The sequence below is a fragment of the Triplophysa dalaica genome, chromosome 12 (assembly GCF_015846415.1).
Source record: "Triplophysa dalaica isolate WHDGS20190420 chromosome 12, ASM1584641v1, whole genome shotgun sequence".
Lineage (NCBI taxonomy): Eukaryota > Metazoa > Chordata > Actinopteri > Cypriniformes > Nemacheilidae > Triplophysa > Triplophysa dalaica.
In genome coordinates, this window is record NC_079553.1 from 20492407 (window position 1) to 20614302 (window position 121896).

The following is a 121896-nucleotide window of genomic DNA, read 5'->3' on the forward strand; positions in this document are numbered from 1 at the left end:
TATCTCAAGCACCTAAAAACACAAATTGTGTAGAAACTGTAAATGTTTTTAAAACATTAGCATATAATAGAAAATAGAAAAAGCCATAATATGAGGATAGATTGTGGATGTGTGAGATTATTTTAAATGTTTTGTAATTAGAAATTTTAATCTAAGTGATTACAGAGTTTAATCTAATCCAATTATTTTAAGCATATAACAGCAATAACAATATTATTTTTCATATTAAGGTTACGACTTCCTTCTTAGTCTAAGAGTGAAACTAAACGGTTCATTTGACCCAGCTTTTCCATTATCTGATCTCTGCCTAACCTGAAAAACAGCAATATTTCACAAACAAGGAACTTTCATCTCCTCTGTTTTTTGTAGGCTTAAATGTTGAAGACACCAAAAACATGTTATGAAAACAATGCATCTTACTTTATTACAAATATCAGTATAGCGTAAATCGTCTTTTTGGTTTTTCGTCTTTTTCTGATATTTGTAATAAAGTAAGATACATTGTTTTCATAACTTGTTTTTTGGTGTCTTCAACATTTAAACTACTTATCACACTACTTATAACTGATGTTTGTCCATTTTTCTTTTTTTTATTATCATTTCAAGGTATTGGGGTGGATGATCTCACAGATGAAAAGTTACCCACAAAAATCAATTAAAAATCAATATATTTTTAGAGGTTAAAAATAAATAATGAAAGGTTGAATAGCAACTAAAACTTAAGAATAGAAAATAAATAATGTGTGAAAGTTTTAATCACTTAATTTAAAGTGGATTTCTTCACTGTTAAAAGGTTGGTTATTCTTCATGTTGACAGACAATTTCAAATTTAATTTGTTTTGTAAATGTTGATTTCTTCTTCACAAATAATATTTTGATTCCTTATAACTTTAAGTGCATATATTTGAACACCTTCCACTTGATCTTTGGATTGGCGATGGATCACACCATTCTGTGGGTGACTTTCTCGAGCATTCATGGAGCTCTGTGTAGGGTTACTGACACTGACAGTGATTTTAGATGTTTGAATGTTGTCCTCGATATTTTTGCTATAGTGAGTCATTACACACTTCTCATGAAGCACCATGGTCCACTGGAAAGGATTAACTTCTGCATTCACCTAAAGAGTAATACAATTAAAATAATGAGTAAAAATAAAGTGAAATATGTACAATACTTTAAATAGTTAGCTTCTATTACATAAATAATAACTATAATATTCTGAAGTGTCATAAATCAAATATTAAACTTTTTCAGATATGTATTATTTTTTACTTTCAAATGTTTGGAAATGTGAGGAACAATCTTTCCTATTTGATTTTAGAAAGAAACTGGAAGTTTAAACAGTAGTAAAAAGTGCTCCGTACCTCTGTCTCAGACTGATCTTTCAGCACTGCTTCAATGCTGTGAAAATAAACAAGAGTTCAGAGATTTCCATCTACAGGTATTTAAGTCTGAGTTACAGGAAGATCTATCCAGTCAGTGTGAATTTTGACCGGAACGGAAAACAGAAACTGAAAGAATCAACATGGTCAGAGATGAATTCAATCACTCAAGATGTAAAAATACTGATAATTTATATCAACATTTGAGAACATAAAACAATGTAAATCAAGATTTTATTAAAAAATAAAAACAGAGGGTTCTCAGTTAAAAATATGATATTGTCTCTGTCTAAATCTGTGTTATTTGTAATGTATGCTGTATGCTTATTTACACTGACACTAGTATTTATAAGAGTTCATTTGCAAAAGCAGATTTTCAAAAGTCATGCTTTTATTATGTTATCATGTTTTATTGTATTAGTTAGTTATTTTTTATAATTTACATAAAAATGCTTAGATTAATGTTGTTTTATGTGTCTGATATGCATTTATGATCAATCTGGATACTGTAGGGCAGTCAAACACTTGTCATGAACGCTTGTCTGTGTCTTCTTCCTCTGTGTCTTGTCTTCTATATATGAACACCAAGTTCATTAAAGTTCTTAGAAACACATTATTCACGTAGCTTAAATAGTCATCTTATTAAGGTTTTAATGTTCATTTTAAACAGCTTCAGTTATAAAAATGTTGAGTTTGTATTTGCAATCGAAGCTAAATAAAGTGATTTTACAAATGCTGGTCTGCACCCATTGTACCTATAGTAAACAGTTGTCATCTACTGATGCAGTTGAGTGACAGTAAATGAGTTTGGTTCGATTTCATTGATTTGATTTTATATTTGAATTAATTGTGAGTGAATGGGACATAAGCTACATTAAAGCTGCACTTTTTTTACATTTAGTGTTTGTACATTTATTATTTGTTTTCAGACAAATGTAAAGAAATTAGTCTAAGGTCTATTTATTTGCTTAACCTGACGTTGAACATAAATACAGTAATGCAACAAGATTGTAATGACATTTTGACTTTACAGCAAATTTTGACACATACAATTTATAATTAACAGACTATTATTATACATTCCTGGAAATGCTCATACTTTTCAGATTTGATCAGATTTTATTGAAAAAAATGTCTTCCTATTTAATGTTTATGTAATACCAATTATATTTATTCATGAGTAAGTATTTATATTAAAATAAACAGTATCTAACTGTAATGACAAGAACAGAGGCTGTGTGTAGTAGCGTAAAGCTTTAAGAAGACACACTGTTACCAACAGGGTTACCATTTTAGTTCTAATAATAAAAAGGAAAATTTACACTAATATATTAAAACAATATTACAACAAAAAGACAGTCACCAATTCGAATCAATTTTAACATTTTAAACGTTTTTGTTTCCAGGATTTTTCTTTTTTTAAGAGCGTTTGAAAGAATATTTCTAAACTCTCCTATTTAGTGATCTTCCCTCCACTTCTGATGATCTCTTTATGTTGCACAGATCCTTCATCCTCAGTGTAGTGTTGGTGAATCAATTTTCCGTGGTCGGGAATGGTAAAAGAGAATGGTGAAAGGGACCGAGACATCTTACTCCTGAAACCTGCTCCTTGAAATGAGACTGCAGCCTTTTCCATATTTCTCAGTTGTGGTGGATTCTTCCGATAATTTACCACAGGAGGTTTTTTGAAGCTGAAGCAGCTCTCTTGATGTCTAAAAAGACTCCATCCATAGAAGCTCTGTCAGATGGTTTGGTCTCCACCATCTTGGACACTGGAATACGGTACGGATGATCTTTAAGGGTTTCTTGAATTTTGTCGGCAGACAAGGATTGGGTGGGTAACCTGATTCGGGCACAGAGTTCAGCAATGACTTTACCCATAGCCCAAACATCTGAACGCTTGTCACGAACTCCCCTCGTCCGCAGGATCTCTGGAGCAGAGTACGCTTCATTGCCCATGTTTGCTGCAGAGCTCAGTCCATTTTTAGAGAACTTTGCCAGTCCCAAATCAATGATCACAGCACGATGGGTTTGATGTTCAACCTAAATGAGAGAAACAAAAATTGTATTTATTACTATCCTTATAAATCAAGGAGACAAAGTTGATCCCTAAAAAAAACATGGAACAGTACAGCAATAAATATGGACATACAGTATTCTTTTTTTTTTAATCATATTCAGTCTGGCTCACAATGATGTTGTCTGGTTTGAGGTCTTGGTGGACTATGTCTTTACTGTGCAGATGAAGCAAACCTTCACACATCCCAGTGATGATTGTGGCTCTCACTGCTGGAGTCAACTGAAAATACACAAACATTATATTAGAATTTTCTTGCATTTCATCACCACAAATATAAAACTGCCAAGACTCTCTATTTTATTTCGGCCTAACTGTCTTGTTTGTGTAGCATACGTGGTTCCAAACATTGTTTGACGTAAACGGGGTCAAATACAGTAAGATTCAAGTTTAAACTTTTATGATCATCACAATCTTCAAACGGTATCCGTGTCTCACACTCACACAAACCACATGGTTCTGAAATGCTTAAACAACTCATAATTTCAGAATGTGCCATAGTTATTGTCATACACAATTACCTGTATTTTGGAGCTTTGTGATTTAAAGATGGTCGTCTCAAGATCTTCCCCAAAGATGAATTCTAAAGGAATGTTCCACTTTGCGTCTTTGATCCAAGGGTCACCAAGAAGGTTCACCACGTTAGGGTGTGGAGCATTACTAGGCATAAAACATCCAGTGGTATAATGAGTTCAGTAAGATAAAAGTCATGACAATAAAGAAATGTTATTATTCATTCATACCCATATACTTTGCATTCTCTTTCCAGCTCATCTTTGTTGATGAGACCTACAGGAACTCTCTTCAGAGCAGCCCATGTATCATTATATTTCTCCTTATATATTTTCCCAAAGCAGCCTTCAGCAAGTGTTTGTGTGGAGTACGCCATCTAGTGGTAATGTGAGGGATAGCTGTCAGCTGTCAACAGAAAATTAGGTACAATTAATTTTCAGTTGAATTTAAAAAAAAATAGCGTTCATTCACAAAGCATATATTTTAAGCAAGACTGATGTTATTTTAAATATTTTTTTATCATAAGTGACACTGTGTTTTATAACAGATGTAATGAAACTACGATTTTAGGTAAGCCAAACATATAAATGTTTTATATTTCCTTACCACTGTCTATGTCTTATCTTCGTGCACCTCTTCAGAAGCTGTGAAAGTGAACTGGAGTTCAGACATCTATTTAATTCTGAAGAATAGAAAGATCCTCCCTCTATGTGCTGACTGATATTCCTTGGAAGTCAGATCTGGAATGTTATTTTTTTTAAAAGTTTTTATTGAACCAAGTAAAAGTTTAATGCAACTTCTCAATAAGAAAGAATACGGAAATAAACCCTTGCAAACTGGTCTTTAAAAGGATTTAATTTTACCTTGTTATATTATTTAATTATATTATTAGACCCAAATATTATTAGACCCAAATATTGGTCTAATAACAAATTTTTTGCATGCACTTTCACTAAAATGCACCACACTTATACACATAGACCCCAACATTGAACCACAAACCTAGACCACATTATAGTGCAAAATGCATGTTCTGTGCATTTAAATGTTTCAATTACAATTTATTTTCTTTATTAATCTGTAAATTATAATCATAATGCATAATTATAATCTTACAAAGTGACTGGAAAACTATATTGTTTAGATAAATAACATTCGTGGGTTAGGCCTATTATTCAGCTATGCATGTAGACTTGACTCATGCTATTGGAAGACTAACATGGAATCTCTGCCCAGAGAATTACCTATAAACTCATAGAGATGTTATTATTTGTCATATAACAAAAAATAATTCACATGGAAAAAGACATGACCGAAGATGTTTCTGTAACCATAAAGCTTTTAGAAGGCACACAATGGCAAGCAGGGTAACCATATTAGTATAATAGCCTATTATATTAGTTATATGTGACAATGGACCACTAAATCAGCCACAGCAGAGTTAGGTCTACATTTAAAGCAATAGCAAACGATATGTTGTTTGGGTCAAAATTATCGATTTTTCATCCATGCAAAAAATCATTAGGATTTTAAGTAAAGATAATGTTCAATGAAGATATTTTGTAAATGTTCGGAGCCCTTACAGTACGGAGCCCTTTTAGGGACATGGTGGTGGGAACATATGAGAGGGAAGCTTTCAAAGCTTTCGCGTTATCTCCCAAAACTTTAACAATTCCTTAGACAATGATCAACAACCTAGTCTTCCTCAAAACGAGAATATAAATTTGTCTCTATCTGAGCAGGCCACATGGACTAGTCCGAAGGGACCGTCTACAAAGTGACTGTAAATTCGAAAAGCGTCATTACAAAAATGGTAATTAATAACTTAAATGTTACACACTGTAGTCTCACCAAATTCAGATTACACATTAATGCTCTGCTGAATTTAAACTTCCTTCTTAGTCTAAGAGCGAAACTAAACGGTTCATTTGACCCAGCTTTTCCATTATCTGATCTCTGCCTAACCTGAGGAACAGCAATATTTCACAAACAAGGAACTTTCATCTCCTCTGTATTTTGTAGGTTTCAATGCTGATGACACCAAAAAACAAGCTATGAAAACAATGTATCTTATTTATTAGAAATATCACATTATTTAAATAACTCTACTTATTACTGATGTTTGTCCTTTTTCTTATTATCATTTCAAGGTATTGGAGTATGTTGTACATGATAGGTACAGGTATAAATATAAAAAATACATATCTTGAATATTGTTGGTGTGGTTAATCTCAGAGAAGAATAGTTCCCCACAAAAATCAATAAAAATCAATATGTTTTTAAAGGTTAAATATGAACAATGAAAGGTTGAAAAAATAGCAACTAAAACTTAAGAATAGAAAATAAATAATGTGTGAAAGTACCATCGTGTCATTAGACATCAAAACATTTTTAGAATTTTCTGAGTTTTAATCATTAAAAATGGATTTCTTCACTGTTAAAAGGTTGCTTATTCTTCATGACAGACAATTTCAAATTCAATTTGTTTTGTAAATGTTGATTTCTTCTTCACGAATGATATTTCATTTCTTTTTAACTTTTAAATGCATATTTTTCAACACCTTACTCTTGATAATTGGAATGGCGACTGATCACACCACTCTCATGGAGCTCTGTGTGGGGTTACTTGCTCAAATCTGAACGCAAACCCCTTTTGAGCTTAGTGGTGCTTGGCCCCTAAATCGCGATGAATTGTTGTTGTGTTGTGTTATTGAACTACGTCTATGATACTCTAGATGAACTCATGGTTAGCTGAAGATTGATCCTCTCTACAAAGTACTCAAAATTGTTTTGTTCATACACACGTTGTTCAAACATTGTTTTAACAACAATAAATAATTGTCCAAGGCAGGTTTACTGCAATGCTCTGCGGACCTTCCAGCCGATGCAATCCAGCTCCTGGAAATGTTTGAGAATCCAGCAGCACATCTGATCTCACATCATGTCTCATGTGATCACACCCCTCCTGATCTCACTTCACTTCACATCCCATTCCCATTTCTCCAGGACAACATGGTTAAGACTCTCTCGTTTGTAAGTCACTTTGGATAAAAGTGTCTGCCAAATGGACATTGCAAATGAAAAACCAGGCAAAAGTCTGTGCTTCAGCTGTGAGTAAAAAAGAAAGCTTCCATAGCGCTGATTGAAAGCTGTTAAAAAATGTTGGCCAACTAGCAGGTTCACCATTAGATCATTTTCATTTCTGTCCAACCAAAAACTGAACCCGTGACAAATGCATAAAAACATGCAGCTGCGGGTAGCATGATAACAGAGATGAATATGAAAAGAAATGACAGATACTGTACTGTACATCACATGAGAAGTGTATTTTATGATAAAACTTTTAGAAGACAAACTGTGGCCAACAGAGTTATCCATTTATTGCTTTAAATTCAAATTAATATTTATTAACTGTTTGCTTGGGACAAATAAAGAAAACGCAAAAAGTCTTATTTGTAAGTACAACTGGTTGTTAAGTTTATAATATGTGTGGATGCACTAAATATTTTTAAAAAGCTTTTTTAATGACAAAAAAGAAAAACACATTACATTGATAAAAAAATTACATCAAGAAGGAAACTCACAATCATTTTAATCATATAGATAATGATCGATGAGGAAAGCAATTTTTTCAGTGTCTGCGATATTTCACATAATAAAAAAAAATAATCTCACGATTTCAGTCTCGATTCGAGTTTCAGAACAGATGACAACAATGTCTCAAACGTAGCTCAGATTTGTCAAGTGTATCAAAAGTCAACATAATTCGAGCATTTCTCATCAAATTGACCCAAATCCAGATTATTTTACCTACAATCTACATTCATTATACATCTCCATACACAATGCATCTCATTTCTTTCAATTTGTATTGCTTCTTTTTGTAATGAAACACAAGTGAGAACTACGAAAGAGCAACCTCTGAGCACTAACATTTTCTTCTGGGCCGTTTCCAGGAAAATACGTTTATTTAAAAAATGTTTTGCTTATTTGCACTTTCTCATATTTAGTGATTTTCCCTTCCTTTGTGACGATCTCTTTATATTCCATTTCTCCTCTATCATTGTAGAGTTCCTGAGTCACTTTGCCAGTCTGTGGAAGGGGGCAAGGAAATGACATCAAAGACATGTCATTGTTCAAACCTGTTCCTCTTATTGGGGCCACTGCCTTTCCCATTTCTCTCTGTTGTGGGGGATTTTGCCGATAATTTAGCAATGATAATTTAGGTATAGGTCGTTGTGGTTGTGGACTCCGTCTCTGACTTTCTCTTATTTCATTTCCCTGTGTTACAGTGAAGTCTCTTGGTTTGTCGATAGAAACTCTGTAATTTACCACAGGAGATTTCCTGACCTCCATCCTTGGTAGCACAGGTGCTGGCGAACCCCCCCTTGGATTTCCTCTTATTTCATTTGCCTGTGTTACGGTGACGTCTCTTGGTTTGATGTCTGATTTTGAACCTGAAGCAGCTCTCCTGATGTCTAAAATGACTCCAGCCATTGAAACTCTGTCAGATGGATTGGTCTCCACCATCTTGGACACTGGAATACGGTACGGATGATCTTTAAGGGTTTCTTGAATTTTGTCGGCAGACACGGATTGGGTGGGTAACCTGATTCGGGCACAGAGTTCAGCAATGACTTTACCCATAGCCCAAACATCTGAACGCTTGTCACGAACTCCCCTCGTCCGCAGGATCTCTGGAGCAGAGTACGCTTCATTGCCCAAGTTTGCTGCAGAGCTCAGTCCATTTTTAGAGAACTTTGCCAGTCCCAAATCAATGATCACAGCACGATAGGTTTGATGCTCAACCTAAATCAGTGTGAGAAAACAAGGCATGTTTTTTGTTCACTGTAAAAATGGATCTTTGCTGAATGAACGTCTTTCTCTATGTCTGTTATTGTGATGTACAGTATAGAATGTTTTCTTCTTCAATGAAAAAAATAATAATTGAAATGCTATTGGATCTAGGAATTTGATTCTCATTTGATCTCTCCTTAGCTCACCATGATGTTGTCTGGTTTGAGGTCTTGGTGGACGATGTCTTTACTGTGCAGATAATGCAAACCATCACACATCCCAGTGATGATAGTGCCTCTCACTGCTGGAGTCAACTGAAAATACACAAACAATTATTAGAATTTTTCTGCATTGCAAATCCACCATAAAATACAACTAAAGGCTAGTTTCTGCATGTTCTGTAGTCTAAAACAGACAGAGACCAAGAATGTTATTTTTTTTCTGTATAAGTGTTTTAAAAGATAGGTTCATGCAAAATTGTCTCATCTGTCTCAGTTCCGCATATTTCAAGTGGAGCTAACATGCTATGTCATGCATTCTGACTTCTTTACATTGTTGAAAATGCAGGCTTCTCACGCTTAACATGGTCAACTTGTTTAAAAACAAGTTGATTGTATGACATATAATTTCTGTGCTCGATACACCCCCCCAGCACCTAAACTTGTTATTGATAAGTCATATGTCTGTTTTTTGTTCACAATTCACAATCTGCGCACACGTGCATAGTTGTGTGCTTGTGCTGTTGTGTGCTCTTGCTGTAGATCTGTCCCACTGCCTGCCTCGTGTTTACTGGAAATAATCGTACAGCTTTATCTCTCTTTTGTAAATTCGATCAAACTCTTCGAAGATACAACTTATGCAATAATTGCTCAAGATTTATATGAGTTTGGCAGAAATTGAGTGTGTTACCCGATCTTTAAACTTTTGCAAGACATATGGGAACCAGTGAATTTGAAGTACATAGCAACTTCAATTTGCAATTGTGTCTCATACAGTGCATTACATAGTAGAACATTTCATAGACTTAGACTTGAAATGTAACACATTTTTTTGGCGAACTGTTCTTACCTGTATTTTGGAGCTTTGTGTTTTAAAGATGGTCGTCTCAAGATCTTCCCCAAAGATGAATTCCAAAGGAATGTTCCACTTAGCGTCTTTGATCCAAGGCTTACCAAGAAGGTTCACCACGTTAGGGTGCCGAGCATTTCTGTTGTTATGTTATGTGGTTATGCATTGAGTTCAGCGAGATAAAAGTCATAACAATAAATAAATGTTATTATTCATACGTACTGATATACTTTGCATTCTCTTTCCAGCTCATATTGGTTGATGAGACCAACAGGAACTCTCTTCAGAGCAGCCCATGTATCATTATACTTCTCTTTATAGACTTTCCCAAAGCAGCCTTCAGCAAGTGTTTGTGTGGAGTACGCCATCTAGAGGTGCTGTGACAGATAACTTTCTCGCTGTCAGAAAATTCAGTAAAATCGTTTGTTTGTTTGTTAGTTCACATAAAAAATTAAAACACAATACGGTTTCAAAAGCGTATATTTTTTCCATTCATTAAATATTTTCCACATTTAAAAAAGTCGAGAGATTGCACGAAAGATTGTTCGAAATTATTTTCCTAAATGAAAACATATAAGACGGTATTGTGTTGTTATAAAACATATCATAAAGCAAAGGTTTTAATTAAGTTATTTTATATTTAGGACTACTTACCACTGTGTATGATAGTCGAGCACCTGAACTTGTGAAAGTAAACCTAGGGCTACGTGGATCTATTCTGAGGTCGGCAAGTAAGATCCACCCACAGTGAGCAACGAAAACTAAAACTGTGACAAATGATCAGAGACGCATTCTTACACATGAGACCTAAACACACACAAAACACGACCATGTTAAATAATATAAGTAAATAAAGAAAATATGAGTAAATATAAGTAGCCTAAATCAATTTTAAAATAGACTGATCCTATTTTAAATTAAAAGCAAAAACCATGGTTAACTTTGGAAAGGGCGTAAAAATGTCCTTGCTGGTTTTCCACAATTATTCATTATTTTTCACATGGATTTTTTTCACTACCATTTTTAAGGATTTATTTGCTAGACTACTACCGGGTGTAAAAAACGTATGGAAACATTTAGGCTCCTTTTCCGTGTGTGTGGAAATATAGGACATTGCATGTGACGTCATTTGCCTTTTTCACATTTCCGATTTTTTGATGGGATGGATGATATTATTTATTTGGGTGATAGTCGCCACCGATACCACTTATTTAAATTAACCCCATAGACTTTTTATTATTTTTTATTGTTGATGTTTTTTCATTATTATTATCACAAAATGTTTATTTTGGCTGTCGGATAACGCGTAAAATCATTTTTTTAATATAAATATTCAGTTAGAATTAAATTTAACTAAAAAGCGAATTATTTCAAATTCTTGTTGTGGAAAATACATTGTGTTTGTAAACACCTGCATTTAATGGCTCGACATATTTTGCCAAGTGGATGATGTCCTCAGGGCAACTAGTCTTGTTGACCTAAGGGCAAATTTTTTATAAATAGAACCTAAACCCACACTAATCCCCAACCCTAACCATCCTAAAATCTGAGAAAAATTATAATTTTAAACAATGGTCTAGAAGCAACTCATTCCTTGTTGTAAGACTAAACTAAATCTGATTGGTTGATTTAAATGTTGTCCCAGGGTCAACCTGATGTTGCCCTAAGGACATAAACCACTTGTTAAAAGCAGGAGAGCGGCATGTAATGTACTTGTATGTGCACTAATACTTTCATGTATTGATTAAGCTTGTCTGACTTTTCACCTACAAGCGTTTACCTTTATAAACGAGTTGATGATACACAGGGTGCTAAAATCAACCAGAAACTGGAAATGTTTTTTTTGCTGACCTAAAACCGCACCCTTTCAAAAGTAGGCCTATTTTTTCAGTATAACGTCTCCACATGCCTTAAGCAAGAAACAAATATGTTGCTGGTTGACAGATATGGAAAGTTTCAAACCTGAAAGATAATGGGCTTTCGTCAGATTTACATGGAATTTCCACCTACAGAAGTTAAAATGAACTTCGACAGAATTGCAATTGGAATGTCATTCACCTGACATTATTCTACTCATAAAAGTCTTTTTGTATGCATGCAAGTATATTAACATGGTGTATATAATTTAAAATGTATGTGTGTTACCACAAAACGTTTAGGCATACTGGCCAACAGCGATGTTTATATTATATAATCATATATTATATTTGAATTGCTTTTATTCCCTTAAAGTAGTATTAGATCCATCCGGTACGTACAAATCTCATTTAATTTTCCTGTGTCCACCATCCTGGACACTGGCATGCAGTTGATCATAAAGAGTCTTTTTAATTTTCTGACACGTATAGAGTTGGTTATAATTCTGGCAGGGGCGGACTGTCAACAAGGGCCCGCCCAGACTGTTTTTTTCTCTTTTTCTTCTATAGCTACGCCTTCGTAAAAGAAAGGGAAGTTAGAATACTCACAAATGTTTCAACCATTCTCACTTGGAGGCTTCAAATGCTTAGCCACCACCGATGGGTAAAAGGTAGGCTATACATTTATTCTCCATTAATGTTTTACTTTAATTAATGCTCTTTAATTGGAATATAGGCCTAAAAAAGAAATCATAGAAACAACCAATAATAAAAAATATTTCCAGTCATTCATGGATTTAGACTTGTAGACATTTTGCCATTTATAGTGACAACTGAATTTAAACCATCAGTTTACTGTTTGGGTTTCTGTAGTCCTGCAGAATCTAAGATTCCATGATTTTGGTAAATATCTATTAAGAACAGGCTGACATTAAAAAAGTTAACACATATCTGATTAAATACTTAAAATTTGAATATTTGGGCATGTTAAGAAGATTTTTGTACTCGAAGGGATGTTGACTGCATATGAGACATGAAGAAGAATTGTATTGTTTCACTGTCTACATCATAATTGTAATATTTTTTTGGGGGGGGCAATACAAACTATCTTTACTAAATACATACAAAAATAGTGCACATCCAAACAATGTTCACAGTAGGAAGGAAATGTAAAAGACCACCCACTGGCCTAACGACAGAATCAGAGGCGTGGGTGAAGAGATCTTGTGTTCTGCTTCTCCTCAGCGCTTCTACATGAAGTTATTTAAAAACAGAATTGTTACAAGTTGGTTTAATTTACATGACTCTGTGGCTAAGACAGATCTGACCCCAATTTTAATATAATGTAAAATAAGTTATATGACATTTTATCTTTGTTCATAGTTAATTGTATCTGTAAATCTCATACTCAGTTATCCTTTCGTTTAGGACGTGGTGACGATCACAAAACTCTCAGTCTGATCTTAGTCAGAAGTTGCCAGGTAAACTAATATCATCAAGTCTGGCCGCCCCATGCTTGCTCAGAAACATTACAATAGTTATTTTAGTCACAATCATGCAACTTGCCAAGGCAGGTGATAGGTGGAAAATCTGATACATGTACCAGAAGGATTCTTAATAAATCAACAATAACAATTTATTATGCCAGGCAGGTACAACATCAATTAAAACCAATGCACATACAAAGCAAATTCAAAGTTGAATTTAAACAAAGAGTATAAACAAGTACAATAATTAAATAAATGCATACCTTGCAAAATCGAGACACACAGTTGCAGTGTGGGACGTTCTGGTTACAGATGCTTCACTAAGTCCAATGCACCTTATAGACCCAGATGTAACAAAGAATTCAATGGTCGGTGAGAAACCTAGCTTGTTTGTTTTCTTGTGAATGGGATCTATCTGAACAATCTACCTGTAAACAAGATTCCCTGAGAAAGTCACACCTCTTAGAGAAGGTCAGGTTATGTCCTAAAGTCAAAAAGTTCTAATACACTCTTTGATAGGTTTGAAGGAACCAGACCATTTTACCCATCGCACCTTGACCTTTAAAACAATACCAAGCATGATGATCAAATCTTACTAACAAGACAATAATCGATATACATAGAATGAAATGCGTTAGCACTTTTCTAGAGATCAGGGCCTGAAGAGATGAAGGGGAGAGTTGTGATAAGAAGAGGGGGTTCAGTTCCTGGGCATCAACGACGCCTGAGGGGAGGGCAGGATATCATTCCTCAGGATCTGACAAAGAATGGGCTTCTACTGTTTTGTGACCCAGCTCCACAAACAAACTCAGTTCTTGGCACTTTTCCAGCTGCCTTACAAAAACAACACAATCCCTTTTTTATATACAAGCCGACACTCATACGGAAATGACATTCAGTTCCTGTGACAGTTAAGAGCTTTTGGATATTTGCACTTTCTCATACTTAATGATTCTTCCTCCCTTTGTGACTATCTCTTTATATTCCATAGCTCCTTTCTCCTCAATGTAACGTTCCTGAGTCACTTTGCCAGTCTCTGGAAGGGGGCATGGAAATGACATTAAAGACATCTGATTGTTCAAACCCGCTCCTTTTAACGGGACTACTGCCTTTCCCATTTCCCTCTGTTGTGGTTGATCCGTTCGATAGTATAACACAGGAGATTTCCTGACCTCCATCCTTGGTGGCGCGGCTGCTTGCAAACCCCACCTTTGATTTCCTCTTATTTCATTTGCCTGTGTTACGGAGACGTCTCTTGGTTTGATATCCGTTTGTGAACCTGAAGCAGCTCTCCTGATGTCTAAAATGACTTCAGACATAGAAGCTCTGTAAAATGGATTGTTCCCCACCATACGGGACACTGGCATACAGTACGGAAGATCTTTTAAAGTTTCTTGAATTTTGCTGGGAGACACGGATTGGGTGGGTAACCTGATTCGGGCACAGAGTTCAGCAATGACTTTACCCATAGCCCAAACATCTGAACGCTTGTCACGAACTCCCCTCATCTGCAGGATCTCTGGAGCAGAGTACGCTTCATTGCCCATGTTTGCTGCAGAGCTCAGTCCATTTTTAGAGAACTTTGCCAGTCCCAAATCAATGATCACAGCACGATAGGTTTGATGCTCAACCTAAAATAAAGGGGAGCAGCAAGTTGTCATGGTGACTCAAAATAATCTACATTTCAAATTGGGTATGTTTAGTTAATAAATTGTTTCATACAGTATGTCATTTCAACATGAACTAAATCATTTCTCATCCAAAAATCCCCAGGATAATATTATCTACCAATCATTTTACTGATTTCATTGTCAAGTTACAGTATTACTGTTATTGTGTGCCAACATTTCTTATTTATTTCTTCTCAGGAAATCCAGGGAAACATCTAATACACAGTCTGGCTCACCATGATGTTGTCTGGTTTGAGGTCTTGGTGGACGATGTCTTTACTGTGTAGATAAAGTAAACCTTCACACATCCCTGTGATGATTGTGGCTCTCACTGCTGGAGTCAACTGAAAATACACAAACAATATGGTTTTGTTGAATTTGTTGAATATCCACAAATGCAAAAATAGACAGAAATAATTCTTATTTAATTATGCTACAGGAATAGTTCTTACTGGTCTAGGTCACAAGACCCAAACGTAAATAACACCTTTGCATCTTAAAACAGCTGGAATGGGATAAGGAACATGGCAACCGACAGAGCAACACAAATGAAGTTAATTCTTTCAAGTGTACCACTTCAATACTGCTTGGGACTGAATGTATGTTTTTTTCAAGCATATTTTAAGAGTAACAGTAGTAAACTTTGAGTACACTAGTGCACATCTATCTTTTTTGTTTGTACTGCAACTACACATATTTCTGATAGTTTACTGTATAACTATTTTTAACACAACTAGAATATGCTAAATGAACAATGTAAATATAAGGCCAAATATACAGTATATAGTCTAAATAAGTCAAGAACAACAAGTGTTTTCTGGGAGGTACATAAAAATAGACTGAAAGTATACTTTTTTTTTTTAAAGGAATACTAAAAGCACACGTGAAAAAAATTATTTTTTGTAAGGGTGTAGTGCACACTAATAATAAACCGGAGATTAATTACAAAACGTTTTTTTGTTGTTGTTGTTGAGACATTCCATGGGACTGTGTCAGACACACAATTACCTGTATTTTGGAGATTTGTGTTTTAAAGATGGTCGTCTCAAGATCTTCCCCGAAGATAAATTCTAAAGGAATGTTCCACTTCGAGTCTTTTATCCAAGGGTCACCAAGAAGCTTCACCACATTAGGATGCCGAGCATTACTAGGGTTAAAACATCTGGTGTTATACTGAATTCAGTAAGATAAAGGTCATAACAATAAATATGTTTTTTAAATCTGTACATACTGATATACTCTGCATTCTCTTTCCAGCTCTATTCTGTTGATGAGACCTACAGGAACTCTCTTCAAAGCAGCCCATGAGTCTCCAAACTTCTCCTTATATATTTTCCCAAAGCAGCCCTTAGCCAGTGTTTGTGTACAGTACGCCATTCTATGCTGAAAAAAAATCCCAACCCAGAACATAACATTTAGCTATGTGGATGACAAAATGTGTTATTATGATCTTTTAATTTTTAGATTACAAAGTTTGTGAGTTTTGTTGAAGTCTAACACATGTTCTTTTAGGATATGAATGGAGCAGTAACACCTTTGGCAAAACCTCTCTGTTAAGTCTCTACATGCTGTTGGAAAAAATGTTGTCAAACTGGATCTGGATTGCCAAAGAAACCATAATTCTTTCTTACACTCAATAAAATCAAGTCGTCTATAATCATATTGTTCAAGACACATTCATTATAGCCTAGATAGAATCCTACCCATCTCCCCACTAAAAATAAGTTTTATTATGTTTCCGCCCATATCCTCTGTAAATCATGACAAGCATTCATAACAAATGCCTGACTGGCGAAAGATGTGGTTCTTCTATAAATTGTAGCAGTTGTCATCTATGTTAAGATTACTGCCATGAAATATGTAAACACTGACCGTTATAACAACATAAAACTACACAAATGTCAGTCTGACAAAAAGTTAAATGCTCTTACCTGTATAAGTAAGTTACTTGAATGATAAGGCTGAATGTCCTTCGAGAAATCAGAAACTTTATTTCCTGCTTAATGACTTCATGCGTGACCACACCTCTGCATTTCAATAGAGCACATCTGTCAGTGACACAAGCAAAAATACACAAAAGTGTTACTGTTTGACAGAAAGAGGAAATCTCTGAGACCTAGATTTGAGAAAAGTTATTAATGTCCATGGTTGCACTTAAATAAATTTACTAAAGTACTACTTTGCTTGAGACGCTTAATGAAAGTTTGCTGGAAAAGTCCTGATTTATTCAAATCAGTAACTCAGTAAAAGATAAAGTATAGTACACTCTGTGGTATGAACTTATATTTACACGGACTAAGCCGGAACAAGACAGATGTTTTGTATAGGTGTCAAGCATGAACACAACATTAATGAACATTCTGAATCCTTGTTATTAATCTAACCCTCAGTCCAAAGTTAATGGGAATTTTGCTTGTGGCTTTTTCAGTACATTATGCTATGTTTACTTACATTTAATAATTTAACTGATGCTTTCATCTACAATTATGCTTCCAGAATAACATAAGCACTGCCATAATACACAATTTACAAAGACTGTTCAGCCAAGAGAAGAAAGGAAATATCAAAAGCACGAGAGAACTATTATATATTATGGTAGGCTATATCATTTTACTGTCTATTATATTATAAAATACCTGGGTTACAATTCACTTTTAAGGTAGGATACAATCTGATTTGACCACACAAGCTAACGTTATCTTTGTGCGTTTACGTTGCACAATATAGAACAACCAACAGATGGCACTGTTGTACTAAATGGTATATTTGTATACGCACATAAACGTTTTTTAATAAGTGTGGAGCAATATTGATAAAAATGTTTTTTTTGCTTTTGAAAAGTCATGTACAATACATTTTAATAGTAGCCCATACAGTGTGAACCTTTATTGTATGAATATACAGTGGAACACGTTGCTTTCAGGTTTAAGCTTCAATTGTTATACTCTTATGCATGCTTTGTATCTAAACGATACTGCATGTCTATTACTATATATACTTAACTGTATATATACATATTAAGTACATGTACATATTAAGATCAAAACAGACCTACATGGCAACCCACGTGCGCATTACAGTGCGCGTTCACTGCGCTGTAAACAAACACGTGCTGGCGTTCGTTATGAAAGCGGCAGATTTAAATGACAGATAGAGTTCAAGATTTTCATTTGATCCATGTTTGAAAGTCATATTGAAACGGCATGAGGGTAAGTAAATCACCACAAAAAATGAATTTCATTTCTGCCCATTTCATTCCTGAGGAAAGATGTGACGCATGCGCAATATCGCACAAAATGAGCTCGTGAGCTCTGTCTCTATTTATATGTCCACAAGAGAAATGTATAGTAAGCCGATTTTACATAAACAGTAACGTAAGGCATAATATGCGATTGTGTTGGATTATATGCGTTTGTTTGTTTGTTTATTGCCTTGTGTTAAATTTTATATCGTATTATATGGGTTTTGGTTAATTGTATGTGTTTGTATTGGTAACTGAAAGAAAGCTTCGTTTATTAATATCACTTTTATTTATCGCACAAGCTGTAGCATGAGCGCACTTTAATTTGAATATGACGTCATTTGGAAAAATGTATTACAGAGACAATCCTGCTGGGGTTAACTGAGGTCAAGTGCATTGCTTAAGGGCACGGTGGTGATTCATTTCGTGCTATGAGCACTGAATCTTAACTGATACATCACATCTCATATCTCAGACATTATCATAGCTCACCTGTATCTGTAACATGTCAGGCTGTGTTCTGTGTTTTTAGATGAGATGAGATGAGTGTTGGGCATAAGATATATTTGTACATTTACATTTAGAAATATGGCTTATTAGATACAATAAAGCGATTTGTCATATGGTAATAATACAATAAGTGCTTTATACAACCTTGCTTTTACTTCTTATTAAAGAAGTACGTATACAAATTGACATTTTTAAGGGCTTTTTTAGTAAGCAGCTTGCTTAGAATGACTAGCATAGTTTGTAATAATAAGCTTTGTTTGAAAATGTCAGCTTCTATTAAATATTCTTCCCAGGATGAAAGAAATTATGTCGGGATGTAAATGTCAACGTCTGGCAGTTTATACAGATATACATACAGATATAATACAGTCTTAATTGACCCTGTTTAACCTACCTAACACACATCCATAGTATTATTGTGCGTTTTCCATTAATTCCCAAGAAAAATGAGCTGCATTCGGGTCCTGCGTTTTTCTTGTTGTACATGTTGTTTCCATCACGAATAAACTGGGTTGGGTTGTGATTACGTAAAATATGAACCATGTTAAAACATGTCAAATATGAAATATGTTGCTGCGCAAATACTTTAATTATAATAAACTTTAATTATAATAATTTAATGTGTCTTGTTACAGTTGTTGTTCCACTTTATATACAATATATAAAGTCAGACTGAGACTGTTAAAGTTTGTCAAAACTCTGGTTTCGTGCATGCATCAGCTTCAGATCTATGTGTTTTTGCATCACTAACTGTTCTATTAAGTAATTCAGTAATTTATTAAGTCAAATTTTGTCTTGTTGTCCCATGGCAGTGATCAACGGATGAAAAAATTGGATTGAACTATGGTCATATGACTTAAATAACCCTTTAATGTTTTTAGATTGCTGTGTGGTTTGACCGTGGCAAGGGTTATTCAACTGGCACGTTTGTATAAAATGTGGCACTTGTAGATCATATTGTTGGAATAAGACAACCCATGAACTCCCAGCATCCCGGTCCAGACTGTCTGCCCAGTTTATTTATATTTGCCCATTATGCGCTCTGTATCCAAATGGCTGCTAAACTGACTGCAGGTCAGCTATTGAGCAATTTTCATATAATGACTTTTTATGCAGTATGTGTTTCAAACAGAGATGGCGATGTAGAGGCAAAGTTGTGGATTTTATACCTTAAAGGGATAGTTTACGAAAAAAAGAAAATTCTGTAATCATTTACTCACCCTCAGGTTGTTCCAAATCTGTGTAAATGTCTTAGTTCTGATGAACGGAAAGTTAAAAACCAAAAAATATATCTCATCGACCATTTATTGCCCTAGTAAAACTAAATACTAGAGAAAATACAAAAACTACTATGGGAGACAATAGGGGATGAGATTTGTTTGGTTACTGACATTCTTCCAAATATTTTCCTTTGTGATTAGCAGAACAAATACAGGTATACAGGTTTGGAACAATCTGAGGGTGAGTAAATGATGACAGAATTATCTTTTTTGTTTGAACTGTCCCTTTAAGAAAAAAGTTAGGTGTTTTGAGTTGTTGTTAGGCAGTTGCCAGGCTGATGTGGGTGGTTGCCAGGACATTGCTAGAGTGTTCTGCTGGTTATTAAGGTGTTGCTGAGTACTAATTTAATATTACGTGATTCTATTATTTGCTATACGTGAGAAAGAACTCTTGACAGTCTGTCTTGAGTTTGTTTCCATGGTGATGTAATGAATGACAGGTCAGCTGCTGGTGAGATCCCCTATTAAGCGAGTTACAGTAGAGGTCAGAGAAATTGAATGTCCTCTTTAATTTCATCATTTCCCCAGACAGAAAAAGCACGTCTTTTCAGGAACAAGTGAACATTGCTGCTGAAATGATTCAAGGGTAAAAAGAACAACACAGACCACAACACAAATTTTAGAATGCAATGCATTATTTTCTTGCTTTCATCATCATAGCTATGAAGGCCGACATGAATCAAAGACAAGCATAGGCTCCAGTGATCACAGAATGTGCACCTTGAAAGTCACTTTTGTTGTTGTCTTTGATATGTGCTTAAAACAAGGCTTGGCAGCTGGGTTTTGCGCTATTAATTTGACAGATTAATCCTAAGGAACGCAGAGTTTAATTTGACCCGTTTCTTTCTTGGCTTTGATTTCGGAATGCTTTCATACTTCTGACCCACTTTTACTTTGATACCGATTGTGAACACGACCTGCCTCCACCCTTAAGATGCTTTTCATTGAATTTACATATTTACAACAGTGCTGCTTTACGACGTAAAGATGTGGTTGACCCGACTGAATTAGGAAGAATGTTCGACCAAGAAGGAGTTATGAATGAGTGTGAAAGCGATTAACTGCCCTTATGAGAAGACAATAGATGACAACGCTGGTTTGTTGAACGCAGGGAACTTGATGGGGTGTAGGAGTGCAGGAGGGTGTGAGTCTATGCAGGTGTAGATCCAGTGATAGTCCTGTAGGCAAGCATTAGTGACCTGAATCTGACACGGGCTTCAACCGGTAGCAAGTGGAGAGAGGTGAAAAGGAGTGTCACATGAGCCCTTTTGAACTGTTGGAAGACCAGGTGTGCTGCTGCGTTCTGAACCAGCTGGAGTGGTTTGATAGCCTTTGCAGGAAGACCAGCAAGGAGAGCATTTCAGTTGTCCAACCTTGAGATCGAGGGCCTGGACAAGGAGTTGTGTCGCATGCTGGGGAGATAGGGTCTAACATTTCTATGTTGAATATGGCATATCGGCATGACCACGTTTTCTTTGCAATATGATCATTGAAGGACAGCTGTTCTTCAAATACTGTATGACTCCGAGGTTCCCGGCTGTTTTGGAAGGAGTGATCGTGGTATTGCCAAGTTGGATGGGGAGATCGTGTTGCACTGTGGTGTGTGCCGGAAACACGAGTAGTTCTGTCTTGGCAGGGTTCAGATGGAGGTGATGCTCTTTCATCCAAGCTGAGATGTCTTCTAGGCAGGCTGTTAATATAGCCTGGATGCATTTAGGCTAACTAAACAATGAAAGGATTAGTACACATTACAATAGTGCTTCTGGAACAGTGTTTACATCTTCAGAAGTGGTCGATAGCTTTATAGATAATTATTTTACAATTTATGTTAGTTGCAGCCTTTCAGGCATACATCAGCGAAGCATTTCTTTTAAGATAATTTTACACCCATAGGAACAATACTGGGGTTTCATCTGTTCATTAGTATTGGCAAAAAGATGAGTTGCAAAAGATGTAGCCTATATTCATTCTAGAAGTTTCCATAACTTTTAAGAATTACTTTTGCCTTGTTTTTCATATTTTTATAAATATGTACTATATATTTGTTTCTCTACAATATATATATTTGTATGTTTCATTTATTATATTTATGTTTTTATATTTAAATTTTGTCTCTTTTCATATTTGCAGTAAACAGCTTGGACGCATTACTAGGAGGATGCATTTTATTATGTACGTTTTAGAATTCACAGGATTGCCTGTATAAATAGCATTTGTGCATCAAGTTCAAATATGTTAATTAGTCTAGATTTTTGAAGGTGTTTTAAATTATATATCTGTAGTCCTGACAGTATGTTTATGGTGAAGATTTCCATTTTGTAGACACTCTGTTCATCAGAGAAGTAAATAATGGTAATGATGCGTGTAGCAACGTCACATCGACTTGCTCATGACACGCATGACGACGGTTTAAAGAATCTCATCAGACTAATTGGTTTTCCGCCACCGTGGGCTCACAGTGCATTAGCAGTGAGAGGTAGCTGGATGATTTAAGCTCATAATCCAGCACAGACAGTCTACACAAATCAAAACTCTTTTCAAAAGATATAATATGTGATAGTTGACACATGCACGGTAAAACTTTTGCATAATCTTTTAGAAATCAACAGAACATTTGTACACATCAGTGCTTCTGATTTGTTCAATGTTTAATGTCTGTTGTGTTCATAACGCTCAGTCATTTGAGTGTGTGTCTCCATTTGACTCTTTCTTCATCTTTGTTATCTGTGAGCATGGGTCACTGGACTCTTATATACTGTCAGTCCTGCACAACTTTGGCAGCGCTGTCATCGCATTGCCGGTGTGAGTCATGGACTGCGGTCTAATCTACGGCAGCGAGGCCCATCACTGCGGCCCGGCAAACTGTCATCCTCTTCTGGCAGCGTTCTGCTCTTTCAGGCTTGGCTAAAAATTCAGGAACTGCCATTAACTGATTTAGCTGCTTGCGCTGTAAGTTTAGCCTGAAGTCACAAATTGTGGCAAGCCATGGAAGAGAAAAATCCCAAAGGAGATCTCATTAATACTGAAAATTGTTTCAGGTAGACAAGAGTGAGATTAAACAGAAAGCAAATATAGATTTGCACATTTGCCAAGTAGTCTCACACTGCATTGGAAAAGAGTGTGCAAATAGTCATTGTGCAAATCGTACTATAAGTGTGGTATTTTGTATTGCACGTAAAAACGGGGCTTAAAGCTTAATGCATGTCTTTGATTCATTTTTTACATGCATGACCTTTAAACTCAGCCATGCCCTATGAAATTCATTTTATTTTTCCCTAAATTCCCATATCTTTTTTTTCATTCTATTTGTCTGGATTCTGTGTTTTCGTTTTTTACAAATATATTTGACTGCATAAAAAAATGAGATCTTGGTTACACAAGCAACACACCAATTTGGAGCAGTAATCTTAATATATGATAAATAAGATCACTAATAAATAAGATTATTATAAATTGAGCTGTTGATTAAAGCTTTGTGAAAAATGTCAGTTTAACATACTTTCACTCATGCAAAGATGTGTAAGTAAAGTGACCTGCAGTCTTCTGTTTCGAACAGACAATGTTTTCTGTTGCTGACCATTTTACCCTTTAAAAACAATAATTTCAGAAGTATGTCTCTGTGTTACCTGTGTGGGTTCTGCCTCCGCTTGGGGAGGAACACAGCGGTGCTGAGTGAACATTAGCATTGACCGGGGCAACTTCTGCTTGACTGACTGTCAACCCTGAGCTAGGGTCTGTCGGCTCACTGGAGTGGAAGAGACGATTTCCTGCAGTGTCCACCATTCCCATCTGAACTGTCATTCATAAACACACACGACCACAGCCTACCAACAGCCTTAAAATGAATCAGCTTTATTTCTTTTTAATCAGCTTTAAACTGTATGTAAATTGGCCTTGTGTGTTTGTGCCACTTGGACAAATAGATGTTTTCCTCAAGCCACTAAAAGTAAGAAGTCGGCCACATTCGTCTTTCTTATCAAATCGTATGTTTTTGCATATTTCATCACACCATTTTTTTTTACATTTTACAGTGAAAGTTTACACAAAAAATAAAAATGGTGTCATGATGTATTCAAGTCAAAGGGGCCAATGGTGTTTGGCTGGTGGTTTGCTGTCTCATGCAAGCATCTAGCACTCAAAGTCACGGATTTAACTATTGAGATTAGAGAAGTGGATTAAGAAAACAGTTGGATTTACTGATCCCTCCCGGCAGAATGACTTCACTACGGCTTGTGTTGATATACTGAGAATGGACGTCATAGGTTCCTATTAGAGAATTTCTTCACAGATACCGATAGCCGGGTAATTCAGAGTGATATCTGCCGATATCGATTCTGCAGATTAAATGAATATTTCTTAACTTTCTGAATGGTATTAATTAATGTAATCAAACTGGGGATTTTCCTTACATTTTCTGTAAACAGATCACAAATTCATTGCATTTTCCTGTCCTTTTTTGATTGATAGGATATATCGGCCCTGATCATCGGTAGTATCAGCTGATAGTATGAAAAATTGCATTTATCAGCCCATACAGATTATTGGCCGATATATTGGTTTGTCTCTAGTTCGTATATGGTGTTAAGTACAGTAAGAAATGGATTCTTATTCTTTATACCATGGACTGTCTGAATAGTCGATTCTGATTGGCTGTAAGGTGTGCATTAATACCCTTTAACGCACGGGTAGCTCCAGTCAGTTTGATTAAATTTGAAATTAACTGCCTAAAACGTTAAAATAACATAATTTTCACCTGTTTGATCTAAAATTACACATCTATAAAATCTTTAACTTGGCAAAAGACCATGTTATAAACAGGATAATCCACAGCTGTCCGTGCCTTAAAGGGTTTTAATGCACTTCACGGAGGTTCCTGGCATATACGTTGTGCATTAAAATCCTAGCTACCTATCCCTTACTTATGGTGTTTTGTTGATGTTTAGATGCATACAAATAACATAAATGTGCTTATAAGTCAACATGAAATGGTGTTTGCAACCCATTTCAATTTTTTTACATATTTCAGAAAGAAACCCAATTCAAGGAGAAAAAATGTAGAGAAGGTATTGCTTGTATCCATCAGGAATTGATTGACAAAAAAAAGTGATTAAAGATTTAAAAAAAATGTACTGTTTATTTCCCTTTTGGAATAATGTGCTGTTAAAATATGCGAAATAAGGCCAGGAGAATTTTTTAGGAAAGTAATTGGAGTTTAATGTAATTTTACATTGGCTTTAAGTTCTCTGAGCATTAAAGGGGTCATATGACATGACAAAAACTAATTTTATCTTTTTTTTAGATGTAATGCAATGTTTATACATGATTTAAGGTTCAAAAACGCTGTATTTTTCCCATTCGCATATCATTTTTAGCAAAGCTCTGTTCGCTCTAAAAGGCGAGTTGTGCTGTGATTGGCCAGTTATATTAGCTTTCATTAACAACATATTTAAGCCTGGATAACAGATCCTTTAACTCACTGATGCACAGACACGGAGAGTGTACGATATGCAGTTCATAAATCTCTCCGTCTTCTCCCTCCCTCCCTCCCTCAGCTCTTCGCTCCGATCTCGTCTTCTTTAGCATCACAGAAGCGTAGAGAAGGGGCGTCCTTGTGCCCTAAGCATGGGAGAGAGCGAGTGAGCGCTAGAGAGGGTAAGAGAGAGAGAGAGAGAGCAGGAGAGGGAGGGGAGCTAGCGCGTCAGTCAACTGCAGTAAGCAGAGGACAGCGGTAGCAGTCCAAACGGTGGCTGACGTTCTCTATTGTTCAGCCACAACGTTCTCCCGTTTGTAGTCAAGCAGAGGAGCAGAAGAGCAGGAGATCTCCCACATGCACCGTTCCTCCAGGGAACACTGACTCCAGGCAGCCAAACTCTTTCAGTCTGTGGTGCTGAAGTTCTTTCTCTGCTCTCGGCCAGTTGTCTCGTCCTCCTGAACGAGTGGATTTTATCGGATTCGGGGAAGCCATGGGACTTGGGGTCAGGGGTGCAAGGACAGCGTTCCTGTGTTTATGGAGGTTATTTTTACTGCTCTATGGCATCTGGAGCGCTCGAGCCCAAACGTCAGGGGACGAGAAGTCGCTGTACTTCTGGGAGACAGGTACGACCGTTTCAGTCAAGTGTCCTGATGTAGATCGGTGTGAAGGTTGTGGACGTTAACTCTATGATGTCTGAAGTTATGTCGCTGTTTGTTTTATTCCGGGTTGAGAAGTAAGGACAACCAGATGTCTTTGCAAAGAGTGTTGTGAATTATTTCTCAGCATCCTGATTTGTGAATTTCACAGTCGGCACAGCATTGAACGTGTCCCCGTTTCTGCACAGCAGGTTGTCTTCATTTCCCCGGTGTTGATCGTTTCGATTTGTTGTGCTGGATAGCATCCCTGACTTTACTATTATTGTAATAAAACGTGATCATACACTGTAACGGAAAGAGCTACTGTTAAAGATGCTTTTTGACTTTTTGCATGACTCAAAATTGGTTCTGTTTGACCAGTTACTCTGATTCATTTTAGGGGTTGAATTTCATGAGCGAAAAACAACCCATTTGAAATTTGACCCTGGTTTTATTATAGTAAAATGATTTTACTTCATTTTTCATTTTTATAACCCCAGTTATTCACTAAATATTACAGTACAACTATAGTTACTGTAGTAAAACCATGGTTCATTTCGTAAGGGACTGTTTTGCATTCACATTGCATTGTTGTACTGATAATAAAAGTCACCAAAATGCTCATTACTTTTTATTATAGAGTAAAAAATCCCATTAATGTACTGCAACAAATCTCTAATGTAATAAAACCCTTACTTCAATGCGGTATTTAAAATCACCCTGAATGAGACATTAATATTATAAGAAAACCTCCATGAGAATCTTGAACTCAAAGCACCTGATCAATTGAAGTCTAAGCAGACAGATTGGATTCTCATTGGCCAGAGACCCGAGTCAATGTGCCGTTGTCACCCTGTTAGTAAGATTTTAAAGAGGATGTAAGCGTGTAAGTAGATTAAAGGAGCTGCTGGGATTTATACTGTGAAAACATCCCGGGGACATGCATGCGGAGAAGCAGAATGACAGGCAAACTTAACCCACATATTTTACTCCTGTAGGTCACAATAATTACACGCGACTGGTGTTCATCCAAACGTCTGCTAAAACGTCTGTCTGGAATAGGCAGATGTCTGATATCTTTGTCACTTGGAGTGTGATGGGATCCGGACGATATTGCGGCCGATTTGAAGCGTCGTTCTGGATGCGATAATGTTCTTCCGCTCAAGGGAAGGGAAATTTAGTTGGAACATATGATGCACTGTATGCATAATGAATGTGACCGTAGAAGAGTTTGAGCTTCAACCTGTGGGGGATTGACTCGCATCTTTTTTATTGGCTTCGCAGAAGGGCAATAAATCTGCTGTCTGCGGTTGATATCCCCTCATGATGGAGATGTTATGATGACCTGGAAACACCAAATAAAGCAGCGTTCCTTCTTAAATCCTTCATTTAAAAGCATTTCTTTAAGTGCTTGTTAATTCTCTTTTCAGTCAATATTCTTGGAATTGTCATGTACTTATATTTCTCAGAAGCAAGCTAAATTTAACTATTTTATTTCTCTTTCTTTTACATTATGAACTTATGAATTAGGTTCGATGCTTCAAACATCCCTGGAGATGAGCAATACTTCACATTCCTTCAGCTTCCAATTAGAAAGAAATTGATAAACGGAGCTGCTCTCTTTGACCCTCTGTATCGCGAATCTCAGCCCTATTCCCTACCAAGCTAATATCAACTCATGAAGGGATTCTTAATGAATAGCAGTATTTACCAGACATAATTGACTGCTTTGGTTACTGTAACCTTGAGTCGACTTCTTGTTTGAATACAGAGAAATGAAGAGGAATGATGTTTTATTCAGCTTGTGGAGAGATGCATGTTGAGATGAAGATGCTTGACACAGCTGGTCACATTGTTGTGACTCGCTATATTCACACACTTGAAAATGAAAGCCTTGCTTTCTGTTAAAACAGCCAATGGCCTTTGATAGAGACATCACATACTTTCTCCGAACTTGCAGACTTGAATTGGTTGTGTGTCAGGGCTCTAGACCCATTTTTCTAGACTTTTTTTCTCTCAAAATATAATAGTTAACAAGGAAAACACTTCACTGGGCGTTTGCTTGCTGATTTTTGCAAAAACTTTTAAATAACAAAAATAATTTTCTAATGACAGAAATTAATACCCCAAGAGAAACATTTCACTCAAATTAACCTGTGTAGGTTTATATTAAAACTGAAAGAAATACTTAAAGCTTTGGAAATTATAGTCTGCCCTTATTTAAGTACTATAAGGAGCTGTTGACCAGATAGAAAACAACTACCTTTGGGTGTTGTCAAGATGGTGAGAGAACTGAACTGAACCGAATCACCTTAAGGATAGGTTACTTTGATTTCCTTGCCTCACACTCTCTCTCTCTCTCTCTCTCTCTCTCTCTCTCTCTCTCAGACCATCCGCGGCAAAAGAACACAATTATTTCATTGCAGATCAGTCTGTTTTGTTTTACAGTGTTTTGTGGCTTCTGTTAGTAGAGCAGTTCTTCCCTTTAGCTAAAAGTTACTCGCACACCATTTCTAGACAGACTGAAGATGTTGCTCAGAGCTCTGACTGTGCTTTTCACTTGAGAGCCAAAGTTCACATTAGGACGTGCACTACGTGGCCAAGCTTAGAGAGCTTTTTGTTTTAACTTTAAAGCCGTGACAAATTTAATATCAGAACCTTGAGCTTAATCCTTACGCTTTAAATTCTCTCCAAGATGTGAGATGCCTTATCTTTAAATTTTCAGCACACCTTTAAAAAAAAGGTTCTCCAGAGAGTTATTTTGTTGCACTTTAGATTGAGCAAATATCTCTTATTAAGAAACATTTGTTGCTGTATTTTTATTGGCTTATTGGCTTTACTCATTTCATGACCACCAATAGAAGAGCTAAACTCTTGTCAGCAGGGTTTATTTCTTATATCAGTGATGATTACCCAGATTACCCAGGATCCTGATCGCACTATCCCCCGGGAGTAAAGTTATCCTGGAGCTCCTCACGCTTCATATCACGCTACTTCTATAATAAGTCTTGTTAATGAAGAACATGCCGATTGTTATCTATTCGGTACTTTGCTCAACACATAGATACAACCTTGTTTTTCTAAATGTTTTGAAGTTTGAGTTCAAAATAAGACAGGAGTTTCGAAGGTCACTTATAGCCTAAATAATTGCTGTTTTCGAAAGCCTGTCTGAAAGCTTTATTGAAAGTGGAGTAAGATTGTGTCAGACACAGAAATGTGGACTGATGCTATTTCAAGGAAATTGAAAGGGAGGAAAACTAGGTGAGTTAATTGTCACGTTAGTTCCGGGAGCCGGATAAGGAAAATGTGCCGCATCATTCAGGAGGAATATCCAAACTCATTTTACAGATTGAGTTTTAATGTCACCTCGAATGACCCTGATTTCCATACAGACCTACAGGCAAACCAACCCACTGACTATAATTGGTTGAAATTCACTCCAGACGGGCTTTAGATTTAGGACATGCATACAAACGAGCCTCTGAATTCCTCACAACATTCTCTCTAAGCATTTCTGCTGTTTTCTCGTGTAACAGAGATTTTTGTCTTTTTCGAAGCGCCTAAATTTGTCTCTAATTTAATAAAGCTGCACCTCTAATTGTGCCATGCATGGCGATTATTATTTATTTTTCGGCTTAAAAAATGTCCCAGAAGCAGAACTCATATTCACTCTGCCTGCTTTAATATAGCACATATTTAATTATTATATTTATTAAATGTGAACCAGGATGTGTGTTCTTAAGTGAGACAGATGAAAATGAGAAACTAGAGACAATGTTTTCATTATGTTTATCACTTAATTTTCAATAGCTGTCACATTTTATTTTCTTCACTCATTGCTCATCATTTCCCACAGGGAATAATGTTTTTGTGTTTTCACTGAATGACGTATGCTCGTAGCAAACTGGATTTTCACAAAGCCATTAAAAATTCCAGACCAATTATGTGGTGTAGTTTATTCTTAATTTCAAGATAAAATTTAGAACCAGCTCGAACTTTGCACACAAATAAATCACACCTGACCTTATTGAATGCAATGGATGGCAATATTTATTTTGTTTCTGTTGCATTTAAATTTATGTATTTGGCTTTAATCCAAAACAATTTAAAGTAAATGTATTTATTATCAGTAAACCCTGTGGTATTATTAAATACATAATCTTTTTTCAATCAGAAATACCAGCCTGATCTCATGGGAATTCAGAAGGTAGCTACAAAAACGTAAGATTATTAGAAAAAACTCCTATAGAAGCCCCACCCCTACCCCCTTAAACCTAAATTATAGGTTAAAATAAGTTAAATACAATTGGCTTTACAAAGAATTTGAACTTAAATGATATTAAACTGATTTAAAGGTCCAGTCAGTGAAATCTAGCGGCAAGTTTCAAAATTGCAACCAACGGCTCACTCCTGTTTGAAAAACTACGGCGAATAACAGAACACGGCGAATAATATACAAGGGCCCCGCAGTGTATGTAGATAGAAATAGCTCATTCTAAGGTAATTAAAACATAACGCTTCATTGTGTAAGCCTTTCTACATTCCTGAATACACCGTTATGTATATTATATTGCTGTAGTAGAGTAGGCGGGGCGAGACCGTGGTTCGAGTCCGGTGAGTAATTGTGAATTAGCGCCAGCTGTGCGCACACCGGCCTCGAATCACGTAGGAGATGGGAGCATATAAAGGAACGAGCGACCGGACCGTCGAAGAGAGAGGACCGGGCCCGAACTTGTGTTTGTATTTGTATTTATGTTTATGTTAATGTTATTGCGCCGGCGGTCGTCCGTGAGGGGCCGCCGGCTATTATTACTTTATTAAATGTTTGTTTAAATGTCTTCCGGTTCCCGACTCCTTCCTTCCATACTTGAATCTTATTACATTGGTGCCGAAACCCGGGAGGAAGGAGAGACATGCTGTCGGAGAGTCCTCGCCGCCGAGTGGCCTCGCGGTGCCGGAGAGTTCGGGCAGCGCGGACGAAGGGCGTCCGCCAGTGGCTGCCCGAAGCGGTGGCTCTGGGGAAACGGAAGTGCACAGTGCGGCCACCGTCAAAACTTCGGTGGAACGGCGACCTTTGCTGCCGCGCCCCTGGGTCGAGGTGGGGTGGCTTTCGTCCAAGTGGGAGCGGGGGGGTTGCCGCCGTCCGCCAGAGGCCGGAGCCTGTGTCCGTCCCCCGAGGGGGAGGAGCAGGGGGCGGAAGTGCCGGGTGAGCCACCGCCTGCCAGAGGCCGGAGCCTGCGTCCGTCCGCCCAAGGGGGAGGAACAGGGGACGGGGAACCCGCCCCGACTCCCGGATAAAGGAGGAGCCACCGCCGGCCGCCAGGGGGCGGACGGTCGAGCCGTCCACCGAAGCCCCAGGGCCACCGCAAGGCACCGCGAAGGAGAGTACTCCGGCTGGTTGAGGAACGAGCGGCAGCATGTCGGGGAACCGGATTTTTTTTTTTTTTTCCTCTCTCCCCTCTCTCTTTCCGGTCGCTCCGAGGGCTCCCGTCTCCGTTGTCTCGTCTCGTCGCTGCATACCCCCCACCCCACCCCCCCCGAGGGAGGGGGAGGGAGCTTGCACAGTCGCGGGAGTACCCCCCGGCCTGTGAGGGGTGATGGGGGTATGTAGTAGAGTAGGCGGGGCGAGACCGTGGTTCGAGTCCGGTGAGTAATTGTGAATTAGCGCCAGCTGTGCGCACACCGGGCTCGAATCTCGTAGGAGATGGGAGCATAAAAGGAACGAGCGACCGGACCGTCGAAGAGAGAGGACCGGGCCCGAACTTATGTTATGTTTGTATTTATATTATGTTTTGTTCGCCGGCGGTCGTCCGTGAGGGGCCGCCGGCTGTTATATTACTTTATTAAATGTTTAAATGTTTGCCGGTTCCCGCCTCCTTCCTTCCCTTTTATTGAGATTTGTTACAATTGCATTTCAAAAAATTACCCACTGGACCTTTAAACATCAAGTTGTATTTTGCATAACTTATGAAATAAAGTTATACAAAATAACATGATTTTTAAAGTCAGTTTATTATAATTTAATTTAAAATGACATCATTTTTTATGCATCTTTTGAAGTTTTTGAATTTAGAAAATTTACCTTTTTAAGTTTATTTTTACAGTGTGATATTGAATTTTTGCCGATATATGATATTTTCCAAGTCATTTTAGCCAATAGCCAATACCTATTTTTAGTAAAAAAGCAATCGTTAATTTATTTTACGTGTCTCTGTTTTATTTGAACTCATTTAAATATCTGCGTAAAATGTTGAAATTTTACACAATTACATGAAGTTTGTAAATGGGGTAGAACTGTTTGACCACAATAAAACAGCATAGAGTAATAATGTCTAAAAAACCATTAAAGAAAAGTACCAAACAGATATTTAACAAATAGATAACAAGTGTTTGGTTTTCCATACAAACTTATTGAGAATCGTTGATAAATGGTCAAAGAAATCACTCTTTTATTGCCAATAGCTTTAGCTTAGCATTAGTTTAAACGACTGCTGTATTTACAGTGATGGGCAACAAGGAAAGCCTTCACACAGTAATCTGCCATAACAAATGAGCTTTTTTCCTCATAATATAAATACTTATTTTCTGAATCTAAATGGCCTGAATAAAACACATATGTAACCAGTTTGTGTGTTCTCATTCAAGTAATGTTTCATAGAAAGGACTTTAAACTAGAACTGTTCTTCATGTTGTGTCGATAATGGACCTTTTTCACAAGCCGGTGAAAAAGACGCGTTCAATGGTCATCAGCATTGTAAATCCTCCAAAGTTTTTTATATTTTCAATGAAAAAATATGTAAGTTTATGACACTATACTATGTATTATATTACCTTTGCATCAATTAAAAAAAAAAAAATGCGCTAATGCAAGGGTGTTACTTATGATGTAGGGATGTTTTGATGAATAAAATCAAAGGTATATTGTGAATCGGTAACTACTGCCTGGCAACCACAACATTTACTTTGTAGTAAACCAGTAACCAGGCAATTGTAAGAGAGCAAGTCTTTTGAGGAATAATGCTTATCATCTTTGTTGATCCCTTTTTAATCCACTCTATTTTGTCAAGGAAAAACAAAAACCGCTGTTGACTGTAACAGTTGTTGGTTTATAAAGTTACATAATTCAGTTCTTTTCAACGCAAGAGCTGCAAATGTATTACAGGATAATATTTTTTTTCTCCAAAAATTATGTCTTGATAAAAGAGTTTGGCCTTTATGGCCGTGCATGCCCTCCGGACAAGTGTATGATCTGAGTACTGTTGGGAAAATGATGTTTGTTTAATCTAAATGGCAGGGCTTACAGTAAAACCAAGACATCTATAATGTGGCTGTGATGTGTGGATTAAAAATTATTCCAGATCCATAAAGTTTATTTAGTGTGTCATAAGAGGATTGGCTCTTTACACCGTGACAGACAACATGATTATCATTTTTTACAAGGACATTATGTGGAAAATAATACATAAAACCACGTGTTATCTTTGTAACAAGACAATTCAATATAGATGAGAGTTAAATAAAAATCTGACAGTCAAAGTCTCTCTGGCTGATGAGGAAATTTCTTCAATCAAAACTCCTGAAGAATACAAAAGCAAACTCTGAGCAATCCATTTTTTTCTTTGGGTGTCTACGCAGTTTGACTGAGTTCATACATACTGCATGATGTTTAGTGTAAATGTAGAATCGAATGACCAAATCTTCTCAAGTATCTTCTCTGCAGGATGAAGGAGTTCAATAGATGGACGATAGGTATTGTTAGAGGTCAAATAACTGCACATGCAGTCTGCTCTGGATGTATTGAGGTCAGCCCCACGGTGCACAAATGAGTCCAGAAGACCTCACCGGTGGCATTCACAATGTCTTCTTTCATCTCTCGGCTAGAATGAAACTGAACTCATTTTTGTGAGCAGTGACATTTTCTTCCTGTGTGTGATACTGGAAAGAAAGGATTGCCGACAATATCCCGGTGATTGAGATCTGCTGGTGTTGCATAGTTTCGAAGAATCAAACAAATACAGTTTTAGGCCGTGTTCAGACTTGACTTCTTTTTGGAAGCTGCTAGCGTCTGTTTTATGTTATAAAAACTGTGTTTTCCAAAAACATCCTGAGCTCTTTTATAAACGCGAGCGTCTTTTTCTGCAACTCAGGGCGTTTTTTTAAGTTGAAAAAAGTTAAACTCTTCTGAAAATATCGCCTTACGTCAAGCTCCTTTCTAAAGCTAACCAATGACAGCGAGTACTTTGTCGCTGCAGTAACAACATGCGAGGTGATTGGTCGAGCAGGATCACTGATCGAAAAAATTTAATTGCGGTTGAAACGCCTGTTGGAGCATAGTTTTGTATAAATTTAAGTTGAACTTTTACTTTCATTTACTTTTGATCGCATTTCTATCAAGAAATTTGTATTTTAGTTTAAAAAAATTTGATTAGTTATTGCAAATACGCTCTCTGTTTATAATTCAAGTAGACTTCCGTTACACTGCCTATCTGTTTCTCTGGGCTGCCTTTTTGCACAGACGCAGCCTATGAAGTCATGGTGTTCGGCTGCTATTTGTAACCAAACGCGGCAGCTTTTTTTTAACTAAAAAGCGCTTCTGTCAATTTTTTCTTTAATAAAAGACGTCAAGTGTGCATGGTTAAAAGTAGTTGGATTTTAGAGTTTCTGGAGCCGGGGCTCGACTCTACTTTGCCTAGAATGTGTGCTTTCACAGCAATATTTTTAAAAGATATGAAACCAAACCTAACCATCAAGCTCAAATCTTACTAAAACTTATGAAAAAGATCATGCAAATTCGTACAAACTAGCCACTTTGTAAAATAGTTGTGTTGTTTAAGATGTACAGGTTCATTAGATGGTTGATTTGTGAGATATTGCAGTTTAAACACATGATACTGATGTAATTGTCACCATTGGAGAGGTGATGATTGGAATCTTGTGTTCAGATGGCTTTCATAAACAGGTTTAACAGAGCAACGTCTCTGAAGCCCTGAACCTGAATGTGTCATGTTTGATTCTCACAACAGATGATTGAGTTTGACAGGCTCTTGGAAGCCTATATGAAGGTTACTGTGGGGTGGTCTGAACCTCAGCTTTGTCTTTCTGTGCTCATCCATACATCCATTTATCTATTCGTTGGTCAATCCAACAGGATTTTTTTTTAGCAAATTGTTCCATTTAAGTATACTTTTTCTCAAGAAACATCAAAAATATAAACACTCAAATGAAATATTTATTCACATAGCTTGTGGTTGTGGATATAGCTCAGATCCTTGGTCTGGGAGTTCATGACTGGTTTAATGCATACTTGGAGTCAAGTCTTGATTTGTCGTAAATATAACCGTTTACAAGCTTCTTCCTCTTCCCATTTCGTAAAACTTTACAAGATTCTTGTCAGTCTATTCTCTCTCAAGATTCAAACAATCTCTCTCTCTTTCTCTCTCTCTCTGCGATGTGGGTGTTATGTCAGTTCTCGCTGTGGCATCACCTCCACATTACACTCTTCTGTTCGCCTTCACATCTTTTTTAAGGACATGATCTTCATCTCTTCTCATTATAGTTCACTACATGTCTGATACAATGCTAATTCTTATCCATTTGTTTTGGTTTATTGATTATTCTGTATTACTGTACTTCATTGCGTTATACCAGAAATATAACAAGCATGAGGAGAAGATGGTAAATTTATGCTGAGGAACTGTGTTAATATTGTTCGAGTGTTGTGGGCTGTAGGTTATATGTCATACAGTATGTGGGTGGGCTCCTGCTTTGTATGTAATTTATACCATACATATTGCTATTTTAAGAACAGTTCAGCCCAAAATTTTAATACTATGACATTTGTATTTATTTTTATTCTACACAATTTTTTTTTCAATTGGTCACAATTTATTTTTATCTTTGCTACCACCATTCTGTACTTAATCTGAAAGTAGACTTTGTCTAGATTTTTTTAAAGGTTTTTAAAACCTCTAGATTTTATTCATGAATAATTTATTGACTGTGAAAGTGTTGTCACCAGATTGTGCCAGACCTAAAATACCCATTGGTTCAAAGGCATGACGTCATCAAAATGTGACCAAATGTATTACTTTATCTCTTAATTTTTCAGGTTAACTCAGAAGCATCAAAGGTTTCCAGAGCGTCTTTATTAGCAATTTCTGTCATTTTTATCAGCATTGCCAACCTTCTCCATCATTGTTTGACAGCAGTAAACTCAATACTGTGCCCTTTTACGCCAGATTATTTCCTCCACATCAAATCGCCTTGAAGATTCTACAGGCCCTGAATGTGAATTTCTCTTTTCTCAGTATGTTATTCCGTGCAATGGGCGACTTTCCAATGTGGTGCCCACACGTTCCCCCCACGCAGTTCATGTCGAGATGCTCCATGCATGCGACTGTGGCCGGGATCAGAGATTGTTTTTGCAGTGAGGAGATTGGATTACAATGTTGTCACAGCTGTCAGTCACGGCACCAACCCTGTGCCATGCTGACAACTGCAGCCATGGCAACCGTGGCGTGACGACAGAGTTATATTAAGCATAGCATCGTTTTGAGGTTTATAGCATCGTTCTTCTATTCTGCATACTCTGCCTCCGAGCGCTTTACTACAGTGTGTCTGACATACGTTTCTGTTAAAGGAGTGTCTTACTGAGTTTCCTAATGAGGAAGCAGATTGTTATTTGGGGTGGGTGGCATAGACAAATTAAACTATTGCTATGAATCATTTATATTACTGTTATATTTCATAATATGGTGGTTATTGCATTCGTTTTGGTGTAATACAGTAAAGCTAATATTATAATACAGATAGTCCTGACTTGAGAAGCTGCGGATGAGTGAGACCTACCTGTGAATTAGCATGTATTGTGTTATGAGCCCAAAGGTTACACGTCAGAGCCAGGGCCACTCTAAATTGCTTTGTATAAAAGCATAATGAATTTAACATCTAAATGTAAAGTTTCTCAGCGACCTAAACAGTTTATGTCAAGTCCGGTTGGAAAATGTTTATTTTTTAAGTTGGAAACTTTCAATGGAAACGTTGCTGTCGGACTGAAACCATGTATTTTTAGTGTTTTTATTCTTACTTTTTTACATAAATCATTACCATTGGTCACCCTTCATGTTTGTCTGTTCGCACAAATCTAACAAATAAAAGTATTGAAAAGAACTTTGACAACACGGTGTTCGGATAATTATCCGATCTCGTTTTTTTTTTCAAGTTTAAGATACAATCTAACAGTCTGACAGTGAGAATACTGGAATAAACTGGAAACAGGAATAAACAAAGACAATTCAAAATAGCAGTTTAGCCTATTACAAGAATCTTAAAGGGACATTTCACCCAAAAATGAAAATTCTGTCTTCATTTACTCACCCTCAAGTTGTTCCAAACCTGTATAATTTTTTTTCTGATAAACAAAGACATTTGGAAAAATCTTAAATTTCGTCAAAATATCTAATTTTGTGTTCAACAGAACAAAGAAATGTATACAGATTTTGAACAACTTGAGGATGAGTTAATGGTGACAGATCTTTCTATTTTGGGTGAACTATCCCTTTAAATGCAGTTAAAACGCATTGCAGCATAATATTGGTTTAAACAACCAGATGTCATATAATTTCTTTCCACTAGTTTCAAAACTCTCTACCTTAACTTGCCATAAAATGTTTATAAGTTTTCAGAAATTTACCAGTCAGTTTTGCAACCCCTTAAAAATGAGTTATTCCTCATCTTAACAACTGTTTTGTATTCGTCATTACTTAATGCTTGTTCCATGTTCTTACGTGTGCAGTACAGCGATATATTTTCCTGCCATTGATAAGCAAATATACACATTGATTTTCTGTGTTATAAACATTTCTACCGTCACACGCCCTTGTTTACCCTGACTCAACCTGCTGTTACAGAGTTTTCTTACATGAAGTGCAGGGTCATGCAGAAGGCATTGAGTGTGTATTCCTGTCAGATTTTTTCCCTGACAACAGCTAACATGCAATAGCTCATGCATGAACCGCATCATTCATGTACGTGTGTGTGTAAAGTCATGCAGCAGGGCAGCCATGTGCTTGTGTGTGTGCTCGCGTGTGTGCACGGTTGCTTGTATGTAGGTCAGTTGGATCTCTTGCTATCGTGCTGGTACATCAAGCAGTCGTGTACAGAATCCCTCTGCTCTTTCTATCTGTGTAGCCTGTATAATTTGTAAAAAAGAAAAAATCTAGCTTTGGCCAGCGACAGTTTTTGAAGGATTAATATAATTAAAGCATTGCATTTCCCATCATGAGGCTGCTTTGTGTGTTCATGCATGTGTGTATGCATGCATGTGTGTGTATATACATTCTGTATACGTGTGCATATATGTGTGCCTATATACGATATTTGTGTGTGTTGTGTGTTGGTGTGTGTGTGCATGTGTATGTCTGTTTGCAAGCGTGTATATGTGTGATGGTGTACGTGCACGTGTGACTACATTTGTTTAGTATCTGTGCGTATGAATATACCTAATGTGTGTGTAGGTTTGTGCATGTATATGTGGGTTTATGTGTGTGTTCATGTAAGTGTGTATTGCCATGGCTCACAGAACCCAAGCAGCTGGTATTTACATGATCACAGATTGGCGAGGAGATTCCATGTGGAGGGATGAGACTGGATTGATTTCTTCATTCAGCTATCTGTGAAATGAATGAATCGCATTACAGAAAAGTTTCTCCTCCGGCTCTGTTTGATGTTATAGGGTAATAGTTCATTAGATGATGCTTCCTGCAGACTCGAATTGGGGTTGGGCGTACTTCCAAAGTGTATTATTCCATCCTGCTGATAGTTTACTATAACAGCTACTGTGTACAACGCAACACAACATACATGAACGGCAACTAATACATTTGTTTCGATGTCAGGATTTGTGAGAAAATTATTTGATCAGAAATGCTTCAAATTAAAGTATATAAGGAGAGAACAGGGCTGGAAAGGTTGAAAGGACGCAACCTCTTTTGTGCTGCTAAGAGTAAAAAACGCCCAAAATTATTGTATTGGTCAATGCTGTTTGTCTGAGTAAATCCAAGCATCCTATGTTGTTTGAGACTGATGCATCACTGAAAACATCAGAGCAGGAAAATAAAACACTATCGGCTTCATGTTTTTCTTGAGTCATGCCATTTCTATAGCCTTGGGGGGCCTGTAAGCATCTGATCTGGAGAAATGTGCTCTTTGGAGCCGAGGCGGCCGTTTGATGCTCATCCTGCTGGGGTGGTCTTTGAACACAGCTCTCTTGATAGCAGTCTGCTGACCCAACAGCGCCAAGGCCAGAATCCACCAGCCCGTCTCGCTTTAGAGTTAAACTCCACAAACTGTGTCTGTGCAATTCCAGCGATTCTCAGATAAGCAGCATGTCCTGTTTCAGATAAACTGTACACTGGCGATTAACAATATTCCATAATCATCGGAAAGAGTAGTAGAATTATGATCAGATAGGCACCAGGTCATGTGAATTCAATATATGGGTACATATGATAATATTAAGACAAAACATTGGGTTAATATCTCAGTTATATGTCTAGACAAGAATACAATTTAATTGAGACCAAATGGAAACTTTTGCTGTTCACTTCACTTTCATTCTCTAGAAAAAAGAGTCAGAAGCCCAGAAATGTCAATATTATTGTAGATCTCGGTACATATAATCTACATACATTTCCACTTTCATGCTCAATGCATTTTAACAATTGTCTCATTTGTTTCCAGTTTTATTTCTTTTAGAAGAAACATCTGATAATAACTAATAACTTAAAAGAAACACAACTGAAAACTCCCAAGTAAGAGCAACTACTAAGCAATACAGTTTTTTTCCTTGGTACAGGCGGACAGCATTGACGTTGACTTGAACGTTTGCTTCATCTGACTAAGAAGTGTTTAACCAACCCAGAATCCTCTTCGATTCTGAGTAGAACTTTAATCCCAACCGGGTGGATTCAACAAACGCTCATTCAACCTTGACGTTATGTGATTAAAGTGGGGAAAATGTCGGAAGTGTCCAGATGTTGGGAGGCCTGTAGAAAGAAGGGAGGTGTGTGGTGGTGTGTTTGCTGAGATAAATCCCTGCTTTTCTGCTGGTTCGCTTCATTGATCACCTATTTCTCTCTCTGCGTTTACTCGCTGTGTTGGCTGAGATTGCCTTGTTTGATCGGTGCTGACTCACATCATTCCAGTCCAGAATTTATATGAGACTCCTGGATTGAATTTAATCTGTGAAAATATGAAAATCACATCAGTCTATTGAAGGCTAAATGTTTGGGTATTACATGTTAGGGGTGTTATATGTTCTTAAAAATAAAGGTGCTCGTAAATAGATTGTTGCAGTGATGCAACCCTCTGAACATTCTTAAAATAACCATTTCTTTTATATTTTAGTCTGTGGAAACTTTTGCTACTATAAATTAAATATTTGTGCTACAGAAAGATTCTGTGTCGTGGTTCCCCAAACGAATCAAACTCCAGTGCGAAGGGATGTGAATTGAAAACTAAAGGCCTCTTTCAACTTTTATTCATAAACAGTAGATTCATAAAAATAACATATTGTCCAACACATTTAATTGTTTTAAATATTAAAAAAAACACTTAAACTCATGCATTATCTTTTGCGGTATAGGTTACTCTTTTAAATTGATTTTAATTTTGAAATACAATTTTATTTATTTTCTATTTATTTATAATTTTGTCATTGCCAGTGCTTGCGGTATAACTTGAATATTTTAAATACAAAGTCTTTATCGTTTTTTCAGATATTCAAAAAGGTTTTATCTTTAAACTTTGTTATACTAGGGGGGTTCATCTGATGCTGGTTGCTTTGGTTTATGGCTTTTTAATGAGAAAATTGTATAAGAAAATTGAAAATAGGAAAATATCCAGAACCAGAATAATTGGAACTGTGTGTGTGTGTGCCTGTAATATTTTGTTGCTGCTTATTTTGTGCCATAAATAATTTCTACAATTGTACATCTCTTTATATGCTCTTTCTCTTTTCCATTATTCATTTTTGGCTCTGTGAGTCAAGTGATCACAGGGCAGAGAAGAAACAGAAGTGTGATCATACTTGCCCTTATACTTATAGAAAAGGACTGTGGTGATCGTCCCCCTTCCTGCAGAGATCACAGCGTAGTGGCCGTGTCATCTCTGCGGAGAGCTGCCCTTCTCCAGGCGAGCTGAACGCGAGCCTCTTCTAAGCTCAGCATGTCTGATTGCACAGAGAAGAGTTTTTCATGCTCTTAAGGAAACTGGTATTGTACTGTTGGTTGCCAAAATGTAGCTGCTTAGTTGCTATGGGATCCCAGAGTGTTCTGAGTAGTTGCTATGGTGTTTTAGATGGTTGCTAGGGTGTGTTTGGTGTATTTTTATTAGGGCCGCACAAAGGTTTTAGCTAGATGCAGATAGCAGAGAGACATGAATGTGAGTGTCCGTTTGCATGATGTATGGAAGATGAAACATGATATGAATATACTTTACTTTTGAATATACTTTAATAGGCTTTCAAATGTTTTCACAAACTTTAAGCATTTTTCTATTGTATTTTATATATTGCAGTATTTAGCAAGTTATTGCACGATATGATTGCATCATAATGAGTTGGAAACAAGTGGCTGAAACAATTATCATAGTTTATGTGTAATTATTAAGGTAAAATTTGCAAGATTCCAAGCCAAAAGAGTCATCTAACTTTTTCTTTTTTGAAAGAGGTCACAAGACGTAATGAATAGGAGACAGTCAAAAGATAATAAAATACATAGATGCATAAGAGATGATGATCTTCCATCTGAGGTAACGGTCTCATTATCTAATCCAAGATTTATTTGAGCTCACTGAAGAGGAAACACAAAGTTCTTTTGTTTATTACTCCTTGAAACTCCTCCTGTAATGAGCGTATTAAAGTATACACATACTAGCCTGTTCGAAATAATTAACTTTTGGCTTGTTGTTTGATGCCGATGTGTAAATCTGGCCTATTAAAAGCTGAAAGTGGCTCACAAATCATTTGATGTGAACTAACACATTGAAAGGCGTGCGTCTTGAGAACCTTGAGAATAAACCACATGTTTGTTCTTTCTTTCAAGTTGTTCCCTCGCTGCACTTGAAAGCCAGCTGCATCTATTAGTTTCAGCTACAATGACTTGCGTTGTGCTTGATTTGTGATGCTGCTTCACATTCTGCCTTCTGTTAACGTAGCGCGCAATTCTTTTTTGAGGATATAGAGGATCAGTTTCAAATCAGGATGCAGCGGAAATGTATCGATGTTTTGTTTTTTATAGGTCATGGAAATATCTGTAATGAGAAAAATCTTTAGTATACATTTACATTTAGGCATTTGGCAGACACTTTTATCCACAGCGACTGACATTGCTTTAACCTATACATTTTACACATAGCCATACAGGTATTCGCAATCCCCTGGGATCGAACCCACAACCTTGCATTGATAAGGCAATGCTCTTACCACTGAGCTACAGGAAAGCTACAGTATACAGTACAGTAGTTCCCAAAAGTGATGTTAAGATTTTTGTATATTTGTACATTATAAGCTTTGAGTAAAGCATCAAATTATAAGGTGTATTGAACAAAACTTTTAAGTTATTTATTGGACGACATTATTAAGGGGAATTAGGATGTAATATTTATTAAAAGGGTCCTATGTCACGAATACGTGTTTTTCTGTGTCTTTGGTTATAAGTTGCCCATATTAGATACGTAAAATTGCAAAAATGAAAGCGTTGGAACAAAAGATGCATTCTATCTAAAAGCGAATGCTCACCCAGACCTGCCTGAAACTCCTTGTGTAACCACACCCTCACAAATCCAAGTCTGTTTGTGGTATGATTTGACTAAGACCACCCAAATGTATACGCAAGTAAGGTGGGCGTACATCTCACTACAATTGCTTTGGAACCTGAAGTTTTTTAACCTTAAATCATGTTTACAGATTGCATCTAAAACAAGATATGCTTTTTAATATTTTTTGCACCTAGACTAGATTATCACTCGTTGTGTTCTCTATAAACACTTCTATAAATGTCTTCAAAATGAAAATATCCAGTTCAACACCAGTTATTTTAGGTTATCCTCATTTATTTTTTATGAGAACGTTTGATGGATATCATAATTCATATCACATTTCCAGTGCCTGACTAAGCATAAACCAAGATCCACATCTATATTTTTGTTTATGTATGTATTAATATTTAATGTGTTTATTTTAATTTATTATTAACTGAATTATGAGAATTTAAAATACTTATTTTACAAGTATGCAGACAGAATGATTGGCAGGGTTCTGTTGAATGTTGGCTCTTGCCTGCTCAGGAAGATTTTCTTTAGAGGTTTTTTGTTGTCAGTTGTTAACCTAAAACACATGGATAGTAACCCAGTATTTATAAATTGATGTCTGACATTTTTTGAAACGCAACAACTTGAGATAGAATATCTAGACTATCTTTGCAGCATGATGTTTACAGTATGTTTAGGGCACAAGAGCTTGTAATAACACTTGCATACAGATAAGAGGGAAATTTACATTAAAAGTCCCTCAAGGTATTCCATATAGGTTGAGCGACCAATTAGAAACCACATTACATGGTCAGGTGACCCTAAACATGAACTTCTAGTCTTGCAGAATGGAGAAGAATTATTTGATTTGTGTATGACCTGAAAGAGCCCAAAGAATGTCTGCCGGCAACGGTGATCTGCCCTTCAACCCTATTAGAAGAGAGAGAGAGGTGAGGTGAGGTGTAAGGACACAGCTGATCTTCACCACTCCCTTCTTGAGAGGTTATTTATATCTGCTCTGCTTATCGCAGGCCTGTCGGGCACTTCAGTCTAATTTCTGTTGAGATGAAAGAGGTGTGCGTGTTTGCGTGTTTGTGTGTGTTTTTATTAAAGGAGATGCTTGTCCTTATTTAGCACAATCTAGACTCGCTGCCTTCTCAGTTTTATTTATCACAAAAACACATTCTGGATTTAAATTAGCACGGACAGTTTTAACCTTTCCCTAATAAAGCAACTATTTATATTTTATTCATTTTTATTAATACGATATGCATTAATTAATGAGGGGCAACACATTTCTTTTTCACATTCTAATTTTAAGTGTAAAATTCAATAGTAGTTTATTGTGCACTTCTATTTTTAAAGATCTGATATCTGAACAAAAGTGCAATAAGATTTGGTTTGCAAACCCTTTAAACAAATAAAGAGCTTTTTTACAACAGTATTTTCAACACTTCAACACAAAGTGTACAGTGTACTCTACTAAAAGTATATTTAAAGCACATCTTTAACAACTAAATTACTTTTTTCTTTATCTTAATAATTCATAGGGGAGCACACAATTCCTTTAACATAAGTGAGGGTTTTGGGCCCGTCCTTTGTTGTTCGATGAACATTATGAACTTTATTATGCTGCCTCCCCTTTAAGAGCGCTCAATACAGGCATACGGATCTAATAAACTGTGATGCGTTAACATTCATAAAAAGGACTACTTTCTCATGGACCCTTGCTAATATGGAAATATTTACGTAATTTTGTGTTTATTTGTCTGTTTCAGAGAGAGAAGATGTGGAACAGAACTCAGTTTTAGTTTGCGCTCTGACTCTCTAGACGCGCATGTTAAACATGTTTTCTGCATTTGCCTCACACTGCTTCAGTGGTGTAGTCAGGGCCATACATTCCCATACACCGTATGCTTACTTATTTCACAGCGCTGCTTGCGTATAACGACTTCTAAAGATCTAGATTAGCATATGCCCACTCGTTCTCCTGCTTAACTCCTCCAGGCTGCTTTTGTGGTTGCTCTCCCTTTTACTTCTATTCTATAACTTCATATTCAAAGCATAAGTGAAGAATTATGCATAAATATTTGACTGAAATAATTGTTAAATGTTACTAGAAAAACAAACAAACACACTGTCTTTTGGTCATTTGAGGTTGTGTAATGGTTGTATAGTAAAGTACACCACTTCTTTTGTTAGGACTACACCACTACACTGCATTCAATATACAAAATTCGTTATCGTTGCTGTTTTGTACCTTAGCCGGGGATTCTTTTGTATTCTGCAGGCTATTGATTTCCTTCTGCTTTACCATCAATAGCATTAAATAAGCCTCTTACACCCGCGCATGTTACGTCTTTGTGTGGTGAGGGTACTGATAGATAGGGGGCTGGCTGAGGGAGGGGAAATGAAGTGGAGTGGTTTGTTCTATAAACTCCGCCTCTTGGAACAGATTTTGGAACAGAGTTCGGTACCATTCGGTTCTAGTGTTCCTGGTTCATATGTGCGCTTCAGCATTCTTAGGCCAACCCCAAATGCTATCATTGGTTAAGACGTGTGGTGACGCCCATCCCAAGCCAGTACCGATCAACATCCAACCCCTTCTGTGACCCTTGCTTTGTCTGTACGTTTCAGAGCCAGTGAGAAACAATCCTTAAAAAAACGCTGTTGCACGATAAAATAAATGTTGCGATAATTAATTTATGCGTTAACGCGATAATAGCACGATAACTTGCCCAGCCCTAGTATTATATTAACAAACTATTTGTTGAATGAGTCGTTGAACTTTTTCGCATTTACTGTAAATTTTGCCAAGTAATGATTATACTGGAAACCATAAAATAATACTGGCTAGACATCATTTTTATTTGCTAGCTAATGTTATTTAGGCTACTTGTTATTTATTTTGCTTGTTGACATAAATCTCCAGGGACTATATTCTTTGCGGATGTGTATGCTAAATTTGGACCACAAAAGCGTGCTTGCGCAATATTGTTTCTTTATGTTGTTGCTTTGAAACTGTATATAACATTTCATGGAACAATGGATTTGCAATAATCCAGCATTGAAAACCCAACCGTTACATTTGTCCATATTTGACCAGACTATGGGTTGACCGCCTAGCACTTTTTTTAGAATATATGAAATCAAAACTGATTTACCAGCGTGAAATGTTTCAGGAGTATTGTTTTTTATGTTGTCTTAATTATTTTCACCGCTACGTCTCACATCTGCAATCGTAAATTAGATTAAAGAGTGATGAATTAAAATCACAATTTTAACCCGAGCTATTCACGGGAACACCATGTAAGTGTCAGAACTGAAAACTCCCTTTTTACTGAGATTACATCTGTTATTGACACAAGGCCCAGCGAACGCCAGGTTCTGGAATGCACCTATCTATGACGACATTAATAGGTTAAACACTGCCTCCATAGAAAAATTTCAACAACTTCTTCTCTAGCCCCGCCCACTGGTTTGCGCATGACAATTCTGAAGTGGCGCGGAACTAGATAGACCTTGCAAGCAATAAACAAACATGCTGTTAAAGATAGCTAAATATTGTGCCACCCCTGGTTGTGGAAGAATACAGTCGCTGCGTAACCTTCCTTCTGATTCCAATATTAGTAATGCATGGTTAAAGTAAATTTTTAAAGACGTTCCAGCTCATGTGGGAAGCGTTTGCTCGTTTCATTTCTCCGAGAATTCCTTCGTGAACAAGGCAGAGATTGAAACTGGATTTGTGGAATGACTAAAATTTAAAAGCAGTGCTGTGATAGTGCTGTGAATATTGGATCCAATAGGAATGGTGCAGCCAGTAAAACATTTTTGTACTATTTTGTCATTAGTGCCTTGTTAGAGATCACTTGATGTGCCCTGAGCACTATCGCACAAGATTAATATTGCTTGGTGACCTCAGTCATTTGTATTAATTGCAGAGGTTGTCTGTGATCTTAAGCCTGTGCAATCGCCATCTCTGTGATCAGGTGGGCTCAAATATATTTTTTCAAGGTTTTATCCACCGTTTGCGAATAATGGAGGCTGTGTTTTGGTATTATTTCGGGTGCTGGATGATATCCATAAGTTACCGGGAGTCTCCCGTTTGTTTATTTATCATGGAAACTCTCATAACATTTGAGACCCGCGATCGCGGTGATCTTTTTTCCGGTTCGCGAACACGAGTCTCAGATACAGATAGGTACGATCATATATCATTCAACGCAATACAACTATGGGCTATACAAACTTTACACAAAGCTTTCCATCACATCACAAGTCAGTAAATTTGAGTAAAATCATCCCGTGCGATTGCTGACCCCCCTGATGTGGGGAGGTCATTTATAAATCACAGGAGGTCTCCAGATAAAACTGATACCGTGCGAAAAGTGTGAATGTTGGTTATGTGTAACCTAACGTTACGTCTCTAAACAAATTCACAGAAGGCTCCAACTACACAAACTACTATCCAATCAAAGCAGTGGGCGTTTACTTATAAAGTCTTCAATGTGGAACGCCCATTAAAACCGAGCGTTTGCAGAGCTGGCCTCAAAACCCGGGAAGAAAATATTCTATTTCTTGTTGATTTTGATGTTTTTGAATGTAAAAACCAAGCGAACGTCATAACTAGACCTCATATAACAGTATAAAACAATGAACAGGCACAGTTCATGAGACGTTTAAATACCCAAATCCCAGAAGTCTGGTGTTAGAGCAAGACAAGTTAGACAACAACATTGAATAACTGAATGAATTATTCACTCACTGTGCTCATAGCGCTTGTGTATGACATGGATTAAACATAGATCAGACTAAAACAAAACAAGAATTATTTTTTTCGTAAAAGCAAACCAACTACTTTAGCTATACATTTATATTTATGCATTTGGCAGATGCCCTTATTACATCCAGCCATTACATGTATACAGTTTTTTTAATATGTGTTCCTTGGAGAACCTATGATCTTTGCGTTGTAGGTGTGATGCTCTACATATTAAGATAAAGGAACACTACAGTATGCACCATGTATACCCAGAAGACCTACTTCACAACATTTGCAAAAATGTGCAGTATAATACAAAATCATTCTGCTCTGGGTACTGTATTCCTCAATGCTGTATATTTTACAATGGATTAAAAATTCATATTCACATTAATGATTTCACTCGACAGTACATTTGGAGACCCTAGGTTACCATTCTTAATTGTGTATTTATGAGGTTCGTAACATTGACTGGGTTGAAAACGTTTATTTTTACATATTTATGAGGCCAGCAACATTGATGCATATAGCTGGTGATGTGAACACAATCCGTTTTAAATTTGGGCCACTAACCTCCGCATGTAAAACATTCACCCGGGTAAAAAGATAACCCAGGGTTAACCGGAGTCTAGTACGTCCAAATGATAATTTCATAGCTTTTATGTAAATCTAAAACAGTTTGAGACGTCATTGACAATATTATGAGATGTGATTGTATATTTACAGAAAAAGAACTGAAATATGACCTTTAAGTGTATTGCCCAAAGGCACAGCTTGTCTTCTGTAATCTCTGAGAGTCTCATTAGAGCTGGTGTGATTGTCTCTGTACGAGTGGGAAAGGTTGTCGTATCTGACGCTTCTGATGGATTTCTAATCCTTAAATTACTCCAGTTTTCCCATGCATGATTTAAACTGTTAACAAGCAAAACTCCAAACTTTCACATTGATACACTTGGTTCTTGATTCCATTTTTGTCCAACAAAGAATGGTTTCATCTTAATTTGTCTTTCTCACACTCTGATTTGTATTTTATTTTTTAACAGACTTGAAATTTGTTTCAGCCTAAATTTCGTAGCTGCCAAGTTGAGAGACAGTCGCTTATAGTATCAAAGCTTTTCTGGTACGGATGCACGATAAATTATCGGCCATATCGGTATCAGCCGATAAACGTTCATTTTTATGTTATCTGTATCGGCCGATAATCAAATGTATGCCACTATATGAAAGCCGATTGTTCTTAAATCATTTCCTCTGGTTAAACTACTTAATCTGCACACTGCTCGCAGTTAAAATACACCACAGTACTGTCTTTCTGCCGTGATCATTCACTCACTGCTATAATCAAAACATTGCCGATGTAGATACAGTATTTATGAATAAGTAAATTATAGGAACAAAATCATTTTGTTTGAATCAGATTGCTGTCTGAATGCTTTCTGTCTTGACACCTGTTAGACATGTGACTATTGAAAAAAAAAATCTGGAAGAACATCTATAATTTGTTTGTTAAATATACCAGAAAAGGTTGAAGGTTAAGTATTCGTTAACTAGTGTAGTGTAGTCTCGGTATGTGATATTCAGGGGAATCTTAGGGAATTTTATATTAATATTTAGATACTGTATATTGGCCAATATACCGTTCATCGGCTTCCTATAGTAAAGAATTATCGGTTATCGGCCAAGATTTACACATTGTTGCATCCCTGTTTTCTGCTCCGAATGTTGAAATGTACAAAATGTCATTGCATTAGATAACAACATTTACATTTAGTAATATAGCAGACGCTTTTATCCAAAGCGACTTACAGAAAGTTCAGGGAGCAATAAAGCAATATGTCATACAGGAGCAATAATACAAAAGGTGCTTATACCGAGTTACTAGTTTCAACAAATGCCAAAACAATACCTGTCGAGAGAAAGAGAGAGAGGGTTATTTTTTATTGTTTTTTTTGCAAAGGAAAATATGTACATAATTGAACAAAAATTTAAATTTATTGCTTTAAATTTAAAACAGAAAAAAGTTTTACATAATATTTGCGTTTTTTCCTGGCCCTATATGGGTAGCACATGTCTTTTGTTAATGTCATGCACACAGTTTGAGGTAACTCAGCTAGGACATATGTGATGTGAGATTATTTTATGCATAATATTGAATAAAAATGTGACATGTGCAGTAAAATGCTTTGGATTAAATTATAAGAATGATTAGAAATGAAAAAACACAGCCGATATTTGCTTCCCCCAAGAGTAACTATTTTTTAATAATTAACATTTATTCATTTCAAAAAACCTTTTTCTGAAACAGAAGGTTTTTGGGATGTTATAGGTTCTTTTCAGCCAAAAGGGGTTCTTCTATGGCATCATGAATCACCTTTTTAAATAAGTGTGCATAAAACAAATCTTGTGATATGAATATCGCGATAATTACATTTGGAAAATTTCAATATTTTGTGCAGCCTTAATTGCAGACATGACAGAAGTTTCTTCTGCAGTATTATCGGTTTGCAGATCCCACTCGGTTTGTTATCGTGTACTGTATCTTCTGCAATGATTCATACATGAAGTATCACTATCTGTCCAAATGTTTTAGGCCCCTGTGTCTCTTACAATTGAATTTACAATTGAGTTTGAAATTCACACTGATACTTCCGTTGGTATATGAATGATCTCCACTGAAAAATCGCATTATATCTGCAATAAAACTCAAACAATAGATGATGTGATGTGTCAGCCGATCACAGAGGGTTCAGCCTGGAGCGATGATGGCTTCAGTGTAATCAGATGTGATCATTCTCTTCATCTTGACCTCATTGCGCCTCTTGCTTCATGTTATTTCAGTTTGGGAATGTGTTGCGAGATTTCTGATTCTCCATCCCTATACAGCCCTACTGGTTGTTCTGCATTGCAGCCGAGCAGATTTCCCCCGCCGGCCGGGAGACTGCAGCACAATCCCACTGAGTCTCGTTCTTAGTCAGCAGTGCCCTATTTACAGGCGCTTTTACCGGGGTTACGTAGATTTTTCTAATTCATTTCAGCACGCTGTATTGTTCCAATAAAATAGGCAGGATTATCATATTTGCAAATGCCAAGGAATACATTATGCTTAAATTACAGAGGTACGCTTTATTGTGCTGTAATAAAAGTGGCAGCATAACAAGATTATTTGCAAATGCCAAGGTGTGTGTGTGCCTACATATATTAAAACAAAGCCTCCTGTTTTTCTGCTGAAATGGGAGTTGTGTTGTCTTGTAGAGAAAAATAAAGTTTTGTGTGACCTTTAAATGTCTTACTAAAGGCAGGTCAGAGTGAGTTATCTGGTTTTTTGGCATTGTTTATTAAACCGTTTTCACACTTGATTCGATTGCTCACTCTGTACCGGGTTTGATTTGACTTCCACTGAGAAGATGACTGCATATGCATACAAAAACCAATTAAAACGTTTAATTTCACATTTGCGTGTTGTGTCTTGCTTTCTTAAAGACTTTTCTGTCTTCAGTTTGTGTTAACTTTTGTTAACTTTCAATTTTAAATTGTGCGGTGGAGATGTTATCGTGTCAGATACTCTCAGTGTATCTGCTTCATGTTGTCTTTAAAGGTCCGGTGTATGAAATTGATCATAATCTAGTGGTGAGGTTGTGAATTGCAATCACTCCTTCCCTCCCTGTCAAAGCACTACGGTGGCTAACACAGAACTAAGATTTTGTCATGTTTTTGCTTTCTTGCCTTAGGATTCGAAATGCGCTCCGAAGCAGTTTGTCCTTTTAGGGCAACTTTAGAAGCAACATAAAGTGTAATTTAGACAGAAATAACTTATTCTCAGGTATAAAAACATAACGCTTCATTATGTAAGGTCTTTATACACCTCTAAAGATATAGTTATGTATATCATATTGCATTTCTTTCAATAGATCTGGCAAAAAATAATACATTGGACCTTTAAGAGATCTTTGAGATTAAAAACGTTTTCAAGAAAACCCACTCTTTTTATTTAGTCAGCCGTCCTGAAGCTACTCTCACCCGCTGCTTTGGTCTGAAGTGAATGACCTGAGCTTGAGGGCTTTAGCTTTGCTTTTTAACCACCCGTTGGCAAACCGGGATCGCATAAATCTGCCTACCAGGTGAATTGCACTGGTCTGCTGGAGGCGAGAGGTGATCACTTAGTTTAAGCGTGTGCTTTATCACAATAAAGTTCTATGTTGTATATCATGTTTTATATCCCCCTTGAGCTCTATCTGTCAGACCTTTCCTGCAGATTCTTGTTTTATAAACAAAAACACGCAATGACAATACGCTAATTACTGTTTGGGAAATAAAAAACAATATGTTACAGTCGCTTTATGTTGACTTCAGTGCATCTTCTCTTTCTTAAAGTTTTTCTTTGTAACAACAAATATTCAAACACAGATTTTCAAATGAGAAATATCTTAAGAAAATCTTCATAATAATTGAATACAGTTTGGTTTAATTATTTCATTATTTCAAAAAACTATTTGAACTATTTGGCCTACTTCATATTATTAAATATTTAAGATCACATACATTTTTATAATTCAATGCAGCATTATGTGTTGTTTCAGGAAAATTGGCTGAATTATAAAAATTGGCAAATGCCAAGGAATATAAACGCTGCTTTTATTTAACAACATCGTATCTCCATATTTCGTGATTTTAGTTTTTGCCATAAAATCATTATTTTTAGTCACCCTTTGTTTGTCACATGGTTTCACAAATATCTTACCAATAAAAATGTGTTTAAAAGTTCTTTTCAGTCTTGACAACAAACTATTTCATAATTTAAAAAGTACAGTGTTGTTTTCAATTTCCTGAAAAACAGTGCATTTGGACATCAAGGCCTTCATAACTGAGATATGTCTTATGGTGCTATAATTAAAGTGATGGCGTACCAGGATAGGTAAAAATTATTACAGAAATATAACAGAAATGTTTTCCATTTAACTCAACCAGTCATTTCCATTAGACAAATTAAGCTTGGTTTATTAAATCTAATTTGTGTTTAATTTTTATGATTCTCATTATTCACAATTTTCCATATCACAATATACAGTAATCAATATTTTTTCTCCTCTGGTGTTCTGTTTGAGCTCACAATGTCCCGACAATCAGTAATCCTTCTGCCATCTCGTTCCGTAGCCACAGGCCCCACTTTTTTAGAAGCAGTATTTCCCCCCGAAGCATCACTGTTTACCAGCCAATCCACTCACAGTTCAGACCCAAGACCTAATGTCCTTTATCTAAAGGGCACATTGGTTGGCTTTGGCTCTTCTGCACTTGTTAAAAAAAAACTCTTTTTGCTTTCCACCAGCCCGAAGGAGGTTTCTCGTGAAGGTGGCGTGTCAGATCGCCATCAACAAAGCCCAGCACACAGACACCATATTAATATTTAGTGCTGGGTGCAGGCACCTGCTGTGACTCCTCATCCATGCCTGTAGGGGTGCGGAAGAAGAAAAACAACATTAAAATGTTTATGCCTGAAACGAATGAAACTCTTGCAGTCGCTTTGGCGTTAATGTGATTTAAAGTTCGCTTTTTTACCCAAATGGAGCTTTTAGAAGTTTCTGATTTGGTTTCCACAAGTTAAGCAGCGACGGATTGCACTTCAATCTCACATCTCGTATTCCATCATATCGATCTACATCCTCGAGAACACAGTGTTTTTTTTATGTCGTTTTAATGTGTGTTTTTATTGAATATTTATACTTGTTGAAGCTTAAAAAACGTGTTTCACCTGCTGAGAATGGAAATGCATTTTCTCCAGATAACTTCAGCTGAATGTGAAATAGAGTCAGGAACCGTGACGCTGTCGGACAGCATTCACACCAGCATGCTCCTTCTTTTTGTACAGTTAAACGTACAGTGAGTCATTCCTGTTATTCAGCACATTTTGTTCTACCCATAATTCAGATATTTTGGTGACAGTCTCTAGGGAATCATGAATCATAAGAGTAGAAAAATAGCTTGAAAAAAATGTGTTACTTCTAGGAGGATGATGTCATTAAAAGAACTGCATATGATTCATATTTTAGACATACAAATGAAGAGTTAAGCTAAATATGAACATGTTTAAAAATGATCATGCTGATCTGTATGTTACCGTGATGTCATTTTGATATAAAATGTATTTTTGTGTTAAGCACCCTTTCTTTATTGTTGTTAGGATATTACTAAAAACCTTTATTGAGGACAAAATAAAGCTATAAATCTGTTGCCAATTGTTTCAACGAAGCTTGTTTTTGTTTGTAAGATTTCAATTAGAGGATGAAAAAGCACCCTTTCTTTATTTTTGTGAGGATATTACCAAAAACCATTGTCGAAATTTATCTTGAGGACAGAAAAAAGCTATAAATCAGTTGCCAATTGTTTCAACTAAAGCATGTTTTGTTTTTGGAGGATGAAAAAAGGAAGGAAACACTTGAAATATTTTTTAATAAAATGTGATTTGTATTCATTTCGCAGAAGCTCTTTCACATGAATCAATCTCCTCTCTGGAAGCAAAAGTGCACAGCAAATCGAGTGTGTTTAAAGTTCAGCTTCAGAAAGCCAAATTTCAGACCGGTGTGATTTTATAAGAGAAGGAGCATGACCCGATTGAAACCAGGGGGCCAATGAAACGTCCTCTTGCTTAAACCCAAATTAACATGGAAGAGAAATCTTTTTTCGCTCGTTGCATCACGCCTGGTTAGGAAAGTTAGCCTTTGGGATGTCATTTTCTGACTACAATGGTAAGAATGAGAAGGAGAGATATTAAAAGGTTGAAAGCACACAGCCAACTGGTTTTATCTTTAGAAAGTCCTATGAAGTTTCTTAGATTGCTCACATCATTTAATTGTGTTTGCCCGAGATCAGTTCTTTGGTTCTTTTGATTGACTCTCTTCATAGGCTGTTTCCTTCTGTAAAGTATCAGGGCAAGTATTCATTTAAACTCATTTTTAAGATACACTACCAAGTCTGTGATAAATGTGTTGTATTACTGCGGAGTTTTCTTTACTTTTTGACTTTACTTGTTACATTTTCTTCAGCATTTTTAAGTTTATCCAGTAACTTCAATGCAATATCCTAATTCAATATAATAGGCAATATTCTTTGCTGTGTCATGAATAATCAAACTTTCATTGATATTTTTGGGGCGATAGAGTAAACTTTGCAACTTGAAGAACTTCAAATCTTCCTCCCATGTGAATTTAAGATATTTTATTAAAACTAGTCTCCATGGCTTAGGCCATATCCAGAAAAACATTGTATTGCTCACAGGTTGCTCTTTCAAAGATCAGACTTAAATGTTTCTTCAAATGAGAGTTAAGACAATTGTTGAAACGCATGAAGAGTAAGGAGGTGTAAAATAAATGTAGATTGTAAACTTGATGAGAAATGTTTGAGTTCATATTGCATTCTTCAATAATATTGACTTTGGATTGAAGACTTGACAAATCTGAGCTCAGTTTGACACATTGTTGACATCTCTTCTTAAACTCTAATGGATACATTTCTGACAGAAATATCTATTTCTGTGATATCTGTCAGGTTTATATCTTATACATTAAATACCTTTAACGGCATTCATTTCTCCATCCGTCTGTATTGTTATTCTCAAAAGCAGTGTGATGGCCGTCAGCAAATGTCTCTTCTCTAGTTTTCGTTTCTCTGCACTGAACTGTGCTTCGTCTGACTGACAGCTGGAATTGTCCTGCTCTCTGTTCTTTCGCACACCTGTCAGATGTTGATGGACCGGCGCTTTGTCAGACAGAATTACCTTTTATCATGACAGCTGGCGTCTCCTTCAAATGCCGGAAATAAGGATGTGTGAAATATTGATCAGAACTGACCGGCAGCAATTTGAGTCCGGTGTTGAGAGATGAGTGATACAGTATGACCAAAATCATACCTGTAAATATCATAACAATACACTCAAAAAAAAATGGTGCTATATAGCACTAAAAGTGGTTCTTGGTTTGTAATCTGTGGGGATCCACTTGAAGTCCTATGTTGAACCAAATCTTGATGGTTCAGTGATGCTATATAGAATCGCTGAAGAACCATTAAGGGGCTGAACACAGATTCTTCATACAGAAGCGTTGCTATAGAGTTCTTTAGTGGTTCTATATAGCACCTCAGTCATCCCAAAGAACCACTGAAGCACCAAGATATGGTTCTATATAGCACTTAAAGTGGTTCGCCAATGATTATGAGTCAAGAACCACACTTTTTTAAAGTGTAGGCCTACATAAGACTTTTAAAACACATGATACTTATTGCTGCCTTGAGCATCAGTAAATGTTTTACCTTTAAAAATATTTTTTGGATCGCGTGATTCTGAATGTCAAACCGTCAATGTTGAATTGGAGTTTAAATTATGCTGAAGGCCCTGAAAAGGAACGAATCAATGTACTGGGTACTAAAGTATTTTTCTGAAGAAAGGTTGACAGTTTACTGTCTCAAAAAGCAAACCTCAATTATTTATTCTTCTACCACAGTATAGAAAATAATCACTGTAAATAGAAAAAAATATATATTTTTGGAAATAAATGGCATCCGCATCATTGTAACCTCACGAGCCCTTGCCAGGAGAGCACAATGATCGACATTGAGGGTGTGTCTAATAAAAAGAACACTTTCTTTCCATCAGTAATTCGCAGAACCTCGCTGTTGGTGCTTAAGGCGAGACCCCCCTCATATAATTGTAAAGCGCTTTGGGTGTAAAGCCTCATTCTTTCATAGCGCTCTCACAGACGTGTTAAATTTCCCCAAAAATGTATTGAAGTGATATCTGTCAGACATTATGGATATTTAATGTGTGCAGTTTCCAAAAATCCCTTTACAACACCTTTAATGTTGCACATCTGAGAGCTTTAATATTTCTCCTCTGCATTTGCTTAAACCACCTCTGTCTACATATCTTCATTCTAACCCTGTGCGGGTGTTTTTGAGACACGAAAGGGATTTTTTTCTCTTTGCTTCGTTTGAAATGTGCAGAGATTGTGTTTATTTCTGTTTTGCGCAAATACGATTAGCCTGAAGGAAAGCTGTGGTGGCTCTGCTCCCTCCCACTGATGTGGCAGGCACGTTACAGCTGTGACATAAATGAAGAAGCGGATGCTGCGAGATCTCTCTGTTGTATATTACTGCGATTTTTGCATGCTTTTGCCATAAGCAAATAAATGGTAGTGGATTTTGTCATTTTAACCAAGCATACACCTACAAATACCTACAGTAACGATCCACCCACCTGTCTGCTACCTACCAAGACAGCGCTCCTCACAGAAATGGAACACAGAAATTGGGTTAAAATCCATTTTAATATGCCGTCTAGGTACTAGGCAGCTCACTAGGTTTTAGAAGACATCTAATGTGAAGTTCTTTTCCCTTTTAAAATTCACGATGGTAATCGTCCTGCTGTGATAATGAAACATAGTGACCTGCAGGGTGCATGAAGCACTCACATTATGCCGCACGCTCACCCACGCTCTTCCTCTGATAAAATCAATTACAGATAGTAAGAGGGTGGAATTGGGGGCGTGGGTGCATGTTGTGCAAATTACAGCTGGTCTGATGTTTGCTGTGGTTTTTGCAAAGGGAAGCATCACTATTACTACGTCTCATATAATGTATTACGTGATACAAAATGGACAAACAATACACTTTTCAGGTACTTTGAGAAATAAAACTATTTGGCAAAATGTCAAACTACAGCATCTGGGAATACGGGTTATATTCAAATCCACAAAAAGCTCAGAGGAAATAAATCAAGCTTTGAGTTGTTTTATTAGTTATGAAGATTTTGTCGATCCTGGCTTGTTTCGGCCAATGGTAACCCATTCTTTTGAGAATATATTTTGAAGAATGTTGGTAACCAAACAGCGGCGGTACCCATTCACTTCTATTGTACAGACACAAAACAATTTCGGCCACCATTTTATTTTTTTCGGCCTTGATCCTGCGCGAATAACCTGTCTTGCATGTTGTCATGGAAACGACAGTTCTTTCTAGCTTGTCATTGGTCAGCTCTAAAAAGGCACTTGATGTAGGGTGTTTTTTTGTCAGAAAAGTTTCTTTTTTTTCTGCTTCAAAAGACACTCCGAGCTGCGGAAAAAGATGCGGTGGTGTTTCAAGAAGCAGTCATGTAAAGCAGACGCTGTCATCTTAAAAAAAGAAGTTAAATGTGAACATAGCCTTAGATTGGAAAAGTTGAGAGTTAGTGGTTAGTCAGGTTGTGTACGTACACTGTAAAACCTTGCTGTAGTTTTGCAGCATGTGTGCCAGTAATTAACTGTAGATTTGAATAATTTCCTATATGTACTGTTTTCAGTTTGAGTTCAACTTTACCTTGGCCAAAATAAAACACTTTTGACACTTGCTTTTGAGATTCAAAATGAGAGACCGGTCTCATTACTGGGATTAGCACAGCAACTAAAAAAGTATTTAAAACGATACATTTAAATAGCAAGAAAAGTGACTTAAGATCTTGAGTTTTTCTCCATGAAAGAAAATATAAGAAATAAGTAAGTTTATGTAAATTATTGTAAATTAAATCTAAAGTAAGTTACTGACAAACCTCCTGCAAAACAACAGCAAAGTTTAACAGTGTACTTTTTTCCAAATGCATAAAAAATTATGTATGTTTCCACTGTGAATGACACCTCAAATTGTGCAGTTGTCAGCTAGTCAACACTAAGATCTTTAGAAAATTGTAAAACCTGGATTTTCGTGTTTATAGGTGGTTGGATAACCACGTCAGAGCCCAGCATGCTCATGCATTACGTTCAGTTTTGCCTTACAAATCCAGTTCACGTGCTCCATTTCCCCTGCTTTTGTTAAACATGAGATGCTTTTAAAACAAAACCTTCTCAGATGAAGTTTTATTGTGCCTAAGAGAGAACAATGTATCAAATAGATGCTTAATATCAGGATGTGAGATGTTATAGTGACACGGCTAATGAAATACAGTGATAATTAATTATGGTAAATGCTAATTTTGTAACGTGGGTGTAATATTGAGCTCCGGAAGCCTTTTCGCATTTCTCCTTTGCCTCTATCTGTTGTCGTGCTTTGGTATTTTTGAAGGTTTTGACTAAGCTACATATATTCAGCTTCCCTTAATGGATAACCTTGAACCCAAGTATTGATCCTGTTTTCATTTATTATGTTTTTGCTCATTAAATATTTACATAAACAAGAACATCCTGCTAAGAAATGTGGTATCAAGCGTTGCAGCATTTTAGTATGATGTCTGATGCAACTTCACCAACAACAAAAATCTGCATGTGAGTGCAAACAGAAAAGTTAAATTCAGCAACATTTATTAGATTGAGAAAATGTCATTTCAAAAAGGCAGATGTATTTCTGCACATGCACTTTCATCAGGGTCAATTGTGGTTATTGTAAAAACACACAAAACTAGGATCTAACCAGTGGACACAATAGTCAGCACCTATTAAACTACATCAAACCCACTGACCGACTACCGTCAATGTTTTAAACCTGATGAAGTTTTTTCTCATTTTGTATGTTTCTAATTAAATTCTTTAAGTCACCCAGTTTGTTCAAAACACCATGTTAGATTTAATGTTCTTTTATTTAAAGCGTGATGTCCATCACTGTTGCCATGTGAGAGAAAGAAGCAGCAGGGACTCAGCTGGGATTAAGTTGAGATAATTTAGATGGATCAATCGTTCTTTAGTTAGATTAATCTGAATTTTATCCTAACCAGCCACAGCTAGCAACAAGTGTCAGTCATGCTGGGAAGCCCCGATCGCTCAGAAATCTTTTGAAACCAAAATCCTACTTTACAGAAATTTATATTTTATAAATATTGATTGGTCAGGACTGCTTTTGTTACAGTTTGTGTCGCTGATATATTTTCATGTCAAATCTGGTTAAGACAATTGTTACCACTTTAATGATTGAAATTTGGTAATCAGTTAAATGTGAACAACCTTTACATATACAGTGAACAACTTATAAATTACACAACACATTCCATTTCATTTTACTGTTAAAAAATACAGTAATATTACTTTTGGAAAGTAAAAACTATGATTTGCCATATTTTCAGGCTGAATTCTGTATGATATTTAACAAGATGAGACTTTTACAGTAATATATTATTTACAAATGGATCAATATTACCATGCCTGAACAAACATTTTTTACATAAATATGCATTAACTGATAATATGCACTTGTCCTCAGGTCCATGGGGCAGGTGTATGGGCAGCGAGTGCGGTCCAGGTGGGAGTCAGAGTCGTGCGGTGTGGTGCGCTCACGTGGAGGGCTGGACCACCCTTCACACCAACTGCCCTCAGTCCACGCGGCCGGCAAACCAACAAAGCTGCTTTCGCGTCTGCGACTTTCACAAGGATCTGTACGACTGGAAGCTGGGTTCGTGGAACCGGTGTGTTCCCATATCTTTGCGGACAGGTGCCGGGCGTGCTGGCTTATGTTTGCAAGGCGAAGAGGGCATCCAAACACGGGAGGTAAACTGTACGCTCAAGGCGGATGGGTCGCCGGCCGACGATGCCATCTGTGAGTACTTTGAACCCAAACCCCGACAGGAACAAGCCTGTCTCATCCCCTGCCCTCAGGACTGCGTGTTGACCGGGTTTACCCCATGGACCACCTGCTCCAAGACCTGCGGGTTGGGTCTGCAAAACCGTGTGCGCTCTGTTTTGGCGCCGCCGCTTTTCGGCGGTCTTCCCTGCCCCAATTTGACGGAATTCCAGACGTGTGCGCCCAGGGCCTGCGAGGGCAGAGAGACGGTGTTCAATCTGAGAGTGGGTGGATGGAGCGAGTGCAAACTGCCCCCGCAATCTCCAGTGCCACCGACAGCATCCTCCCCCGCTCCCCCACGTGCCGTACGGCAGGCACGACGGCGGAAAGGCAAAGCAAAGAAAGGAAACAGAGACCCACAGATGCGTGAACTTATCAAGAACAAGAGGAACCGCAACAGGTTGAACCGACCAGGTGGCGATCTCTGGAACATCGAAGTCGGCTATCAGTTTCGACAGGTGGTTTGCGTCCATCGCAATGGAAGTACCGTATCACTCAGGTGAGCTGATTTTATCAGAACCTAAAGTTGATGCCACTTTTGATGTGTTTCAATGAAAAGAAGTCAAAATATAATTCTTGTTCATTTTACTAATATATGGATAAAAATGTATCTTTAAATTTGTAATAGGCTTACATTTGCATTCTTTACAGTCTTCACTAAGCATCTTCAATTCAATTGGGAAATTGGTAAAAAAAAAATGGTAAAAATATCTTGAGAAAAAAGGGATAAAAGCTGCAATCCATAACGTTTGCTTCTCTCTTCCCATCTCTGTTTAAAAAATGTTTTATTTGTTTTTACATTGTTGTCAAATCATTAGAAAATAAGTTGTATCCAACAGCTCAACTTATACATCATTATTTGAAACTGAATTTTGTGAATTGGTGTAAAGTAATTCATTTGTTTTATATATTTGCTAAATAAACGTTTTTGTTCAATTTTAACAAAAAAATATACATCCTAAAAAAGCTTGGTTATTATAAACCAACCAGATCTATCGGAAATTACCAGGTGGCAAATTTGTATAAATTTGTATGTTGTGAATTGTACAAATCCTGAAGCCCCAACCGTAACCCCGCCCCTAACGTTACTAGCACAACAGCAAATGTTACTAAAATAGATGAATGAGATCATACGAATTAGCCAAAAATAGCCACCTCGTAAAATAGTTATGTTTTTGTCGTGAGAACGTATTGGACAAACTCTACCGTTGGGTTGTGAATGAACCTATGACAAAATTCTGGCTTGTTTTAAGCCATTGTAGAGTCAAATACACATTTTCTGGGTAAATTTACCCCATGGTTGGGTTCGTCCCTTTTAGGCCCAACGCTGGGTTGAAAATTACATTTTATTGGATTGCAGCTTTAAATATTACACAAAAGAACAGTTTTTCCTGTTGGTTTCCCTATAAGACACCAATATGAACACCAGTATGATCCCATTCTTATCAATTATGCTGGTTGTTTGTCAAATTGATGGACCAGTAATGCTCAGATGGTTAAGCGTACCCGTATGGCATTTCTGGTGAAGCTGGTAAACAAAAGAAATGTGCTGTGCTTACACGTCTCTCTCAGTCTATAGCACATCCATTAATATTAAGCTGAACAAAGACAGGTCATGTCTCTGATGATGTATATGTTGAAGCGCTGAGAGTTCTCTGGCTAATAGCAGTTAAATGAGTCTTAAAACTTTGGGGATTCCAGCATTTCCACACTCTGTTAGTGGTTGACAGTAAGAAATGAAGAATACGTGACTAGTCTGGGTCTTTGCTGTGCTGTCAAACACTCCCACGCCCGATGTCTATTTTCAACTGTAGAGATGACAACTGTATATTCCCCGGCAGCAGATTTACTGACACGGCAGGAGTTTATGCCAGAACTTTCCACAGAGTATGAAACCAGTTTTGTAATTGTCAAATTTTCAGCGCAGTAGTCTTATTTATCTCAAACAGTCAGCTTCTGGCTTTTTGTTTTTGTTGAAAAGAAAGAGAAAAGTAAAAAAAATGAGCAGAATTGTGTTATGCGCAAGTTTTTTCATGTTAAGAATCCACATTTCATTTTATCCATTTACGTGTCATTGTATAATGGACAGCGCACAGTGTTAGGCTGTAGTTAGGATTTAATACTTAAATGAATTTGCTGAATCAACTTGCATTCCCTCGGGACCATAAATATTAATCTCTGATGTATTTATCTGCACCTCTGAAATATGTATAGTTCTTTTGCCAGTTCAGAAAAGTGCAACAAACATTCTCTGACACAAATGCTGTTATTGACCGACAGACCTTGAATCAAATCATTCATATTCTCTTTCATTTGTTAGATTCGTAAGAACAATAAACGTGACAGTATTTAGTGTCATATCTATAAAGTTCACACAAAATTGCAAATGTATTGACGATCATGTCATTTCAAATCTGTATGACTTTCATTCTTCTGTGGAACACAACAGAAGATATTTTGAAGAATATTGGTAACCGAACAACGGCGGTACCCATTCAGTTCTATTGTAGAGACACCAAACCAATGCAAATTAATGGCGCCACCGTTGTTTGGTTACCGACATTTAAAAAAATATATCTACCCTTGTGTTCTGCAGAAGAAAGAAAGACAAAATGGTGAGTAAATGAGAAATTTTGAAATTTCATTTTTCTTAGAACTATCCCTTTAGAGACATATCAAGAGTTTACCATTGGTGTGTGTGGCTCCATTAAAGTACTCCAGCATGCGAGGAAAAACAGCAATGTTTTATTTAGTATATCATGACATAATCTAGGATTTAATGAATTTCATAATACATACGCTGCTGTAAATTGTCCTGAATTTCCACAAATGTAATTATTCTTATATGAAACCTACAAACATTATTCTCATTTAAATGGTAATGTGTGTGTCCTCATTCCATCAGAAAGTTAAAACAATCACTCATCTAAAATACATAAAAACGGTGTTTACTGTATACAAACAGTGTTCATGATGCAGCAATGCAGAACTTCAAGCTTTTTTTTTAAGTATATTTAATATTCACAATATTTACTATGATTTTGTTGCAGATATAAAATTTAAGCAACTTTATAAATAGTTCATTTTAGTTTTAATGCACTCTTTTATAAGCCATTTCATTTCCTAAAGATCATGTCAGAAGACTAAATGTTTAATTAAAATGTAATGCAAATATTGCTGTTTGTTATATGGTGTGTATATATACTGTCAAATGATTCAGCTTTTTAAATTATTGTGTTAAAACAGGTCTTGATATAGAAACTTTATATATTATGTAACTAGATTTCACTTTTCTCGTTCATAAATGAAATGTTTATGAAGTCATTATTTTTAATGGCTGTTTTCTTTAATGCAAATAAATTATTTGTTGAGATTTATATAATGTATAGTCAAATATGCAAATATATGTATCTTAAAAATTAGGATTGAATTTTCATACTTTGCCCAGCTATTTGCAGGTAAGATTTAAACAATAGCCATTTTTAGGTTATCGTCACAATTTGATACAGCAACAGACTTCTACCATGTATTTCTGCCAGATACCTGTGGATACCGCCGTCGTGATAACTCAGAATCAGAACGAACGATTGTGCTGTAACGCCTTCCAGTATAATGGGACAATATGGCATCATTGTATTGCCAGATTTTTAAGAGTTTTCCAGACATCTTAATCTAGACCGAAAATGGGTGGAAACAGCGGCAGCTCTAAAGTTATGTGTTTAAGGGTCCTGGCTGCCCTGAGGTGTGTTTGGCAGCCGCGGCACCTAAATGGAAGGTTGCTAAATGAAGCCGTCCTGAGCGGGAAACAGCCTGTAATTACCTCTAATGGCTCATCAGCCGCGATGCCTGCGGAGAAAATAACTGAGAACATTTTGCATTTTTGCTGCAGTTACTGAACACTGAAACAATTAGAAAAGCCGTTGTTCATTGTGGCAACTGCAAATTGAGTTAAACTCACAAAAACATGTTATTAAAGTGTTGAAAGATAAACATACTGTGGTGGTACCATGGTAAAGTTGCTACTTAAGTTGGTAATACTCTATTCTTTAGTGTTACGCGTTTTGAAATATGCTTTTGTTGACTGTATGTTTGTTATGTCTCATCTGTATCAGCCAGTGTCCCCACTGGAGCCTTCCGGAAACGTATCAGTCGTGCATGATGCCCAAAAACTGTGCCGTCAGTGAATGGGGCCCATGGGGCAACTGCTCCAAGACCTGCGCCGACCCCAGCGTTTCAAAGGGCACAAGCTCTCGCAGCAGACAGGTGACGCAGCTTCCGGTTGGAGGGGGGACGGAGTGCCCCCAGATAGAGGAACGTCAAGCCTGTGAGCCCGAGGGCCCCAGGGTGCCACCCTGTGCCATGTAAGTACTATGTGGTTTTACAAACACTAATATACATATACAAATTTGGCAGGAAAGTGACTTTTACAAGTGTTTTAGTGGAGTTTTACATAAAATCTGTACAAACAGTGTGATTTTGGGAAGTTGATTTGAGGATCAAACTTTGATTTTAAGCATTTTTTTTCACTGTGATTTAAATTTTTACAGCAAATCACCCAAAAATGAATAGCTGGGCTTTCACATGCAGGATATACCATATATAGAGTAACCTCTATCTAAAACATCTGCATAGTTTTACATATACATTTTATGCATGCAACTTTTATGAGCTTGAATTAATTGAGAAAGTATGTGGGATAAATAAGGATTTAAGAAACCATTTGTCTCACTGCAAGATTGTTTAAAATCATCTTGTGACAAGGTTGCTGAATTTTGACCTAAAACATAAGCTGGACACAAGATCTCAATACTTTCATGTACATGCATGTAAATGTTCCTGATTTGAAAAAATGTTCAGGGACATGTTACATGTGTGCATCAAATACCTAGCCACTTTTTGTTTTCTTAAAAATAGATGTATATTTTTTTATGGCAGTAAGTTTGTGTAGATGTTTTCTTGCACATACAGCTGCAGAAAAACATGAGAGAACACTCCACAATTTCTTTCAGTTTTTCTGAATTTGCCATTTAGTTACGTGTTTAACTAAAATGATGAAGAAAAGATGTTCTGTATTTTTTAGACCTCAAGTATCACAAAGACAAGTTCATATTGACTTTTAAGCAATACAACAGTGTCTTAAAATGTATTTAGGAAAAGTTTTTCATGTCTTGTCATTCTGTCAGTCTTTCACATTGATGTTGGATGACTTTGTCACTCCTGAGGTTTGATTTTGTTGAAACAGACACTGGACTCGAATGGCCACAATACATCTAGAAATGCAGAAGATCACTGTTTTTGTGGGTTGTTAGAAAATGTAGTCATGACAGTTATTGTAGTCTTAAGGCTTTCGCATAGCATCTCTCATGTCACTTACATCAATAACAGTCAGACTGTTCTTCTTTTGCCATAAATCATAAAATGTATAAATCATATTACCTACCCATGGCTGTTTTAGGAATTAAAAGCCCATTTATTCTCATTTGATGGTTGGTTCATTCTGAAAGCTGTATTGTTTATATATTTATATGTATACTTATGTAGACATAACAGTCAGCATCAGTTTTTTTTGGTGTCAAACAATTTCATTTTCATGGTTTTGTATCCGTTGGAAATGTATTGAATTGATGGAGCGATGGTGTTGTTATATCTGCCCAACAATTTCATATAATCTTGTCATACGGCAATATGTGTCAACAAAGAGATAGATGTTGTTGCTCTGAGGTTCAGGGGATTCAGCAGAGCTTTCATGTATCATCTTGATCTCAGATATTTATTTTATATTTGCTTTGGAGAAATAAATGTGACAATGATTGATATAGTGGCAAAGCTATAATACGGGGTTGAAAGTAAACGGATAGCATTGGTCTGAACATAAGGTTTTGGCTTGGATGTTGGACTCTCTCTGTTTGTATGTTTGCTGTGTCTGGTTCAACTTTTGGGATGTTTTTAATTAAAAATGTGTACGCTTTTTGGCAGCATCATCCTACAAATGGCCTACTTAAAATATCCGCGTATTAAAATGGGATGGCAAAAAAGTGTTTTAACTTTGCGAAACTGGCACGTTTCACTTTTAAGCTTATTTGCTCCTCATTTAATCTCATTGCTGTTTTAGAGAAACAGTTGAGATTTTTCTTTCCTGGGGGCATGTGCATAAAAACTGGCACTTTGGAACAGAAGTGGCTTCTCAGCATGTTGAAATTGAAATGCTTTCTGCTCTGATCGTGGAGAAGTGCCCGTGTGGATCAGTAAGGCCCGCTGGGAGGCGGTTGACCTGCGAGAGCGATGATGGCTGTGAGAGTCAGCTCTCCCAGAACAACAGCATATGGAGGAAGAGAGAAACGGATCGGGCCGGTCTGTGGTCCAGAGCCAAGAGGGGATGCACAAATGGAAGTGATCTTAGCAGCTCTGTCAAGCAGCTCTAATCTTATTCTCTCACAGATGGCACGTACTGGCACGGAGTCATAGGACACACAATGCTTTCTGAGCCGCCCACAAACTACAAACAGAGAGAAAAAAATAATAGTTAGTTGTCATATTTTTTCCTTGACTTTCTGAAGTTTGCAAACACATTTTTGTTCATAATTTACTCAACTTCCTGTCATTCTAAACCTGCATGACTTTCTTTCATCTGCAGAACACAAAAGAAGATATTTAGAAGAATGGACCCCATTGACTTAAGTCATATGGGCACAAAACCACATTTCTCAAAAAATATATTTTTTGGGGTTCCACAGAAAGAGATATATACGGGCGTTAAACAGGATGGGGTAAATAAATTGTCAAGATTTTTTATGTTGGGTGAACTTTCTCTTTATAGACATTTGGAAGCATTTATTTTTGCTGATTTGGGGCCACCATCGGTGCAAAAAATTCTAGCAGTCCAGAGAAAGTATTTTTTAAACAAAAAGAAAGAATTGAGACTTGCTTCTCACAAATTATACCACCTCTTTGTTCACTAAAGTTTCAGAAGTTGATGTGAAGAAATGTCATAGGTCTGTACTATCCACATTCATTTTATGGCTCCTCTGTGTCTTCGCTGTATCCCAACAGTTGTTTTACTTTTATTGCTCCACAAACATTTTGAAAAAAAATCTGGGTCAAAGTTTACGTTTCAGTGAAAAAAGTTTAAGCAATATCTGAGCTTTAAGATTTAGCTAAAAAAGTCGGTTTTGAGAGCTTTTTGAAAGCTAACAATGCTTTCATGTTGAAATAACAGCTCATTTTATGGGTTATTTGTCACTTTCTTGTAAACTTGTCTTTGGCCTTCAAAGAGCAGCTTTAACAGCAGACGAACACAAACACTGTTTAGAGATTTTCAATATTTGATGGTAAATCCAAAGGGACAAATACTTCAATGACACTCTAAAAATTGCGTCTTGTTCTCAATACCTACGGTGCTAAACAGCTGCCTGGTGTTTTGAAAGTACACAAGCCTAAATACGCCTTTTAGATCATTTGAAATCATTGTTTGGTTGTATTATAGATAGTTTTTGTTCTTTTCACCTATTCATGGTTTTGAAGCCATTCGTTTATCATGAGCAATGGACAGTGACAAATAATGCAAATGCACTAATGTCATCCTTTAAAAATTCTGAAGATTGATTGCAGTGTGTTTGCACCAAATTTTTGAATGTAATTGTTTTCTTTTTTCCCCACATGAATTGTAGTTATGCCTGGCGGACCACAGAATGGAGCGAGTGTCGTGTTGATGCGCTGCTCGGGCAGCAGGACCGGCGTCGGGTCAATCAGACCGGCCTGTGCGGTGGAGGCGTTCAGAACAGAGAGGTCTACTGCATCCAGGCCAATGCTGAACTACTCAACTTCATCAATAACAATCAAGACAAACAAGGTAAAGCGCTACAGTACATTTACCAGTGCAATGTCATTTGTATTGATTGACAACAAGAGACGTCAGGATGACACAGGCGGTCTTGGATAACTACGATAAATTGGTTGCAACAGCTTCCAAAAAGTAAAATCTAATTAATAAGAAAATGTTATTAAGAAAATTATTTACAGTGAAGTTATTTGGTGCAATCGTTCATGGATGTGGCTTGGGTTTAAACCTGCAACCTTTTGATTTCTTGCGCAGATTTTTTGTTTGTTTCATACTGATGTAAATAAAGGTTATTATTGTGTTTAGCATCATTTAGATTGGTTAGTTATCAGTTTAAAATTTGTTTGTGCTTTCAGTTTTGCCTTGGATTTTCTTAGATTTTAAGTTTTTAACAATTATCTGTTTTTTTATTTCAGATAATTTAATGTTACATTTATTATCAATATTAAATGTAATCAAATAATTCATTGAAATCATATTTGTTTATTTTAGTAAATTAGCTGTAGGATAAAGTAACATTGAAGCTGAGGAAATTTTCTCATTTTATAATATAAGGCACAGAATTTACATACATCGATCTTATGTAATGTTTACTTCTCAGTTTGCCACCCAAATCCAAGAATCTAATGTTATATTCATTGTCAATTTTAAATAAATGTTAAGTACTATCTTACATTTAATAATTAAATTAAATCATTTTATTTTAATTCCATTTTTTTATTAATTAAATTACATTGAAGCTAAGGAAATGTTCTCATTTTATAATATAAGACACAGATTTTCACACAGTAGACCATGTATAATATTGATCTTTCGTAAATCTTTCTTTCCAGTGTGCCACCCACTCACATGCAAGAATTAAATGTTAATTGTCAATATTAAATCAAATGTTATATAATATCTAACATTTAATAATTATTTTATAACATTTTGTATTATTTTATTTATTTTCTATTAATATATATATAAATATTTTATATAATCAATTTAAATCCTTAGCTGTAATATAGTTACATTGGATTTTTACATTGGATAAGGCACAGAATTAACATGTTTGTATACTATTTATCATTCATAACTCTAAATGTGCCACCCACCCGCATACAAATCTTTTGCTGAATACATAGCATCAGTAATTCCTGGCGTGCTCCACATGCACAAATATCATTGCTCCATTAGCAGTCCCCCCTTCTTCAAGGCAAACACCGTGTTTTCCTCCCGTCGTTCTGCTTCCTCTTTTGACTCTCAGAACCGTATCGTCTGCACATTGAGACTTATCGTAACGCACATGTCCCTGCGCATTAGAGCAGATGACCGGCGCGCGTTTGAGCTCTAGTTATATATAAGAACTTCTATTAAAAGGGCCACTGGTGGAGCTGCTTATGTTAGAAATCTGTGTCCTTATCAGCGTGGTGCAGGAAGAGTTTCGCTTCACCGTGGGGGGGGGGGTTATCTACTCCACCGACAGCAGATACATGAACACGGAAAGTTCAATGAAAAACGTGCTTTAGCCACAGCGCGCTGCTGGAGATGTGATGCTCTCACCCGGGGAGGGTTTCAGCTTTAAGATTCTTTGATGTGATCAAACCATCATCAGATCTATCTGGATGTGATGCTCATTTAAATTTCCTGTTAAAAACACAGCGCTGCACACGTACCAGGAACATAATGCTATTTCCCCTAAATTACCAGAGATAATCTCTTAAAAATCTAGATCTTTTTTTAAAAGGATGCAACAGCCTTAATAACTCTATATGATGTCATAGAAGAACGTCTTTAAGTTCCTATGGGGTCATAGGAGATGTCTTTTTTAAGTTCAATCTAATGATAAAATATCAATATATGACTTTAAATGTGCTTCAGAGAACCCAGGAGGGCTTCACTTTACTTTGAGACCTAAAACTAACACTTAAAGCTTTTAAAGCATCAGCTTGCAGGAACTTTATAATCTCTGAAGAATCATATTAGAAACCCAAGATACTGCAAAAAGGGATATTGATGAGAAGAGAGTTTTTCGGTCAAGCTAAAAGGAACCTTTATTTGTATATGTTTGAGATCTGAGCTTGTTTTAAAGCCGAACAGGTTACAACACAGGAGATCACATTCATCATGTTCAAGCTATAACAGGCTTTTCTAGAAATAGTTGCAGAGTCTAAAGTAATGGTGTTTGTGCGTTTGTAGTGTGTTGGAGTGATAGTTTGCTAGAGTTTGGTATTTGTGTGTTTTTTAGATGGCCAGTCTAGAAACGGTCAGACGCCTAGTGCCCCTCCCCTCCTGTCCATCAGCTTTGAGATCTCAGGTAAGAGCTTTAACCCCGCGTGACCTTTCAGGGACAGTTCATCAAAAATTCATATCATTTACTCACGCCATATACCAGATGATACAGTTTTTTTTAATATTTATAAAAATATCCGTCTTCAAATGTGCACATACAGAACCAAAAATACTGAAGCTCGTACAAGCACAGACTTGGGTGATAAAGTAGTTTTGTGACAAAAGTGTAATATTTGTAGCTTATTTTGCTAAAAACAAACCCGCAAAATATTGGGTTTTCTCTCACATTTCACTTCAGAATAGATTTGTTAACCACTGGATTTCTTTGTTCAAATTTAATTATTTAATATTTAAATATTTTTGTAGCGCTTTTTCAATTTGCAAAGCAGCTGCACAAGAAAACCAAAACCAAGAAAAACAACATCTGTATTACTTTTATGATGAATGTTTGTAGTTTTTTAGAGCTTCAACATTTTGATACCAGAATAAAGTGACAGATGTGTTCGTAAGAAGGTTTGTGTTAGGCTGCAGAAAAGAAGTCATACAATTTGGGATGGCCAGAGACTGAGATTTTCTCGCATCTTTGTGCAGCACAACACACATAAAGTTTTACAGTAAAAACATTTATTCATAGAAGCCTTGTAAACAAATATCCAGAGACTGGTATTTCAAAACATCTCAATGTTTTAAATGATTGTGAACTCATATTTGTGTTAGTCAGAATCATTCCACAGATGTGGTTCAGTGACATATTAAAATATCCTGAAATATTCCTTTTAAAATCCCAATTGTTTTTTTCTTTAATATCGTTGCTGGCACATTGTGTTTGATCAAACGCTGGTGCCTGAGGCGTGTTTACATATTGAGTTTTCTTTGCCTGAGTGTTTTCCTGTATTCCTGTAACCGTGTGTGTCCATGGAGAGCTCATTACAACTGTATAGTGATGCAAGAGTCTGTGTTTTACTCGACGTTCTCCTTTGGGCAGCAGGTAGCTGACAGAGATTGATCGGTAATGGCAGTCCCTATGACAGCTCCCTACTGTACGCATTGTCTCAAATGAAATGGAAAAGCATTTCATATGTATTTGTAAGTGCAGTTGCAAATAGCCTTTTTAAACAAAATGGACCTGCTTGGGTTTTTCATCTTGTATCTTTACAAGAATGTGCTGTACGTGTCTGAGAAACACCACCAAAAAGGTGTGATAAAGACGATTTTGTAGTATAGATTAATTTGTAGAGAAAAGGTGACAGAGTTAAACACAGGTGCAGTATGTCCACACAAGGACCGCAGGCTGTTCTGTGTGAATGCCAGTGCAGGAAATGTATTACAATACCGTATTAAATGAGTTTGTGTGGAAACTTGATACGTTATAACTTGATTGAATCGTGGAAAATGGTTCACTTGTAGCACTAATCTGTACTGTAAAGTACAATCTAATAATCTTTTCAAGTCACATCATCTTACTATTTGGGATAAATTGCTGTAACTTATAAAAAAGTAAAACATAAAACATGAAAAATCTTTAATATATACAGGCTGAAATGACTTGTAAAGCCAATTTGATTGTACTTAAAAAGCAGCCAAAACAAAACTTACAGTGTATACGTTGATTTCAATAGTCTTTGAAAGTAACCTGACGTTAGGGTGTCATTGACATTTAGGAATGTTTAAATGCTGTCAGTAACTTTTTGGGTTAATTTGTTATTTATCAAGTACCTAAAAGTCAGTGTTGAAAACTGCCTCCTTACCTTAAACCAATTCTCAACTGTAAGCTTATAAATATTTTATCTAACTAGACCTATATTTTATTTTTATCTTATTTTTTATATATTTTTGCACATTATTCATTTATATAATTTATTATATCTAAATCAATCATCTAACATTTAATCTAACTACTTATTTATTTTATCCTCATTATTTATGTACAATATTTAAATCAATATTTGATCTACTAATATTTTTCTTATTTTTATTTATGTATTACATTTTAATCAATATTTTATCTAATTATTTTTTATTTTATATTATTTTATGTACATTTTTATTTTATTTTATTGATTATAGCTAAATCAGGGGGGCACGGTGGCTTAGTGCTTAGCACGTTCGCCTCACACCTCCAGGGTTGGGGGTTCGATTCCCGCTTCCGACTTGTGTGTGTGGAGTTTGCATCTTCTCCCCGTGCCTCGGGGGTTTCCTCCGGGTACTCCGGTTTCCTCCCCTGGTCCAAAGACATGCATGGTAGGTTGATTGGCATCTCTGGAAAAAATTGTCCGTAGGGTGTGAGTGCGTGAGTGAATGAGTGTGTGTGTGTGCCCTGCGATGGGTTGGCACTCCATCCAGGGTGTATCCTGCCTTGATGCCCGATGACTCCTGAGATAGGCGCAGGCTCCCCGTGACCCGAGGTAGTTCGGATAAGCGGTAGAAAATGGAATGGAATGGAATATCTAAATCAATCTTATAACATTTAATCTAACTACTTATTTATTTTATTTTTTATTATTTTATGTTCATTATTCCATTCCATTTTCTACCGCTTATCCGAACTACCTCGGGTCACGGGATGTTCATTATTTATTTATCAAATTTAAATCAATATTTGTTCTACTTATATTTTTCTTAACCTTATTTATGTATTATATTTTAATCAATATTTTATCTACTTATTTTTATTTTTTTATGTACATTATTTTTTATTTCATTGATTATATTTACTTTGAAGTCAAAGAAATTTGGAGTACTTATAGGCTATAAACATGTTACAGCCCTGCCAACCTATACGCATTTTGCGTAGCGGGTGTGCATTTCGACCTATAAATACGCTGGTTCGAGTTGTCACTCTAAACTACCCAAAAACCTGGTGACACCTTTGTGCACACGCAGTGCTCAAATCAGGCAGGAGAACCTGCTTGAGAACCATCATTCTCTTACTTGAATTGGAGCTGAACCTGTCTGCCTGAGTTTATTCGATCCAGCAAAAACCACAGACTTTCATTAGACAGAACGTTAGCGTGCCAGGTCTGGACCATCTGGCACGTAAACAAGTACATCCTGTGCAGTGTTATTCTAACTTAAATGACGGTACATTACATTGAAAACCTCCTCTCTGTTCATTATGGAAAGCTGCCGTGCAGTAACAGTTACGAGGTGAGCTGTCATTCTTAACACCCGTCTCCTTGAGAGAGCGTTATTCCATCAATTATTTTCTGAAGGTCTGCAGGAGTGTCAGTCTTCAGGGACTCAGAGTTTTGAATGGATGTATGAGGGGAGGCAGTTATTTGTAGATATCTCCAGAGAGCAGAACTCTCACTATACTTCGGCACGCCAGCGCTCTTCTGGAGGAATTTACCTCGCTTTGATGTAAAAACGGCAGTCTTGTCACTCTCCAGTTTGACGTGACAGCTTCACACACAGGAAAATCCTATTGCACATTAATGCAGCAATGTTGTAGGTGTTTTTGAGATTGATTATTGTTGTTTCAATGGAGTGGCCTACAATCTTATGACTGGACATTAGTTTTTAAAAGGATACTAAAAAATGCATTACTTCTATTATTTATTCTCTTGTCATGTTGTTCCGAGCCTGTATGAATTTCTTTCTTCTGCAGACAACAACATTGGCCCCCATTGACTTCCATTGTATGGACACAAAACCGCTGAGACATTTCCCAAAACACCTTCTTTTGTATTCTTCAGAAGAAAAAGTCAAATAGAGATTTTAGATGACATGAGGGTGAATAAAGGATGGCAGAATGTTTATTTTTGGCCGCACTATACTTTTAAATATGGTACAACTTTACATTCTTTGTAGCATTAACAATTATCTAACAAAGGAACACGAGAACTCAAATTGTTTTTGTGCAAACATTTTGCGAAAATCTTTCTTCTGTGGGTTTCGGATCCGTGTGGGCCCGTTCCTGGTTCTGTTTACCTCCTGTAAATTCTTTGGAGCGTGTTTAATGCATCTATTTGTCGGCTCCTGCGGTGTATTACTAATTGTTCACCGTGTGTCCTCCCCACATGGGTGCCTTTTTACAGTTGGATGTCTTAATGCGCGTGTTTGCATTTTAGCATCACAGCCCATGTACAGCCGCTTGTGCACGGGATCCACTCCAAGCACCACGCAGATGTGCCACATCCCGTGTCCTGTGGAGTGTGAGCTGTCGCCGTGGGGCGCCTGGGGGCCCTGCACCTTGGAGAATTGTGATGAACCGGTCATAAAGAAAGGTAAACATGGCTGTAACCATCTTCGATACTGGGACAAAATTTACATTTACAAAAAGTCAACCAAATTATGGATTTATGTCGTTTGTGTTTTTCCTGTTTTGTTTGTTTGCAGGATTCAAGTTTAGGCGGCGAAACATTACTAATAACCCCACGGGTGGCGAGGGGAGCTGTCCTCACCTGGTGGAGGCTGTCCCGTGTGAAGATCCCAGCTGTTTTACCTGGCAGCTGGTCAAACTGGAGCAGTGCGTTCCTGAAGACGATATGGATTGTGGAGAGGGAACCCAGAATCCACAGGTCCGCTGCATCAACAGTAAAGGTAACAAGTCAAGTGAAATTATACGCATCATTTAAAAGCAGCTTTATAGAAAATAATGGGGTGTAAAAAGATTAATGATGTTTTTGTGGTGACCAGAAAAAATCTCTTTCCCACTTATTCTCCATCATGGTTCCCTCAAACTCTTTATGAAACAATTAAAAAATATTTAAATTTATTTTTTGTGAATACTTGACATCAACATGCTAAATGTTAAATTCTTGCATTGTCCCTCTTGAAAAAAACAGCATATGGTTGGTTAGGTATGTTTTGATGACCAGCTATGGACCATCTTAAACCAGCACATGACCAGCTTAAAGCCAACATTAAAACATAAATCAGGATTTTCTGTTTTTTCAACAGGGGTTTTCGCCTTTTTAAAGATAGTGTATTGCTTCATTGTTTTGTTTTGCTTTGGACAAGAGCGTCTGCTAAATGCCTAAATATTAATGTAAATGTTTATGCAGATTATTGAATGCTGCTCAGAGGTGTCATGCATTTACATGACAATTACAGTTACATTATGTTATGGGTTTACTGTTTAAATGATAAAATATTGAAAAATATTTATATAAAATGTATTATTTTACAGTTGCACAATGTTTCGAGTTTAATGTTTAATGTTTAAATTATAAAATAATTATTATAGAAAGAAATAAGGACTTGAGTTTAATGTTTAAACTATACAATTATTAATGTAGAAACATGATATAAAACAAATTATATATATAATAGCTTTCCTGTAGCTCAGTGGTAAGAACATTGCGTTAACAATGCAAGGTTGTGGGTTCGATCTCAGGGGATTACACACTCCTAAGTATAAAGGTATAGGTTAATGCAAGTAATGTAATGTAAGTCGCTTTCTGCCAAATGCATAAATGTTTGGAAACAGTTTGTATAAATGAAAAGAAATATAAAATGAATGATCGTCTTGGTTACGTATGTAACCTCAGTTCCCTGATGGAGGGAACGAGACGTTGTGTCGAGAACGACAGATGGGGTTCGCCCTTGAGAACCAATCAACTCTGACTACTATAGAAAAGGCCAATGAAATTTGGCGAATGCAATTTGCATGCCGGGCTCCGCCCCCGGAAATCCGGTATAAAAGGAGGCCGGCGTGCAGCATTCACTTACCTTTGTTCTGAAGAGCCTGAGACCTCTCAAACTGCAGCAGAATACGATACGTGTTCGTGGCATAAGGGACACAACGTCTCGTTCCCTCCATCAGGGAACTGAGGTTACATACGTAACCAAGACGTTCCCTTTCTGTCGGTCTCTCGACGTTGTGTCGAGAACGACAGATGGGGTTGCCTATGGAAAACGCCACAACGCTGTATCGCGTCACAATCTCTAGCGAAGCGACGGTAACAAGCCTGGGCGTGTCATCTCGAAGCTTTCGTGAGACTGTAACCTTCCAGTGTGGTGGTCGGGGGGTTCCAGAGCTTTCTTGGAGAAAGATGGGTACAGCCCTGACCGGTAACTTTCACGGACGGGGCCTTAGCTCTCTATAGGCGAGAGGCCGTCCAGATCAGTTTACACCGGGTAAGCGCGACTCTTAATCAGAGAAGCGCTACAGAGGCCACCTCCTACCCGTGGGGAGGAATATGGTGGATATAGGTATGGTCTCGTCCTTGGAGGAGAACGCATGGAACGTGCGGACTGAGTAGTTAACCGCGAGGTGGAGGCCCACCTGGGGAAGCTCATGGGTTACCAGGAGTGGGAACCATTCTCATGAGGATACATCAGACGGAACAGCCCACGGAGGGGGTGTTACAGACGTCCGGTAGCACTAGGTCCGGTTAGAGCTATCTGTGATAGCTCACATGGTATCCCGGCCTAAGGGGGAAGGCTGCTCTGCCCAGCCAGCCCCCAGGGGGTGCTTGTTTGGTGATGGATGGAATGCCTATTCTTAACCAGTGTCTGGGTAAGAAGGGAGGCTGGTGAGGTACCAGTTTCTTAGCGATGTGTTCGGGTAAGAAGAAAAGGTAAATAGCACACTGACCCAACCTGTTAGAGGGTGGAAAGGTGCTTTCGCAGGCATACGCCCCCCCGGATACCAGTCCTACATGTCGCCACGCAGGACGTGGGCTGACACCGGGTTTACGCGAAGGTTGTTAACCCTTGCGAAGGTGTTTGGGCATAGCCCAACCCGCAGCTCTACAGATGTCTGCTAGAGAGGCGCTTCTGCCAGTGTCCAGGAGGTGGCTAAACTCCGTGTGGAGTGAGCCCTCACTGCCAATGGGCATGGGAGATTCTGAGATCGGAATGCCGTCGTAACGGCGTCCACGACCCAGTGCGCCAGCCTCTGTTTGGAGACAGCCTTCCCCTTCTGCTGTCCTCCAACAGACACGGAGCTGGTCAGAGCTTCAGAGCTCTGCGTGCGGTCCAGTACGTACTGGACACAACACTAATCGGGTTGGGTCTTCCTCCCCTATGGGGAGCGCCTGCAAGTTCACCACTTGGCCCCGGAGGGAGTAGTGGGAACTTCTTGGGCACGCATCCGGGCCTGGGTCTCAAGATAACGTGAGAGTTTCCAGGGCCGAGTTTAAGGCAATCCAGGGACACGGAGGATGCTCGGTGGTTCCCTACCCTCTTGAAGGAAGTGAGCGCCGTCAGGAGGGCCGTCTTACTCTATGAGGAAGATCGGAACCTCCGAGGGGCTCTTTGGGGGGCCCTGAGGCTCCCCAGGACCACTTAGGGTCCCAAGAGGGTATGGAGCGAAGATGAGGCGGATTCCGCCCTCTCGCTGCTTAGGAACCTGGTGACCAGGTCGTGTTGCCCTAGAAACTTTCCACCGACTGAGTCGTGATGAGTGGCAATAGCGACTACATACACTTTCAGTGTGGAAGGGAGAAGTTAGTCTCCAGTCTCGTGAGGAGGGGAACACAATCCTGATCAAGCACCTCAGTGGGTCTTTCTCGTTGAGAAAGACACCAGGACGAGAAGAGGCACCGTCTAGAGGCGTGTAACCGCCTAGTAGATGAGGCCCTAGCCTGGGTGATGGTCTCAGCCGTATAGGGGGAGTAGCCATCTTAGGATCTTCTCGTCCCGTCTAGAGACCAGACATGGGTGTTCCAGAGGTCTGATCTGGGATGCCAGAACGTGTCCTTCCCCTGAGAGAGCAGGTCCTCTGTCAGGGGAATGGTTCAGGGGGAGTCGCTGTCCAGAGCATCGGCTCTGAGGCCAAGTGCGGTTAGACCGGTGTGGTGTAACCAATAACACTTGGTGCTCCTGCTCCCTGACCTTGCACAGAGTCTGTACAAGAAGGCTCCTGGGGGGGGGGAGGTGTGCTTCCGCCCATCCCGCGGCCAGCTGTGCGCAAGGATATCCGTGCCGAGGGCAGGGACTATCAAGCGGGCAAATGGTGGTGTTACGGGAGGTGAACAGGTTTTACCTGGGCCTACCCGAACAGCCTCCAAATGAGCTGGACTGCACGGGGGTGGAGTCGCCACTCTCCACGAGGCATAAACTGGCGAGAAAGCACGTCGGCTGTCTAGTTCAGTTTGCCCGGGGTGTGTGGCCTGCAGGGAACGAGTCACCTGTTGACTCCACCGGAGGAGGCGTCGAGCAAGTTGTGTTTAGCTGCTGTGTGCGAACGCCACCCTGACGATCTGTATTCGCTACAGCTATAGTGCTGTCCTCGGAACAGCACGTGCATGTCTCGCACGAGAGGCCGTAGCCTGCTCAGTGCAAGTAGCATAGCCCACAACTCTTGGCAATTGATATGCCAGCGCAGGCGGGGGTTCGTCCAACACCCCACCTGCGTGCCCGTTGCACACTACACCGCACCCCTGCAGGGAGACTTCAGTCGTCACCACGACCTGCCTCATAACCTGCTCAAAGGGACCTGAGTCCGTCGAAAAAGTCATAAAGACTAGGGGTTATGGTGCGTCGGCAGCAGGGCGGCATCACCATGCGCCTGCTGCCGGTGTGCCACGCTCTCCTCGGAACTCGACTCTGAAACCAGTGTTGGAGCGGTGTCATGTGCATCAACTCGAGGGGTATTAAGCCGCGAGGACGCCATGTGTCCCAGGAGCCTCTGAATTGTTTCAGGGGGACCGCTGTCTGCCTAAAATGTTCATTTCAGACAGTTCAACACTGGTTGGGCACAACTGCGGACAGGTGTGCCGACATGGTGACAGAGCTGAGTCCCATACCGAGAAAGAGGATGCTCTGCACTGGGGAGAGCTTGCCCCTCTCTTGGTTGACCTGGAGTCCCAATCGACCTAGGTGCCGGAGCACCAGGTCCCTTTGTGTACATTTATTACTTTTAGAAAAAATCTCTAACACCTCCGGAACCGCCGAGACGCCCAGGGGAAGGTCGCTGCAGGAAGGGACGATCCGCTGTAACACGTCGTAGCACCAGCGTGTAGTTGTAGAGGATTGAATCCTGAGTTGTACTCATGAGCGATGGCTCTGAAGAACAAAAGGTAAGTGAATGCTGCACGCCGGCCTCCTTTTATACCGGATTTCCGGGGGCGGAGCCCGGCATGCAAATTGCATTCGCCAAATTTCATTGGCCTTTTCTATAGTAGTCAGAGTTGATTGGTTCTCAAGGGCGAACCCCATCTGTCGTTCTCGACACAACGTCGAGAGACCGACAGAAAGGGAACTGATGTTTTAAATGTTTCAAAAATTAAATCATAAAATGTATGTCCTATCATAACATCAAAGCTGAAGGTTTTTTGCTGTGATATTAGGGGTCAGATATGAGTCAGAACTGTTATAATTTGTCTGGTTTCTATGTGGCATTGCAGCTTTACACCGAATGTTTCAATAGAAAAGCTCATTTGGAAACATTTCTCCTTCTGAGCAAGACTGTGTCAAGGAAAAAAATGTCTATGATCCCTGTTTTTATTAGGAACAAGGTGCTTTATAATAGTATAAACACTAAGGTGCTTTATAATTGGCTCTCTTTTGCCATAGCTTTGGTAGTTCCGTGTTAGCACCTTTCAAAATAGAGAAATAAAGGTTTGAAATGTTGCTTAACTCTGATTTAAAACACAGTTTATTTCCAGCGTTTGAATACCTCAGGATGTTGCGGCAGCCATCTGTAAGCTATTGAACCTCAAAGTGTTTTCCACGAAATACAGCAAAAATGTCGTCATCATCCTGCAATATATAACACAAGAAATAAAGAATGCTTGTCATGAGTTTGCGTAAAAAGCCTTTAGAAAACTTCAACCGGAGCTGGTCTCGCTCCAAAAGTATAATCTCTTGTGGGGCGCTTGCCAAATCCCTGCACTGCCGGTAGATTCTCACTAGTGTTCTGTCAGCGTCTGTGGTGGATGTTTTTAAAAAGTAAGATTGATTTTGAATCCGGTAATTAGCCTCCGGGAAACAGTATCGTCCCTGTCTCATCTCTCAGCTCGTGTGCTGTGTCCAGAACATTTTCCTTCTCTGTGGGAGCTCTTTACGTTGGTAATTCAACGGAGGAGTGTAAACATCTTGCTAATGGTGATCCTGTCCTCCAGCTGCTCGGGGAAGACAATTTTAGCGATTGCTGGAGAGACACTCGTATAAATTAGACCGGCTAAAGACAGCCATTAAACCTGATCTCTACTCTCATAAATTCTCCTCCTTGGCACAAGCGTGTCCTTCTGTCTGTGTGTCCTCGTCCGCTGCTGAATCTACAAGGTCAATGCACTAATATATCATTTGAGAATGTTTAATTAGATCAGTTATATAATAAACTGATGATTTGTTATTCAAATTATTCACAGTTAATGACATCCTTGCTTATAGACAGTTTCATCGGATGCACGCGCCTGGCTCGAAGTTTAGTTCCAGTATGTGTTTGTTGATCAGTCTGGCTAGTGGCTTATAATAAAAGTATTTTTATTTTATTGATATTTTATTAATATTGATTTATAACCATATTTTATACAATAAACAATTTGTTGAATTGCATTCTATATTCATTTTTGAAATAAACTATTTGTTGAATAGGTCATATAACGTTTATAACATTTAAAGTCCCAGTGAAATTAAAATTTACAATGCCGATTTTTTCATGAGATATTGCAGCGTTTATTGTAAATAGTTTATCAACGTGGGTCATTCTCTTTTTAAAATTTGTGTGCGCTCATAATCTTCAGTCTGAATATGCACTTCCTTCCAGAACTCACAATCCATTTTAAATGTTAGACAGCTTGGGCGGAGCATCCGTGTACTCCTCCCCTTCAAATGTCAGTCTGCTACCAGTTCTATTTCAAAATACAACGGCTGTTTTTATATATCCAATCAAATCGCAGAGAAAGACGAAATCCACACTGTTTCTCATTTGAAATCCCATTTCACTCAGAAATGCGTCAAAATACGGAAGTAAAAACGATCGCAACTTCCGGTTCACGGGTACTTTAAGTTTACCCAAGTAACGGTTCTTCTGCTTTAACCCAAAATAATACTGGCTAGACATACTTTTAACTTGCTAGTTAATGTAATTTACTTGTCATTTCTTTAGCTTGTTATCAAAAATAATCTACAGGGAGTCTATTCTTCGCAGATGTGTACCGGATGTTAATTTTGGGCCACAAAAGTGCGTGTGCGCATTAACGTATGTTTATGTTGTAATCTTATCTGTTTCTATTTTGTTTTATTCTGAAGGACTATATCATAAATGTGAAAGCAATGATACATACTTAACAAATGTGACCCTGACGACAATACCAGTCTATGGGTTAATGTTTCGAAAATTGTGATTTTTTAATAATCTGATAGCAGATTTAGCTTTCTATTGATGAATGGTTTGTTAGGATTGGACAGTATCTGGCGGAGATACATCCGTTTAAAACTGGAATCTGAGTTTGGAAATAAATCTTAATATTGAGAAAATTGCCTTGAAGTTGATCCAAGTGGGTGATGTCAAGGTCTAACCTGAACTATAATAATAGTCTGATATATTTTGCCAGAGTTGGTCACAGTTTTTTGACCTCACCTAATTCTATGTTTTTGCATCTTAACAGATAAACTATCACCAGTTCTCCAAAGAAAAACCGAGCATCTTTTCAAAAAATGACACTGTCACGTAACCACCCTCATTCAGAATCTCTAAAATGACGTCTATAAAATAAAAACGTGGAATAATGTTCTCCGGCATCTGCTGCGAGCTATCTAACGCCTTCGTCCCGCCGTCACCTGCCTCTGCTGTAGGCCTCATAGTGTGCCAGACTGATTCCATCATTCTCTGATTAAAATTGATCTGGTAGTTGTTTTTTTCAAGCAGACTTGACATCTGCTCTTCTCTGACTGTCTTCAACACGGAGAGAGAGAATGCAATATTGCTTCACAAATGGTCAGGCATCTGACACAGATCGATGTAAATATTGTATCGCTGTTTGATACAAGGAAAGCTTGGAGAGTCCCTGTGTTTGATGGAAATATTTATTGGGTGTTTGTGGTTTGCTGCGCAGGCATATATTTATTTTTCTAGCGAATAACCCCATGATTAAGCCAAATCCAAGCTGATGCTCTTCTCTTCTGGCTCGCTGTGAGAGATCAAGAGAACTCTTTGAGGAAGTCGCCCTCGATGCCAAATGGTGCCACATGCAGATGCGCTGACAACGTTTGCACATTTGTGCCTGTCGGTGTAATTGTGTGCTAATAATTTAGAATGGCACCGTTTCAAAATAGCAGTCATGTGGAATACAGACATGTTGTGAAGTGCATTAGAAACATGTCGGGGAATCTAACAACAACACAACCGGATCAGATTTAATTTCATAACATTTACAAAAATATAAAATGGCACTTTGCTTAAAGATAAAATAAGGATACTAAGACCATTTAGATTATTTTTTTATGGGATTGTTTTTATGACAGCATGTCATGGTTTGTAAGAATCTTTCAGTCTAAATTGGTGGAAATAGAGAGCCCCTGAGGGACTGTATATTGAATAAAATGTTTAATATGCATTTTGTTGCATCAATATAAATATATAAGCTCATTTTTAAAATGAAGATGATTTATTTGTGTTCAAACCATCAACTAATCATTTGTTCAAGCATATCAAAATCATTAAGCAAATGTTATCAAAGGGATATTTTCATCATTTATGACTTTCTTTTTTTCTACAGAACACAAAAGAACATATTTTGAAGATTGTTGTTAACTGGACCTCATTCACTTGCATTAGTTTTGTGTCCATACAATTGAAGTGAATGGGGGCCAGCGCCGTTCGATAACCAACTTTCTTTAAAATATCTTCTTTTGTGTTTTGCGGAAGAAAAGGTCATACAGGTTTGAAATGACAAGAGGGTGATCAAATATTAATTTTAGGTTAACTATCACTTTAATGCAAGTGTTTTATTGATAGACAATGTGCATTACCAATATAGTTGTGGCTAGTGTTTCCGCTCCTCGTTTTGTCTAACATTATTTAAAGGTGCTTTTTGTGAGGAGATCCTGTGTTAAAATTACAGTTTCTTGTGATGTTGTGTGGTGTTGTAATATTGATACTGTGTTTTGCTTCAGGAAAAGAGGTGGAAAGGGAGCTGTGTGGTGATGCCGTCTATCCTGCACCTGCGCCCTGTACAGTCCCGTGTCCTAAAGACTGCGCTCTCAGCATCTGGACCCAGTGGTCCACCTGTTCCCAGACCTGCTCCAGCAAAACCACAGAGGGCAAACAGATGAGAACTCGTGCCATACTGGCTTACAATGCAGGAGAAGGTAAACAAACATCAAACGGGTACTAGCATGTTTCATTTAATGTGTTTCTCTTTACTGAAATGTTGTCGTGTTGGCACCTCAGGTTTCTTATGGGGTTTGATTAAAACGCTTTGTTCAGCTGAACTTAAATCAAATCCATCATTTTACTTTTTTACGCATTAATTCAAACTCTAGTAATCCGTGTCCATTTTGTTTTCATGAAACATGTATTAGTAGATGCTATTTTATTGTTGTTTCATTTTGAGGTATGAAGCTTTTCTTCCTTTTCCTGATGACTTTTTAGTGCTCTTTTGTACTTTTTTTGTACTTGGGACAGTTCACCCAAAAATAAACATTTGTTTTCACAAATCTATATAAATCTAATTTTCTTGTGATGAACACAGAGAAAGATATTTGGAAGAATGTTTATAACCAAATGGTTCTTGCCCACCATTGACTAAAATACAAGGAATTTTCTCTGTAAATGTCTTTGTTCTGTTGAACACAGAAGAAGATATTTTGAAGAATGTAGGAAATCAGACAGTTCTTGGGCACATTTGGCTACCATTGTCATTTTTGCAACTATGGAAGTCAATGGTGACCAAGAACTGTTTGGTTACAAGCATTCTTTCAGATATCTTTTATTTGGTCATTAAAACCTCACAACCTTCTTTCAAGGAAATGTATTACAAGTTAGAGCCACATGGTTTGATGTTTTGTGACGTTTTAAGTGTCGTAAATGTCCAAATCCTTTTTGGGCCCAATGTAGCGAGCATTTCAAATCCTTGGAATTGTCTACGGTTTGTTGTGTACAAAATTAGACTCTGACAGAAAACTGTCAAAGTAAAACGTTTGCTGATGGATGATTTGCTCACGGCCACAATGATTTTCTGTGAAATCATCATGAGTGTTTCAGGTCTCCGAAATACACTTCTGTTCCAACAAGGTTTGCAAAGGTGATCTTTTAAAAATCTAGTATGTTACCTGATTGGATAGTGAAAAGTGGCCGATACACGCCAGAAGTAAGACAGGTGATTGGACGAAATGGGTTGTTAAAGTGAAAGGACCTTGTGATGTCATCTGAAAAGCAAGATGATATTTTTGCAATTTTTGATAAAATTGAGATTTCTGTCATAACCCTCTCAATAGAGTCTGTACTTTAGCCGTTTCCTTCTTTCTTCACAGTGACATCAATGGTAGTGGCGTGGATAACAGTTATGGAGGGTAACGTGTGAAACCTCTCACCTCTCACGCTTTTTACACCCTTTAGAGTAGTTTTCTCTAGAAGGCCTTTTGGGTTTTTTTTACATGCTGTGAGTTATGTCATCTAAACGTCTCTAGTTCTAGTGTAGTATTTGGTGAAATCTTCGCAATCTAGCCACTGGTGTGTAAAGATGGATGCAAAGACGCCCGTAACATTTGCTTCATCTTAAGGTCTTACGAGGGTCCCCAAGTTTCCAGAGCTCTACGGTACATCTCATTTTATTTCCATCTGTTGTGTGCCGTGCGTAGATTTAGAATAAATAGATTGTGTTTGTGTAGGTTTAACAGATTTCCTTGTATTTAAAACGTTGAATATACAAGTTGCATCCCCAAAGAAGATACAAAATAAAACAATAACTTCAGAAGTAGAAGACCTCTAATAGGCAGATATTTTCATCTGACCGTGACTAGTTGTCTCCTCAATCCGTCTCTGCTTGACTTCTGATGTTACAGAGGCCAAATGCAGCCATTTGTAAGGCGAGACCTTATGCATAATGTATATCCATCACTGTCGATTTGTGAGTAAGTCAGGAGAGTAATGAAATTCATAATGTAAACTTCACTAGGTTCAGCATAGCCAGGGTTCCAATTGAGGGGGGACTTGGGCAGTCCCGGAGCCCTCATAAGCCTTAAGGGACCCCTCATAAGGTCTAAAATTATGAAGTTGGGGGTCACCTGGTTTTTCATTAAAACTAGACTTCTAAAAACCCCCAAAATTTTTTGTCAAATTATCACGCTAAAACAAAACAATGTTGTCCGTTATTTGTCCAAATTTCATAAGAAGCCAATTAAAAAGCCCAAGAATATTTTTTTTCCTTCAGAAAACTTTTGCCTACCCCAGAGATTTGTGCTCCGTTCTGCAAACATTAACTCCACATGGAATATTTTCATATACTTGATCTACATTATCAAGCAATGAATTAGGTTTAAAACGCTTATATGCTTCTGACTGGCTGGTTTGGCAGCATTGTACAAACAGCCACGATTGATTTTTTACGTGTCCTCTCCCTCACTCGGTCTAATGAATTGTTGTAGTATTATAAAAAAAAGGAACAGCACTCCATTACAGTAATATAAAGAACAAGAATAAAAGGACAAGAAAACAAATAAATAAAAGAAAGGAAAATCTGAATTGGTAAGAAAAGTTTCATCATCAATTTTGAAAAAATTGTTAATCTTATTATAAATTACAATAAATTTAAGAGATTTTGGAAACAGCTTAATCTCAGCAAAACAGACTAAGAAGGCTAAGAAATTTGTTTTTGAGATTAAAAAACGTACAATTAAGAATAGAAAAATAAAAGTAAGATTGATTCTGTTTTAAGGGCTGGTTAGAGGTTCCCCAAAGAGATTTGACACTATTTAAACACTGAGCGTAGCCTTTCGATTTGCACTGCGCTGGCCGGAGCAAAGTAGGCGGAGTTTATCAAAACAGTTCTATACATTTCTATCGCAACTGCGCTTTATTTCAATGTAGTGGAGGAGGCTAGAGGAGGGAAAAAACGACATGCTGCAGCTGCCCGTGTCCATTTCACACGCATATTGTCTACCTACAACAAGCTACCTGGCAAAAAACCCACCTGACATGCCAAGTTGAATGGAGATATGTCTCCATGTTACTGTGTTCCTCCCGATGTCCATATTCAATGCAAACTTGTATTGTTCATCTCCGAAAATTCATCCATTTTGTTTTCCGCGCTTGGACGCCCGGCTTCCATTGGCCGCGTGGGTAATTGTCACAGAGTGCAGCGGCAAAAGTTGAACTATTTTGAACATTGACCACGGCGTGTGCGAAAGCCATTGAAATGAATTAGTTTCATAACGCATTCCGCGTCCTATGTGAAAGCCGCTTCGAACTGCCTTCTGCATTTCACTATTTCGTCTGACTGGAATGTAGAAATTTCATTTTATGATTTTTTTCCTGTTTGAAGAATTGCCTGTGTATCTTTGGCAGGACTGATGTTGAATTGTAGTGCTTAAGAAATCACGGCTTAAAGGAACAGTTCACCCCAATATGTAAATTCTTATTGTATTTACTCACCCTCAAGTTGTTCCAAATCTTATCATTTTCTTTGTTCTGATATTTGGACGGATGCTAAGAAGTTGCAACCATACAGTTCTTTGCCACCATAGTAGGGAAAATTGCTTTATAAATATCTTTGTTCTGTTGAACACAAAAGACGATATTTTGAAGAATGTAGGAAAGCAAACAGTTCAGGGGCACTTTTGACTACCATTGTCATTTTTCCTACTATATTAGTCAATAGAGTTTGTGGCTTTGGGAAATTCAAGGTCCCATTCACATGTTGTTGGTTGCGGGGTTCCACAGGGATCAATTCTTAGACCTATTTTATTCATCCTCTATATGTTCCCCCTTTGCAAAATCATCAGTCATTTCGGAATATCTTTCCATTGTTACGCAGATGATACGCAAATTTACATGAAAATGGATACTCACTCAGCATCAACAACAACCCAACCCTACTCACCGCCTGTCTGGAGGAGATTAGCATGTGGAAGAATCATAACTTTCTCCAGTTGAACAGTTCTATAAGAGAAGCCATCCTCATTGATTCCCCTCATCAGACCAAAAAATCCATGAAAAAAACAAGGATTTTCCCCTATCTCCATTAATTACTAATCTCGGCATCCGGTTTGACCATGATCTCACCTCTGAGGCTCACATCAAACATCTCTGCAAAACTTAATTTTACCACCTCAGGAATATTGCCAGACTCCGTCCCACACGCTCTCTACGTGACATCAAAAAACTCATCCATGCCTTTGTCTCCTCCAGACTGGATTATTGTGATGCTCTTCTCATCGGGATCCCTGGCAAGAGTATACAGAACTCCAGCACATGCAGAACAGTGCTGCCAGGATCCTGATGAGAGTCCGTAAACATGAACATATCACGCCAATTCTTAAATCCTTACACTTCCCATTTCTACGAGTATAAAGATTCCCTTCTCACGCACTAGTGCGTCCATGGGAATGCCCCCACTTACCTTAAAGAACCTCCAACTCACAGGACTCACCATGCTCTTTACGCTACATAAATACCAATCGGCTCCCCCCCCTTGATTAAGACCCGAAACATTGGGGACAGAGCTTTCTGCGCTGCAGCCCCCCGTCTCTGGAATGACCTTCCTTTACATCTGAAGGTCCCACAAGCCATTGATAGTTTTAAGAAGGGTCTTAAAACACACCTTTTTAAAAAGTATTTTAATGTTTAGATTACCTTCATATGTTTAATCTCCAGCTAACTGTTGTTACCTTGTGGTTACGCCTTGCAGCATAACCACAGCATAACCCTTGTAGCACTAGATTTTCTTGGAAAGGTAAATTGTTATTTGCTTTGCAGATAAAATCGTCTTGGTTACGTATGTAACCTCAGTTCCCTGATGGAGGGAACGAGACGTTGTGTCGAGAACGACAGATGGGGTTCGCCCTTGAGAACCAATCAACTCTGACTACTATAGAAAAGGCCAATGAAATTTGGCGAATGCAATTTGCATGCCGGGCTCCGCCCCCGGAAATCCGGTATAAAAGGAGGCCGGCGTGCAGCATTCACTTACCTTTGTTCTGAAGAGCCTGAGACCTCTCAAACTGCAGCAGAATACGATACGTGTTCGTGGCATAAGGGACACAACGTCTCGTTCCCTCCATCAGGGAACTGAGGTTACATACGTAACCAAGACGTTCCCTTTCTGTCGGTCTCTCGACGTTGTGTCGAGAACGACAGATGGGGTTGCCTATGGAAAACGCCACAACGCTGTATCGCGTCACAATCTCTAGCGAAGCGACGGTAACAAGCCTGGGCGTGTCATCTCGAAGCTTTCGTGAGACTGTAACCTTCCAGTGTGGTGGTTAGGGTCCCAAGAGGGTATGGAGCGGAGATGAGGCGGATTCCGCCCTCTCGCTGCTTAGGAACCTGGTGACCAGGTCGTGTTGCCCTAGAAACTTTCCACCGACTGAGTCGTGATGAGTGGCAATAGCGACTACATACACTTTCAGTGTGGAAGGGAGATGTTAGTCTCCAGTCTCGTGAGGAGGGGAACACAATCCTGATCAAGCACCTCAGTGGGTCTTTCTCGTTGAGAAAGACACCAGGACGAGAAGAGGCACCGTCTAGAGGCGTGTAACCGCCTAGTAGATGGGGCCCTAGCCTGGGTGATGGTCTCAGCCGTATAGGGGGAGTAGCCATCTTAGGATCTTCTCGTCCCGTCTAGAGACCAGACATGGGTGTTCCAGAGGTCTGATCTGGGATGCCAGAACGTGTCCTTCCCCTGAGAGAGCAGGTCCTCTGTCAGGGGAATGGTTCAGGGGGAGTCGCTGTCCAGAGCATCGGCTCTGAGGCCAAGTGCGGTTAGACCGGTGTGGTGTAACCAATAACACTTGGTGCTCCTGCTCCCTGACCTTGCACAGAGTCTGTACAAGAAGGCTCCTGGGGGGGGGAAGGTGTGCTTCCGCCCATCCCGCGGCCAGCTGTGCGCAAGGATATCCGTGCCGAGGGCAGGGACTATCAAGCGGGCAAATGGTGGTGTTACGGGAGGTGAACAGGTTTTACCTGGGCCTACCCGAACAGCCTCCAAATGAGCTGGACTGCACGGGGGTGGAGTCGCCACTCTCCACGAGGCATAAACTGGCGAGAAAGCACGTCGGCTGTCTAGTTCAGTTTGCCCGGGGTGTGTGGCCTGCAGGGAACGAGTCACCTGTTGACTCCACCGGAGGAGGCGTCGAGCAAGTTGTGTTTAGCTGCTGTGTGCGAACGCCACCCTGACGATCTGTATTCGCTACAGCTATAGTGCTGTCCTCGGAACAGCACGTGCATGTCTCGCACGAGAGGCCGTAGCCTGCTCAGTGCAAGTAGCATAGCCCACAACTCTTGGCAATTGATATGCCAGCGCAGGCGGGGGTTCGTCCAACACCCCACCTGCGTGCCCGTTGCACACTACACCGCACCCCTGCAGGGAGACTTCAGTCGTCACCACGACCTGCCTCATAACCTGCTCAGAGGGACCTGAGTCCGTCGAAAAAGTCATAAAGACTAGGGGTTATGGTGCGTCGGCAGCAGGGCGGCATCACCATGCGCCTGCTGCCGGTGTGCCACGCTCTCCTCGGAACTCGACTCTGAAACCAGTGTTGGAGCGGTGTCATGTGCATCAACTCGAGGGGTATTAGCCCGCGAGGACGCCATGTGTCCCAGGAGCCTCTGAATTGTTTCAGGGGGACCGCTGTCTGCCTAAAATGTTCATTTCAGACAGTTCAACACTGGTTGGGCACAACTGCGGACAGGTGTGCCGACATGGTGACAGAGTTGAGTTCTATACCGAGAAAGAGGATGCTCTGCACTGGGGAGAGCTTGCCCCTCTCTTGGTTGACCTGGAGTCCCAATCGACCTAGGTGCCGGAGCACCAGGTCCCTTTGTGTACATAACAGATCTCGCGAGTGTGCCAAGATAGGCCAGTCGCTGAGATAGTTTAGTACCCGCTCGCCTTCCTCCTCTCAGGGAGAAAGGGCGGTCAGGGACAGACCGAAAGGGAGGACTCTGTACTGATATGCCCGCCTCTCGCACGCGAACCGTGGGAACGGCCGGTGTCGAGGAGGATCGAGACATGAAAGTAAGCGTCCTTCAGGTCGATTGCCACGAACCAATCCTGACACCTCATAGATGTCAGGACGCGCCTCTGTGTGAGCACCCTGAATGGCAGCTTGTGAAGGTGCTCTGTTCAGGGTACGCAGCCTTTGGGGGCAACCCGCCGTCTTTCTTGGGAACGATGAAGTGCGGGTGGTGACCCACTGAACATCTTGGTTTTGAGGGACGAACTCGATGCCTGTTTTGCCAGAAGGGTGGTGACCTCTACCCGAAGTACGGAGGCGTCCCTGCCTCTGACAGAGGGAGAGATGATGCCCCGAAACTTGGGTGAGTCTCTGGCGAACTGGATCGAGTAACCAAGACGGACCGCCCTCATTAGCCAGCGAGACAGTGTGGGCAGCTCTCGAGCTCCCAGGGACTGTGACAGGGTGACCAAGGGGACGGTCTGCTTCATCATTCCCACGGGGGGTGGTTCGTCGGCTGGCGGAGCTAACCATGTCGCGGGGAGTCCCCGGAGGGAAGGTTTTTGCTCCGCCTGCTTACCTGCCTGGCGGGACAACGGCACGCACTGTCGGTTTGAGAGTGGTGACGGCTGTCGTATGTGTACGACCTCACGCCTCGCCAGGGTGTGAGGTCGGTTCGCCGAGCACAGTCCAGTGGAGTGTGCGATCGGCTGCAAGTAAACCCGGGGAGAACAGAAAACTCAGTGAGTAAGTGGGCGCCAAGCCCTAACAAGGGCCCGGCTTTGGTGACGAGGCAGGAGTCGTCCCGTACCGACCGATCAGAGCCGTGGCTGTGAAGGTTCGGGCCCGATGTTGTTCTCCCTGGGGTCTTCCCGTCAGTGTCCCTTCTCGCGAGGAGGTTGCTGACGGGGTGGAGGTTTCCCCCTCGACCTCTGCTTCCGGGGTGCCGCCTGTGGGGGCACAGGAACCGGAGCCGATGTCGAAAGGGTCCTGGGTTGCAGGGAAGCAGACATCACGTGAGATCTCGGAGGCCTGTAGGCAGCCGAGTCGCGGCATGAAAAAAATGTGGTTAATTGCCACTGTCTGCTTCGCCGTCAAAAAACTGCTGAGCGCAGTCCTCGACGGTGTTACCAACAACCCACCCTGCGAGATGAGTGCATCAAGAAAGCGGACTTCCTTGCTGTCACTCTTCTGCACAAGGTATAGCCGGGGGTGTCTCTCCTGGACCACTACCGTGGACATCGTCCGACCCAGGGCCCGTGCCGCCGCCTTAGTCGCCCGTAGAGCGCTGTCAGCGGTGGCACGGAGATCCTGCATTATACCCGGGTCGGCCTTACCCTCGTGGAGCCCTCTCAACGCCCTGGCCTGGCGGACCTGCAGGATGGCCAAGGCATAGAGAGAGGAGGCAGCCTGGCCCGCAACATCGCAAGCTTTCGACACCAGTGATGCCGAAGTCTTACGTGCTTTGGACGGTAGGAGTGGTCGATCCCCCCCCAGGTGGTAGCCGTCCGCGGCACAGGTGCACCGCAGGCGGACGTTCCACCCGGGGGATCTCGACGCAGTCCTTGGCTGCCTCACCATCGAGGGAAGTAAGGGAGCCGGAGCTGGTTTCACTGGAACGGTCCGTGAGTGGAGCGTTCCAAGTTTTACACAGCTCCTCATGCACCTCCGGGAAAAACATGGCATCCGGGGTGGGCGCGGTTTGCACCGCGCACCGACCTCGGGAACCACGCATCCCCGGGTTAGCACGGATGACATCACTTCTGCTTCCTCCTGAACTCGACCGCTGGGGGTGGAGTTTGGATTCGGCAGAGTCGGATGCCAGTCTCCCTCCGATGCTGCGAGCGACATCTCATCTACGTCACACATCGTTTCCGAGTGTGTGCGTGAGGATCCGGACGGTATGCCACCGCCGGTTGGGGAACGTTCAGAAGAGCGAATCTGGGTGCGATCGGCCCGTGAGCACTTGGCTGGCGGGTTTACGTTCGCAGAGTTCCCCGTATCACTAACGCTGCTAACGTGGGTGGTCATCGGGGCCGTAGCCACAGATGTCACAGCCCGGGTAGCAGACGAAATGGTGGCTGGTTCCCGTAGGAAGACAGCCACCCGTGACCGCAACTTCTGAATGACAATCTGCCCGCAGTGCAGGCAGATGTGTCAACGAACGCTGCTTCAGTGTGCTGGACGCCCAGACACCTAATGCAGCGATCGTGTCCATCCCCCTCCTCGATGAGGGTGCCGCACCCAAGAGAACAGCGGGACATGCCGCGCTGGAGAATGCTCAGTCAGTCCTGAAAAGGACTTTTAGAAAAAATCTCTAACACCTCCGGAACCGCCGAGACGCCCAGGGGAAGGTCGCTGCAGGAAGGGACGATCCGCTGTAACACGTCGTAGCACCAGCGTGTAGTTGTAGAGGATTGAATCCTGAGTTGTACTCATGAGCGATGGCTCTGAAGAACAAAAGGTAAGTGAATGCTGCACGCCGGCCTCCTTTTATACCGGATTTCCGGGGGCGGAGCCCGGCATGCAAATTGCATTCGCCAAATTTCATTGGCCTTTTCTATAGTAGTCAGAGTTGATTGGTTCTCAAGGGCGAACCCCATCTGTCGTTCTCGACACAACGTCGAGAGACCGACAGAAAGGGAAGTATTATTATTATTATTATTAATGGTGGCCAAGAACTGTTTTGTTACTAGCATTCTTCCAAATATATGTCTCTGTGTTCATCAGTACAGAGAAATTTATATACAGATTTGCAACCACTCAAGAGTGAGTTAGTGATGACAGAATTTAAATATTTGGGTGTCCCTTTAAATCTGCTAACCCAAGGTTTCCCTTTAATAATAGAAGCCTAATAATAAGGTGAAATAAATGTATTACTGTGGATGTATGTGCAAGCTTCTCTCAGCATGAGAATGCTTTGATTCACAGGTGCGCCGGGCAGCTCTGTCATCTACAAACCTGTAAAAGTCATCCATTATTTAGTCGCAGGAGCTCCTCTCCACCAGCTGCATTGACTGTATGCCACTCGTGAGGAATTAGGAGGCAATTATGTGGAGTGTTTCAATCAATTTACGACAAGCTTAAGCGGCTGGAGATGTCGCGCTTACGTTGAGATGGCGGGAAATTAACACTTGACCTGTTTCACTCAAAGGGACACACGGAAGGAAAATCAAAGCAAAGAAGACTGCTAATTTCCTCTCGATCGTCAGGGTTCTTGTGCTGTTTGTGTGAAATCATGTGGGTGCCGGTGTCAACCACACATTGATGTGTCCGGCCTCTACAGTTGCTTCAAATGGCAGAAGACCTGCGCTAATGATGCACGCAGTAAAAGTCATTCAGCCAATCAGATCGCATTGGGGTCCAAGGGGAACTGGAACCAGACCTGAGGGGCATTGTTTTGGTATTTGCTGTGTACTCAAGATCACAGCTGATTGGTGCATAATGGTTGTGACGGGCATCTTTGACACATTCTGTATAAAGCATTATCAAACCTGATGCATGTCACTCTACTCCTGCAGGAGGTGCCAGCTGTCCGAACAGCAGCTCCCTGCAAGAGGTGCGTAACTGTAACGAACATCCCTGCGTGGTGTATCACTGGCAGGCAGGTTCATGGGGACAGTGTGTGGAGGACACCAGCACATCCATCCTCAACAACTCCTCTGGTGCGGGCAAAGCCACCTGCGCCATGGGAATGCAGACACGCAAGGTCATTTGTGTGAAAGTCAACGTCGGACAGGTGCCGCCCAAAAAGTAAGTCTTATTTCCCAGTTTTGTAAATGGCTTTTTTAAATGGTAAAATCTTTGTTAATGACATAACATCAATAGCTTCTTTGTTAATGAAACTTTGTGTGGCCCAAACATAACTCTGATAGTGCCTCGCAAAGAATCATGTAAATGAATATTTGACATACAATAAAATATTACTATAACTTAATATTAATAGAAATTACTATTCTATTACTATACTATATAAATTTCACTATTCACTGATACATGTTATTCCAAACCTGAATGATTTTCTTCTGGAAAACTCAAATGAAGACATTGGATATGTTGGCAAGACAACAACATGTACCCCATTGACTTCCACTGTATGGACATAAAAAACAACTGAAACATTTCTCAAAAGAATATCTTTTGTGGTTTACAAAAGGATGGCAGTCATAAAGGCTTTGAATTACTTTTTTATATACACACATTTTAGATACATTTTATTCCACATCATCTGCATTTCAATGCTGTCTTATGCAGTATGTATTTGACTTTTCCTTTGTCAATAATTTGATGCACGTTGAATTACCTTTTGTATGAAATGTGCTATATAAATAATCTGGCCTGGCCTTGCCTAGCCACAAACTCACAAATCACTAAGCAAATCGAACATCTAGGTCAGCTCATCTGAAGTGTTGTTTCCAACAGTAGACATACCTATTAGCAAATGGAAATCGTTAGCATTAGCTTGCGTTTAAAACATATCAACATATGATTACATTAAAAGATATACAGTTAAAAACAACAATACATAATACATAAATGCATAACCTTTGATTCCCTTATTTGTCTTATAGTAACCATTACGGAAAACCTTCTATTCTTCCATTGTAGACACAGAGTAGCGCTGTCACACATGTGCAATACAATGACAGAATGCCGTTACCGTTCCATCCGCAGCTGTTGCTTCAAGTCCCTTATATAAACTGACCTTGTACGTAAATACACTCTGTTAACGCATATGAATTGAGTTCTGTTGAGCGGATGATGGATAATGGTTCTGATGAAGATGGGCTGTGCTTGTGTTTGATTGACAGATGGTAATTGTGCTCACCCCCCTATCATTCCACTGCAGGCAAACCAGACGGCTGAACACAAACACACACACACACACACAGTTACACTCAGGGTAATTAGCTCTGTCATCTTCAGACCCTACTTATTTTCTATTGATGATAATGGCGGTAATTAAGTGCCTTTGATTATTTAATGCAATTTATTCACCACGAGATGAAATTCCTCTTCATACTTACCATAAACAAACCCCCCCAAAAAACATCACTGAGCTGTTATTCCCCAGACACATCTTTTCTGAAAACAACAGCGAGACGTTTCAGGAGTAGACAAATTCAAGCTGTGTAAAACTGAGGTGTAATTTTGCACTTTTCACTTGTTTTATCACAAAAGGATTAGACATGTCAAATGTGTGTTTGTTTCAGGCTAGGAAGGCTGGATGTCGTGTGTAATGTAAGGTTGATGAAGAAGTTCAGAAATTATTTTTGGGGAAAAATACGAAAAAATCTAAATTTGAAGACTTGTGTTTCATTGTAAACCTGTCATCTTGGTTCGAGTAAATCATAAATGTTTCTAGATGTCAACTTCTTACCGGCTCTGGGATGACTGAGAGCTGTCTTTGCAGGCTTTCAGGCCCTGAGACACTTTGTGTCACTCATGGTGTCAGGGTGAGAAGAAAAGTCCTGAAAATACAGACGAGATGTTAAAGCTCAAGGCTTAAGACCTGTGACACTAACTGACAACTGCTGTTACACTTCTCGACAGTTTCTGAGTCTTTTAAGGACTTTTATGCCACTTATAATGTTAAAAATGAAGAGGGTGTAAACACAAGTGTTTCAAACTAAAACTGCTAACTTCATTGTCATTTTTTGTCGTTTATTCGCAGAGGACTAAATGTTTAGGGGCATGAAAATGCAAACTTTGGGTTTTAAAGTGCAAGCTTTTGAAAACAATACCATTAACGTTTCTCTGTAATGCACAAATTTGTGAAAGCTGTGAAGTTTAAAATTCATGGCTCTGTAGATTCAGTGTTTTTAGTCATTTTCGTGGATCTGTGTGAACGGAAAACTTTTTGACAACGTTGTCATCAGTATCCAACCTTTCAGAAACGCATAGACGTTTCTATTTTAGCACAGTTGTCACTGGTTTCTCCTCCTTTTCTTATTTTTGTGAACGATGAATTGAAGTAGATTTGAATTGTTTTCATTTGATGTCTTTTATGATTTCATGGTTTTTATAAATGGTTTTGGAGATTGAGATTCCTGAAGACATGAGCTGTTGATGTACTAGGGCTGTTGATGGCTATCATCTCAAGATCCTAATACAAAATGTGACTTGATAGAAGACAATAAAACTCAATCTAAATTATTCCACATGTTCTTTTGAGGAAAGAAATGCCATTGGGCGGTAAATGATTTTCCTTTTCAAGAATCCAGTTATTGTTCCCACACTTCTTATCCAAACAAGTTTCACTTTACCAGATTATCCTATCAGAAGCGATTAACAAACTATATTTATAACAGCTTCTCAACCCTAATGAACTGCTTTTGTGAAAGAAAATGCGATGCTTTCACATCGGCCCTTATGACATTTAATCCTAATTGAAAAATAATGACAAGTTAGAGAGGGCATTTATTCTGCGTCGTGGTTAAATGTATTAACTTTTTTTAATGATGCTTTTGGGACATTTCCTAACCCTATTCTAGTTTAATCACTTCCGTTTGCTACAGTAACACATTTAGAAATCCCTTTTAGTTTTCATGAGTCATTTCCATCTTGTGTTCCGTCACGTAGCAGAGATTCATTGCTGTATAGCCATTTCTTTGCACCCGTCGTAGCAGGTAAGAACAGCCAAATGAGTCATCCTTTATTTAAATTCTTGAGGAAAATCATCTAAATGAGCCATTGCCTCCCTTGCAGTGTAACTAATGCTCTGTCAGAAATGTACCCAATCTCCAGGAGAGCCCTGCACACCCAAACCGGATTTGTCTCCCTGGCAGGATTTACCGCTTCCGTCGGCATTACGAATAAATCTCTCTTACATAGCCGTTGCTTTATTATATCGCAGCTGCTTTGCAACTTCATGTCTCATGAAACACCGAGCACATGGCAACTCCCTTTCCAGGATGCCAGACCTGGAGGATTTGATCAGAGATCAGATTACCTGATGTCCCTCTGCTGGACCGTCGCATCCCTGTTTATCCTTATCCAGGAGCTGTGCTTAAAATACAGGAGCGGATTAAAGCTAACCCCTGATCACAAACTGTCAGGAGCTGTAGCGGTAATAAAAGAAGAGTATTACACGATGACTGAATGCTGTAGCAGAATGCGGGGTCTTATCTGCCCCGTCTGGCTCCTACATAATGCAGCCGTGGAGCATGGAAAACATGATTGAAAGAGGCATTGTCGTACTACAGATGCAACCGAGTCATGCTCAGCATGGCTTCTGGTGTAATTCATGATGCTATGGCTTTCATCTCTTGTTTCACTCGTTTTGTGATTACTGGCATGTGTTTTAGTTGCCAGTGTTATGTCTAAAGATTTTATTTGTGCAAGCAAGGATGTGTAAGGGAGAATATGTGATGGAGTGTCCTGAACACTTGCGCTAAATAAAACCGACGATGTATCTCATTCAGTATGTTCTTGGGTTCTGGATCGACCTGCGTTGAGTGACTTTTGTAAGCATCCCAGCTGTATTTCAGTGATTCTGTTGTTTCTCTCAGATGTCCAGATGCCCCTCGTCCAGAGACAGTGCGACCCTGTCTGATACCCTGTAAGAAAGACTGTATAGTGACACCCTTCAGTAACTGGACACAGTGCCCAACGTCATGTGAAGCAGGTACCCACCTACCCATCTGTCTATCTGATAGAAGTGTCCGTCTGTTATATCATTCCCCTTATACTGAAATATACTGTCGATCTGTTATACATGTACTTAGTCTGTATATGATACTATTTATCTATTGTTTATCTATATAAAATGTATATAAAGTAGTATAAGGTTTTTCAAATGGGTGGTTTACAAATAAACCATATGTGTCCCATGTTTAGAAAAACAGCTAAATAGAGAGCATAGTACACTGTCTGTCTGTCTGTCTGTTATACATATACTGATGTTAAGTATGCTGTTTATATAGTATGTATATAGTATACTGTATGGTTAAACATAAACTGATCTGTAGTATATGTAAACATCTGTTTGCAATGCCTCTGGGCAGCTGTTAACGTCATTGCATAAACAGCATATTTCCTATCAATAATTAAACATGACATAAACTGTATCATAACTTAAAGCTTAAATTGCGCTAAAAGTCAACCACATGCTGGCAAGCGCCTCATGAGATGCATGCAGTTTAATTCAACATATTAACCCGAGCGTTTGAATCAGCAGGTTCGAATGGGCAGAATAGTAAACAGACTCGCTATCGAGTGATCATCCAGATGCCTGCTAATGGAGGTCAGGAGTGTCCAGACGTCCTTTATGAAGAGAAAGACTGTGGCCCTCCATCTGTCTGTCCAGGTTACAGGTAATAGTCTACTCACACCAACTAACTCTACAATCCACGGTTTTACTCTTCTGTATTGTAATTTGTTGCCCTGCACGGGGATGAATCTTAAAAACATTTCTTGGTACTCCAAATTAAAATGATTACAAGTATTTGAAAGCAGCAGGGTGTAAGAGGTTGTGCTATATTCTGAATGTAGTCACGTCTGAAGGGAATTATTAGGCACGGCTCGCAGCTACGCATCAAAAAATAACAGTCCGCTACGGGTTCTGCACAGTGATTAAAAATAAAAACAGCCTAATTTTCTTCGGTAATCTGTTTTCTGAAATTTCTTATTTCAAATCGGCTAATGAGGATTTACTGTGATAAGCAAACAACCACTTTTAATCATAATGACGTAATTACCCTGAATTCCAGATGGAAAACACACAAGTGGCGAAAATGTCAACTGGTGCCGTGGAGCATCCGCAGGGACAGTAGAGGAGCACAGGAGAACTGTGGGGCTGGAGTTCAAACACGAGGTATGTGTGGAACAGTACAGTAGGAAGATAGAAAAACATTGTAATTATATATCTTAGATATCGATGAGATTAAACAGAGAGCAAATGAAACTTAAGACTCCTACATTTCTCAGACAGAAAGAAAGAAATCTAACAAATGTCTCAATGTTTTTTATTTTTATTCATTTGAGCATTAACATCTTTCTTAGAATTGAAACATGGAGTTTTGGGTTTTCAATACCTTTTTGTATCTATTTACTTGATGCGTTTATTTTAAATCGTCAATGCCTCTTCAGAAGACTGTGTCATATACTGGTGTAAACATTGGTCTGACAGAAGCTTCCGTCACACAGATTTCACATTTGCCCTTCACTGCGTGTCAGGAGCGAAGCAATCCCTCAATGTCGTGATCTGATAGGTCTTGACATTGCGGACAGACGTCATTGTTTTGTCATCAGTGTTGATGCTGTTCTCTTGAACTCAGTAGTGGCTCAGAGCTTGACCTCGTGCTTTCTGTTTACTTGCTCTTACGTCACACGTCACCTCAACATGATGCTTTATCATTACAGGAATGACACCAGCTAAAAGAAACAGTTCAACCAAAAATTTAAAATAAACATTTCAGAGTTTAGCCCACAAAAAATGTTCTTTATTTATTAAATATTTTTCACTTTATTTACATTTTAAGATCTCAAAATTTTGAAGCTGTTAAAAGCTAATATGCCTATCATTTAAGTAATCCGAATGATTCAATTAATGTCTTCTGAAACAAAACAACATGGATGTGTGAGAAAATAATTTATATTTTTTAGATTATTTAGTGATATTGAAACCAAAACAAGCACTAAATTTAACTATGGTAACATGCACTAAAATGGCCAGTGAGATTCAAAGTTGTGTCACCAATTTGCTCGAATGCGCTTGTTTTGGTGTGAATTTTTGCGAAATAATCCAAAAATATAAATAATTTTCGATTAAAAACATATCATTTGCTTCAGAGGACATTTATTAACCCACTGATGTCCTTTAAATTACATATTTATTACTTTAATGATGGAACTTCAACATTTTGGCATCTGTATGGACAAATTGTTGGATATTTTTATGAAGAAAAAAATGTTGCATTCATATGAGGAAACAAAGTCACAGTCCTCTGGAATGACATGAGGATGAGTAAACAATGACATGAGGATGAGTAAACAATGACAAAATTTCCCTTTAAATTTCCTATTTCACAAAAACAGGAACACTATAAACCGCTCAGTGCTTGTGTCACTCTTTATGAATATGTTGATAATAAATGTGCATTATATTGTGTCATATTATCTTCAAGATTTTCAGATAATATTGTTGTTTATCAAATTGTTCTATGTTTTTTTCTTATTGATTCATCATTGTCATATAATATGCCAACGGTGAAAGCTGGTACAAATACAGAAATTCAGAACATGTTTCTCTTCAAACAGTTGACTGATCAAAGTGAAGAGCATGACTTTTTTCTGCGTTTCTGTCCTATAAATAACCGAGTGTGCACCTTTCCTGTGCCGTATGGAACTGTGCCATATCCTCTCTGTAATCTTGAATCTTAACGCTGCAATCGTGTATGTGTGTGTTCTGCAGCTATCTCATGTAGGCAGCTGGATGTTACATTGGTGGATGTCGCACACTGTCTGAGGTTTGCCAACACTATGCCCGCTGTAAGCCAGTCCTGCCAGTTACCCTGTAGAGACGACTGCCAGCTCACCAACTGGTCCAAGTTCTCTTCCTGCAGCTCGGACTGCGTCGGGGTCCGAACGCGGAAGAGAGTTCTCGTCGGTAATGAAAAAAATTGCCAAATATAGAGTTATAATTATATACTATATTGAATTATATATGTCCAAAACAAGATATTACCATGGCATTGTGTCCACCTGGAGGCAGATGTGGCACTGGTGGGGGGTCAGAGGAGCGAGTTTTTTTGGTCAACGCTCTCTCTGATTTCAGGAAAAAGTAAGAAGAAGGATAAATGTAAGAACAGCCAGATGTTCCCGCTGAGCGAGACCCAGTACTGCCCGTGTGACAAATACAACGCCCAACCGGTGGGGAACTGGTCCGACTGCATTCTGCCCGAGGGCCGCATGGAAAGCGCTCTGGGCATGAAGGTCCAGGGAGATGTTAAGGAGTGCGGGCAGGGCTATCGATACCAGGCCATGGTGTGCTACGATCAAGACAACAGGCTTGTGGAGACGTCACGCTGTAACAGTCACGGTACGTCTCTCTACGTAACTTTATAACATTAGGCTCATGTCTTCCCTGTGATGTCAAAACTAGTTTTGAAGGTTATGATTTAAGACTATGATTATGACCTGGATACATACAGCTGCGCAAAATCAACAGACCATACCAAATTTTCATCCAATCATCATTTCTAGATCTATTGTGGTCATTCCAGTCCAGTGTCTGTTGAATTTCAACAAAATCAAACCTCAGGAGTGACATAAAGTCATCCGATGTGAAAGACTGACAGCATGACAAGACTCATGAAAACTGTCATAAAAGTAATCAAATAAAAAATGTAGATTTAATTCGGTTTTTTTGCTTAAAAGTGAATATGACCTTGTTCTTTTTGCAGTATTTGAGGTCTGAAAAATACAGAGCATCTTTTTCTCCTGTTTTCATTTTCTGAAAATAAATCCAAAATGAAACTATATTTTTATTTGAAAATTTGGAGAAACATTATTAGTAGTTCAAGGAATGAAACAAAAACAACCATTTTAAACAAACACACACCTATAAATAGTACATTCAGAAAAACAGAAAATCATTTTGAAAACTTCTTTTTACTTTTTCCGCGGCAGTATATAATCTTCTCTTTCAATCACTGTTTTTTACAGTGTACTTCACATGAGTATTTTTTAGATACTTGAAAATTTTTTCATCTTTTCTATGAAAATGACACTAGTACAAACTTATGAGAGCAGCTAATATGTTCCTGTTGTCATGACGATACAGGCAGTATTTTCGCTTGATCTATTGTGAGAGAATCTGAGGGGTGTTTGTCTGTGCAAAATATTCCACCACACTTAAGCTGTTTTGATGGGTTTTAGCCAATGATCTATATAAATGACTGGATTGCTCTTGACGTCATTACACCGAAGCTACCGCACCGCCATCTTGGTATGCACAATCGTTCTTTTATATTAATAGGGAGTTATCACATATTAATGATGAAATAGTAACTTGCCAGTCCCCGTTTTTATATCTAAAGTCTCACAGTACGTTCTTACAACGCAAATGTCTTAAGCATGTAAATGGTTAATTATTTAAAGTCTGGAATATTCCCCTTTTATTAGATAGAGAGTGAGTCACGTTCGTTTTCAACGAGACACCTCAACATATGATAAATGTGCTATTTCTGAAATCTAAAACCAGATAAGTACAGGCTATATAAGTCCTCCCTTTCGAAGTGATAGCACACCTTTCCTCAAAAAGTTTTATTCATGTAGTTGAATGTGGGGGCGCAATATTCAATTTAAAAGCCCAAACAGTCAGATGAGGAACTGAACAGAGGCTGCATGTATAAGTAGGTGCTTTAAAGGCATAGTTTACCCATAATTCAAAAAAATTCACCCTCTTGTTGTTCAAAATCTCTATACGACTCTTTCTTCTGTGGAACACAAAAGAAGATATTTTGAGATATGTAGAACTGATTTTGTACTCGCACAATGGAAGTCAATAGGGTCCGGTGTTGTTTGGTCACCAACATTCTTTAAATCTTCCTTTGTGTTCTGCAAAATATAGAAAGTCTTACAGGTTTGGAATGATATGAGGGCAAAAAATGTATGTTTTCAGTTTTTGGGTCAACTATCCCTTTAATATCACATGAGCTATAGGCACCAAATTGGAGTAGCAAAAGCTCAAATGTCAACAGTTTTGCTTCACCGTTTACTGCAAAAATATCCTCTAAAAACCGTGAAACGTAGTGTTTAGAGACTGTACTGACTGTTGCAACGATAAATGTGATTATGGGAAACAAAATCGTTGTAAAACCCTCAGATGCACTATTATCCATTTATAATCTTTACTTTATTTCCCAACAGTTCAAAGCCTTGAGAATTGAACTCTGTTATTGAATGAAGTCAAGTTATTTGCCAAATTACATCAGACTCCTGAACAGACTATCTGATCTGTTCTTCTGTTATTCGTGTCACTTCCAAGAGTACTGATGGGATATCAAACTGAAGCAAATCTCGAAGGATGTCCATGATATCTAGTGTGTGAACATATAGACGAAGAAGGAGTGATGTCATCAGAAAACACTTCTACCATTTTAAAATAGACATACTAACCTCATGAGACAAGTTAGTAAGTCAGAGACACAGCCTAAAATCGAAGGTCTCTCATCTGCTTTTATTTATCATTTTTCAATTTTTACCATCTCTTCATCCTATTTGACACATTTTTCAATTTCTCTACTCACTCTTTTCCAATCCTAGTGATTTGTTTATGAAGACTGCATTTTATGGCATCATATACACACTTGATGCAGTTTCAAATCAAGTTATAAAGAGATATTTCACCCAAAAATTTCAAATCCAAAAAGTTTACTCAACTTTCGTTGTTCTACTACACTAGGAAAGATATTTGGAAAATGTCAGTAACCAAAGACATCGCGTATCCCATTTACTGCCATGGTAGGGAAAATAAATACTATTGTAGTCAATGGGGAATGTTATCTGTTTGGTTAGTGACATTCTTCCAAATATCTTACTTTGTGTTCAGCAGAACAACAAAATTGATATGGTTTGGAACAATAGTAAATGATGACAGTATTTTCGTTTTTGGGTGAACTATCCCTTTAAGGCTCCATTTCGCTTAGAAGGCATCTCGCTTGGTCTCTCTCTCTCTCTCTCTCTCACTCGCCCTCGCTGGGTTAATCATCACAGTTCATCTTAATAGGAAACTCTGTCCGACATGTTGCCGTAGGCTACTGAGAAATCGGTAAAAACTCTTATCTCTCCTCTCTGGAAGACATCAAGAAAAAGGGTCTGCCTGATTTTTCCCCAATGTTTTCTGAAGCTATTTATTGAGGGCAATTTAATTTGAATGCTGCTTTGCACTATCTATCGCAGTCATATTTTTCCTTTGATATGTTTTTGATGTGCCTTTCACTCACACGTGACCGCATGTGACAGATAAATTAGACATTAGCTTGTGTTTTACATGAATGTTTTATTTGCATGCTATCGCAGAAATTTTATTAAGTTTTAACGAGTGGATTCACCACGTTGTGCAACGTTCAATACATAAAGGAAGAATTTTAGTTATTGTTTTTTTTATCGTTCTTGGTGTGATCTTGTTTTAATAATTTAAATATATATAAATATGAAACTATTTTCTTCCAGAAATGGAAGAAAGTTGTAAACGATGACAGAAGTTGTTTTCGTTCTTTTCGAAAGTCTCACGCCGCAGCATGTGCATTGCGCTTTGGTGTAGCCCAGGGTCAGAACTCTGACACATTGTGGATTGCGTTGAAGGAATCAGGTCACAAGGCTCGCCATGCTCTGCAAAAGCCGTTGGCTCTGAAGTCTGCTTTAACACCTCTGAACTGGCTGTAAGGATAAAGACGGCTGCATGTCGGGTCAAGGGTCAGCACACGGGTGGCGGGGTCTTGTTTACTTTTCCTGGAGGGCGTTTACCCTGTTTAAGCAAAGTAACAAGCTGACATGTCTTTTTAAATGCGTAACACCGGGGGTAAGAAGGGATGAGAGAGCTTTATAAAGAAGCGGTGTAATGCAGAAGGATATTTCGGGTGGCTGTGGCTTCCCTCCCTGGGGACCGACTCTCCTCTAGCCTGTCAGCACCGTGTCAGATCCTGGTTAATCTTTCCGGAAGGGGAGGAGAAGCTGTGAAACTCACCCCAGACCTCTCTGATTAATTGCTTTGATTTTTCAATCACCGTCTCCATGCAGAAGGCCCTGTGGGTACACGGCACGCCACTTGATTTCCAAATGCTTGTTAGCGTCTGTGCCAAGTTTTGAATGTCAGGTAGAGGCGATGTTCTTCTTTTTCCGTTTTTAAAGTGTTCTTGTAGCTCAGCGGGAAGGTAATGGTGATAGCGGTCATGAGTTCGATCTCCAGGGAAGCCTTTAAATTCGAAAGAAAGGCATTTGAAATTAAGTTAAGCATTAAAAGATGAAGTCTGTTTTATTAGCCTGAAACATTTTGCCTGCAATCACTTGTCATTTGCTATTTAGGTAGATTTTCTCTGCGATTCTTAATACAGGAATGTCTCCAGACAATCATGTTATTCTCAATGGTGATTCTCATTAGACTTTTATCAAGGTATTGCTGTCAATAATTTTACATAATAACGTTTTTATTAATTTATCAGCAGACAGTACTGTAAAGATAAATATATATATATATATTTAAATATTTATAATTCATTTTACTTTCATTTATAAAGCTCTTTTAACAAATTGCTTTATTGCATTGTTAAATACAATAAAAATGTACAGTAATAAAGAAAAAAGAAAGATGTGATAGTGTTAATTTAATGTTATTGAATTTAAAAAAAATTAACAATTATAGCAGTATTTTCACCATTTAAAAAAATTTGTTGCCTTGGAAATTTAAGGGGCTTTTTCTGACATTTTTTTCAATATTGTGTTATTTTTCTGTGACTTCTTTACATTATGTGATGTTTTTTCTTTATGTTGTGAAAGTTTCGGGACATCTGTCTGCAAAGTCAAATGGAATGTAAAAACTATTAAGCTGAATATCTCAAAACGGCTCAGAATGCAGAACCTTATATTGCCAAGATGATGAATTGTCCTTATGTGTCTTTAGTTGTTTTATGTCCAATTCTTTTCTGTTTGTTTTTTTATTTTAATGTGAAATGTGCTCTGTACTTTATCTGTACCTATCTGCTAACATAAAACTCTTGTGATTCATGATACTGAATCAGTCATTATCTCACAGTTTCTCACTTACATCCAGGGACCAAAATTGTCCCTTATCATGTGCCAAATGCTAGTAATAATTGGCTCTGGTGTATTATAAACAGTCCATTTGGCTGAAAAAACTTTTAAAACTGCAACACATTTACAAAGACAATAAGATAGAACAACTGATGCCCACACTTTTCTTTTCGTATAAAATGAAAAAGGCAACTGGAGGCACATTCATGGCATTGAAACATCTGAGGATCAAACTTATTATGACGTTTTTCAAACAGGTGCCATTGCTGAGAATCTGGCCGGTAGCCTGTAATGAAGCTGAGTCTGAGGTGCCAAAATGTAAAATCCTTCCTCATTTACTCACTATCAGTATGACTTGCTTTCTTCTAAAGAACACAAAAGAAGATTTTTTAAAGAATGTGGGTAGCCAGGCAACATTTGACCCTGTTGACTTCCATTGTGTAGACCAATCTCGAGAGTGAACAAATGATGACAGCATTTTTATTTTTGGTGAACTGTCACTTTAAACAACATGTTTTTTAGGGAATACTGTATTGTGTGCTAAGCAGTATTATATACAGAAGCAGGTGAACAGATCAAAAGTGTGTCTGCTAGTATGCCTGGAATGCTTAATTGACCAATCAGCTTCCAGAACCACAACTACTGTTTTATAATTCATCAGTGTCACATTTGGCTTGACTATTTTGGTGTTGAGAGCCAAGACTTGGCATCTCTTGAAAGGATACTCTGAAACGCGCACTTGTATGTGATTTTTTCTCGGAAAAAGTGTGTGGGCATCTTATGACTGTGTAAACAACAGTAATACAATTCTGTATGATCAGCTACAGCAGATCTTCTTCCCTGACCCACAAGAGAAATTCTGTATTTGAAAATATTGCCATTTGGACCAGCTGCTTTCATACTTTCTTTGCTCAAAATCATTATTGCTGTATGGAAGGTAAAATATATTTGTTTGTCAAATAGAAACTGAGTAGAAGTAAATTTGTCATTAAAGGTCAAGTGTGGGTTAAAGGGTCTATTGACAGAAATGCAATATAATATACATAACTATGTGTTCAGAGGTGTATTGGGACCTTACATAATGAAGCGTTATGTTTTTATTACCTTGGAAAGAGTTATTTCTATCTAAATACACGACGGGTCCCCTTACATGGAATTCACCATGTTGTTTCTACGTGGCCCTAAACGGACAAACTGCTCTACAGACCGCGTTTCGGCGAAGAAACGAAAACGTGACGACATCTTTGTCCTGTGTCAGCCGCTGTAGTGCGTAGAAAGGAAGCGGGAGGGGTGGTGTGAGCCGTTGGTTGCACTTCGCAGCCTCGCCACTAGATGCCGCCAAATTCAGCTCTGAGTTGATGTAGTAGATCTGAGAGAACTGGGTCCAGATGATGCATTAGAACTTTTCTCTGATTTCAGGTTATATAGAAGAGGCTTGTATCGTTCCCTGTCCCTCCGACTGCAAACTCAGCGAGTGGTCCAACTGGTCACGCTGCAGCAAATCCTGTGGCAGTGGGGTCAAAGTTCGCTCCAAGTGGCTCAGAGAAAAGCCGTACAATGGTGGGCGACCCTGTCCGAAACTAGACCACCTCAACCAGGTACATTCTGACACACACACACACGATATTTGAACATAATTCGTATTGATGTTGTGTGATGTTATACCCAATACAGTCATTAAATATTGATTGTCTCTTTTTAAACCTAGTATTGTACTGTGCTTTAAATACTAAATACTCAGGAGTTTCAACTCATAGTTTATTTCAATATACAGTAATTTGGCTTTAATGTGTTACTAAATTTAATACTCTTATAATGCAATGCACAGAATATTTTTTGTCCTCTGTTTGGATACGATTTTAACTGGGCTTGCTGCAGTGCATTCTGGGAAAATCTTTCTGTGAAAGATAAATGTCATGCAGGTGAATCACTGTTCATTCAGCATTAAACAATCATCCTTATTCAAATGAAACGTGCTATTATTATAATATTCAGACTAGACGTAAAAATCCCCAAATTAGGAGACAAATGTGTGCTTCTGAAGAATATGTTTTTACAGTAGAGTTATCTTAACAGCCGAAACTGTTCAACGATGGTTCTTTTCCAGATGAAATGAATTTTGACTATTTGCTTTAATACACGGTTTTGTCTATTAATACTGGAGAACTATTAACAATGCGCAGTTTTATGTTGACTTCAGGCAGTGATGCACTGAACATGGTTTATGGTGTGTTGGTCTCTAGACGCAGATGTTATCTGATCATATTTTCTCATTTCTTTTTCTCTTAAACTGCCGGGCCACAGGCGCAGGTAAATGCACTTTCATGTCTTAATCTTGCTTGGGGTTTTTTGCAGAGTTAATTAGAATTTCTCATTCTCGTAAATGTGAATTGTGTTGATGCTGTAGTGAATGACCGCTCATCTCATTCTTCAGGTCTATGAGGTGGTGCCATGCGTCAGCGACTGCAGTCAGTATGTTTGGGTGGCAGAACCCTGGAGCGTGTGGAAAGTGAGTAATGTGGACCTGAAGGAGAACTGCGGTGAGGGCGTGCAGACCAGAAGAGTCAGGTGAGAACCCAACTGGATTTCCTACAGTAGTTTAAAGAGTTCTTATAAAGTCAGTCCTTGAGATCACATCCATAATATTAATGATCCATTGGTGAATATTCAAGGTATTTGTTGTCTAGTACAATGAAATTCGTATTATGTCTTTTGCTCTCAGAAAAGATGGAGTAGAAGGGCATAAGAAACAATAAATTACAGAGACTGTAAAAATATGAAAACCATACTTACAGACTAGGATTATGGAGGTCAACACCTGGAAAAACACACACACTGTAATACTGTGTCTGTTTTTCATGGTTACTACAAATAATTTTGACAAAATGCACCAGAACGTTTTAAGCTTACTTAGATTTGACACTGCTTTATATGAGCTTTCGACCAATGATGCGCTGGAGCTACTCAAGGAGCACCCTCTCATTTCCATGTGGGACAGGGAAATGTAAAAGAGATTAAAGGAAATAAAAAATAATGAAATAAATGTGAGAATATGGCAAAAATACATGTGGGAAAAATAAATAAAAATATAAATTAATGCACAAATAAATTTAAACAGAAATAGATTTAAAAAAAAATGTTTTACACTGTAATAACGTTATACATAAATAATACAAAGAGTAATGCAAAAATGAATTCATGATTAATTTTCATTTCAACAATCGTATTTATTTTTTATCAAGTCCCTTATTTCATATTTCAATTTATTTCTTATTTTTTCCAAATATTTTATCTAATATTTTATTTAGGACTGTCAAACGATTAATCGCGTTAATCGCATCCAGAATAAAAGTTTTTTATTTACATATTATATGTCTGTGAACTGTGCATATTAATTTTGTACTTTAAAAAAACATACACATACATTTAAACATATTAAGGAAATATTTTCATGTATTTACGTACTTATATTTACCAATAATTTTATTGATATATAAATGTTTATCATTTTTTAGTGTACTATTTCTTCTAAATATATGCATGTACAGTATGTGTATATGTTTTTATAAATACAAAATTAATATGCACAGTTCACATACATAGATGATTTAACAAAAACTTTTATTCTGTATTCGATTAATCGCAATTAATTGTTTGACAGCCCTAATTTATTTATTTTTAACTACTGCAGGTTTGGTCTATCATCTTGGACAAACTAGGAAAAAATAAGAATAATACACCATAAAACGAGAGAATATACAGTCAATAAGAAAAAAAAATATGGAATACGTAAAATAACAATACGATTTTTCTACATAGTTGTTGAATTACCCTCTTCACACAGTGTCATTGTACTCATTGTACACTTTTGATGGTCTTGCAGGTGTATGTTAAACACAGCGGACGGCCCGACTGATGGGGTGGATGATTACCTGTGTGATCCAGAGGAGATGCCGCTGGGCACGAGGGAAAGCCGTCTGCCCTGCCCGGAGGACTGCGTGCTATCAGACTGGAGTCCCTGGACCCCATGTGACCTGGTAAGGTAACCCCTAATACACTTATCAGATTTTTAATCCTGCTATTTACATCTCTCCCAGATGAGCCAGTCACTGTTTCCGTGTTTCACTGTATGTTGAAAAAGCGCCAGAACACGGCACGCTTGCATAACATCTCAACAATTTCATCCAGACTGATTTGACTCAATTAAGACCAAATTCTCCCAAACATTTGAAATATCCAAACTATGCTATCCACATGAATTGTATTGCTCTATACTCTTATGTATGTGTCAACAGTCATCTCTTTTGTAACTGTTTTTTGGTGAACAAAACACTTTTCTCTCTCTGTCCTCATCTGGGAAATGCCGACAGGGTCATTATTTTATCCTGGGCTTACATGCCCTCACTGAGAGCCAACAGACGTGAAGCCTCAATGGTGCCATTAAAGCATCACAGCAGACTGTTTTGATGCACTTGTTCAAATAAACAGCTTGTGGAGAAATACGGAACGCTTTCAGCTGTCAGTTTTGACAACAGCTAGTAAAGGGATTTGGAGATCTGCACAACAAAACCCAGTTTTCTATCTTTCTTAAAGCCGTGTACTGGAAGAGGCGATCGTGAGAGGACCGCCTTCGCCCTGCGTCTGCCTAAAGAGGGAGAGGATTGTCCAGTTAGCATGCAGACCGAACCTTGCCTCCTGAACCGCAACTGTTTTCACTACAGTTATAACATCACAGGTGGGTGTTCTCATCATAAATGTGTATGCATTCCACAGTGAGAGCATTGGTGTATGGTTGCCAGTTTGCAGAAATTAAGTTACTCGCTGGCAGAAATCCTTAACTTTTTTAACCCTTTAATCCCTGTTTGGGGGATCTTAACTCCTGTTGTCTGGCAACCACAAACATGAACGCTCGCACAGCAGATGCTCGCACAAAAATCTTTCTTCTAAAAATAGTTTTTAGGTACGTTCTTATTTTATAACTACATTTTAGTATCATCATTTTTCGTGATATTGCGTTATGAAAAAGTCCAAGTTGTCGTTTATTGGCCTTACTTTTCGTCTCATCATCGTCTCGTCTTCATCTCGGGAAAATAGTTGTTGATGAATATTTTTCGTCATTATTTTCGTTAACACTAGTTTGCATACACCTGTTGATGTGTTCAATATTACTTGCGTATAGTTGCCCATAGAAACACATAACACATTTTCACATAAGAAATAACATTTGAACTTTATAAAATAAATACAGAGCATCTTTTCTGGTATTTTGACCTGTTTCTCTAGTTTTCATTTTGTGCGAATTAATGCAAATAGAAAAATATTTTTGTTTAAAATTTGTGAGGAATATTGTTAGTAGTTCACAGAATGAAACACTAATTTACATTTTACCTAAACTCTTACAAATAGTAAATTCAGAAAAACTGATTTTGAAATGATTTCCACGTCTCATTATAGTTGTCTTTGCAGATTAAAATGTTTTAAAATAATTTAACTGAAATCATGCATTGTTTTCTTTCTTTACACATTTTGTTCTGTTTACAAAGTTTGTCAAACAGTTTTGTTTTAACCTCTCCATAAATACAGAATTTACACTATTTTCTTTCCTAAAACACACTCTCGGTCTTAATTAGTGCATTTTATTCCAAGACCAAAACATTGAATCTAATTCCATCCACAAACCTATTGCATTGAAAAAGTCAAATGTACTGGGTTGTGAGATGTTTCATGTTTAGTTCTGTGGCTGCTTGCATTTCTTCCCGTCTAGGAGTCTGGGCAGAACTCAAAAAGCATTTTTTTTCTCTCTGTTTTGGCATTCAAGCGTTTTACGCGGCGTATGCATAATTCAGGAGTTAGAATCGTTACTGGAAATGCTTTTCCCGTCTGCCCAGACATCATTCACGATACCTCCCAAAGAGCATCAGAGCGAAGCGCTGCAGTCAGGATGCTGAAACTGTGTCTTCAAACTTTCCTCTCTAGAAGATTCAAGCTATCTGACTTAGATGTGGCCTTGATGCCCAAAGACTCCTGAGATAGGCGCAGGCTCCCCGTGACCCGAGGTAGTTCGGATAAGCGGTAGAAAATGGATGGATGGATGGACTTAGATGTGAAGAAGTTTTTTAAGAGAAACCAATGGATAATATCTGTGTATGTGTGTTTTGTTAGACTGGAGCACATGCCAGTTAAGTGCCAACGCTGTGTGTGGAGTGGGTCTGAAGACAAGAATGCTCGACTGCGTTAGAAGTGACGGCAAATCCGTTGACCTCAAGTACTGTCAGAAGGTTTGTTCATTAGTTTTCAGAGCTTCCGGCACTTCACACTACTTTATATTAAGTACCTGAGAATTGTAACTAAATTTGCGACAGTTTTCAAAACAAAATGAATACATTTGGTCTTGTTCTGCTGTTTTGTTGTCATGAGACTTTCTTGGGACAACACATTTTGTGTTACTCAACAAAACTTGTGTTGTCCTTTTCATTTATTTCACACAAAATCAATACAAAATGTGTAGCAATAACACATAATGTGTTAAAAAGCATAATGCAAACAATTTGTTGATATTAACACATGCTAAGAGTGCAGTAAGCAATGAGGTAGGTCTTGTGAAGAAATTTAGGGACATTTGACGTGTCCATTTCTTGAAATATTATATGTAGCTATTATTATACTATTATATATTATTTTTTATATTACTATTGACACTCTGCTAATGTGACCATATATTAAGACGTATATTTTTAACCCATTTCTTTTTTCTGTGTGTACAGTACCAAAAGTTTGGAAACACTTACTCATTGTTTGTTTAGATTTTCCCACATTTTAGAGTTGTAGTAAAAACCCTGGAACAACACAATTGTGACTTTAGGATTTTGTTGAACTTGTGACTAAAGACATGCAAACAAATTTAACTCTGTTACTGTCTTTTTTTGTATTTTCTTGTCAACCTTTGTCTTCAATTTACAAAATTGTTCTTTTGGTTTTTACTCATTTAGCTTCTTGAGGTCTTAACCTAGGAAGCATTTTAAACGACTGAAAATTCAATCTATGCTGGGCTCTTCTTTGCTACTTTTAATTCATTTTTTGGTCCAAGTAATCAGTTAATTGTTTATGTTGATTAAAGTACTTTTGTTAAATGTGTAAATTAAATGAGTCATTTATAAATGTTGACAAAACATTGAACCTTCAGATAAAGATTTTTAAGATCATGAGAAACAATTTTGTCAACTATGTCTGTACATATGACTGGTACTGTATGTTTTTTCGTGATTCAAATAAATAAAAAACAATTTCATAATTGCGCTTGAATTACCAGTTACAGTCATGTAGAGAATTATTATAGTAAGTATTGCTGATGTACATTGAAAAATACATTTTGCAATAATACCATGTATATTTATTCATTTTTTATAATTGATAATACATATAGTGATTTATTATTTTTAGTGTTTCTTCTAATATTTTCTATACTGTTCTATACTTTTATGTTTCTACTGCTTAAGTGTGCTATCTAAATAATTTTGAATTAAATTGAAATAACGATGCGATAACGATGCTCAATGAAGTGAGCAAAGGTCATGAAGTTCAAATAGAAATTTCCGAAAATATCTTTTTGCACCTAATGAATGTTGTAATGATCCAACTGAAAGGAAATTCATTTTTGCCATTTTAAGTTATGGGTTAATGCGAGTCTTGCAAGAGATCATTCAATATCAAACAGCTCCGGTCACTTTAATTGGAGTTTGCGGAGAAAAATCTGCTCCGAAGCATATTAAACCTGTAATCCAGTCTCAGCCGGTCTCAGTCAGCACGATGTTTCTAAGATGTTCCCGTCTGACAAAGTGACTCCAGATATCTCGCACGTCTCTCTCTAGTTTCAGAACAGTTCTCAACATCGCCTCAAACTGCAACAGGACTGAAAAGTTTCTTGTTTTCACTCACAGCTGGGCTTGGAGAGGAAATGGCAGATGAACGCCTCCTGTACGGTGGAGTGTCCAGTCAACTGCCAGCTCTCTGATTGGTCAGCCTGGACGGACTGCTCCCAGACCTGTGGCCTCGATGGTAATACAAAACATGACCGTTCTGTTCAGTGTTTGTGCAATAATGAGAAGTCTGGCTATGCAAGACTGTGTATGTACAGCAAACGTACGTTGTGTTGAAAATTGTCGACCCTGTTTGAAAGACTGTCTGTGCATGAGGAGAGTGAAATGATGTATGAGAACAGATAACGAGAAATACTGAGATGAAATGCTAAACTTTGAGACAGTTCTGCCTTATGATTAGAGATAGAATCAGCATTAGACAGAAACTCAGAGTCTGCCTGCTGAACACTTCAATGATGATGAGAGAGAGAGAGAGAGAGAGAGAGAGAGAGACGGTGATGTATTGTGTGCAGTTTTATGCTAAACATGTGGGATGAGCTAGCAGGTTATCTGAGACAGCCATGCCTTTAGACAGAAACTAAAAAATGAGTGTGTGTGTGTGTGTGTGTTTGGTGTAGTTTAGAGATGTGTGTGTATAGAGCTCTGGAGGTTGACGTCAAGCATTCTGATCTCCACCATTTTGTCAGACTTTCAGGAGAGCGCTGGACCGGCTGTAACATTGGTATTGACAGTAGTCAAACAGTAATTTAGACTTTATAGACTTTACAAATCATACTATTTTAACGTGACGGACAGTTGCTGTGCCTCAGGGTGCTAGAACAGGTGGGGGAAAGCAAAGAACAAATCGTTGTATTATATTCCTAAGGATCCCGAACCCTGACAGACGATTAAATGGTTAACTGCAATAAAACGTGCTAACCAACACGTCACCGCTTTCTCTTCCTCTCTGTCGTTTTCCTGCCAAATCCTAAACAAGACACGTGAGAGCAGCACTCGCCTAGTCCAGCTGTATCTGACCACCATCCATGGCTTCAATGGAGGGTCATTATGCTGGCTACCTACAAACAGCTAGGGTCGATTATGTTAGCTAACAACACAGTTGACTTACCCTTCCAATGACCACAAAGAGGTTAAAGCCGGCAGACTCCAAAGTTGAATATTCATTACAAAATTCCCGTTCATTTTTACCACTCCAGGCTTTTAAGTGGTCTCCGGAGTATGGCGATGAAAAGTTGATGAGGTAGTTTTAGATGTCAGGAAAGATATCCGTTTCTTTATTGATACACGTTAAAAGCACTCCGGGGGCATCGTAGGGATCTGTTATGTTTAATCTATTAAGTTTTGCTATGCAGAGATCTATATCTTTTGAGTTAAAGTGCACAGTGAACTCTGTTGTCTTGATACTCATGCTTCCTCCATTCATTTCACATTCGCTCCCGGCTGTCACTGCCTGCCATTACGGAGGTGTTAACCGAATAGGTCTCTATAGAGAAGTTTGTGTAAAGAGATTTGTCTGTGTTTGTGGACATGTTTTTATATCCCAATGGGGACATAAACCTGAATGTACACCAACACGAGGGGACTCATGTCACCTTGGGGACCAAAATTGAGGTCCCAATGGGCAAAAAAGCTTATAAATTGTACAGAACAATATATCTTTTTTTATGTAAAACTGCAAAATGTTTTCTATGGTCTTTAGGTTAGGGGGTTGGGTTAGGGGATAAAATATACAGTGTGGACAGTATAAAATGTGTGCGTGTGTGTGTCTGTGCGTGTCTGCATGCGTACCAAAGTCTGTCATTGTATGTAGAGATATTTGTGAATATATGCGTGTCTGTGTTTGTAGAGGTGTGTGCAGAGATGTGTGTCTGGAAGTGCAGAGATATGTGTATAGGTGAATGCCACAAAACCGTATTTCACCCTAAATTCCAAAAAGAAATCTGAAATTGAATAAAATGCCATTCTAATTGTTGCATTGTCATTTCAGTATTGTAATGTAAACCTAAAAATAATGTTTGAATTGTCAAATATTTTTACTTCATGATTTTCTCAAAGTGTACAATATATATATATATTAGGGAAGATGTGGCGCAGACGGACGGTGCTCCAGGCATCTCAGGGAGACGGCAGGCCGTGTCCGTCCCAGATGGAGCAGTGGAAGCCGTGTCCTGTCCAGCCCTGTTACAGATGGCAGTACGGCCCCTGGTCAGAGTGTCGTGTTGAGGTCTCTCTCTCTTTCTTTCTCTCTTTCTTACTTCTGTGATGTATGCTAGACGTGTTCCTGTAGTTCAACTGATATAGTCATTTTCTGTTGTGCATTCTTGCCTGTCCTATTTTTCTGCCGAGCTTCGAGATGGCTTATGAATTCCAAACACTTTCGTGTTTATTGAATCGCATCATACAACAGAGCTAAATACCTCAAGCGCCCATCAGCCGAACTCGCTAACTACATGCGCCGGAGCAGACGCACCTCGCTTCTCTAATGCCTTGTTTTCCAATCTCGCTGTCAACCTCGTCCTCTCATCTCTTCTCTCTGATCTTCCCCTGTTTCTATCCTCCATTTGATCTCTGGATTTAGAAAGCGTTTATAACTGCCATTTCAGACCTCGCTGTGCGTTCGTGTGTTGTAGGAGGTGGTGTGCGGGGTGGGCCTTCGTTTCCGGAACCTGTCGTGCTTTGTGTCTGATGGATCCAGCGAGGGGAAAAGCAGCACTGTAGAGGAGGATCTGTGTTCTAGACTGGAACAGGCCGTCGATGGGGATAAAAACATCGTTCTGGAGGAGACCTGCACTTTACCCTGCCCTGGTAACGTTTTGTCTTCTGGTTGCATTACTTAATTCTGTTTTGTCAATTCTATTATTTAATTTAGCCCATGTGATTATGTTATTTCTCGGCTGCAGTTCACTTAATGGCCACTAGTGTCGCTAAAAACAAGTCTTTCTGAATTCGGTGTACAGCCCTCTTCTGTTTTATTTTAATTATATGATTTTATCTTTTCATGAAAGATAGTTAATTAGTTAACTACTCTGTTTTAGTAATTAACTGCTGTCAATTTTGAAATAGCTTGAGAAGACAGTTTTGCCGGATCTTTTGTTTTTACTTCTGTAGGTGTGTCAATAAACCGGCTCTTGTTTTTCTCTTCAGGTGACTGTTACCTGATGGAGTGGTCCGACTGGAGCTCGTGTCAGAGCGTGTGCGTGAAGGGACAGCGTTTGGATTATTCTGCATCGCAGGTCCGGTCACGTGCCGTCGTCGCTCAGGAACCAGAAAACATCGCTCAATGTCCCGATCAGGAGTGGCAGTCCCGTCCCTGCAGTGGTGAGAAACTCTCACACACTTATATACAGCATACACAGCTTTAATCTGTTTTTTATTATAAGAAAACTTTTATTTATATTTTGTATAGTGCTGTCATTTATTTGTGTTTTATTGTGCAAAAGAAATTAAGTCATTTGTACTATGTTTTTTAACTTAGCTTGCATTAGCCATAATTTTTTGAAAATTCTATAATGCTCTTGTTTTATAATAATATGTTTATTATTATAATATAATAATGAATGTTTATTATTAAGTTTTGATGTTTTATTATAAAATGTAGATATATTTCTTACATTTTATTAACTTCCAAGGTCTATTAATGGTATTTCCTTAATTGTGATAATAAAATATTCATGGGACACACATGCCTGGCCCAAAGTTAAATGAAATGACAGTACAGTACAGTACAATACATTATTAATATTACAATTATTTGTGAGATTTGTGGGGTATGTATTGTGTATTAAATAACAACAGAGCAAGGCACCTTCACTTAAAAGCGTACTTGTTTTCTGGTAAATTTAATAGTCGCCCAAGTAATTGGATTTAACATTTTTAAATCGTTTCATTAAGCAGCTCAACTTTTCCCTGAATTCTCAAATTTAACTCTGTGTTCATTGACATTCATGAAATGATGTCAACTGTAATAGCTTGCAGTTCAGTAGCATAGGGCTGCTGTGTATTGAATTTATATTTATCCTGTTAATTCCTCTAGATGGAGAGTGTTTGGAGTACAGATGGGTGGGCAGTTCTCAACTCATCTGGTGTGAACGTTCAGATGGAATGAACGTAACAGGTGCTCTACTACACACTGTATAATAAGTCATGTTCTTTTTTTATAGACTGAGGTTGTGTTCACAATAGCATCCTAACATTTTACTTTTATAGTGCACATTTGTCATAAGATGGTCCCAATTTGCCCAATTTATGTACTGGGACATACCACACAAAACGGAGTGGCAGATGTTGCCTTTACATTTAAATATTTATTCACTTGTTTCTGTACACTTAGATTTATTAATTCAGTGAAGCATCACTTATTTAATTTGATTAATACTACGAATCGTCACTAAACTCCGTCTACTCGCGGTGAGTAGCCATTGGATAATCCACGGATTTTCGCTTCGAATTTACAGAAAACAGTAGACCATTCGGGTACTTCAAGAATACTCGTTTCAGCATACTATGATTTGGGACATACTAATTCTAATTTCTAAAACTATTTAGGACAGATAGCATGTGAATACGGCGCAGTCATTGTGTTTCATATTATGCTTTTTTCTGAATACTTGAATGCTCAAACGACCTACTATGTTTTCCAAAGTGTGCAGTTTATTTCTATAGCGCTTTTTACAATTGAAATACAAAAAACACTGCATGCAATACTGTGCCCGCACTAGTAATAACTTTCCAAAAGCTTGAAATGATCACAGCCGTTTTTATGACAGGTGGATGTCCTCCGACCCTGCCACCAGCTTCAGATCAGTCATGTGATCCTCCGTGTGACAAGCTGCAATCATTGTGTTCAGAGGTAAAACACAAGAGGATTGTGGGATTTGTTTAATTCTGGGAGCTAGGCTGTAATTGCAATTATCATAATGGAGCCGGTCAGGATGTCAAGGTCGTACACTTTACTTTTTTATTTAATAATATCATCTGAGTGAATCCAACTCGACAACTGGCTGGTTACGTTATAAGGAACTGAAACTAAATATGTCTTAAAGTCTTTCCTTTAAAGGTATGAGTGATTTCAGTAGAATGTTTCTTTGGTTAAATGTTTATCTGAAATGCCTCGTTCATTAAAGATGCCTGCTGTGAAATGTATTCCCCAGAACATATTTATATTCTAAGCTAACAAAATGTTTATGATGTGTTTTTACAGTTTTAAAGACTCAATGGTCTCTGCTTGCATAGTGTATTTATATTATATGTATACTTGGCATTTGCACTTTTATCCAAATGTATTAAACAGCCTGCATATTTCTATACTATGCACTGAAAGCAAGCAGTGAGAGAGAGAGAGAGAGAGAGAGAGAGAGAGAGGAGAGCATAGATTTATTTGTGTGTCTTTGCTGCCCCCTGCAGGATGGTTTGTGTGTGTGCGAGGAGGGCTTCACTGAAGTGTTGACTGCGAAGGGGCTTTTGGAGCAGTGTACACCAATCCCAGTTCTCGAGATCCCCACGGCAGAAGACAAGAAGGGCGATGTGAAGACCAGCCGGGCCATTAACCCCACCCTTCCCACCACAGAACAACCGGGCCGCGTCGGACGCACGTGGTACCTGCAACCCTTCGGACCAGGTGAATGTCTTTCAGAATTTTTAAGATTTAAAACGAATGAACTGTATATTGTAGGGATCAAATAATAATCTGGATTTGGGCAAATTTGATGAGAAATGTTTGAGTTCATAATGCGATCTTGAATAATAATGACTTTTGACTGGAGATTTGACAAATCTGAGATCATTTTGTGGATTTCATCTTAAACTCCAATGGAGACATTTGTGAGATGTCTGACTCTTTTTCCCAAGAGAAATATCTGAGATGCAGATGAGACCTAAGCAGAAGTTCCACTTGCTCTCCATTTAATACCATTGATGTTTAGGAGAAATAACAGAGATGTTAAAGAGATCTTATTTGTGTCTAATAATACGTCTGTAAATTCCAGACGGTAAGCTGAAGACGTGGGTTTATGGTGTGGCGGCAGGTGTTTTCGTCCTCCTGGTCTTTGTAGTGTCCATGATTTACCTCGCATGGTAAGAACACCATCTCTTTCCATCCGCTTCATCGCCACCTTTACATTCTTCATTTGCTCCACGCATTCATTCGATTATGTTTTAATTTAACCCATCGCACATGCCTCCCTCATCCATTACGAGCAGCAGGGACTGTGCCATTCATCGGTCACTCGGGACGCCCGATTCGAACGGTACTGTGGTGTGGATGGGGCAGGATGCTCACGAGCTGACGTACACCTGTCCTGAGTGCCAACAGTCCGGTCGAGAGTTAGAGTCAGTTAAAGGCTCCTGATTTACATCCATCACAACCCCGCTGCCTCCACCTCACGCTGCCTTATGTTCTGTCTCAGCTCTGCATGAGCCGCCCGGTATGCAGCCTGTGGCTTTATTTTTAAACTGTCACCTAGTGAGATGCCTACATAGGCAACAGCCTTCAAAGGCAACATCCTATTTGAAAAACACACATCATCTCAGATATGTTGCCTTAAGAGCTTTCTTATATGCTGAGGTAATCACAAGAATACATTTACGAATATACAGAGAAACATTATAAATAGTAGTTTGTATTGAATGAAATGTATTGTTTATAATCAATGTTATTCTCAATTGGTCAGCTGTCTGCATGTGATGTGTATATGAAATCTGGCAAAAATGAGGTGTCCTGGACACATGAACCTTTTAGAGCATGATGCCTTAAAGATTCTGCCTGTGCAGTAAGCTCACTAAGTTTTGGATAAGAGTGACTGACTCATGAAATGGAGTACTTCAGAGATGACGCATTTTTGTAGACCAACCCGGAAGTTCCCTCGGCCTCGACCAAAACCATATGCATTTTTCCCAGAGCCTTTCATGAAGATCGCAAAGAATGAGATCTGTGAATCACAAAGCATTATGATGTTTACACGCTTCGTCTATCAAGAATATCTTTACAACCCAACCCAACATCTCTTACTTTTGAGAACTAAATGCAATCACTATCACAAAGGCTATAAATAGACATACCATCGCTGGATGTCAACGTTACCACAACCAAGCCTTCGACAACTTTTTCCAACTTTTTTAAAAACGTGTTCCCTGAGTAAGTTATTACTCTGTGAATGAGTCCCCAACAATGATTTTATCGATTTGAGTCCATCATGTATTATTATGAGATATATATACTTCCCCGCCGAAGGATGACGCTTTAAGCATCTTCTTGGCAACGGCCAGTTTTACGACACAAAAAGCTTCAAAGATCACGGGTGGGTTCTAAATCAGAGTGCATTGTGGGAAAGAACTAGTGAACGAATGTAGGGAATGAGTTGCTCACATAATTTGGACAACACTACAAAATGGCGGATACCTGATGCAGTGCACTATATAGGTGATAGGGGCTGTATTCGGACACAGCAATAGATTTTTGGGGCGATGGAACCGGAAGTGTTAAAATGCTTACTCGCTTCCGGGGTTTACATACAAAAATACTTCATCTCTGAGGTACTCTATAAATTAGGCCAATCTGACGAAGTTTCTGAACTCAAACTGCTTTATCTCGCAGAACAAGTTTACTGCATTTATCATGGCACCTGTCAGATTTCATCCATCATTACATTTTTCGTCCTCTCAGTCATCTTTTTAATATTGTATTTCATGATATTGTATTTTTATTAGATGCACGCCATATGTCCGACATGCACAGACTTAAAAGTTCTGAGAGTTACAGCCGCATATAAAGTTGTGACTTAAACTGCCATATAGATTTGAGACCGGTTTCACAAGGTTTAGCTCAAGGATATTTAGGTCACTTTCATAAAAATGCATTAGAAGAAAAAACATGACTGGTGTGCATTTTAAAACAACAACATTTATTCTAGTCTGGTACTAATCTTGTGAAACCGGACATTAAAGTTTATTTCTATAAAATGCTTCTTACAGTTTTGCATTGTTACAAAGTAGTTGTACAGAAACACATGAAAAGACAGCAA

The 121896-nt window shown here is 38.5% G+C and overlaps 4 protein-coding genes and 1 long non-coding RNA gene across 7 annotated transcripts in view; 2 read left to right on the top strand and 3 right to left on the bottom strand.

Annotated features, from left to right (window-relative positions):
* LOC130433338 (chromosomal serine/threonine-protein kinase JIL-1-like) overlaps nucleotides 1–4645 on the bottom strand; it is a 9143-nt gene extending 4498 nt beyond the window's left edge. Inside the window, exons 1-7 of the mRNA XM_056763162.1 lie at nucleotides 4582–4645; nucleotides 4206–4380; nucleotides 3984–4122; nucleotides 3577–3684; nucleotides 3058–3428; nucleotides 1368–1404; nucleotides 913–1120 (exon numbers count right to left, since the gene is read on the bottom strand). Coding sequence (XP_056619140.1) covers nucleotides 913–1120; nucleotides 1368–1404; nucleotides 3058–3428; nucleotides 3577–3684; nucleotides 3984–4122; nucleotides 4206–4351 — 1009 coding nt within the window. The 5' untranslated portion in view covers nucleotides 4352–4380; nucleotides 4582–4645. The remainder of the gene's footprint in view (nucleotides 1–912; nucleotides 1121–1367; nucleotides 1405–3057; nucleotides 3429–3576; nucleotides 3685–3983; nucleotides 4123–4205; nucleotides 4381–4581) is intronic.
* A 2690-nt stretch (nucleotides 4646–7335) lies between these two features.
* LOC130433224 (uncharacterized) lies at nucleotides 7336–10641 on the bottom strand. The gene is made up of 5 exons (XM_056762987.1): nucleotides 10495–10641; nucleotides 10063–10238; nucleotides 9841–9979; nucleotides 8979–9086; nucleotides 7336–8784 (listed from the first exon to the last, which is right to left on the bottom strand). Exons 2-5 carry the CDS (start codon nucleotides 10206–10208, stop codon nucleotides 7942–7944), a joined length of 1236 nt encoding a protein of 411 aa, XP_056618965.1. The 5' UTR covers nucleotides 10209–10238; nucleotides 10495–10641; the 3' UTR covers nucleotides 7336–7941.
* Nucleotides 10642–12302: 1661 nt separating this feature from the next.
* Nucleotides 12303–16250, top strand: LOC130433096 (uncharacterized). 2 transcript variants are annotated; one of them, XR_008908530.1, is made up of 4 exons: nucleotides 12307–12367; nucleotides 13125–13177; nucleotides 15052–16035; nucleotides 16111–16250. It is a non-coding gene; the product is annotated as an uncharacterized LOC130433096 (long non-coding RNA). The 2 variants fall into 2 exon arrangements; XR_008908531.1 differs by lacking the exon at nucleotides 13125–13177 and having other exon boundaries at nucleotides 12303–12367.
* LOC130433094 (uncharacterized) lies at nucleotides 13308–18010 on the bottom strand. Of its 2 annotated transcripts, XM_056762792.1 has the most exons (6): nucleotides 17909–18010; nucleotides 16785–16901; nucleotides 16085–16236; nucleotides 15862–16000; nucleotides 15090–15197; nucleotides 13308–14814 (listed from the first exon to the last, which is right to left on the bottom strand). In XM_056762792.1, exons 3-6 carry the CDS (start codon nucleotides 16228–16230, stop codon nucleotides 14095–14097), a joined length of 1113 nt encoding a protein of 370 aa, XP_056618770.1. In that variant the 5' UTR covers nucleotides 16231–16236; nucleotides 16785–16901; nucleotides 17909–18010; the 3' UTR covers nucleotides 13308–14094. The 2 variants fall into 2 exon arrangements, with proteins under 2 accessions (XP_056618770.1, XP_056618769.1); XM_056762791.1 differs by lacking the exons at nucleotides 16785–16901; nucleotides 17909–18010 and having other exon boundaries at nucleotides 16085–16263.
* A 7602-nt stretch (nucleotides 18011–25612) lies between these two features.
* Nucleotides 25613–120408, top strand: LOC130433033 (thrombospondin type-1 domain-containing protein 7A). Its single transcript, XM_056762681.1, has 29 exons — nucleotides 25613–25980; nucleotides 59768–60623; nucleotides 64237–64485; nucleotides 67792–67973; nucleotides 70192–70260; nucleotides 74306–74461; nucleotides 74574–74777; nucleotides 83247–83441; nucleotides 93767–93998; nucleotides 97757–97872; nucleotides 98425–98560; nucleotides 98957–99060; nucleotides 100660–100854; nucleotides 101023–101286; nucleotides 107421–107599; nucleotides 108306–108311; nucleotides 108436–108569; nucleotides 109885–110038; nucleotides 110595–110736; nucleotides 112164–112279; nucleotides 113939–114056; nucleotides 115957–116102; nucleotides 116509–116683; nucleotides 117023–117196; nucleotides 117912–117992; nucleotides 118645–118727; nucleotides 119282–119495; nucleotides 119863–119950; nucleotides 120077–120408. Exons 1-29 carry the CDS (start codon nucleotides 25848–25850, stop codon nucleotides 120222–120224), a joined length of 5049 nt encoding a protein of 1682 aa, XP_056618659.1. The 5' UTR covers nucleotides 25613–25847; the 3' UTR covers nucleotides 120225–120408.
* The last annotated feature ends 1488 nt before the right edge of the window (nucleotides 120409–121896 follow it).

Coding starts and splice junctions, on each gene's coding strand:
- LOC130433033 (XM_056762681.1), top strand. CDS start 25,848: ATGGGACTTGGGGTCAGGGGTGCAAGGACAGCGTTCCTGTGTTTATGG. Junction 70,261..74,305: donor CATCAGCTTTGAGATCTCAG/GTAAGAGCTTTA, acceptor TTTGCATTTTAG/CATCACAGCCCATGTACAGC. Junction 98,561..98,956: donor TCTGTCTGTCCAGGTTACAG/GTAATAGTCTAC, acceptor CCTGAATTCCAG/ATGGAAAACACACAAGTGGC.
- LOC130433224 (XM_056762987.1), bottom strand. CDS start 10,208: ATGGCGTACTCCACACAAACACTTGCTGAAGGCTGCTTTGGGAAAGTC. Junction 9,980..10,062: donor AGAGAATGCAAAGTATATCA/GTACGTATGAAT, acceptor ACATAACAACAG/AAATGCTCGGCACCCTAACG. Junction 8,785..8,978: donor TCAAACCAGACAACATCATG/GTGAGCTAAGGA, acceptor ACACTGATTTAG/GTTGAGCATCAAACCTATCG.
- LOC130433094 (XM_056762791.1), bottom strand. CDS start 16,263: ATGTTCTGGGTTGGGATTTTTTTTCAGCATAGAATGGCGTACTGTACA. Junction 15,198..15,861: donor CACAAATCTCCAAAATACAG/GTAATTGTGTGT, acceptor GTGTATTTTCAG/TTGACTCCAGCAGTGAGAGC. Junction 14,815..15,089: donor TCAAACCAGACAACATCATG/GTGAGCCAGACT, acceptor CCTTTATTTTAG/GTTGAGCATCAAACCTATCG.